We start from the raw sequence: 144179 nt of genomic DNA, 5'->3' as shown, positions 1-144179 counted from the left end.
TGTGTTGACGTGTCGCCTCAACTTGACTTAAACCTTTCTTATTTGATCACATGACACTTATTAACACACTTGACACTTTATTTTTGTACACTTGACTCGATCTAGAAAGATTAAAATAAAGCAGAAGTTCAGGGCCTTAACAATCAAGTCGGATAATACCGTATTATCGCGCAGAGAAAGTCCAAGGCTTGAATAAAAGAAAGAAAATAAGACAAAGCAGAAGATTCAGGGCCTTAACAATTAGATCTTGTATGACTACAAACGTAGAAAGTCCAAGGCTTGAATAAAAATAAATGAAGAAATAAAACAGAAGTTAAAATTCCTAGAACTGACTCCTTTTCTTGACTCTTTTTCTTGACTCTTTTTCTTGATTTTTCCTTTTCTTTTTTGACTATTTTGTTTTTCTTTTCTTTTATTTTCTTGACGCTTTTTCTTGACTCAATAAAAATTAAAAATTGACACAGATTTCATAAGACAACTGTGATCAGGTAAAGAGAGGCTTGGGTATGACATGTGTAATTGCATTTCAGCCTTCATGAATATGACTTGAACGAAATCATGCAACCGCTTCATAACCGTATAGCTACTAACCCCGACAAGATTTTAGGTTTATATCATATGACATTTACTTGTTTGTCAATCCTATCTACACATCTATGAGTGATCTTATAGACTTTTGATCTACTCTTTTCATGCGCTAGGATCATTACAAACCAATGTACTATCATTTTCCATAAGGTCGGATCAATTTCTTAACTTGAAAATTTTAAATCTCCGACTCCTTCTAAGCAGGAGCTCCCTCTAAGCGGGAAAATTCTTTTTGGATTTTCTTAAATATAATAAAATCTTTTTGATAAGTCAAATGACCTGATTTTGTTTTTCTTAAAGTAAATTTAAAATCTTTTTGTTGAGTTAAAGTTAACTCATTTTCTCCCACTAAAATTGTGACATATTTGAAAAAGATTTACAATTTTAAAATAAAATATGAAAAATTTACTCAAAAAAAATCATGCCCAAGGATTTAACGAGATATAAAAACCGGGCACGATTGAAAGCTTTTGTAAAGAGATCAGCAAAGTTAAAATCAGAATGGACTCTTTTGATGTTGACAAGCATATGATCAAAACAATCACGAATGAAATGCATTCGGATGTCGATGTGCTTTGTCTTTGAGTGCTGGACCGGGTTTTTAACAATCGCAACAACAGCCTCATTATCATATTTGATCGTAGTGTCAAAGAAATTCAAACCCTAATCCAGCAGCTGATGCTGGATCCAAATGACTTGGGAACATCAACTGGATGCGGTGATGTACTCGGCTTTAGCAGTTGAGGTGGACACGGTAACTTGCTTCTTGAATTGCCATGAAGTAAACCTATCACCAAGAAATTGACATCCACCTGATGTTGACTTTCGGTCAAGATGACATCCACGATAATCACTGTCAGTGTATGCATGAAGTTCCAAAGGAGACTCTTTTGGATAACAGAGTCCCACTCGAGGTCTTCCCTTGAGGTATCTAAAAATACGTTTGACTGCAGTCATGTGAGATTCTCTCGGATCCGATTGATATCTTGCACACTGACAAACAGGGAACATAATCTCCGGTCTGCTTGCAGTGAGATACATCAGTGAGACAATCATTGATCTATACAGGTGTTAATCTACTGGCTTTCCCGATGGATCAGGAGCGAGAATTGGTCGTGTAGCGATTGGTGTCAAAAACGCAGATGAATCCTTGAACCCAAACTTTTGAACAATTTCATGGACATACTTCTCTTAGTGAATCAAAGTCCCGTCCGTCTTCTGTTCAACCTGTAGACCCAGGAAGAAAGTCATTTCTCCCAAAGAACTCCTCTCGAATCGCTTCAGCATGACCTCAGAAAACTCCCTGCACAAATTATCGTTCGTAGATCCGAAGATGATGTCGTCAACATATGATGTGTGTCTAATAACCATATAAAAATGACCCTCACAACTAAGCTTTAATATTAAAACGAAAATCCTAAAACCACACACAACCGGCAAGTGTACCGATCGCAAGTAGTATAGACTTAGGAAGTCCGAGTATCGAACACGTGGACACGTTAGAACGCTAAAGATCACTAACCCTAGACAAGACCTACCTTAGAATAATAATTATATTGATTTTTGATTTTTAAATACTTAACTGAACTAACTAGACCGACTAAAAAAACTTACCAAATATAGAAAACTTAACGGAAAACTAACTGTGTTAACTTAGGATGGAGAAAACGTCTACCTAGGTCTGAATCAAATTGTAGGCCTAACAAGCTAATGGATTAAATGATATCTAGACACCGGTCCCTAAAGATGGCACGACTAAGGATCGCTCGGGCACACTGGTTTACCTCTCGGTCTCGCACAACAAACCCTAACTACTCAAAATCGGCTAAAACGACCAAACCGGGAAACAATTGCTAACGTGTTCTAATGAAGGATCACCTCTCGGTCTCACCAACACTTGACCCTAATGGCAATGAATACTACACAACCAAGGATAGAGGAACAATTCAACTTAAACCAAAATAGATCAACTAGTCGCTCAAACACCTAAACCTGACAAGAAACGAACTCGCTCTCGCGCAATCCTTATTCTTGCATGCAAAGGCAATGAGACAACCCTAACTTCCTATCACCTCTCGGTCTCAAGGAAGGTGTTTAACCGCTGTACTTAATCCAAATAATCACGCAAAAAAACCCTACGGTTGTTCCTACCGCAAACAAACCCTAAACACAAAGTCTAGAATCAAACAATGCACCGATCAATCAATACAAAACTAATCAATCAACACACGAGGTTTATGCAATGAATCACCAAAATTTCCAGCCCTTAAACACAACCTATTTCATGTCTAAATCAAACTTTACAATAGCAATTCAAGTCTATCAATCAAACAATCCAAAAAGTTCATCAAACACTAACAAGAATCATCATTCCTAGGTAGAACTAACAAGTTTAGCCAATAATCATCTTTGGACAGCCATGAACATTAAATAAAAGCATCATTAAACTCATCTTAAACATCGATTCAAACATTCAATAACCAATACTAATCAATAACAAGTCAATATCCCAAGTAATTGCAAAACTACTAATCAATTGAACAAGTAAATCAAAGTATATGAACAATGAAAAAGATGTAAGGATATGAATGAATTTCGGGCTGTTCTTGGCTGCTACAACTGATGAAAAACCTTCCCGAGGCTTGGTTCTTGTGTCTTCTTCCTTCCCTAGCCGCTACACGATCAAAACCCTAGCCGAAAAAACTTTTTTCTCTTTTCTTCCTTCCTGCTCTGCTGCGATCGGAACCTGCTGCAGCCCCCTAGGGTTATTATTATTTTTATATAATATAATATAATGTGGTCTTGGGCCTCCATGATGCATACGGGTCGGGCCTTGAGTTGTTTACTTGAAAACGTATGCGTAAAATGCTCGTAGAATGCTCGAAAAGTCCCGGTTTCTTCCTTTCTTTTACCCAAAACCTACAAGATTAATAAATGTATGTAAAACCTATCTAAAACGAGTTAAAACATATAAAATATAATATAATACGTAGATAAAGCGTGCGGAAAATACGTGTGTTTTACAACACATCAAATATCCCCACACTTAAAGACTTTTTCGTCCCCGAAAAAGAATACTACACAGGATCATATCCGAGTTCAACCGACAACTCTTGGTTTTATTTATTTACTATTATTATTAATATTTTTTTTAAAATATTACAACAAGTGACCCGTTACCCAAATATTTCTTCCAACTTTCACCTAATAGATCAGGTCGATTGCTGGTATTGCTGTCCACTTTAAACCCATGCCCCTAATACTTACCGAGGCAAATAAGGTGTGACGATTCTATTAATTTGTATGACTAAGTGGCACCCACACCTAAAAGCCTTGCTGTCACTTCACCAATTCCATTATGGGTTTACCGGGCCGAGCCACCCCAACTTGACTTAAATCTTTTGCCACATGATTTAACATTTCGACTCATATACAAACTATAAACTCTAGCTCGCTTTCAAGTGCACACAATTACAAATGCATTCTTTCTTTTATTTCTTTTTCTGCCTTTTGGCTTTTTGCAATTTTTTTTATACTCATATTACATGGCTTTTGCATGAACAGAAACAAATACAAAAGATAAAACAACTAATATATACAGATGATCATGTGACTCGAGGCTTGAGTATGACCCGGCTTTTCATTCCAGTCCCGTCACGAGCTTAGTTAAGCAACAAAACCCCTAAGATGTTTCCCACTATAGTCAGGCCATTTAAGAGGTTCAATTAGGTCAACAACCAAACCGCCCTTTCATTCTCAAAGGCTGAGCCTACCGACACACGATTACTGAGTCTAAACCGTTCGGTTACCATACATTACGTGCGGGTCTAATGGGCACTATTCTTATATATTATATATATATATATTAAAAGACACCAAGAGATTATGAAACAAACACTACTCGATAATAATATCATTTCCTGTTTAACGTAGAGAAAACATATTTCAAGGGACAATTTTTCAAAAATTATTATTATTATTATTATTATTTATTTATTTTTTTTTCAAAAATTTTCCTACAACTAAGTAAAATAAACCCCCTCCCCACACTTAGAACGAAATCGTCCTCGATGAGTATAAGGAAAAGAAATAAAATAAAAATAATAACATAAAATAAAAAGATAATATACAAGAGTAAAAACAAAGAACGGGTTACTCCCCTGGTTTGTGTGCAGAATCTTCAATAGCTGAGTAGTGTCCAAACGACCGTATAGCATTTCATTCGCGGCCGCAACCTCAGGAGAACCTGTTCCAAGATGCCATCGTAGCTACCGTGCGCATAATGTAACCTGCAAAACTCAAACTCGCTCGCATGTAGCGGCGTACAATACGGAAAACAAAAACATAAAGAAATTAACATTTTTTTATTTATGTATTTATTTATTTATTTATTTTTATATATATAGGATACTCCTTAAATCAACCGACTCGAATAGAGATTGAGTACGAGCGGTTTCATATTGGAACAACCTGAAATAGAAACAACAAAAAAAAACAGATAGCATCACACAAATACATAAATACAAACTCTACAACTCGGGCAGTCTCCCAAGTGTGCATCCATCGCGTCTAAGTCTCGGAGAACGCGTCAAGGTAGAATACCTCGACCGTCTGATCAGTCACCTGCTCTCCAATGTAGTGCTTCAGTCTGTGACCGTTCACCTTAAACGTCCCGCCTTTATCCTCTATCTCGACAGTGCCGTACGGGAAGACCTTAGTGACCGTGAACGGTCCCGACCATCGGGATCTCAACTTTCCCGGGAATAATCTCAACCGGGAGTTATACAATAAAACCAAATCCCCACACTTGAACTGCTTGCTACCCTTCAACTTCCTATCGTGCAGTTCCTTCGTCCGCTCCTTATACCTAAATGACTGCGCGTAAGCATGATCACTCAGCTCCTCTAACTCGTGCAACTGGTGGATACGAGTGCTCTCTGCGGCAGACATATCAAAGTTGACCCTCTGTAGGGCCCAAGAAGCACGGTGCTCCAACTCGACAGGCAGGTGGCAGGCCTTCCCATAAATCATCTGAAACGGTGTGGAACCGGTCGGAGTCTTGTAGGCTGTACGGAAGGCCCACAACGCGTCATCCAACTTGTCGGACCAATCCCGACGATTCGAACCAACCGTTTTCTCAAGAATACGTTTGATCCCCCGGTTACTCACCTCTACCTGCCCACTAGTCTGTGGGTGGTAGGCGGTTGCAAGCCGATGGGTGACCCCATAGCGACGCAGCGCCTTCTCCGTCTGCGCATTGCAGAAGTGAGTTCCTCTATCACTGATCAACGCCTTCGGGACACCAAAACGAGCAAAAAGGCTCTTGAGAAAACGTAGTACAACTCGGGCATCATTAGTGGGTAAGGCCTTGGCCTCAACCCACTTCGAGACAAAATCAACCACCACGAGTATATACTTGTTCCCACGCGAAGATGAAAACGGTCCCATGAAATCAATTCCCCACACATCAAAAACCTCATAAACCTGAATAGCATTCTGGGGCATTTCATTTCGCGAAGAAATGTTGCCGACCTGCTGGCAACGATCACAACTCCTCACAAACGCGTGCACATCCTTAAAAATCGAAGGCCAATAGAATCCACAATCAAACACCTTCTTTGCCGTCAAAATCGCACCGTGGTGACCTCCTGTCGGTCCAACATGGCAATGGCTCAGAATCTGCCATCCCTCCTTAACGTCAACACACCTCCTGATCAACTTGTCAGCACCTATACGAAAAAGATACGGGTCGTCCCACAGGTAAAACTTGACATCAGCAAAGAATTTCTTCTTTTGCTGGTAAGACATCTTTGGGTAGTACCCGTCAGCAAGATAGTTCGCAAAGTCGGCGAACCATGGGAAACCCTCATCCTGAGCCGAAACAAACATAAGACTCTCTGTCGGAAAGTGGTCATTAATCCTGACCCTCGCCTCTCCTAACTCAGCTCCCTCAAGACGCGAAAGATGATCGGCCGCCACATTCTCGGCCCCCTTCTTATCACGGATTTCGATATCAAACTCTTGAAGCAACAGGATCCATCGGATAAGGCGTGGTTTAGCATCCTGTTTGCTAAAGAGATAACGAATGGCAGAATGATCCGTGTACACAATCGTCTTAGACAGAACAAGATAGGACCTGAATTTGTCGAATGCAAACACCACAGCTAAAAGCTCTTTCTCGGTGGTGGTGTAACTCTCCTGTGCACCATTCAGGGTCCGGCTAGCATAGTAAATCGGATGGAAGTGTTTATCCTTCCGCTGTCCAAGAACCGCTCCGACCGCGAAGTCGCTCACATCACACATCAACTCAAAAGGAAGCGACCAGTCGAGAGCAATCATGATCGGGGCGTTAACGAGTTTGTCTTTTAAAAGATCAAACGCCTCGATACACTGCTCAGAAAACACGAATGGGGCATCCTTCTCCAAGAGTTTGGTCATGGGTCTCGCAATCTTAGAAAAATCTTTAATGAACCGGCGATAGAACCCAGCATGACCCAGAAAACTCCGGATGGATCTCACGGAAGTGGGCGGGGGAAGATTAGAGATGGTATCGACCTTTGCTCGGTCGACCTCTATCCCCGCACTCGAAATACGATGCCCCAAAACGATGCCCTCGCGTACCATGAAGTGACATTTCTCCCAGTTAAGAACTAGGTTGGTGTCAACGCATCGGGCCAACATCCTCTCAAGGTTGGAGAGACACTGATCGAAAGAACTCCCAAACACAGAAAAATCGTCCATGAACACCTCCATGGAGTCTTCGATCATGTCATTAAATATAGCCACCATGCACCTCTGAAATGTGGCTGGAGCGTTACACAGTCCGAACGGCATACGTCGATAGGCAAATGTACCGTACGGGCAGGTGAACGTGGTTTTCTCCTGGTCATCGGGAGCAATAGGAATCTGAAAGTACCCAGAGAAACCATCTAAGAAGCAGTAGTACTGCTGACCTGCCAAACGCTCCAACATCTGATCGATGAAAGGTAGAGGAAAGTGGTCTTTCCTTGTGGCATCATTCAGTCTGCGGTAGTCGATGCAGACTCTCCAACCGGTCACAGTCCTAGTGGGAATGAGCTCGTTCCTCTCATTGGTGACGACAGTCATGCCACCCTTTTTGGGAACCACTTGGACTGGACTAACCCACGAACTATCGGAAATGGGGAAAATGATCCCCGCATCAAGGAGTTTGATGATCTCCTTCTTCACGACCTCCTACATCTTCGGATTAAGCCGCCGCTGCGGCTGAACGACAGTCCTATAATTATCCTCCATGAGGATTTTATGCGTGCAAAACGAAGGGTTGATACCCTTGATGTCGATAATCTTCCATTCAATGGCCTCCTTGTGCTCTCGAAGCACCCTCAACAATCTCTCTCTCTCGACCTCCGTCAAAGCAGATGCGACAATAACCGGTAACTTCCTCTCTTCATCCAAAAACGCGTACTCCAGATGGGCAGGTAACTCCTTAAGCTCTAAAGAAGGAGGGGGGCTCTCGACAGAAGGTCGGTCCATCGGATCGTCACGTACGATCTTAGCAGACACTTCAGACTCAGGGTGATGTGACTCGGCGTCATCTTCCGTTGACTGGTCGGTCATGGCAACCATCTCAATCTCCAGAATGTCCCTATCGAGAATCTGAGTGTTGGAGGAAGATCCTCCACAGATCTCGCTGAAAAACTCACCAACATGCTCCATGATGGTATCAATAAAGTACAGGGAGTCATCAGCAGACTTGGGGTGTTTCAGTGACTGTCGAACGTCAAAGGGACGTTCTCATCCCCAACTCTCAAAATCAACTTACCCTCGCAGACGTCGATCAACGCCTGTGCAGTGGCAAGGAATGGTCGGCCTAAAATAAGCGGTACGCTATCATCATCGTTCATGTCCAGAATGACAAAGTCCACCGGGAAGATGAACTTGTCGACACGAACCAGCATGTTCTTGACCACCCCTCGAGGGTATTTCACAGAACGATCAGCAAGCTGGATACTCATCCTGGTAGGCCTCGGTTCGCCTAGTCCCAGCTTGCGATACACAGAATACGGCATGAGATTAATGCTGGCACCGAGATCGGCCAGCGCATGAATAACCGTATCATCACTCAAGATGCAGGGAATCGTGAAACTCCCTGGATCGGCCATCTTTTCTGGTAATTTTCGCTGTAAGACAGCAGAAAAACTAGCACTCAATGGGATGGAAGCGACCTCAGCAAGCTTCTCTTTATTCGAAAGAATATCCTTGTGGAATTTCGCGTGTTTAGGCATCTGAGTCAGTGCTTCAAGGAAAGGAATGTTAAGGTGAAGCTGCTTCAAAAGATCAAGAAATTTGGAACTCTGCTCCTCATCTCTGTCTCGGCGGAGTCTTCCGGGGTATGGTACTCTCGGCTTGTAGACTCTCGGTGGCTCACTCGGTAGCTGTTGTCTCTCGGCCTGTGCTGAACTCCCTGGGGTGCTTCTCCGATGCACTTGGGCCGGTGGAGACTCCATCTGAATCTCCTCATCCACCTGCTCCTCTACAACTACTCCAGGCTCTTCGACGACTCTTCTCTGCTGAATCCCGGGCTCCTCCCGTGCCCCTGCACCGCTCCTCGTTGTCACAGCTTTAGAGAATCCCTTTGGGTTCTGCTCTGTGTTACTTGGTAGTGAACCCTGCGGCCTCTCGTTCAACCTACTCGCTATCTCTCCCATCTGCCGCTCGAGACTTTGAATCGACGCTCCCTGATTCCTCATGAACTGCTCGTGCTCTCGAAGCTTCTCCTGCGTCTCCTTGTGTCGGGAATCCTCTCGTGACATAAGCTGTGACAGCATCTGTGTTTGTTGCGCCATCATCTCCTCCAAAGTGGGCTTCTTCTCCCCACTGCTCGCTCCCTCACCGGCATCCTGAAATAGGCTCTGACGCTGCTGAAAACCGGACTGGCCGCCGCTCCTCCAGTTGGAGTTCTGATTGCCTCTCCATCCCGAATTATAAGAATTGAAAGAATTTGGATTTTGGTTTGGATTTCCTACGAAGTCTACGGCCTCCTCTTGGGAACTGACTGGGCATTGAACGGTATCATGCCCACCTCTGCAGATCTCACACAACTTACTCTTCGTCTGCATGTCCTTTACCCTCTTCGCCAACGCCTCGACCTGTGCCGTCAGTGCGGTGGTCGTGTCCACCGAATGCATGCCTCGTGAGATGGAATCGACGGTCTTGCCTCCTCTGGCGGGTGGTCTCTAGTACCCACTCATAGCTAGCCCATTGAATAAAGCGATACACTCATCGGGGTCCTTGGTTGTCAACAGATTTCCTCCCGCCGCCGTGTCGAGCATACTCTGCGTCGCGTACGTCACTCCATTATAGAAATTTTCGACGACCGCCCAATCTTGCAAGCCGTGGTTGGGGCACAACGCTAATAGATTCTTGAACCGCTCCCAGGTCTCGTAAAAACTCTCGGTGTCCTCTATCTGAAAAGAATGTATCTGGTTACGCAAACGAGCGGCCTTAGCCGGAGGATCGTATTTTTCAAGAAATTGGGTCTGCATGGCAGCCCAAGTAGCTATAGAGCCCTGTGGGAGGGACTCGAGCCACAGACTCGCTTGATCAGCGAGAGAAAATGGAAAGACGCGGAGCTTAACGGCGTCTTCGGAAACGCCCGCAAGATGGAAAGTGTCGCAGATTCGCACGATGCGGGTGAGATGAGAGTGCGGGTTCTCATGAAGCAACCCGTGAAACTGAGCAGAATGAGCAATGGTATTCAGAATATTCGACAGGATCTGCCAATTCGTCGCAACTCCAATGGCGGGTGGTGCGATGCTGGATCTCGCGCCAGCATTGGCCGGTCGGGCCCGGTCCGCAACTGTCCTCCTCGGTGGTGGAATGTCGCCCATGATCCTATCCCTATCGTCGGGGTCAACGGATGAAGAAGTGGACGAGGGTGAAACGGGACGATGTCTCTCACGAAACTCTCTCTCTGGCTCGGGAAATGCTTCCGTGTCGGGTGGTCCTAGAGATCGAGTCTGTCGCATAGAACTATAATTAGGAATAATATTATCTAAACTATTCTAACAAAGAAATAAAATAAAACAAAAAATAATTACAAGTAGCACAAAAGATAAGTCCTAACTCGGATTGCCCTCAAAACGCCTAAAACCGTGTCCCCGGCAACGGCGCCAAAAACTTGATGTGTGTTTAATAACCCTATAAAAATGACCCTCACAACTAAGCTTTAATATTAAAACAAAAATCCTAAAACCACACACAACCGGCAAGTGTACCGATCACAAGTAGTATAGACTTAGGAAGTCTGAGTATCGAACACGTGGACACGTTAGAACGCTAAAGATCACTAACCCTAGACAAGACCTACCTTAGAATAATAATTATATTGATTTTTGATTTTTAAATACTTAACTGAACTAACTAGACTGACTAACAAAACTTACCAAAAATAGAAAACTTAACGGAAAACTAACTGTGTTAACTTAGGATGGAGAAAACGTCTACCTAGGTCTGAATCAAATTGTAGGCCTATCAAGCTAATGGATTGAATGATATCTAGACACTGGTCCCTAAAGATGGCATGACTAAGGATCGCTCGGGCACACTGTTTTACCTCTCGGTCTCGCACAACAAACCCTAACTACTCAAAATCGGCTAAAACGACCAAACCGGGAAACAATTGCTAACGTGTTCTAATGAAGGATCACCTCTCGGTCTCACCAACACTCGACCCTAATGGCAATGAATACTACACAACCAAGGATAGAGGAACAATTCAACTTAAACCAAAATAGATCAACTAGTCGCTCAAACACCTAAACCTGACAAGAAACGAACTCGCTCTCGCGCAATCCTTATTCTAGCATGCAAAGGCAATGAGACAACCCTAACTTCCTATCACCTCTCGGTCTCAAGGAAGGTGTTTAACCGATGTACTTAATCCAAATAATCACGCAAAAAAACCCTACGGTTGTTCCTACCGCAAACAAACCCTAAACACAAAGTCTAGAATCAAACAATGCACCGATCAATCAATACAAAACTAATCAATCGACACACGAGGTTTATGCAATGAATCACCAAAATTTCCAGCCCTTAAACACAACCTATTTCATGTCTAAATCAAACTTTACAATAGCAATTCAAGTCTATCAATCAAACAATCCAAAAAGCTCATAAAACACTAACAAGAATCATCATTCCTAGGTAGAACTAACAAGTTTAGCCAATAATCATCTTTGGACAGCCATGAACATTAAATAAAAACATCATTAAACTCATCTTAAACATCGATTCAAACATTCAATAACCAATACTAATCAATAACAAGTCAATATCCCAAGTAATTGCAAAACTACTAATCAATTGAACAAGTAAATCAAAGTATATGAACAATGAAAAAGATGTAAGGATATGAATGAATTCCGGGCTGTTCTTGGCTGCTACAACTGATGAAAAACCTTCCCGAGGCTTGGTTCTTGTATCTTCTTCCTTCCCTAGCCGCTACACGATCAAAACCCTAGCCGAAAAAACTTTTTTCTCTTTTCTTCCTTCCTGCTCTGCTGCGATCGGAACCTGCTGCAGCCCCCTAGGGTTATTATTTTTTTTATATAATATAATATAATATGGTCTTGGGCCTCCATGATGCATACGGGTCAGGCCTTGAGTTGTTTACTTGAAAACGTATGCGTAAAATGCTCGTAGAATGCTCGAAAAGTCCCGGTTTCTTCCTTTCTTTTACCCAAAACCTACAAGATTAATAAATGTATGTAAAACCTATCTAAAACAAGTTAAAACATATAAAATATAATATAATACGTAGATAAAACGTGCGGAAAATACGTGTGTTTTACAACACATCAACATACACTTGGACGAGAATCAAATCACCCCGAACTTTCTTGACAAAGAGTGTTTGATCAACAATACCTCTTTTATACCCGTTCTTCACTAGATGATAAGCGAGAGTGGCATAACAGGCACGGGGTGCGTGGTAAAGACCATAAAGTGATTTGTCAAGACGGTAAACATGGTCAGGATGATTCGGATCCTCAAAGCCTGGAGGCTGCTTGACGTAAATTTATTATTTTTCCTTTCCATACAAGAAGGCTATCTTTACATCCATTTGATACACTTTGAAGTTCATGTACGAGGTTTAGGACAAAAAGATACGTATTGCCTCTAATCTGGCCAAGGGTGCATAAACTTCATCATAATCAAGACCCTCATGCTGCGAAAAACCTTGTACAACAAGCCGGGCTTTGTTTCTTATGATAACCCCCTTGTCATCCTTCTTATTTCAGAACACCTACTTTGTTCCGATTGGCTTCTTATTTTCTGGCTTCTCAGCCAGTTTCCAAACACTTAGCTTCTTGAACTGCAGTAGTTCTTCTTGCATGGCATCTGCCCAAGAATTCTCTTTCAATGCAACTTTGTAGTCTTTGGGTTCGACATGTGAAATAAAACATGAAAAAAGACACCTGTTAATGTTACCAGATGTGCTACGTGTTTGGATGCTGGCTGATGGATCTCCGATGATGTTCTCAGTCGGGTGTCTTCAATGAATCGGAAATTGAGGGATCGGTTCGACGTTTTCGACTGGAGTGGCCTCAAGCTCGACAGATAAGCTCTCTACGGGATGGAAAACAGCTGGCACATTAACTAGAACATTAACTAGAACATCAGCTGGAGGTTCACTAGCTTCTGGTTGATCAACCAGATGTTCTTGATCAATGGGACTATCCCATAGGTTCTCGTAAAACGGTACAAAAATGACTGGAACAGGTGTGGAGTCAGTGTTGTCAGAAGCTTCGTTTTGAGCAGATTCATTCTGAACAGTTCCTGCATTTGTCTCCTCAGCAGAACATGATTTTCTTCTTGAGAGGGAGGTGTGGGAACAGACTCAACCATACTATGTTCAGCTGAGGGATTTGCTGCTTGATCAGTCTGGTCATTCTCCACATTGTCAGCCGACATGTAAGAATCAGTGTCTGAATCAGTAGTGTCTTCGACTATTTGCATATCAGTAGTGTCTGTAGGTGACGGTATTTCATTTACCGTGGCTGGTTGATTAACCATGGGCAGAACATTTAGCACAGGTGCAGGTGTAGCTACATGAACATCTTCCAGACCTCTTAATACAACATGCATTAAGATTGACTGATCATCTTCAGTTTGGACGGGTGCAGATACAACAGGATTTGCAGGGGAAACAACCGGTGTCACATACATTTCCCGAAACTGTTTGAACAAGCCCTCATAATCAAACATCCAGTTGGGACCCGTGTGTGCATCTATGGAATTTAACTCTTGCCAGTCAATGTTGTATGATTCTATGATCACTCTTGCTCTCTTGTTATATACTCGATAAGCATTCTTGTCAGCAGTGTAGCCAACAAAGTAATATTCATCTGCCGTTTTAGCGAACTTTGACGTTGAGGTGGCATTGTTTTGGAGCAAAGTGCACGGACATCTAAATGTTCTGAAGAAGTTGACTCTTGGCTTTGTCCCATAGTAGACTTCATATGGAGCCTTGTTTCTTTTCTTGTTCAGCAACACACGGTTCTGAGTAAAGCAAGCTGCGTTTATAGCTTCACCCCAGAAGAGTAAAGGAAGCTTGGAATATGATAACATGGTTCGTCCAGCTTTGACAAGTGTTCTGTTTTGTCTCTCAGCAACCCCATTCTGTTCAGGAGTGTTAGGGGCACTAAATTGACGAAGAATCCCCTTATTGTGACAGAAATCAATCACCGCCCTGTTGTAGAATTCGGTACCATTATCGCTTCTGATACACTTGACTCGTTTATCTGTCTGATTCTCTACCAATATTATGAACCTGATTAGAAATTGAGCAGTCTCATCCTTATGACCTAAAAGAAAAGTCCAATTGAAACGAGAGAAATCGTCAGTAATAACCAGACAATATGATTTTCGTCCTATTGTAAAAGGTTGAATTGGACCAAAGAGATCCATGTGTAACAGTTGGAGAATGGTATCAATGGTATTGATGGATTTGGGTCGGTGAGGGAGTTTGTGTTGTTTGCATTTTGAACATGATAGACATTTTTCAGCACAATGAAAGGATTTAACAGGTAAACCCCTCACATGGTCACCTTTAACTAACTTGTTCAAGTTCTTAAAGTTTACATGACCCAAGCGTCGATGCCATAACGATGAGTCGTTCTGCGAGGACTTGGACAACAAACATGAAGCAGTCTTCATTGAATAATCACTTCTTATGTCTAGAATATATGCATCATTATGCCTCGGAGTACGCATCAGAATCCATTCATCCGGGACTTTAAAACCAGGTTTTAGAATTAGACACTCATTTTCATTGAAAATGGTGGAATAATGCTTATCGTAGATTTGAGACACGCCGAGGATATTATGATTTAGCTGCTCCACAAGATTAACTTCTTCAAATGTCAGGGTTCCATTGGAGACTTTTCCCTGCTTTGTTATTTCACCTCCCACATCACCAGCAAAAGAGACGTGTCAGCCATTAAATGGTCTAACATCAAACAGCAATGACTCATCTCCAGTCATGTGTCGGGTACAGCCACTGTCTAAATACCAAATACTGTTGACAGACCTTCCTGACTGACCTTACACACATGAGCAGCTAGTTAGCGGTGGGGTCCCGAGACGTAGTTGTCTCGGGAAAATTGAACAGAAAATCACCAAATTTAACTTTATGATTTTTAAAGATGTAATCCTTTGGTGAGTCAGAGTCTGAAGTACAATCCCTCGAACATGAGTTGTAATTTCTTTGGTTTTGAAAAAGTTTTCTAGATTGTCTTCGTTTTGGTTTGGACTGAATTTCCCCTTTTGAAAACCTTTGGCGGGTTCTTAGGCTTTTCAGCTTCTAAACCCTTTTCCAACCTTTTTCTTTCCTTTTGAATTAACCAAAAAGGTTTCTTTATTTTCTGATCTCTTTTTAACTTTGAATCTGTCTTACTAGAAGAGGAGTGAGTTTAATTAGTCATTTTCTTAGGTTTAGGAGCAACCTTAGGAAATGACTGACCAAACTTATTATTTAAATCTCTTTGTTGTCTGTGCCAATTCTTGCAATGTCTTGCAAGATGAGAAGGATTTCCACATACAAAACTACATTTTCTCTGGTTGGTTTTATAGACATTCTCTGCACTTGAATATGAGTATTTAACTGAGAAGTTGATGCAGGTGGGTTAACATGCCTGTAATTACTGTTTGGCCTACAATTACAATTATCAGCATAACTTGCATGAAATTTGTTAGAATTTCTAGATTGACTACGAGAGTAATAGTAGTCACTGTCAAACTGATTATAGACTTGAGGATTCTTATGACAATTTGTGTTTTGTGAAAATGACGCTTTCATTGGTGGTACATATTTATTGGAAGTACTCGGTTTCTCATTTTCAAAACATGATTTCTGATTATTGTTATCCTCATTCATATGACCAGTTGATGAGCAACTAGGCAAACTCTGTTCCTCAACCTTGTTTTCAATTGTTTCATCAAAAATTGTTTCACACTCTAAATCTGAAGTTGAACATTCACTTTCATTAGAATCAACATTACAACTTTCATTTGTCTGACTTTCACAAAATACAAGATTTGGGCCAGACACCAGACTTTCTAACATAGATTTACAGACATTATTACAAACGGGGTTGTTAATTGATTTGTTTAGTTCCACAACGGACTTAAAACGTGGTTCTAAAACTTCTTTCATCTCACAACCCATGTTAACCTTCCCATATCCACTTTCGGTTACATCACCTGCTTCACAAGATATATTGACATTAGATTTATCAGATTTTACGACTGGAGCAGAAGTTTGTGAAACTAGAGAAACAAATTTCATAGGTTTTGGTATTTTACCAACTCCGTATGACATTACTTCCTCGGGAGAAGTATTGTAACTAAAGTGGGGCAGGCATGTATAATTATCATTCAAAGGAGGTGGTACAGCTGTATAATCATACCCCAGCCCAGCCTTTAGTTTAGTACTTCTCTGAGCTCCAATAATTTCATCCAACTGACCTGATGCTGTTTCAAATCTCTCGACAGCCTTTTCATGTTTCTCAACATTTGATTTATTTACAGACACTTCTTTTCTTAAATCTTCATTTTCATTTTGTAATTTTGAAACTGTATCTTTATAATATTTAACTTCATGTTGAATTACAAAAATTTTTCGTCGGAGACTTGCAAGATCATCATGATGAGTTTTAATCTTATCAACATATATCTTATCAGCTTTTACATATCTTCATTTAATTTCTTAAGATTTGAAATTTCTTTCAAAACTTCATCATAATTTTGTCTATAATACGCAACCTTAAATGTGCAAGCTTGAGAGAATAAGTTGTGGTTTACCTCATCACAATGTGATGTGTCGGGAACTGCAGTGGAAGATGATGAGGCTTCATTCTCAATGGTAAAAGCCATGCCTGCCATGTTCAGAGGATTCTTTAATTCCTGAAACTGGTCATCCCAATCCATACCGGTCTGGACCTCTGCTTGAGAGACAAGGGCTCTTGTGTTTGAACTTGAATTGCCCTTGTGTGGATTACCACCGATTCTTGAATTGATAAACTTGGCTTTTGACCCACATGCTTTTTCCCAGCTATCTTGCTACTTTCTTCATCCGAAACCTCTGTGACTCGAATTTCATCTACTGGCTTGGGAGGGTTGGTTCACTCCCTGGCAAAATGCCCCATCTCATTGCAGTTGTAGCAACAAAGCTTCTCTTTGTCAAACCCAATCCTCTTGCTATCAGAATCCTTGAAATTGTCCTTTCCATACTTTTTCATGAAATTTGTCACTCTATGAACAGTCATTGCCATTTGATACTTGATATCCATCTTCTTGAGATCTTTCTTGTTGATATCATTCAGATCACCCGTTCAAAGGATGGAGGCAAGAGTTTTCCCTGTAGAAACTCTTCGTGGCTTGACAGAAAGGCATGAACTAAAGCATGGAGTCATTGAGAAGTGAAAGAATCCCAGCATGACTTGCACTCGGACTTGATTGAACCTTTGATGATGAATTGATCCCATGAGCTTTCAAAGCTTGCTCTACTGCTTTGTTCACAGTATCTTGGATTGAACTTGAGTTGGATGATGCTGATGAATTTCCAGAGGAAATGAATGCAGTTTTCTATGAAGGCACTGCTAATGCATACTTGGGAGTTGTCACTGGATACATGTTTTGCTGAGATTTGCTAATAAAGGAAGTATATGTTGCAGAATCAATGTTAATTCCCGCTTGATTCAGAGAACTCATATGATTGCTTATCCTCATTTGTTCATCCAACTCAAAAGATTTGATTGTTGAGATTAGGTCTGTGGTTGAGATAGCATTCAGATTCGTGGTTCTTTTGATGGTGACAGTTTTGGTGCTCCATGAGTAGGGCAATGAGTTCATTAACTTGTGATTAACTTCTGAGTTCATGATGCTAACTTCTACAGCCCTTACCCTTGCCAATAACTTCTCAAACCTTTTGATTAAGTCACCTATACTTTCACCCTGACGTTGATTGAACATATTGAATTCTTCTTTCTAGATAGCCCTTTTGCTATCTCTAATCTCTACATCCCCTTCAATCTTCTCAACCAATCCTTCCCATAAACCTTTAGCAGTAGTGTGTACCCGAAGAGTCTTAGTGATTTCATTTGACAAGCATACAGTGAGAGTGAGGAAGGCTCTCTTATCTTGTTCCACCAAAGTCTTGTCTGCCTCACTATAATCTGCAATAGGTGTTGGTTGAGGACCAGTAGGAGTGTTGGACATTGGAACATGTGGACCAACTTTAAAGCATCTCATTAGAGCAAAATCAGTCAATGAGATGAAGTTCATGAACCTCCATTTGAAATCAACAAAGTTATCTTCTAATGTCATGAGTTTAGGAGGTTTGGTAATGGTTCCCGCCTGATTCTCAAGCAACATGTAGCTTTTTAACAGTTCTGAGTCAGAAAACATGGTTGCAAACAATTGCACCAAGAAGCTTTCAAAGTTGAGATTTCACAAGAACGGAACAAACAATTCGCAAAGGATGCGAATAGAAAACAATTTCAAACAATTCGCAAGGAATGCGAAGCGAATGGTTTGAATGCGAAACAAATTAAAAATTATATTCGCTTCGTATGCGAAGCGAATTGTTTTCTAAGCAAATCAATTGATGCGAAGCGAATTCTTTGCAATGCGAATACTTTCTGGTTGCGAAGCGAATACTATTTGTGCGAAGTGAATTCTTTTTCAAGGGATGCCAATTCTCATGCGAAGCGAATCATCATGCGAAGCGAATTCTCATGCAATGCGAATTATCGTGCGATGCGAATTCTTGACTTTCTTCTAGAAGCAATCTTTCTAGGGATCTGTTTTGTACTTTACCTAATCTGTCAATCTTGTCCAACGTTAGTACAACCACCCACTAAGGTACATGCGAATGAGAATGGAAATCACAATTTTTGAGTAATTTTCAACACCCGAAAACTTCACAAACTTGAGTTTAACATCTTTTAATGTTATGATTTTCACCAAGAACACATTTAGGCCATCTTTTAGTTTCTTTTAGCCCGAATATGTTTGTTTTGATTTTGAAGATTTTCTTAAAGTTGTAGCCGTGAGATCACAAACTCAAACAACTTCTTTATGCACTTTCACAAGATCAAAACCCAAGGTTGTGATCAAAACCTCAACTAGTTGAGCCGAAGCTCTGATACCAATTGTAGGTCCTCTAGGAGTGGATCTAACAACTATCTTAGATCAACCAAACTCGGTGCTAGCGGAATATCACACCAAGTCACCTTTGGTCTCGGATCTTGTTATTTATTTTCGGCTTTTGTTGTGAGAGAGTGAGAGCAAGAGAGAGTGGGATGAGAATAGTTTTTCCAAAAGTTTATGTTCTCATAGCATGCTTCTCTATTTATAAGAAGCATGCATGAGAATGGTTTTTCATTACATGAATGCCCAATGGGCTTCTTTACATGGCCTTGGGCCCAATAACTTACATTTACAAATACAAGCCCAAAACATAACTTACAATACAAAATACTTAAGATTAACTAAACAAGGTCCAACACATATTAGGCCTATCATTAGAAGTCAGCAATATCATTTTAATTTATTTTTAAAAGAGGAAGGCCAAACACTCAAAGTAGCTTTTGACGGAACTCATGATTGATTCATGACAGCACATACAAATGAAAGGTATGGCTACTAAATGGTATCACTACTCACTAGTACAAACCATTTAGACGTGTGTTCAAATGGTATAATACTTTTTCTGGATCATTACAACATACTGTGCGTTAAAAAAACGCATGCCATATCGTGAATTCGTCTATATATACACAATTGCAAGGAGGCACATTAGTTGCAGAAAGCTAGTTTTGAAATTAAAAAACCACTAATCAAGACTCACCTAATAAATAAAGGTATAAATTTTCAGATGCAGCTGCAAGTTTTCTACATTGTGTAGGTGCGTGCTAGTTCCAGTGTTCATGTTATTAACTTTATGTTCACTGCAGCCAGCAAATTATAAATGACATCAGAGATGGATCCGTTGACAGGAAAAGAAATAGCTGGAGAGAGTCTAAGCGAGGGCGGGAGTCAGACAAGCATTGACATGGCGAATTCAATAGAAAATACCAAACGTCCATATCTATTCCATGATCACACAAATGACATTCCCCATACTCATAATAGCTCTCTTACATATGTATTTGGTAATATATCTGCTTCTAGCATATTGTATATGTTCTCCATCATAGGTATTATTAATTAATTAATAACATTATGATTTCACAATTTCTTTTGAAGAAAATAGAGAAGACTACTTAAACTTGGTTGCTCCATTATATGAGGCATCCATTATTGGCGATTGGGAAACCGCAAAGATCATCCTTGACAAACGCCGAGATTTGATAAGGGTTGGTCTCAGTAGGAATCTTGGCACCGCACTTCATGTGGCGGTGACAGCCGAAGAGACCAAGGTTACACTAAATTTTGTGAAGAATCTAGTAAATATGATGACGGTGGAGGAGTTGGAACTTCAAAACCAATATTCCAATACTGCCTTTTGGATAGCATCTTGTCTAGGACACATGAAAATGACTGTGATTATGATGGAAAAGAACCGCAGACTGCCAGACATCCGTGGTGCTGTATATTTGCCACTGACCATCGCTGCTATGGCAGGGACAAACAGTATAGTGAAGTATTTATACGAGAATTCTCTGAAGATGAGAGGTGATAATTGGACAGATAATGATAGGAACTTGACACTTATGCATTGTGTAGAGCGTGATTTCTTTGGTAAGTACTAAGTAATACTTGTGTTTCTCATTACTAGTTATTTTGCACAAGTAAAGAGATGATGGTGATCACATGATGTTTTGTCTCAAAAGAACATATCATCTTGTAGTTTCAGAATCATAAATACTGAAGGGATTGTCATATATCTTCTATAGATGTTGCGCTTCAGATTGTGGAGGATCATGCAGAACTTGCTGGTAACATGTCTATACTTGAAGTTTTGTCACGGAAGCCTGATGTGCTAAATAAAGTAGAGAAGAATAATTTATTCATGAGAATCATAGAAACATGTAAGTAAACATGTAAGAAAATTTTGTTCAGTCAGTTGATAACGTTATTTTAGGGAACATCTTATTTTGTGAAAACGTGTTTTTGGATTTCAATTGTTAAGTATTGAGAGGTGGATGCTCAAACAACAAGAATATACTAGATTTTAATTTTAAATTAGAAAAACATAATGAGACAACTTTCATTCATGGAAAATGTTCATAAATTGGCATACTAAATTTCATCCTTAAAAGTTCGTACAAAAACTTCACCAAAATTCCAGGTAGGTGTTTGCAAAAGCCAAGATGATAAATTAAGCAATTTTTAGTGCTCATGTTTTTTAAATTGATAATGTTCACTGATTTTGTTATATTTGTTAATGCCCAGTTAGTTTGTAAATTTATTTATGTGATTTTGTTATATTTGTTAATGCCCAGTTAGTTTGTAAATTTATTTTTGTTGAACGTGCCTGTTAAGTTAGATTGTTACTTATGTTGGAAACCCGGATTGGGACGGGTATAAAACTTGTTATGTTTATTGATAGACATCTATCAAATAATTGTATACACATGTTTTTGTTTGCTGAGGAGTATTTGGTTGTTCCTTATTTGGTAGTTGTTTTCAGCCCTTCGATTTTTTCATATTAAAGTACAACCTGATGCTGAAGAGGATAACGATGCACTGAAATTACTAAAAACGATTTGGGGACATGCTACCCGGACAATGTGCTTTCATGAAACTGAGGATATGCTCGATAAGCCTCCTACTTTTGCTACTAACCAAACAATAAGAACGTCTACGAGAACATTACTTGTCGCTGCAGAAATGGGCAACACCAGATTTATAGTTGAGTTGCTTCGAACCTACCCTGATCTTATGCTTTATGAAAATGAGGATGGGCTCACTTTATTTCATGTGGCTGTTATGCACCGTCATCAAGGAATCTATAACCTATTGTACGAGATAGGTGGGGGGTGCAATAACGATACATGCCTATCTGTAGACAAGTCAGATAATAATATGCTTCGTTTAGTTGGTAAGAGTTCAAAGGAGGCGGCAGCTAAGACATCTGGAGCATCTCTTAATGCAAAGAGAATTATTGTGGTTCAAGGTATAAATTTTAATGTCCCTATACTCGTTAGGTAACTATTTTCTCTATAAATTATATACCAGTTTAATTTAAGAGGACCTCAAGCACTGCGACTCATTTAGTCTTACGAGTCTAGTGTACCTCCTTATGAAGCTTGGACACATTTAGTAAATGCGCCCCAAGTTAAGCTTGAGTTTGGGCCCGTACTCGTATAAGCTCGCCTGAATTCAAACTTTTGGCGATCCAATCTTGGGTAAGTTGCGAGTTGTAGGTCCCTGAACCAGATCTAACAACAAGTTCTTGAATCAATCTCAATTATTAGCTAGCGGAAATCATTAGTAAGCAACCGAGATCTCGGATCTTGGTGGTGTTCGGATTATTAGCAAAAGAGGAAAGAAGGATGATGAGGAGAGAATTGGTGAGAGGATAAGATGAAGTATTTTCAAAAGGTTATGTGATGCATGCACATGTTTTCCTATTTATAGGAGAAATACGGCATGCATCTTTCTATTACTTTAGGCCTAATGAGCTATTGTTTACAAGGCTCGGGCCCAAATATACATTAACGAAACCATAAGCTACTAAAATACATCGTAAGCGAAACAAACAAATACAAAACATTATTGTGTAAAATGGGGCCTTACACGAGTAACACCTTGTATACGTCTTGTATATTTCATTTCAACCTTACTCTAAAAGCGCTATATGTAAAGTAGAAATTCGTGATTTTTTGCATTTCAAGTGGCTATTTAGGGTTAGGTAACCCTAAATAGCCACTTGAAATGCAAAAAAAATCAGTTACTTTTTAGGTACTTTTCGAAAAAAAAGATGGTTATTTAGGGTATAAATGTAGTGATATGTTGTGGTAGTAAATACCCATAATTAATAAGTTACTTTTTCTATTACTAACTAGGTTATTGACTCGTGTACTACACGAGTGGAAATATGAAAACTGTCAATTTAGATGTACGGATTACTGTACATAAATTTGGCAGGATGACAAAAGTGGCCATAGAAAAGTTATCAATTTAGACAGTAATCCAAAACTCCGACAACAAATGACCCATTTTAAATGTACAACATGTAAACTACTACAGCCAATTAACCTTCAACACATATAACTGAAATGACCTTTGCAGATATTTTGCACTTCAACTTGATTTTCAAAAATAAAACGAATTATGCATTTAAAAGCATACAATAATATTAAAAAGAGCATTTAGAATATATGTTTATATAATTGAACAATTAGTAAATTTGAGCAAGTGGTAAATTTTAATCTAGTATGAAGTTATGATTTTACATCAATAGAATAAAAGTCCATCAGAAGTCTAAAATATTAACATAGAAAGAATTGAAAAAACCTATAGAACTAAGATATTCTATTTCGGAAGACTTGGGGAGAAAACCTGCATGGGCAACACGAACCTGCATCAGTGAAAAATTATAAGGGCGTAAACAAACTATTCATGACATTAAGGGAAAGACAAAAGAGCCAGTACCAGTTGATCCAAAATGTGACATCTTTAGAGTGCCAAATGTAATAACTTAATACATGAAAAACTTGATTAATGACAATGTGTATGTCAACTTGAAATACATGCATATAAGTGAATATTGCGTGCGACTATGACTTTAAGAATTGTATATTGTATACAGATGAATACAGCAAACAGATTGCAATATATATTGCAATATGTGGCTTTTTATCATATTTTTAATATCAAATAAAAATATAATAAAAGCTAAATTAAAACAACAAAATAATTCATTGAAATTAGATGTAAGCCACAACTACATATTCCCCATTTTAGATTATTGAAAACAACTATTGCATTTATAATTATGACAAAAACAATACCATTTGAAAGTAAATCTTTGAAAGTAACAATTTTAGAGGTTATTTGCATCATTAAATATAGACATTGGGTGATTTTGAAACCGTATTAACATATTCCCCTATCAGTTATTTTTTATTTGACTCGTTTAACATAAAACACAACCCAAGTTGACCCCTTCATAAGTAGATGGATCAAACTTGCCACCTCTAACCCCAAACAAATAACATACACTATAAAACCTTAATAATACCATTTTTTGGCATTTGTTTACTAACCTTTAGGAACTCTTCTACAATCATTGCAGTTTTCTGTGGATTCAATGTGTTGACCGGAGCAGCTCTCATTTCTTGACTCACACTATACAGTATATACATGCATAATAGAAAGGATGGGCCCCACAACCATCTGCACAAATTCAAAACTATCAAGCGTTTAAAGAACCAAAATCCAAAAACTAATAATGTTATAAAAGGGGTCGATGGTTGACTACAAAATTGAGAAATTTGAGAACATACCTTCCCTTGCATTGACTAACATACCGTGGAGACCAACTGTATCCCGGCACCTAATCCGAGCATATTAAAAACTGTTGAAATCGCCTCCCCTTTTGCAAACAAATCATTAAGATTATCCTCTTTGTCAAATGAAGAATATATCGATAAACTTGTTGTTCGTGCAGCAACTACAGCCATTCCCTGTTGAATCACAGTTTTAAAATTAAAAAAACAAGAATAAAAAATTATCCAACCCGTTAACCAGTTTTGACCCATTTAACCCAACCCGCTCCTTTATGGTGGCTAATGTAGAGATTTATTAGTATTACCTATTTACCTTTGAAAAATTCCCGAGACCAGCCGTTTCAAGAAACAATGGTGGGCATAAAGGGGAAAAGATTTCAAGACCGGTTCCCAAGTCATATAACACACCAGCTACAATTGTATTTTAAAAAATAAAAACTTAATTAAAGTTGAATAATTCATAGCTATAAAGGATATAAAGAATAATACCAACTATATTAAATTTGAATTACTCGTAGCTACAAAGGATATAAAGAATAATACCAACCCAAAATTCTCCAACTTTTGGGCTCAGAATCCATCCGTGCCCCAAAATTGCTACATATTAGCTTTCCCACATGTTGCATTCCGTCTTTTAGTATCTGTATAAATCAACAGAATTAGTAAACATTTTATATAGCATTACACATTTGAATATTTCAGTTAGTAATTGTTACTCACCCAGATAACTGCAGTGTGCAGGGGTCGGTCTCAAGCCTGCAGCATACAACAGTGACTGCAAAGAGAGAAAATTGTCTAAAAATAAATTTTAAAAAATGGGATTATTTTGTAAGTATAGAAGAGGACCTGAGTTGATAGCGCGGATAGTGCCGCACTTGAAAAATGTTGTAATGTCCAAAATTGTGTGTATCTATGGTATCCCTTCATTGACAACGGAGTAACAAAAAACTCATAAAACCAAAAAAGATAATAAAAAATACTTCTTGAGTTCGATTTATGTAAAATTAAACTTGATGAACTTACCTATACGGAAACCTGAGGGAAAGACTGATTAACAAAGGATTCAGCCATTTTGTTGACAATTGGTCTTGAATCATCAAGCACCTTCACCTAAGAACAAAAAAGATCTCACAAGATCTAACCGTAAGCATATGTAACACAAAACGTATTGGTATTATGCGTTCGGTGTTAAGCAAAATTAGGCTTTATAAACGAACAAATCATACAAAATAACATAAAGAAACTTTAAACCAATGAAAAATAACAGTGGTTATTGCAGCATCAACGAAATTAACATACCTTGAATAATCACTTTGGACTGAGTAGATATTCGATTGATTGAGAGAGAACAGAGGTGTGCAATAGGTTTCTCATTTGTAGTTGAACGACGGCAAGATTTTGAAAGGAAATCGAATGTGATTAACGTGTTAGATTGAACCTGTTAAACGTACCTCATTGAAGAGCAACGAGCCAATGAGTATTTGGAAGAAAGGAAATCATGAATAAAATTAGGAAAGAAACTGAAACTGAAACTGAAACTGAGGTTGAGCATGTTAGAGATGGCGTTTAAGTTTTGTGATTTGTAACTGACACCCTAAATTTAAATTAAAATCCGTTTAGTTTTGTGAATATTATAATTTATTTTTGATTTATTAAATTAGAAGAAAATTATAAGATTGAAAGTTATTTATGAAAAATAGTGAATTCAACCATTAGTAAAGGGCCATGTGTTAAAAAATGATCTTGTTTTAATATAAGATATAGATTTCTTCGATCCCTCGTTTTGTTCACCTAGTTATGGGAATATTTAGTTCATGAAGCAAACAGATATCTTGAATAGAACTCTTTCAATACAACAAAAATAGAATTAACGAAAAATCGTAATGATTGTGGTTTCAATATATTTTGTTTACGCTGTAGGAAGTGGAGAAAATGATGCTACCCTATATGAGGGAAGCGAGGAACAATGATGGTCAAACACCATATGAGTTATTCTCCAAAGAAAATGAAGAACTTGTTTCCAAAGGATTGAAATGGATGAAAGACTGTATGGTCGTTGCCACCCTTATCGTCACCATTGCGTTTGCTGTTGCTTTTACGGTTTCAGGTGGCTACAACCAAGAGTATGGTATCCCTGTTTTCATTCATGATCGTACCTTCTTAGTGTTTGTTATCGCAGACGTCATTTCTTTGTTCTCTTCCTCAACCTCACTCTTAGTGTTCTTGTCTATCCTCACATCTCCTCATGATCAACGTGATTTCATGTATTCATTACCTAGAAAGTTGATAATAGGTGTCCTAACACTTTTCATCCCCGTAGCAGCAATGATGGTGAATTTTAGTGTTAGTTTCTTTGTGTTATACCACAAGAGATTGAAATGGGTACCGATCCTTATTGCTGCATTTGCTACCATACCGGTTGTTGTGTTTTCAGTGATGCAATTTCCTCTTTTGGTGGATATGTTTCGTTCTATGTATGATTCTCATTATCTGTTTAAGCCCAAGAAACGCACGCTCTACACCGCTAAACCAAGGTTACGTTCTATCAAAACATGTTGATGTGCCCTTCTATTAGTTATATACGCATGTGTTTTATTTTGTAACTTACCATGTACCGATGATCTTCATGATGTCAATGAAATCCATAATGCTCATTAAAAGTCTCTCTCTTTGTCTATAAATGACTTCTATAGCTAAATCCGGGTCCCATAGAATACAACATCAACCTCAAACCTAGAATGTTCGTATTATTCACGAGGATGATCAATTAAAACCACCTTGTACGCACTACAAACATTTTTTTAACATCTTCATTCTATTCTCTTGTGTAAAGATTGAATTTCAACAAACTTGTTTAGCTGAATAATTAGTCAAATCAAAGAAAAAAAAGAAGCTAGTCTTTCACGTGTTGTGGTAACAAAATATTTGGGAAAAAGCTTGTGGGAGAAGAAATAATGCAAGCATGATTTTAACTTAGGATCATAAGACAAAAAAAGGCAAGAAAAATGTGTTTCAAACTTCGATGAATGTTTCCGGTTAAATTTGATTTTCTGTATGGGCAATTGTAAGATTAAAAATGTGACTTGCGATATCAAAGTACGAAACCTGTTATATATTTACGGTCAAGTTAATAATTAAAGTGGGCGAGAAATCCGGACACGAGACGAGAGCTTCGACACGCGTTTAACTTCAACGGAAAAGCTTCTAGATTATGTTTTTGTTTGGCTATATATAGGACATTTGTTGTTAGCTTTATGTGTGTGTTTTGTAAGGTGAAATCACCCACCCAAGGAGAGGGTGGGATCGGTGTTCTTTAATATTATGAAATCATTTTAAACCGATTACGAGATCGTTCGTTATATATTTTATCTTTATATTATTCGCTTGGTTGTTTGATTTCACACACCAGTCTCGAGCACCTATCAAGAACAAAACCGTTCGTTGTCGGATCCGGTTTCGGGACCTACAATTGGTATCAGCGGTTTGAATCAATCGATTCAACTTTGTTCTTGATATTCAGGTTCTATTTCCGCTATTACCCGAACCGAGACGTTAATTCCGTTGAAGTTTTGAAAATAAAGTTAAAAGTTTGGAAATAAAGTTTGAAGATCTGAGAAAATAAAGGTGTTTCAAGCTCGTCTTGTTCCCAGATCTGGATTCACCGACACTTTCGGGGTGGTGGAGTTGAGGGTTGGTGGCCGGGGGGTTATGAATGGCAACCGGTGCGACTTTCCGGTGAACCACTTTTTCGGCGATGTGGTCAGCGGCGGTGATGAGACTCGGATTTCCGGCAACAGTTGGCCGGTGACCGTAAGTGGCGGTAGTGTTGGAGGATGGATGTTCGGTGCTCGTTTTTCCGGCAGATGAGAAGCAGCGGCTATTTACAGGACCGGCTGAATATGGCGCCGATAATCTGTTCCGTGGAAGCTGCCTGGTGCAAGATGGGAACATAATATGGTAGTGAGGTGTGTATGTCGAGAGTGAACCAGCGGTTAGGTCACAGGTGACCGATTTTCCGGCAGGGTGGTCAGTAGTGGATTGGAGACGGCTAAGGGTGCAAACGAGCCGAGCTGCTCGTGAACTAATTGAGATCGGCTCGTTAAAAAGCTCGATCGAGCCGAGCTTAATCGAGCCCGAGCCCGAGCTCAAGCCTAAAAGTAAGCTCGTTTAATAAACGAGCCTGAGCCCGAGCTTCACTTATCGAGCTCGAGCCGGCTCGCGAGCCTAAATGAGCTTGCCATTTATATAATTTTTTAAAATATATATTTAATAATTATTAATTAATATATATAATGTTATAAAAAAATAATTAAAAATAACTAAATAATATATATTATTTTATACATAAATTTATAATAGAAAAAAATATATAAAAATTATTATAATTATATAAAAAAGTAATTGATATATAGTAAACGAGCCGAGCTCGAGCTTGAAAATCTACTCACGAGCCGAGCTCGAGCTTTGAAAATAGAGCTCGAAACGAGCCGAGCTCGAGCTTGAGCCCTGTACAAGTTAAACGAGCCAAGCTCGAGCCTAGTCGAGCTCGGGCTCGGCTCGGCTCGTTTGCACCCCTAGAGACGGCTGCTGCATATTGATCTCATCAAAGTGTTTTATTTTCTTGTGCCCTAATTGGTGGTGAAACTATGAAAGGAACTTGGCTGTGGACACTTGGGCCCAATGTGTATGGGCTGTTGGATCTATTCAGATTTGTGCTGTTGAGTTTATTCATATTTGGGCCAGGTTACAAATCATGAACCCTATACAAGGTTGGTACTTTATTTACTTGGGCTGCAGTTTTTAATTTTTTTTTGCCTGTTCAAACAAAGAATGTCTTTGAGCCGATAAATAATTATATGTTCGGATTGATCAAACTGAAGAAAGTCAAAATTGATCGGGTTTTTCGTTATTGTTGGACCGTGTACAAAGCATATTATTTATATGTTATTTTCAAGGCGTTCGAAAATTGAATGCTGAAAACGTGGGCTACGAACATCCAAGATGCTTATTTATTAAGGTGATAATTTTTGAACAAGTTGGATTTAATAGGGAATTAAATTGTTTAAGCTCTCAACATGAAAATTTGGGATACGAGTATCTGGGATATTTATTAGGGGTGAGTTACTTAAATAATTTCATTCACGGAAATAATAAGCTTTGTCATTTGATCGTTGTCCCCGTTATTTCGTCAAGCTCTTCTGAACTTATATTGCTTAAGATCCGAGATGGATAAAGAAGCGAGAACGTCTTCATGAATGAATTAGGTGGATCATACCTTGAAGGGGTGATTGAAGAAGCTTCGATTATCTAGATGATTTGCGAAAATGCGAGACACGGTTCGACGATGTTTTGAGATCACAAGTCAAGGGGGTGATTGTAAGGCCAAAAATGTGACTTGCGATATCAAAGTACGAAACCTGTTATATATTTACGGGCAAGTTAATAATTAAAGTGGGCGAGAAATCCGGACACGAGACGAGAGCTTCGACACGCGTTTAACTTCAACGGAAAAGCTTCTAGATTATGTTTTTGTTTGGCTATATATAGGACATTTGTTGTTAGCTTTATGTGTGTTTTGTAAGGTGAAATCACCCACCCAAGGAGAGGGTGGGATCGGTGTTCTTTAATATTATGAAATCATTTTAAACCGATTACGAGATCGTTCGTTATATATTTTATCTTTATATTATTCGCTCGGTCGTTTGATTTCACACACCCGTCTCGAGCACCTATCAAGAACAAAACCGTTTGTTGTCGGATCCGGTTTCGGGACCTACAGCAATCATCCCAACAAGAAAGACATTAGACTTATATGCTTGGGAAATTATGATATTAAATAGTGTATTCAGATACTAACTTCGAAAAAATATTTGGATTTTACAACAAAACTTGTACAATGTAGCAGCCAAGAAAAACATGGATGAAGGCCAAGTTTAGCTCAGTAAATGATGAAGAAAGATACCATAATTATACATGAAAAAAAATAAAAGTAACAAAACTATACAAAATATAGCTAAACTTTCGGATGGATGGAAAGTTTTGGCTAAAAGTTCGCCAGGCAAAAAATAAAGAAAAATCAAAACTATGAAACTATACAAGACATATATAGCTAAACATTTGGATGGATGGAGAGTTTCGTATGACAGTTTGCGGGGAAAAAAATTAATCAATTTTGGTTCCTGAAATGATTGTTTAGCAATTAGTACATACAACTCAAATTGATTTTTGTGCATATACATGGTATTGGCTATCAACACCAAGTTATAAATGATTTCAACTAACTAAAAATCATTTTCAAATCCTAAAATGATTGTTTAGCAATCTGATGCAGAAAAGAGAGACTTGCGAGAAATTGGTTTCACCTGACTTCTACGAAGTACAAATTTTAAAATTAATAACACAATAGATAACGACAACCTAAAATGTTGTTGAATTCAAATTATGTTTTATCTATGTTTTATCGGCTTCCTTTAGAGCACTCCATCTCTTCCATTGACTATGAAATCAATAAAGGCATTTTATGTTTCGTATTGTTCCTATGTTATGCAACGATCTAACCAAAAAGTCTCTTATGTCTTTGCCTAAAACTCAATCAAATATATGCATTTATATGTGTTATTTTAAATTTATATCAGCATATGCTTCAATTAGGACATTCTAATGTCCTAATTGTTTTAGGTTGCGTGTTGGTTGGACATGACTGATAAATTGATTATTTTTTTTTTAACAATCTCTACTCTATACATTTATACATTGACCTACTCAATCTCTTTGTTACGTCTTTATCTAACACGTATGTAGGGCCCTGTTTTGTATTGTAGTCTATTATTTCATGCTATTCACGATGTAATTTATTAGCTTTCGGTTTCGTTTATGTATGTTTGGGCCCGAGACCTTGTAAACAAAGCCCATTAGGCCGTTAATAATAGATAGAGAGCATGGCATGGCTTCACATATAAAAGGTGAAGCATGCACATGCTAACACAACCTTTTTGTCAAAACTTCATCTTATCCATTGCCAACTCTCTCCTTACTCTCACTTTCTTTCCATTTCTGGAAATAAACACAAACCAACAAGATCCAAGATCTCGGTTACACACAAGTGATTTCCGCTAGCTTGGTGTGAGATTGATCCAAGAACTTAATTGTTTGATCCGTTCTAAGGACCTACAATTGGTATCAGAGCTTTCGGCTCTACAAGTTGTAGTTCTTGGGTCACAATCTTGGATTTTGGTCTTGTTTGAGTGTTTGTGAAGTGTATGCTTGTGTTTCAAAGTATGTTCAAGTGTTCTTAAGAGGTTTCGGGCTTAAGAAAAGTGTTTGCAAGTTATTTTTGAAGTTGTTTAAGTGTGTTTCGGGTTTATTGTGGTGTTTGAAGGCTCAAAAGTGGTTAAAAAGGAGTTTATCGTCAGATCCGTATGTAAAAAGTGAAATTTTTACTTTCTGAATAAATTCCAATCGAATCAAGATTGGGAATTTGAATCGAATCGAGTTTTGGACATTTGAGTCGAATCGAATTTTAGACATTTAAGTCGAATCGAATTTCTGAAACCATTCAAATCGAATTTCTAAAACCAATCAAATCGAATTTCCGAGTCTAGTCGAATCGAGTTTCAAACTTAATCGAATCTAATTTTCAATCTAATCGAATCGAATTTTCTATTCGATTCGATTCGTTTATATTCGATTCAATTCATTGTGATTCGATTAGATACCTTTTGTTTTGATTCGATTTATTTGTACTAGTTTTTTGACAGAATCTGCTATTCCTCAAGACTGCCAAGGTTTCTAATCTGATTAACAAGATGTCTCATGATCCCCAGTCGAAGAATTGCCTAATGCTTGAGAATGAGGTTGGAACCATAACAAAACCTCCTAAGCTTATGAAATTTGAAAGTAATTTTGACAACTTTAAATGGAGGTTCAAGAAATTCGAAAGAATGACTGACTTTGCTCTTCTTAGATCCATTGAGAGAGGACCTCACAAGCGTACGAATGAAACTCCTGTGGGACATGTTGATATCCTTGTTGAAGGCTACGGTGAAGAAGATAAGAAATTGGTTCTTGAGGATGAAAAGGCTTATGGTATACTTAGTGTGTGTTTGTTAGCTGACATAGCTCAAACTATGAGAGAATACATGACTGCCAAAGGGCTTTGGGATGCTTTGGTTGAGAAGTTTGAAGGAAATCTTGAGATGAGAAAGAGTCGAAAGGAAATGTTGAGAGGAGAATTCAACATGTTCAATCACATTCAGGGAGAGTCTATTGGAACTCTCATTGGGATATTTGAGAAGTTGATTGCCAAAATGAGAAGCTCTGTTATGACATGTCTGAAATTAATCTCTAGTTGTTGAATAATTTGCCTTATACATGGAATAGCAGTTTTATCACCATCAAAAGAACAACAAATCTGAGCATTACCACTATATCTGACTTGATCTCTACCATCAAGTCATTTGAAATGGATGATAAGTGAGCAATCATGTTAGTTCTCTGATTCAAGCTGGGATCTCTACTGCTTCTGGAATCAGCTCTGCCTTCCTCAGCCAATCACACCCAACAATTCATCCAGTTGATGGTGTAAAACTTTACACCGTTCAGTCTGACAACAACAAAGCTTTTAACTCATCAACAAGTTAGCAATGCTCATCAAACTCAAGTTCATTCCAAGATGCAGTAAACAAAGCCATTGAACAAGCTCTCAAAGCTTATGGAATAACCAAGTCTACAAGTAACAACACCAGCAGCTCAATCCAACCCACTCAAGTTGATGATTCCCACATTGCACTCTTCCACGCCTTATGACCAGCAATCAAGAATTGATGCAAGGAAATCTGCTACCCCCATCTTTCCAACAAGGAGACATTCTGGATATCAATGAAAAATGATCTTGAGAAGATGGACATCATGTACACATGGCCATGACAGTTCACAGGGCCACAAACTTCATGAAGAAATATGGGGAAAACAGCTTCAAAGACTCCAACAGCAAGAGCATTGGGTTCGATATGGGTCATCTCCGTTGCAAAAACTGCAACAAAATAGGGCACTTTGCAAGAGATTGTACCAACCCAGCCAAGCCAGCAAATGATGTTATGATAAATTGAAGTCTCGGATGAAGTTTGGAAGAAAAGTGACAAGAGACCAATGGGACATAGCAGCTCTTCGGGTCTACGAGTTCTACGAATCAGTCAAGGAAATTCAACTAAAGGGAACTCAAGCTCAAGGGCTCTAGTAACATAGTCTGCTAAATTAACTAAGCCAGATTAGAAGATCATCAATTCAATCAGCTGGTAAATCCGTTGAATCTTGCCGGGATGGCATATGTGGGTGAAGATAAAGCTGCTTAAAGCTCTACATTAGAAGGAAACCAAGACACTCCTGACATTCCCAAGGTACCCAAACATCTTTGCTCTCAAGCTTGTATCGACAAGGCAGAAAGCTATATAACTCATAATGCTGCATTAATAAGAGAAAATCTATACTTTACACATTTGAATGATGAATATAAAAATATGATAAGTTATACACTACTAAAATCAAAACTCATCATGACGACATGGCAAAGTTGCATGTAAAATTATTTTCAGTCAAATAAGACAGTTGAGTTGAAAAACGAACAGCCAAGTTAAATGATAAAATTGAGAAACTAGAACTAGAGCTATCACAAAGAAAAATAATTGTAATTCCACCACCTTTTAATGACAATTACACATCCCTACCACATTTTAGTTTCAATTCTCCTCCCAAGGATGAAATGGTCTCTGGAATTGGTCACGTACCAAAATCAAAGATATTTGTTCCTTTTGTTCCGAAAATTGTTGATCCAATGCATATGCCTGTTGATTCTAATAGTGATTCATCTTATTCAGCATGTTGTGTAAAAGAAAGTGGGTTAGTGGAAAATAACATGAGTTGTGACAAGCAAAAACTCTCAAATTCACCTTTTGTCTCTAATGTGAATTTGAAATCATCATTTACCAACTCTGTCTGTAATAATAACAATACTATTTCAATGCAAAATACATTGTCTTCATCCTCGGATGGTGATGTAACCTGTGAGAGTGTTGATGTTGGCACTTCTCACATTATTTTAAATGAAAATGTTGATGTTATTTCAGATAGTGATTGTGAAACCATTTATGATGAAACATTTGTTGAAAATTGTAATGATTTGAAAAAGTCTGTTGATGTGAACTCACTATGATGAAACACTATGGTCATTATCAAGAAAGCTTTGATAATGCTTGTGACACAAATGCTTTTGATGGTTGTGGTCATAGACCAAATAGTGTTTACAATCATGTTCCTTTTCAAGGATCACTTTTCCCACTACATCAACCATATTATAGTTCAGATGAGTTCTATGGTGTTTATAGGAGAAAATGTTGTTTTGTGTGTGGTAACCCATCTCACCTTGCAAGACATTGCAAGAACTGGCATAGACAGCAGAAGGAAATGAAAAGACAGCTTAATCAGTACCGATCCAATGTTGCTAGGTGCTCAGGGTCAAGGATTGATCAAACTGCTAATGAACCAGTGAAATGGATGTGAAATCCAACAACCATAAGAAAGCAAGGAAACCATTTTGGATAACCAAAAAGGAAAGATCAAAAAGGAGTTCAAAGACTAAAAAGTCCAAAGACTCGCAAGAAACAAATCAACAAAAGAATCCAAAGGTCGAGAGGATTTTGTTTTGAAAACAAAGAGGAGACGGTCCAAAAGATCTTCCAAAACTAGGAATATGCTTCTGTATGGATTCTTAAGGACTGCTCTTCCAATTCTAATTCACCACAACCTTTTAGTTTTCTAAGAAACAAGATAAAATTTGGTGATTTCATTGTTAACCTTCTCTAGACAACTAAGTCTCAGGAACCCATGTCTAATTAATTGTTAATGAGTGTAGGGTCAGTCAAGAAGGCCTGTCAATAGTATCTAGTACTTAGACAGTGGCTGCACCTGGCACATGACAGGAGATGAGTCCTTACTATTTGGCACTCAACCGTTTGATGGTGGACACGTATCCTTTGCTAGAGACATGGGAGGGAATATAACAAAGAGAGGAAAGGTTTAAAATGGTACCCTATCTTTTAATGATGTCAACCTCGTGGAGCAACTCAATCATAATTGGTCAGCGTCTCTCAAATATGTGACAAGAAATTCTCCACCTTATTCACTGAACATGAGTACTTGCTCTTGAAACCAGGTTTTAAAGTCCCTGGGTAATGGATTCTGATTCATACTCCAAGGCACAACAATGCTTATATATTAGATATGAAAAGTTCATATTCACAACGATCGAACTGCTTCATTTCTAATATCTAAAGCCTTGGAGAACAATTCATCACTTTGGCATCGACGTCTCGATCATGTCAACTTTAAGAATTTGAACAAATTAGTTAAAGGTGAGGATGTGAGGGGTTTGCCTGTTAAAACTTTCTCTTGCATTGAAAAATATCTTTCATACTCTAAATTAAATGCAAGCAACACAAACTCACTCACAGGCCCAAAACTGTTAATTCTATTGATTCCATTCTTCAGCTATTAAATATGGATCTGGTCGGTCCAATTCATCCTGTGACAATAGGCCGAAAAGCCTATTGTCTTGTTGTTACTAATGATTTTTCTCGTTTTAGTTGAGCTTTCCTCTTAGGAAACAAGGACGAAACCTCTCATTTTCTGATCAAGTTCATGAAACTTGTGGAGAACCAAACTGATAAAATAGTCAAGTGTATTAGAAGTGACAATGGAACTGAATTTTGCAACAAAGCTGTTGATGACTTCTGTCATTCTAAGGTGATAAATCATCAGTTTAGTGCCATGTACAACTCCACAACAAAATAGGGTTGCTGAACGACATAATCGAACACTGATCGAAGTTGCAAGAAATGCTTTCAGACTCAAAGCTACCATTGTTTTTCTGGGGTGAAGCTATCAATGCAGCATGCTTCATACAAAGCCGTGTGCTGATCAACAAGCGTTTGAAGAAGACTCCATACGAAATCTACTACAGGACCAAGCCGCAAGTCAACTACTTCAAAACATTTAGATGTCCTTGCACTCTGCTCCACACAAATGCCAACTCAGTTCCCAAGTTTGCTGAGAAGGTTGATGAGTGCTACTTTGTTGGGTATGCTGCCAACAAGACCTCTTATCGAGTTTAAACAAGAAAGAAAAAGTGATAGTGGAACCATTCAATGTTGATTGGCAAGAGCTTAATCCAACTGATGCACACACGAGGCCTAACTGGTTATTCGATTATGATGGTCTATTCAATCAGTTTCGTGGTATCTATACCTCTCCTACTACAACTGCTCCAGTGTCTACCACAGCGTCTCAGTCAGTATTAATGCACGTTGTTTTAAACAGTTTGGATAATGTTCATCAATCTACTGGTCCTTCAAACACAAATGTATTGTCTGCAGCTCCTCAACCAACTGTGGTCAACCCTGGTCTTCAACCAGCAGATACAACCGACCTTGTAACTGTTGAAGATGCTTCTAATTCTGATTCAAATATTTGATTCATGTCGGCCGACAACATTGATCCACTGAGCATGTGGTGAATATTCAGGTAGAACCTAGTGTGGTAGAGTCTATTCCCACACCAACCTTATCAATGATAATATGCAAGTTGCTGCTGAAGAGATAGTTGCAAATGAAGTTACTGCTTAACAACACGGATTCCACTTCATTTCCCGCAATTTTTGTTCCTTTCTTGGAAAATCTCTGAAATGGTCCCATTGCTCATGAACATGTGGTTGATCAGCCTGACACAGTTCAACCAGCTAGTGATGTTCTGCTTAATACTCCACGCATATTCCATCCAGTCGGGAGTCTGACAATCGATCTTCAAGTGGAACCCATTGATCAAGTGGATGATATTACTCAGCTGCCCATTCATCGGTCATACCTAACGGAGAACATCATTGTTTCTCCTTCTGCCGGCATCCAAACAAGAAGCAAGTCTGGTACTATTAACAAATTTCTTTTTGCATGTTTTATTTCATATGTTGAACCAAAGGATTACAAGATTGCTCTCAAGGGAAATTCCTGGGTTGAAGCTATGCACGAAGTATTGTTGCAGTTCAAGAAGCTTAATTTTTGGCGACTGGTCAAGAAGCCCGAGAACAAGAAGCCGATCGGTACCAGAAGGGTATTCAAAAATAAGAAGGAGGAGTGATCACAAGAAATAAAGCTAGATTGGTGGCACAAGGTATTTCTCAACGAGAAGGTCTTGATTACGATGAAGTTTATGCTCCCGCTGCTAGGCTTGAAGCAATTCGTCTTTTCTTGGCCTATGCATCATATATGAACTTCAAAGTATATCTAATGGACGTGCAGACTGCTTTCTTGTATGGGAAAGTAAATGAAGAAATCTATGTCAAGCAGCGACGAGGTCTTGAGGATCCAGATCATCCAGACTATGTTTACCGTCTTGACAAAGCTCTCTATTGCCTTCATCAAGCACCCCGTGCTTGGTATGCCACGTTAGCAGAACATTTGTTGAAAAATGGCTACCGGAGAGGTGCTATCGATCAAACACTCTTTGTCAAGAAAGTTGGAAGCAATCTGATCCTAGTCTAAGTGTATGTTGATGATATTATCTTCGGGTCAACGAATGATAACCTATGTAAAGAGTTTTCAGAGGTGATGAAGTGTCGGTTTAAGATGAATTCTTTAGGGGAGATGACATTCTTCTTAGGTCTACAAGTTGAACAAAAGACAGATGGGATTTTAATTCATCAGGTGAAATATGTTCATGAAATTGTTAAGAAGTTTGGATTCAAAGATGCCACTCCTTTTGTCACTCCAATTGCTACAAGACCGATGTTAGCTCCTGATCCATTAGGAAAGCCAGTTGATCAACACCTTTATAAGTCTATGCTTGGCTCCCTGATGCATCTCACTACAAGCAGACCGAACATCATGTTCCCATGTTCCCTGTTTGTCAGTGTACAAGATATCAGTTAGATCCGAAAGAGTCTCACTTAACTATTTTCAAGCGTATCTTCCGGTATCTCAAGGGAAAGCCTCGTTTGGGTCTCTGGTATCCAAAAACCTCTCCTTTGGAACTTCATGCCTACACCAACAGTGATTATGGGGGATGCAATCTTGATAGAAAATCAACTACAGGAAGATGTCAATTCCTTGGTGACCGACTAATTTCTTGGCAGCGTAAAAAGCAAGTCATTGTGTCTACCTCCATAGCCGAAGCATAATACATTGCCACCTCTAGCTATTGCTCACAAGTGATATGGATCCGGCATCAGCTGCTGGATTACGGTTTGAATTTCTTTAACACCCCTATCAAGTGTGACAATGATGCAGCAATTTGTATTGTGAAAAACCCGGTCCAACTTTGCAGACCTTTCCAGACCTTTTATAAAACTTTTGATCGTGCCCGATTTATATATCTTGTAGAGTTACTTGGCATGATCTATTTCGATTCAATCCATCGTTTTGTATTTAAAATTGAAAGTATTTTTCACATATATCACAATTTTAGAGAGTGAAAATGAGTTAAGTCTAACTCACCAAAAAGATTTTAGTTTGCTTTTAAGAAAATAAAAAATGAGTCACTTGACTTGCCAAAAAGATTTTAATCTCTTTTAATGAAAATTAGAAATTGATTAATAAGTGTTTCCTGTTCAGAGGGAACTCCTGTTTAGAAGGAGTCGGATATTTAAAATTCTAAAATTTTGAGAAATTGATACGACCTTTGGAATATGATAAGAAAATTGTCTTTAACGATCTTAGCACAAGAAAATAGTATATCAAAAGCCAACAAGATCATTGCTTGATGTGTAGATAGGCTTGATAAATGAGTAAGTGTCAAAGAGATATAGACTAAATTTCCCTGCCTATACTAGTGGTTGTGCATATAAGAAGCAGTTACATGACTCCACTTAAACTCATGTCAATGAAGGCAGAAATATAAATAACATGTCATACCCAAGTCTTTCTTTACCTGATCATAGTTGTCTTATGTTGTCATGTGTCAGTTTTTATTTATTTAGTGTCAAGAAAAAGAGTCAGAAAAAGAAAACAAGAAAAGAAAAGAAAAGAAAAGAAAAGGAAAAATGAAAAAGAGTCTGTCACTAGGATTTTAACTTCTAATTTATTTCTTATTTTATGTTTATTCAAGCCTTGGACTTTCTATGTTTGTAGTCATACAAGATCTAATTGTTAAGGCCCTGAATCTTCTGCTTCGTTTGATTTTCTTTCTTTTTGTTCAAGCCTTGGACTTTCTCTGCACAATAACATGGTATTATCCGACCTGATTGTTAAGGCCCTGAACTTCTACGTTATTTTAATATTTCTAGATAGAGTCGAGTGTCCAGACAATATGTTCTAAAGTATGTCAATAAGCATACCGTGATCAAATAAGAAAGGTTTAAGTTAAGTTAAGGTGATATATGAACACAAATTAAGCCGACTTTGAGTTCTTGGCATAATAACATTGAAATAGAAGTGTGATCTATAAGATCAGCACAATTAATAAGTTCAGCATGAGCACAGGGTAAAAGGGGAAGGAACCTGAAAATTAAGAATCCTACCCTTAATAGCCCAAAGAACAGGGAAATATTTTCCATTGATTATTAAATCTCAGCTCACGAAGAAGAACTTACACTTCCGGTTCGAATCATCCTGAGTACTTTTCAAGATAAGGGGTTCTTGGCCAGGTTTGGCTTTGAAAAGATAAGGATGAGAACCACGGGGATGTAGATCATATGAACAGGCAACCTCAGAAACACCAACGTCCAGTTCAAGATTCTGGATCAGATTTTCAAGAACAAAGAGGATCCTCCAAGCCATTGGCACGAACTGACCAAAACTCAAACCAGTAACCTTAAAGAACTCGGTTGTTAAGTTGGGAAAGGGATAATTAAAATCGATTTTGAAAGGATGATAAGAAAAATAGACCCACTTCTTCGACACCAGATCAGCCTTTGAAGTGGCATAAAAAATCTTGAAAATAGCACTATCATTGAAAGCAAGAGTAGATTTTAAAGTTTAAATGTTTGAATCCTTAAAAGAGCATTTTTCTTGAGAAGCTGCATCAAGGATATGTTGATCCATGAAATCAGAGTCACCCACATCAGAAATAGAGATACAAGGTCGAGTCACATTCTTACCATAATCAAACTAGAATCAAAAGAAGAGGAGAAAAAGAACAAAGGAGGTTAACTTTTAGAAGAAGCGAGATCAGAAAAGACAGAAATAGCGTGCGATTTGATAAACGGGGAAAGGAGATAATCACGCCTCAATTGTCGTGTACTATCAAAATTCAAAATCGACATAAAAGATAAAAAGATTTCAAAATATTTACAACCATAAATAGCTCGATACAGTTGTAAATATTAGGGGCAATTGTTGTGGGTAAGAATTTCAAGGATCCTGACAGACAGTATCCTCAAGAGAATCCTCACAGTGCATCAGGATCATGTATTGACTATCATTATCCTTTCACTATTGACTTGGTATTGTAGGCAACGGTCACAATTAATGCTCAGCTGAAGACTTGGTCAAACCATTAAGGATAAGAGACGTTGGAGGCTGTTATAACTCGTTTATGACAAAGATATGCAATCCGTAACGGTTCTAAGATCCTCACCAGGACAATTAATTCTCATTATTGCCAATTATTGTCATGTTATCCTTCCTGCAACAATTAGAAGTTGTTTAGATCGCATAAGACACATAGACACACCCGTATACACTCTTTTTTACTCATCGCAGCAATTAAGCACTTCCAACACTTGTATTAGCCTTTTTTTATTACATATAATTGAGGTAGGGGATAGATTTCCCCTCCTGAGGTTTTTTGCCGGAGTTCCTTTAAGGATCACGGGCTTTTTCCTCGCTAAATCGTTATGTGACGTGTAACATTTACTTATTGTTTTGATTACGCGTTCAAGCATCCTACCTCGCATACAAAGTTTGGTTACTTGATTATCCTCGTGTAATTTTTGACCAAAACAGTTTCAAATTATAAATTGATGTAAATATTTTGTACTTTTAAAATGGTTTAAATATAACCGGTGCAATTAAAGAATATTAAAATGGTAATTGTGTATATTTTTTCATTATTAAATGAAATGGTTTAGTTTTAGTAACGGTTTAGTATTATAACCATTGTCAATCTGCAAAACTTTTTAAGTTTCTAAAATGGCTCTATGTGGAACGATTATAAGTAATGAATATATATAACAGATTTAATGTTTCATTTTACTAAAGATGTTAACCGTTTAAAATTAATGATAAAAGACCGGTGTTAAAAGTTTTATCTATTAAACAACGCTAGTTTTCTTCTTATTTACAACATGTTTGGAAAATTGTTCAAATTAAAATGGTGCGCTGTGTAGGTCTCTGGAATGGATCGCTACAGGAGATATCACAAAATCTAAGGGTGCGGAATCCCCTCTGATTATGAGTATTAATATAAACAAGAACACAATTGAATGGCCTTTTTCACATACTTGAGAATCACTCAGGAGATTATACTTTAATTCTTTCACATATTCACTTTCTCCAATTTGAGTTTCCCATTTGTTACTATACCAATCCCAATGTTTTTTCCACCATTTTCTGCAGCAAAACTAGCACTCCCCCTTTGTTTACTCTTCCATTCTTGCAACAATCCTTGTTGCCAGTCATGTGCCTAGATCAGCCACTGTCTACAAGCCACTTGTTGTTCATAACTCCAGCTTTTTGTTCCTGCCCAAGTAAGGAACTTAATTAGTACGGGGGACCTAAGTAAGGAAGTCTAGATCTTTCAACACATGTCAAATTTTGAATATATAAGCTAGACATTCCCTGTAGCTTGATATATCTATGGAAAGGACTATGGATAGTCGGGAAGTATCTTTGAGGCTGTTTATAGTTGAATTCATTTCTAAAATAATTAACCTTTGAATTTTGAAAATGTGTGAAAAATCGTGCCTGGTTCATTTGGAATCGGGGACCAAACCCTGATCGTTGGTTAACATTTGAAGTGTAAGATTTGTTTGAATTCATATTTTGCTTTGATGTTTGATGCCTCGGTAAATTTACACTTTCCCTTCCGTCTGTTTTCTTTTCTTTAAGGTACAGATACTTGCAACAGAACCCTTAAGAAGACATTTAAAGCATGACCTATTTTCCAACTGATCACTTTAAAGGATGGGCTCACTTGACTCATTTCACTAGTGTTAATTTTTTATGATGATGATGATGAGACTGGAATCGTGTCAGTTTGTTAAACATATGAAGTTACGACAGATTTATACCAGTTTTCCTTTTTATAAAATAAACATTCGATTCTTTAGATTGTGTTACTGCCTCGTCATTAATCATACTACCTTTCACAAACTTGATCAGTATGAAAGTGTTCGCTTTAACTTGATTATTATTTTTTTTTCCAGCAGGTGAGGTGAAGTTACTTAACTTCGCCTTTTCTGTTTCAGCGAAGTTATTTAACTCCGTCTCAGTTAAGTTTGCCTGATCAGGGACGGCAAACTTGGGTAAGTTCGTTGTTCCTAATTCGTTTGTCGATGTTTGAACTACTGCTTGCTCAGGATAGGGACAAAGCTGATCAATGTTAAGCTCCTCATCAAGATGTACATTTACAATTATTAAAAGGGGGAGGGACTTCCGTGTAACCTAGTCCCTCCTTATCGTTAGAAGACCATAAGGAGCTTAAAGCATGATATAGGACAATAGAAGAGTTTCTAAATTGTTCAAGTTTTCTGTTTAACTCTACTATTTTGACTTGGAAGTCAACTATTTCCTTATCTTTTTTAGAGATAATTTTCGTCTTTTCTTCAACCACTTCATAAGAAAGATCTATTACTTGGACTTTCTCACCAAGTGTTGTTTTAAAACTTCTTATGTCTTTTTCAATGCTTTTAATCCTTCTTACATACTTATTTTCTTTCTCTTTTATATGGTGGTTGTCTTCTTTTATCTCATTTAGCTTTTTTATTAATTCTTTATTTTAATTATGAAGTTGATTTACCTGTTCAATTAAACTTTAAAACTTTAAACGTGACTCTTCTGTACTTACCTCAGATAGCAGATCACTCAGTTATGTCATGTAAGCTTGATCACTCCTATTGAAATTCCTTCCATCTTCCTTGTCAAAGTCTAACTTCGCCACATGAGCTTGGTCATTTACTTCTTCAACATTCAAGTTCCAATTATACCCTCCATCTTGCTGAGATACTATAGCCTTCACTTCAGTTCTTTCACCATATTGATTACCTGTTTGATTTGAACTTCTATCCTCTCTCTCATTTGTGCATTCATGAGCAAAGTTCCGTTTCTTTGACAGTTGTAGCATCGCACCTTAGATTTGTCAAAGCCTGGACTTTGTTCCACAAATCTTCTCCTAGTCTTGTTCGTAAACCTCTTGACTCTCCTTACTATCATCGCCATTTGCCACTATAAATCCATTTCTTCTAAGTCATCTGCATCAATCTGACAGTAGTCTTCATCCAAAGTTGTTGGATCGACTATCTTCCCTTTAATATAATTCTCATATGATGCAATGAAAGATGCATGTAGGGCAAACTGTTGTTCAGCTGACTTAATGATCATAGGCGTAGACAAGTAATTTACACTTTGAGGACTACCCGTTGATCCAACTGAGCTTGCTTGACTTTTTGTTAGAGTAACCCCTCCAGCAACAAAGCAAATATCACCATCAGAATTCACTACAACCTGCAAACTTCCATTTTCACTAACACCACTTCCCGTGTAGTATGCTGCAAACCTAGAGTTAGAACCTGAAGAAACTTTGGCTCCATACATAGAAGGATCCTGTAATCAATCACTGTTCTCATTCTCTTCATGTTCATTTCATACCCTCTAAGTCTATTGATTGCATTCTCCAGTTCATACTTATCAAAATCCTTGTCATCTTTGATCATTACCGTGTGCATTTCCCACTTTGGTGGAAGTGCATCCAGAAGTTTTTCAACTTTCTTAATTTCATCCACCTTGATATCAAAATTGTCGAGTTCAGTCATGAGATGGTAGTAGCAAGTGAAGATGTCATCCAACGTCTCATTTTTCATGTACTTGAATACTGAAAACAAAGTTTTTAACAGTTTGGTCTTTGAGTGTCTTATGGAAAAATTTCCCTCATATCTACTCTCCAAGTATCCCACATATCTCTTGCGGTCTTGTATTTCTTAAAAGTATGGAGAATTTCTTGAGGCAGTGCCATAGTAATTACGGCTAGAGCCTTGCTTTCAGCTTCATACATCTCCTTTTCTTCTTCTTCCATCATAGTACTTCTTTAGCTGTTCCCTTCCTTCAAAAGTGGCTGTATGTGGTAGATAACCATCTTGAATGCAAAACCACATCTTGGCGTCTTTCCACTTAGTGTATTGTATAAACCTTTCTTTCCATTGTACAAAGTCAGTACCTCTCAATAACTTAGGTGCTATAGTAGTAGAACCTGACTCGACTTCCATTTTAACAAGATCAGATATATTTATAGACGTCATTTTTTTATGTTAATAGTTTTTTTTAAGTCCAACAGTGTTTAAGTCCAACATATAGTTAAGGAACTTCTCCTGTTTAACCAAAATGGTCAGGTTCACCTAGTCAGCAGTAAAAGTCAACTTCGCTGGGATTATGAGTTCGCCTAACTTGTAACTTCGCATGGTCTGTGAGAAACCCTAGCGAGAACTTCGCTGTGACGGCTAGAAAAATTACTTTTCAATTTTCAGCTGAGTTTTGAGTATAGGGTTTTGTGGGGGGGGGGTGTTTGGTGGGCGTATATAGGCTATGGAAAGAATATTTGGGTATTTTTTTAACGTGAAACTTGTGAAAAATCCCTTGTTCAAATCGTAACACTTGTGTGATACTCCCAAATAATTAAGAGCTTAATGTTCTGATACCAATTGTATGTCCCTTGAATGAATCACTACAGGAGATATCACATACTCAAAGGGTGCGGAAATCCCTAAGTGTTTGATTACAAGTGTTAGAATGATAAGAACAATAGATAATGAATAAACCAGATGATTGCTTTGTATTGAATAATAACACGGTATCTTCTAATACACTGCAAAGGTACTTCACAAGTTCTCTGTAAAATGGAATAAAAATCCTACAAACCCTAGGCCGGAGATATGTTTATATACCACATATCTTCGCCTATCACATGATAGGCGAAGTTATCACAACTTCGCTAAACCCTTAACTTCGCTTCTAACTAAACCGTTTACACAAAACATAAACTAAAACATATTATTTATTACAGACAAGACTAACAATAAACCAATGAATTACTGACATACCAAAATGCACCAACACAATAAAGAAATAAATAAAAGAACTTGAGACTGATGGGACGTCGACCCTTGAGGATCTACCAAAGGGAAAATGAGCCATAGACTCAAAGTGGGTGTATAAGTTAAAATACAAGCCAAACGTGGAGATAGAATGATACAAAGAAAAGTTTGTGGAAAAGGGTTTTACTCAAATGGAAGGAATTGACTTCCATGACACCTTTTCACCGGTTGCAAAACTTGTCACCGTTCTTACCCTGTTGGCAATAGCAGTAAAGAAGAACTGGATAATTCATCAGTTGGATGTCAATAATTCCTTTTTGTATGGTGACTTGGACGAAGAAATTTACATGAAGATCCCACAAGGTTTTAAGAAAGGTAAGGAAATAAAAGTTTGTAAGCTAAAGAAATCCCTCTATGGACTGAAACAGGCATCCATAGATCAGTGTGACAAGTTTACATATGCTTTGCACGAATTTGGCTTTGAACAATCTAAACCTGATCACTCACTTTATATATTTAAAACAATAAGTACATTTGTGGCAGCTCTTATTTATGTAGATGATGTTATCATAGTGGGTAACAATTCAAAGAAACTTGAAGAAATAACTAAGAGTTTTTCTAGATAGAAAATTCTGTATCAGTGACCTCGTTGTTCTGAAATATTTTCTAGGAATCGAAGTTGCATGGACAAAAGATGGCATTGTCCTCAGTCAAAGAAATTATGTGACAGACATTTTGAAAGATGGTGGTATGCTGGGTTGTAAACCAATTGCTTTTCCTATGGAGTAGAACACTAAACTTGGTAGGGAAGATGAAGAAGAGCCTATTAATGTTGGAAAGTATAGACGATTAGTGGGTCGGCTTCTCTATTTACATGCCACTAGACCCATCATTACTTATACTATCAATGTTCTTAGTGGGTTCGTTGCTGATCCTCGACAGATATGGAAGCAACTGTAAGAGTTCTCATATACTTGAAGTCCACTCCTGGTAAAGGTATTTTACTTTCAAAGAGTGGTAGGGTGAATCTCGTTGGGTATACCGATTCAGATTGGTTTGGGTGCTAATATATAAGACGATCACAAATCGGTTATGTTTTACTTCTAAGAGGGGCTCCTATTTCCTGGAAATCGAAAAGGCAATCCGTTATATCCAGGTTTTTGGCTGAGGCTGAATATCAGGCTATGGCATCGACAGTTAGTGAAATTTAATGGGGTCGATAGCTCTTGAAACATTTGCATGTCTACTAGACCAGCCCTACACAATTAATTTGTGATATATGATGTATCTGTCAAACACGTTGCATAGAATCCGGTTTTTCATGAGCGCACGAAACATGTTGAACTGGATTGCTACTTCGTCGAAGAATGCGTAGAGTCGAAGGACATTGAGCCGTTATACACTGATACTAAGGAATAAATTGCTTAATTATTTAAAAAAGCTCTTGGTGCTAGACAGTTGCGCTTTCTACTCAACAAGTTGGGCATTTATGATCTTCATGCTCCAACTTGCATGCGGAGGAGTATAGAAAGAGATAAATATTTGTGTTCTTTATCTCTTATTTATTTTGTATTTTTTCCTTGTTTAGTTTTACATATGTATTTATACCCTTTAGGTATTTTTAGTTTATAAGAGATCGAATGAAATAAAGAACCAACCAAATTCTTTACATTATTGTAGTCATTATTATTGACGTTTTATGGTTCGTAGTCGAGTTAGATTTAGGTTATCAATAACAGGAACATTAGGAACCCAATGGACCTTCCCCCTTACAAATAGGAGCATTTTCCTTACGGAAAAAGGGAGTGGTTGGATACAAGGGTTTGGGTGCATGGTTTCTACTTTCAAGTTTGGGAAACCGTTTAGACGGTGATATCATGATTTTTTTTCAAACTAGTAGCTTTACCATAAGAAAGTGGTTTTTGTGTCTGATAATAGTGTTAATGGGTTTCAGGTGTTCTTTTATTTGAGATGGAGGAACTGATATAATGGCACGTCAAGTAGGGATGAGCAAATTCGGTACCGGTACCGATTGGTACCGGTACCGAAATACCGATTTGGTGTCGTCAGTACTGAATCGGTACCAAAGTTTTGAGTTACGAGATCGGTACGGTACTGGTATTTCCTGAATTTTTTCCTTCAATACCGGTACCGAATCGCATATTTACCGGTACAAGATTTTGTGACTTTCGGGATCGGTATTTTCGGTACCGGTACGGTACCGAGCTCATCCCTAACGCCAAGTCAGCGGTGACGTGTAAGTTAGAGATGACTGGATTCTCCATCTAAGATGGCTGGATCCAAGATTCCTCCCTTGCATCACATGGCAACTTAACAAGAGATCCTCCATCTGAGATGGAGGGATTGAACTCTATATTTTCATTTTTAGCAAACTTACGTATAATAAAAAAGATATAAAATGTAATAGGGGAAACTTGAAAATGAATGAAATCCTCCATATGAGTTGGAGGGATTGAACTTCAAATTTTCAGTTTTGGCACACTCACGAGTGTGGTCTTGGTCACATAGCGTACGCACTTTTGTGAAGAACACAGACAAGAAGTTCTATAAAAGTAGCACGGTGTGAACTTTTAAGACAAACATATTTCTAAGTTTTTAATTGATGGCATACAGCCTTACACAATAATTCTTAATGACCATTTGCACTTGTGGTTAATATGTTGTTGTTCACAAATCCTAGACCGATCGCAACCCTGGACGTAGATTCTATTCATGTCCATGTTTTGTAAGAACCTTAATATCCTTGTCAATTCATTTGCCATTTTTTTTAATTTAATATATTTTACAGGGTCCCACACGTCAAAAATTTCTAGGTTGGATAGACCTTCCCATGCGCGATCGTGTTATAGCCATAATGCCTGGAATTTTGCGTTCTAAAAACAGGCTAGAATATGAAATTATCGTACTTCAAGCAAAGAACCGTTTGAAGAACATCATCATCTTTATTTTGTTACTATGTTTTGTTAAGTCTCTAGTGTAGGAGGGTATTAGTTTGATGTTTGTTTTAGTTTCAATAAACTCGTTTGTTTAAATCTTTATGTTTTATTGATTACAACTGAACAACAATGGTAAAAAAACTTGATTTTTGTGCTTTGATGACAATTGTAACACATTAAAAGATGAATATGCTCTCACGTAAGTAGCATGTGAAAACTAAAAGTAATAGTAAAAAGTTACATCTATTAGTCATCCTAACAATTACGTAAAAAGAAATTACTAAAACACAAATTACTTAACATAGATAAATAAAATAGAAAATACTTAAACAACAATTAATAAAAGATAAATAACCTACCTAAAATTTAGAATTACATATTAATCACGATAAAAGTTGATTAACTTAGCCACTATACTCGCCTTGCAACAAATATAGATCTCTCTTTTGAAAATCGATGTTCTTTCCTGTATTATTGTTGTGGCACTCATGTAAGAGAATCTAATCAGAATAAGAAGACCCGTTATATTAAATAGCGGGCCTACCATATTAGACAACAGATATTTCATCTTAGATAGTGGATCTACCATCTTATATAGTGGATTTGTAAGTCTGCCAAAACATGGAGGCTTTCAATCTTTTTCAAGTTGCTTCCCATGACATTTTATATTTTTTTTATTTTATGTAAATTTGCTAAAAATGAAAATATGGAGTTTAATCCTTCCATCTCAAATGGAGGGTTTCATTCATTTTCAAGTTGCCCCTATTCCATTTTATATCTTTTTTAATATGCGTAAGATTGCTAAAAATGAAAATATAGAGTTCAATCCCCTCCATCTTAGATGGAGGATCTCATGTCAAGCTGTCATGTGACGCAAGGGAGGAATCTTGGATCCAGACATCTCTAACTTACACGTCATCGCTGACTTGGAGTGCCATTAGATCAGTTCCTCCATCTCAGATAGAGAAACACTTAAAACCCATTAACACTCTTGTTAGACCACCTAGAACCCACTTTCTTTTGGTAAAAACTACTAGTTTGAAAAAAACATGATATCATCACATGTCTCTTCTTCTACTTATTTCTTTTATTCGGTTTTGTTTCATGCTTAGTTAGGTGTGATTTCCACTCACTAGAATCGTGAGATCGGAGAACCTTTTGTTAGATCCGGTTACACGGACCTACATATCGAACACATATAGTTGGGCAACCAAAAAGTCTCTTACGTCTTTGCCTAAAACTCAACCAAAAATATACATTTATATGGATCATTATAAATTTATATTCAACATATGCTTCCACTCCGCATTCACCAATTAAATCTCTTTGTTACATCATCATCTAACAAGTATGCTACGTCAGCCACCAAGCATATCTGAAAATTAATCAAATCGACAGCTAGGACGGACAGATGCACAACCTATAAACAATTGCATGCATATGCAATTATGCATTGAGTTGACATGGCGACACTCTCACGACAACCTTAATATTAGATTTGTTTACACGAAATCCATGTTTAAAATTAATTAGAAGGATACAAATCTATCATGAAAGAGATACAAATAAGAGAAGTGCAAGTTATGTATTAGTTTATAGAATAGTAATTGTTAATTTTGTTTTGCGAGTATATCGCAAGCTGGCGTATTCTTAGGGGAAAAAAAGTAATTTTAAAAATCCATTTGTAGTGCTCAGTCCTCACGACTTCCTACCTAACCAACAACGAAGTATTCTTAGGGGGAAAAAAGTAATTTTAAAAATCCATTTGTAGTGCTCAGTCCTCAGGACTTCCTACCAAACCTAACAACGAAGTATTCTTAGGGGAAAAAAGTAATTTTAAAAATCCATTTGTAGTGCTCAGTCCTCACGACTTCCTACCAAACCTAACAACGAAGTATTCTTAGGGGAAAAAAAAGTAATTTTAAAAATCCATTTGTAGTGCTCAGTCCTCACGACTTCCTACCAAACCTAACAACGAAGTATTCTTAGGGGAAAAAAAGTAATTTTAAAAATCCATTTGTAGTGCTCAGTCCTCACGACTTCCTACCAAACCTAACAACGAAGTATTCTTAGGGGAAAAAAAGTAATTTTAAAAATCCATTTGTAGTGCTCAGTCCTCACGACTTCCTACCTAACCTAACAACGAAGTATTCTTAGGGGAAAAAAAGTAATTTTAAAAATCCATTTGTAGTGCTCAGTCCTCACGACTTCCTACCAAACCTAACAACGAAGTCAGTTGACTTTGTTCAGTTTTCTCTATAAATAAAGGTACTAACTAATTTTCAGAAGTAGCTGTAAGTTTTCTCTATTGTATAGGTACGTATTAATTCGAGTGTTTGTTTTAGGCTCTTTAGTAGGGGCGTCTCAATCTTTTTACGGACGTAATAATATTTGGGCATTTTTAAATTTTCATAAGAAAATTTGTTTTCAATATCTGTGCTCCCGTATATACATATCTATATCAATACTATAGATAAAGCAAATGATAAAAACCTCTTAAAAATTAAAATTTTAATTGATAAAACATTTGGTGCTTTAGATACAAGCTTTGTTAAATGAAATTTTCATTTTCAATGGGCATACACGTCTTTTTACTCATTACTCTTAAGTAACATTTCATTTGTTTAAAAATAATTATAAAATTGGTCATTCTCAATCAACTTTTGTTAATTTACTAAATAGTTTCAAATTTACCCCTTCGTCAAAACCAGCCACCCCATGAGTTTTAAAAAATCATAATTTATTCACATGTTAATTTTTTTTAAATACACCTTAAAAATAAGTATTTTATTCTCTTTAATTTGAGTATAGTATTTTTATATTTTATAATTATAAGAAGTTAACATGTTACGTGATTACTAGTTATGACTGACAACATGTCGGATCGGGCGACCTCTGGTCATGTGTAAGACCGGATAAGGGTCAGAACGGGACGATACAAAAAGGGTTAATTTGGTTTGGATAGGGCATGTACGTGCTCGAGTCGAAAGGGGTCAAGTCATAATAGGTTTAGGTCAGAACATTGTTGGGTCGGAGCGGGATTCAGGTCAAAAAGAGTTGGTTTAAAAGATGATTAATTTGAAATTAACGTATATTTCAGTTTTGCATCTTGATTTTCACCACCGGTTACACGCGTTCGGACATCGGTTACGCTAATGACATTGTTTACACATACTGATGTCGATAAATGCATGTATGGTTTAGGTATTGTAGAAATCTGAATCGAGTTAGTTTTGGTTCATGTATGGTTCATAAGTAATAATAACCTTTTTATATTCAAGCATATGTAAATTGTACGAGTCTGATTATTCTTGATTTTTAACATGTGGCTCGTCCGTGGCAACTGGTATAGATGAAGCCCGCCCGCTTTCATAGAACAATATCATGGTTTTGGTGTAACCGAATAATAAACATTTTTTTATTCAAGAATTATTCTTTTTCTTTCCTCCCTATTTTTCAAGCATATGCAAAACATGCAACATCTCTAACTGCACATCCGATGGGTTTAACGTTTATCTTAAAGCATATATAGTTTGGTATGTGCTTTAATTGGATCTACGGGTTTTGATCACACCGAATTAGACCGAAAATAGGTTGCGTAACTATAAACGAAGACAAGAATAGTATAGCATGTTTGGTTTTTAGACTTTCAATATTATATGTTACACACAAGAATTTTGATGTCACGCTTGTAGCAAATCTTTCAATATTATATGTTACACACTAAGATTTAATTTGAGAACCAATTTGAGTTTTAAGAACTTAAAATAATTCAATGTAACCATTTTTTTTTAATTTATTTTACATATATGTAATGTGTTGCATGTAAGGAAAAAAAAGTTTTACAATACTTTTTTCCACACATAATTGACTCTTTGGATAGGTGTAACAAAAGTTTACATTACAACAATCATTACGCATCATTAAAAATATCTTTTTTCTCTCATACCTTATATTTTAATAATAATAATTCTTACCCAAATTTAATACCCATTTATTTGATTATGTGATTCATATTAGTTGTTATAGGGTTGTTAAAGGGAAAATTTTATAGACTTGCGATTAACATGCGATGCTATACGGAACAGATTGTTGGGCCATCAAGAAGACACACATGCGCAAGTTGGAGGTAGCAGAGATGAGGATGCTAAGGTGGATGTGTGGACACATAATGTTAGACCGAATAAGAAACGACGCTTTTCGGGAAAGACTGGGGGTGGCTACTATATCAGATAAGATAAGGGAATGCAGATTGAGATGGCATGGACATGTAAAAAGGAGACAGACAACGGCTCCCGTTAGATCAGTGGAAAGCCTTATTATAGATGGGAGGAGGGGTAGAGGTAGACCCAAATTGACTTGGGATGAGAGGATTGGGCGTGATTTGATAGAGTTGCACCTCTCTGAGGACATGGTTGAGGATATGAGTTCTTGAAGACGTAGAATTAAGGTTAAAAACCTTTGGAATGACGGGCTATTATTATTACTATCCCTTTTGCTATTGCTATTGCTATTGTGGTGGGTGTTGTGGTTGTTGTTAGTATTACTATCGTTCTTACTATTAATTCTACTTTTAGAATTATTATTTTCTACTTATTATTATTTACTAAATTCTACCGTGTGTTGTGTTTTTAGTTTACCTATAGTGAAATGTTGAATTAAACAGACTAATATCATAGTACTGAAGTTGATTGTGTGTGTATATATATATATATATTATCTGTATATCTATTTACTTTTGAGTTGGAGGTCTCGCCGGAAGTAACTTCTTTATCTTTAGGGATAGAGGTAAGGTATGCCTACATCCCACACTCCCTAGACCCTACTTATGATAGTCTAGGCTATTTGGTGGGAAATACCGGATATGTTTGATTTGATTTGATTCATATTAGTTGTTAAAGTTTTTACAACCCTCTTTTGAGCCACCATTACTATTTATATTCATGTGATTTTACAGGCAATAAAGTTTAGCTAGCAATAGAGATGGATCCATTGACTGGAAAAGAAATAGCCAGAGATCATCTAAGCTTAGAAGAAATCGACGGGAGGAGTCAGAGAAGCATTGAGACGGAGAATTTAACTGAAATTCCTTATACCCAAAATGACTCTCTTCCATATCTATTTGGTAATATATCTACTTCTAGCATATTATATGTGTTCATGACTATCAAAGGTAGTAAACAACAATATTATTTCACTATTAATTTGAAGGAAATAGAGTAGACTACTCAAACTTGGTTGTTCCATTATATGAGGCATCCATTATTGGTGATTGGGAAACCGCAAATAGTATACTCAACAAACGCCGAGATTTGATAAGTGTTGGTCTCAGTAGGAATCTTGGAACAGCACTTCATGTGGCAGTGACAGCAGAAGAGACCAAGATTACCTTAAATTTTGTGAAGAATCTAGTAAATATGATGACGGTGGAGGAGTTGGAAATTCAAAACAAATATTGGAATACTGCCTTTTGGATAGCATCTGCAGGAGGAAACACGAAAATGGCTATGATTATGATGGAAAAAAATCGCAGACTCCCGGACATCCGTGGTACTGCATATTTACCACTGACCATCGCTGCTATTACGGGGACAAACAACATAGTGAAGTATTTATACGAGAAATCTCAGAGGATGAGAGGTGATCATTGGACAAATGATGATAGGAATTTGACACTCCTGCATTGTGTGGAGCGTGATTTCTTTGGTAAGTAATTTTTGTGTTAATTATTTTGCACATGATCACAACAGTTTCACTTAAAATGGAGTAATGATTCGAACCCTAAGTTGAATACTAAAGTGATTGTCAAATATCTTCTATAGATGTTGCACTCCAAATTTTGGAGGACCATCCTAAACTTGCTGGTAATATGTCTATTCTTGAAATTTTATCTCGGAAGCCTGATGCAATTAATGAAGTAGAGAAGAATTTGTTCACGAGAATCAAAGAAGCATGTAAGTATTCGTAATATATATAGATAGATAGATAGACGTCTCTTATATGGTAGTTAGTTTCAGCTTTCAGGTTTTTTCGTAGTAAAGTACATCCTAATGCTGAAGATGATAATGATGCGCTGAAATTACTAAAAATCATTTGGGGACATGCTACCCAAACAATGAGCTTCGATGAAATTGAGGATATGCTCGATAGGCCTCCTACTTTCGCTGCTAATGAATCAATAATAGAATCTTCAAGAATATTACTTGTTGCTGCAAAAACAGGCAACACCAGATTTATAGTTGAGTTGCTGAGAAGCTACCCTGATCTTATGCTGTTTGAAAGTGAGGATGGGCTCACTTTATTTCATGTAGCGGTTATGCATCGTCATCAAGGTATCTATAACTTATTGTATGAGATAGGCGGGTCGAATAACGATATATGCCTGTCTATAGACAAGTCAGGCAACAATATGCTTCATTTAGTTGGGAAGAGTTCAAAGGAGATGGCAGCTAAGACATCTGGGGCATCTTTGCTAATGCAACGAGAATTACTGTGGTTCAAGGTATAGCTTTTAATATCCCTATACTTTCTAAGTAATTGCTTACTCTATAAATTAAGTACTCGATTAACTTGAGGCGGCTCGAAGTAATTTGTTAGAGCACAGCTCTACTCATTTATCACTTATTAAGACTGTCCACTATGGAGGGGCCAGTGCCACATCACAATCACATTATCGTCACGTAGGTTTGTTGTCTCTCTCCATAATATCCCGTTGTGGTTTGTTGCCCCCTTTTGCACCATTATAATCTCCCCCCTTATCGCCCCGTTGAAGCCCACAGCGAAGGGTCTAAGTATTTATTCTTTTATTTAGATATATTTTAATTATATAATAATTTTTATATAACACAATATATATTTTATTAAATTGTTTTATTATAATTTTGCATATAATGGTAGGGGAGGGTTATAGTAAAAAAAAGTAGTTTCCTAGGAAGACTAAGAATAAATCATAGCCATTTGATCATGTTAATCAACATTATAACCGACATAGTTTCCTAGAATTACTCTTTCACCATTATAACCGATATAGTTTCCTAGAATTATTTTTTTATCATAGGTTTTAATGCTAAATGTCAAAAATCTATTGGTTCTTACCATTCTTAGAAACTCTTTATTCTTATTTGAACCATTTTCTATAATGGTAAATATTATATTAATATATATTTAATGAATTAACAAAAATTGTATAAATAATTTTCCGGTTTAGCCTTGCTATCATAGAAAATATCGACATTTGAAGCTTGGGCACGAGCATGTTTGAGCTCAACTCAATTTGATCTTTTAACGACTCGATCTGAAGTAGCTCACAAGTGGCTCGGCTCATTTACGTCTTGTGTATGTCACTCCAGCTATACCCTAAAAGAGCTATCTGGAAATGTGACAATGGCGATCCATTGCATTAAAAATAGCTATTATCTAATTAGTATATTTAAGAAGTTTAGTGTCACAATATAGTGTAAATCTGTTTTAGTAATAGTTTAATGCTTTGAAAATAATGATGCATTTAGCTGAATGGTTATTGTGTAAACCTTGGTAGATGTGGGTGGATTTGATTTTTCCCAAGTTCGAGGGTCTCTCCTACCTTTGGATTTTTTATTTTAGATATTTTAGTATGTGTGATTACTTTTGTCTTTCAAGTTTCAACATTTGATAGCGGTTGATGAAAATGGTCATGAATTGGGAAGAAGACCTTTTTTTTATTCTATGGTTATTAATTTGGGGAAGGATAATGTTTTGGTTATGGTATCCTAACGAATGTGACAAAAACCAACAAAATTCGCATAAACTCATCATGTTTTGTTTTAGTTCCAGTAACATGACGACAACCAACCGAATTTTCGTAGACCGACCAGCTCAACGCAAGGGATCAATAGTTGGGTTTTTCCAACTTTCGAGTTTTACTGACTAACGCTGCCCCAATGGTCCACCTCGATTTTTCTAATTTTTTTTGTTTTATTTATGGTTTTAGTTCCGGCACAATGCACGTAACCGAAACCGATCAAATTCGCGTCGACTTACATACTCAATGCTTGGGTTTTACCACCGCCCATGGTTTACCAACCTGCCCAACACAATGCGCCGGGCAACACACTAGTTTATGTATAGTTTAATTGTTGTAGTGCTATGTAGTGTTAAAGTACACAAACAAGTTACTTTGTCTTTACTTATTAGTTTAACCTTTCAGAATTTTCACCTAGCTAGGGGAATTACTGCATGTATTAGTGATATTAATTGTCCATGAAGCACACATTTATCTTAAATCTAACTCGTTTGAATTAATAAAAATTATAATAGTTATGTATGTGAATGTTGTAGGAAGTTGAGAAGATGATGCCACCTTATATGAGGGAAGCGAGGAACCACGATGGTCAAACACCATACGAGTTATTCTCCAAAGAAAATGAAGATCTCCTTTCTAGAGGATTGAAATGGATGAAAGACTGTATGGTCGTTGCCACCCTTATCGTCACCATTGCGTTTGCTGTTGCTTTTACGGTTCCAGGTGGCTACAACCAAGAGTTTGGTATCCCTGTTTTCATTCATGATCGTACCTTCTTAGTGTTTGTTATCGCAGACGCCATTTCTTTGTTCTCTTCCTCAACCTCACTCTTAGTGTTCTTGTCTATCCTCACATCTCCTCATGATCAACGTGATTTCATGTATTCATTACCTAGAAAGTTGATGATAGGCGTCCTAACACTTTTCATCTCCGTAGCAGCAATGATGGTGACTTTTAGTGTTAGTTTCTTTGTGCTATACGACAATAGGTTGAAATGGGTACCGGTCCTTATTGCTTTATTTGCTTCAATACCGGTCATTGTGTTTGCAGTAATGCAATTTCCTCTTATGGTGGATATGTTTCGCTCTATGTATGATTCTCATTATCTATTTAAGCCCAAGAAACATATCCTTTACACTACAAAAGTAAGGTTACATTCTATTAAGATGCTCTATGTATGATTCTCAATATCACTATTAAGATGCTCTATGTATGATTCTCAATATCACTATTAAGATACGCGTTGATGTACCCTTTGATTAGTTTATATGCATTTGTAACTCGCTCTATGTATGATTCTCTATATCACTATTAAGATGCACGTTGATGTACCCTTTGATTAGTTTTATATGCATTTGTTTTATTAAGTCATGTATTATTGATCTTTTTGTCTTTGAATACCACATGCTCACTAAGATTCTCTATCTTTGCTTCTAAACGATTTTTTTATGGTTCCCATGATGATCAGTTAACAACTTGGTTCAATAAATATGTCAAATAAAATTAATCCAATTAAGTAATATATGCGCAGAGAAATAAAACGAGTAATAGACACTTTAACGAACCCGACAGCATCTGGTTACAAAACGCATACGAGCATGGTAATAACAAACAATTATTGTTTAACTACTGATGAGATAAATATATATTCGATTAATGAGTAACCGGTTCTAACTCTAAAATAGACATGTACTGTGATCAATTTATGTTTTAAGGTTTTTTTTTTTGTGTATTGAATTAAGTTATAAAAAATCATATAATCTAATAAATAGAAAAAATGATAAGAACACTCCCATTAGTAAACCTTGATTGAGTTGTTTCACTATTTAAATATAAAATTAAAAAAATAAAAACAATGAAAATGAAGCAAACGAATCGTTAGCGCAAATTAGATTGCAAACCATTCTCAATCACTTTCGATACCACATGTCAACAAGTGTATGGTTTTCTTTTTAATTTCTCTTTCTTTTTTTTTTCAAACTAATTAATTTTAACTCTAATACTGATTTTTTTCTAACAACTTTTAATAGTTAAGTTTTTAAAAAAAAATTAAAAACACAGTCTTAGTGTAATATTTTTATGAACATACGGGTATAAATTTTATGAAAAACAGAGTTTGTTAATTAAAAAACTATTTTTTTAATATAAATAAATATTAATCAGTAGTATTTTAAATGAATATAATTTTTTTAAATGTTTTTAAATAATTTTTTTTTAATTTTAAAAATAACATTATTTTTTTTATATTTCTAGTCACTTTTAATAAAAGAAAACAACAATATTTATATTTACTTTTTAAAAAAATAATGAAGGTTGTGTAGCTAATATGTGTGAAAATTTTGGTTTAATTGAAGTAAGTAAAAGAAAGAAAATTTAGTTTTATAATAAAGATTAAATTTAGTTCGATTGTGAATGGGAATTTTCTAAGTGAAATTAAGTAAAGGTAAACAATAAGCTATTGTCAGGGACTTTTATATATATATTTTTTTTGGAAAAAAAAAAAAACAAATGCCACAAAGTAAACCTTAAAAAGCCCGATAACTAAAAAAGAAATAAGGCATCCACGTTCGACACTCAACATTGTCATCTTTCTTCCATAACGTTCAAATACCACATGCTATCTTCTTTCTTCTATCTTTCTTTCATTACCCATCGAATTTTGAAATTAAATAAGGGTCGGTGTCAAAATTTCACAGGATTCAGTCAGGATTTTAAAACTATAATAGTATTAATTATTATTTTTTTCATAGGGGACAACTGACCCCGTACCATAAAAGTAGGTCTGCCCCTGCGCTATGGATACAAACGAGCCAAGCTGCTCGCAACTCACAAGCTACTCAAACTATGGTCTAAAAACATGGGTCACATTGCGACTACTGGCCCACAGTTCTATATAATCCGAAGAAGCCCAATTCTCAGCTGATGATCACATTCGGTCCAAGTCAGAATACAAAGACATTTATACATTATTATTCTATCCTTATTAATCCAATCATCCTACATGCTACATAATCAATGTTCCAAACCTTCATATTTATGCCTGGAAGTTCAAACCTCTAATCAAAAAAATACTAAATCAATGAAAATCATTATAAAACACTTTAAAAGGAAGAATATGTAAAATGTTATTCTGCAAATGAGACTTCACATTCCCAAACAACACAAAAGTTTTCTGAACTTGGTTTTCATTTTTTGGTTGGCAACGCACACACAACAAAATTCTGTTGTATTTGCCGGCGGCTGTGACTGTTACGGGCCGTTGATGGGAATGTTGATGTTGCACCGGTTTGAAGGGAATGTTGATGTTGCACGAACAGCTTTGGAGAATAAGCTGGATACTTGATTCACATTCGGGGTGATGAGAATTGGGACACAAACATCTCAACACAAACGAATGTTGGGCCAGAATGTTGTTCTACCAGGAGAATAACTTGCAAGCTGCTCATGATCGGCTCACATAAAGCTTAACTCAACCTTAGCTTAAACGAGCTAGAGCCCGAGCCCATGCCTAAAAATAAACTTTTTACTAAACAAAACCAAGTTCGAGCTTCACTTATTGAACTCGAACCGGCTTGTGAGCCTAAACGAGCCTATAATTTATGTAATTTTCATTTTATATTTGTCTAAATATTAGTATATTTATAAATTTATAATTTTGATAAAAGTACTTAAATAATTATATAATACATATTATGTTATATGAAAATTTATAACTATAAAGTTTAAATAAAAAGCTATAAATCGATTAATAAAATAATAAAAGGTGAGCTTGAGTTTGAAAAAAAACACTCTCAAGCCAAGCTCGAGCTTTAGAAATAGAGCTTGAAACAAGTCGAGCTTTAGCTCTAGTTCTCCGTAAGTGAAATGAGCTAAGCTCAAGGTCAAGCTCGGTCTTGGATCAGTTCGTTAACACCCCTAGAAAGAAGGAAACCGGATTTGGCTCGTATGGAAACGCCATGTGCATGGGGAAGGACCAGACCTCTTTTAGTTTATGCGAGAAGGGTGTTAATCAAGCGGATGATCAATTAAAAAAGATGGATGTGGGTGGTAGGAGCGATTAAGTGGTTGTTTGGCAGCTTCTTAATGATTCCATTAAGAGGCTAGAATGTGTTTAGTTAACTAAACATACACATCTTAATGGTTAATGGGGGTGTTTTAATGGGTAGTTCTTAGAAACATGTTCACTAATTCAGAGCGAAGAAAAAAATCCAAGGTCTTTTTCAACGGTGGATTCATGATTTATAGAATTACTTAAAATGTCGAATATCAAAAGCCATTATGTTAGTTAATTCTTAATGTATCTCTCAAGCTGAAATACGATTTTCTATTAGATTTGCAGACCCAAAAACTGAAACGTTGCTTGTATTACAAGTAGAGCATCCACAACGCTCTTAAATGGATGTCTTTAGTGTAGGTCCCAAATGACCGGATCTAACACACGAACGGATTTAGCACTTGATAAACGTTCGAGACAGGTGTGGTAAATCAAACGACCGAACATAAATAGTATAAAGATAAAATAAAGGAACGATCTCATTGTCGGTTAAATATTTGATACATTAAGCAAGAACCGACCCCACCCAAGGTGAGCTCCCCTTGGGTGGGTGATTTACACCTTGGAAAACACACAAGAACTAACTACAAAGTCCCTATTTATAGCTAAACATTAACATTCTAGAAGATCTCCTCTGTTGAAGCTAAACGCATGCACCGAATAAAATAAATGGTTCGGAATGTTTTTGTATCTTATTTCACACAGTAATTGATGAGTACAATGATGATTATATATATTGACTCTTAACAAATATCAAGGCTAATAATAGGGAATGCTATGGAAATAAAATAAGGAAAAGATACTGTCAAAGCTTGATTTTCGACTTTACTCCCCCTCAAGTTGGAGCATGAAGGTTACAAATGCCCAATTTGACAAGTAGTAGTTGTAATTGTCGAGAGCCCAATGCCTTGGTAAATAAATCAGCGACTTGCATCTTCGTGTCAGTGTATAGTGGTTCAATCTCTTTTGACTCAACTCGTTCTCTAACTAAGTAGCAATCCATTTCCACATGTTTCGTACATTCATGGTAAACCGGGTTGTTGGCAATGTGTTTGACTGCTAAGTTATCACAAAGCAATTGTGTTGGACAATTTTGTTGAACTCCCAAATCTTTTAAAAGCCACCTTAACCACAAGATTTCACTCACGGTAGTTGCCATGGCACGATATTCAGCTTCTGCAGAGGAACGTGAAACCACCGACTGTTTCTTCGACTTCCATGATATTGGTGCTCCATCGAGAAGCAACAAGTATCCAGTTCTGGATCTTCTAGCTTCAGGACAGCCGAGCCTGTCGGAGTTGGTGTAGGCTGTCAGGTTAGTTCCACCGCCTTTAGAGAGCAAGATACCTTGTCCCGGTGTGGATTTTAGGTATCGTAGAACTCTAATTGCAGCATCCCAATGGTTTTGTCGAGGATCAGAAACAAATTGGCTTAGTATATTGACTGAGTAAGTGATGTCAGGCCTCGTTGCTTGAAGGTATAGGATCCTACCTACGAGTCTTTGATATTGGCTAGCATTGACTCGTGTTTCTTCATCACCTTGTCCAAGCTTTGTGTTTTGTTCCGTTGGAAAGGCACTTGGTCTAGATCCCATCATCCCGCTATCTTCCAAGATGTCTAACACATACTTTCTTTGACTAAGAACCAAGCCTTTTCAAGTTCGGGTGACTTCGATTCCTAAGAAGTACTTAAGCGCTCCTAGGTCTTTGATGCTAAACTTGCTATTAAGAAACATCTTAGTTACGTTAATCCTTCTCGAGTCATTTCCGACGATGATAACATCATCTACGTAGATGAGGGCTGCCACGCATGAGTTTTCGGACCTGGATATGAAAAGGGAATGATCTGCACGTGATTGAATGAACCCAATTTCGAGTAGATCTTTAGTGAATTTTTGGTACCAATTCCTCGATGCTTGTTTTAGCCCATAGAGTGATTTTCTAAGCCTGCAAACCTTGTTCTCTTTCCCTTTTTCAAACCCTTGTGGAATTTTCATATAGACCTCTTCATGTAGATCGCCATGAAGAAAAGCGTTGTTCACATCAAGTTGATGGATTATCCAATCCCGTTTTACCGCGACTGCCAAAAGGGTTCAAACCGTTACCAATTTGGCTACAGGGGCGAAAGTGTCATGATAATCAACGCCCTCCATCTGTGTGAAACCCTTTGCGACTAGCCTCACCTTGTACCTTTCGATCTCACCATTTGGTTTATATTTTATTTTATAGACCCATTTTGAGTTTATGGCCCGCTTTCCCTTTGGTAAATCTTCAAGTGTCTAAATGTTGTTTGCCTCAAGGGCTTGTATTTATTTCTTCATTGCCTCTATCCACTTCTCATCCTGAATAGCATGTTTAAAATTCTTGGGCTCATCATTAGAACTGATGGTCACTAAGAAAGCTTTGTGTGTGTAAGTTAAATTTTTATAAGAAATGAAGTTGGCTATGGGATGTACCGTTGAGGACTCTTGATTGGTAGCGGGTGATGCTTGGTCTATGGATGGTGGGAGCTCGACTTCATAGTCATTAAGATGTGCTGGGCGTGATCTGTTTCTTCTTTCCATTAGAGGTTGTATGGGCTCATTATTTTCATTTGTGGTCTCTATGGGTGTTGGTGACATGTGTATAGGAGGTGGTTCAACACCTACTATTTGCTCTTCATGGGTGATGTCACCTTGCATGGGTGGGGGTTCCCCATGCAAAGTTTCATGATGGTCCACATTGATTGGTGGGTTCTCCTCACTTGGATTTTGCCCATGCAAAGCTTCCATATGTTCTGTCACGGTTGTTTCTTGGTTCTGGGAAGATTTTGATCATGCACTTTACTTGTATCTTCATAATACCATGGTGGAAAATTCGAAAATTCCCCGTTCATTTACTTCACCCTGGATCTTTGATGTGCCAAATGAGAAGACAGTCTCGACGAATTTTACGTCCCTGGACACCATTATTTTGTGATTTTCTATATCATAAATCTTGTACCCTTTTGTTCCCCGTGGGTAACCCAAAAATATCCCGGGTCTACCCCTCACCTCAAATTTATCTCCGCCGGTCTCGGTGCTACGATAGTAAGCAAGACAACCAAACACCTTCAAATGTTCATAGTCAGGCTTTTGGTTGCAAACTATTTCGTACGGGCTTTGTTGTCTATGGCCTTGGAAGGGAGACGATTTATGATGTGTGAGGTTGTGAGGATGCACTCACCCCAAAAACTAGAAGGTAGTTTTGCCTCAAACTTTAAGGCTCTTGCGGTTTCTAACAAGTGACGATGTTTGCGCTCAACAACACCATTTTGTTGTGGTATATGTGCGCATGTTGTTTCTAACAAGATTCCTTGTTCGGTGTAGAACCCCATCATTCGGTTTGAGGTGAAATCACCCCCATTATCACACCGAATTATCTTCACGTTCTTATCATATTTGTCTTGATCATTTTGTGAAAACTAATTAAACAATCACCCGCCTCATATTTGTGTTTCAAAAAAAAACAAACAGATCGACTATAATCGTCAACAATAGTTAGGAAATAGCTTGCACGAGTGAGTGACGGTGTTCTATATCTTCCCCAAATATCATAATATAATAGTTCATCATAATATAATAGTTCAAAACAATCATGCGTTTTAATAGAACTAGTAGGAAAAGGCAATCTTGTGAATTTAGCTTTAACACAAGAATCACAAAGCACACCTTTGTTTTAAAGGGAATATTCTGAATGAAATCCAAACGTGAAAGTTTGTTCTGTGAAATATGTCCAAGTCGCTTGTGCCATACATCACATGTAACCGCCAACGCTTTTCTCTTGCTCCCGACCATTTCCATCCAATAGAGCCCTTGTTTACACTTGCCCGCTCCAATTAATTTTCTCGATCGCAAATGCTGCATGACACAAAATTCTAGAAAAAAAGTTATGGCACTTTGTAGGTCGTTTGCCAAACGACTGATAGACAGGAGGCTACAAGTAAAATTTGGTACATATAAGACATATTCTATTGTTGTTCCATTAGGTAAGGTACAAGTCCCCTTTCCTTCAACGGGTATAACAGCACCGTTAGGAATGGTTACTGGCATCTCATGTGAAGCCCGAATGTTATTATTAAACCAATCGAATCTATGGGTTGTATGTTCGGACAACCCAAGTCAATAACCCATTTGTTACCTTGATCGAGTTTCCCTGCCATGTTTGTGGTTGGAGGGGTACCCTCTTTTCCCGGTGAACCTTTAGGTAATAACAAGTTTAAAAATTATTGATATTGTTCAATATTTAAACCTGGTAAAGGACTTTGTTCACTTTTAATGATGGTAGCCTCAATTCTTCCCTTCTCGGTCTTTCTTTTGCCCGGCCACCACTCCAGGTACCCTATTCGTTTGAAACAGCTGTCACGGCTATGGCCGTCTTTACCGCAGAAGTCAAAGTGTTTTACTTGATCATTCAAAGGCCGCTTGTTCTTTAATATTGTTTTGGAGTCGGATGTTTCTGCTCCCTTGCCATTGCCGCTGACCATGGTGAAAGGTTTGCTGGTTTTTGATAAGGGTTTTGTTTGAGCGGATCTCCCGCTCTGATACCATAAAATAAATGGTTCAGAATGTTTTTGTATCTTATTTCAAACAGTAAATTGATGAGTACAATGATGATTATATATATTGACTGCTAACAAATATCAAGGCTAATAATAGGGAATGCTATGGAAATAAAATAAGGAAACGATACGGTCAAAGCTTGATATTCTCCTTTACCGCTTTGGTTCGTGTCCGGTTTTCTCGCCGACATATAATGGGTTTCGTAATTTGATATCGCAAGTCACAAATATTGGCCTTACAATCACCCCCTTGACTTATGATATCAAAACTTTGTCGAATCCCTGTCTTGCATTTTCACAAATCAACCCGACAAACCGGAGCTTCTTCAATCACCCACTCAAGGTATGATCCACCTAATTTATTCATGAAGGAGTTCTTGTTTCTTTATCCATCTCGGATCTTTAAGCAATATAGGTTAAGACGAGCTCAACGAAATACCGGAGACAACGATCAAATGGCAAAGCTTATTATTTCCCTTTTAAGCACCTTGAACAATTATATGGAAATAATACGCTTTGAACACGGTCCACCATTGACGAAAAACCTGAACATTTTTGACTTTCTTCAGTTTGGTCTTGGCCCAAAAACTATTCCACATAATCAGCCAAAAGCGAATTAAATTGTTCAAAACGAACCAGCCCAAAATGAATAAACATAAGAAGTATGTCGGCCCAATAACCCATCATAAATAAATCAGGCTAAGAAAAAGATGGCAACCCATCTACAATTAACAGGCCCAAAAATAATTAAGAAGAACCTGGTCTAGGCCCAATTCCATTTCACAGCTCGCCCAACATGTAGAAGTCCAATGTGAGTTTCTTGCCATAAACAGAAAGTCACAAACCCTAGCAGATACTTAACCAGCCGCCAACATTACCACCGATGGCGACCACCGAAAAACCTGTCGGAGCTCCCGTACCCACCGGAAACCCTTTTCCGGCTACCATAGCCTCCATCTCTCTCACCTCCTCCGCCATACCTACCTTCGCCGCCACCAGCGCCGTAACTATCACCACCGCTGGCCACATCCAACATCACCAAGGTCACCAAGATGGCCGGAAAACCGAATTCCGGTGACTAGCCATGCTCCGCTGCCATCACTCCAGTCCCAGCCACTTTCACCCCAGCCACAGCCACTCCTACCGCCATTATAACCACCGCCGCCACCTCTTCTTCTTTTCTTCCACATGTCGGCCGGAAAAAACGCAGCAACCACCACTACCGCCAGCAGTTACCGGCAAAACCCCTCGGTCACATCTTTATCCAACAATTGCCACGATCAGAAATAACCGACGCTCACACACATCAGAGTTCGATTTTTACATCTTCATCCTCGGAATCGTCGCCGGGAAGGACTGTAGGGTCGCCGGATTTTCGGCGTATGGCGGAACGGTTCCCAAAACACCCGGATCTGGCACTTGTAGATCCCGAACATCCGGATCTACTAGGAGAAGCTTCAAACACGCTTATTTCCCACTTTATTTCCAACTTTATTTTCAAGATCTTCAAACTTTATTTCAAACTTCAACGGGTCTTTAATGTCTCGGTTCGGGTAATCGGGGAAATAGAACCCGAATATCAAGAGCAAAGTTGAATCATAAGATTCGACCCGCTCTGATACCACTTGTAGGTCTCAAACGACCGGATCTAACGCGTGAACGGATTTTGCACTTGATAAACGTTCGAGACGGGTGTGGTAAATCAAGCGACTGAACATAAATAGTATAAAGATAAAATAAAGGAACGATCTCGTTGTTGGTTAAATATTTGATACATTAAGAACCGACCCCACCCAAGATGAGCTCCCCTTGGGTGCGTGATTTACACCTTGGAAAACACACACAAGAACTAACTACAAAGTCCCTATTTATAGCTAAACATTAACATTCTAGAAGATCTCCTTCGTTGAAGCTAAACGCATGCACCGAAGGTCTCGTTTCGTGTCTGGTTTTCTCGCCGATATAAATTATTAACTTGACCGTAAATATATAATGGGTTTCGTAATTTGATATCGCAAGTCACAAATATTGGCCTTACATTTAGGAAAATCCCAACCAACCAAAAGTGTAAGTGCCGGCATGCCGCATTGTGAAGGTCGTCTGGATATGGGTCGTCCGAAACTACAGACCACTAGTTGACGACCAGGGAATAGTAGTACTTGTTGGCATTGGAGAAGACTTGTCGGTCACCGGGGAAGACTTGTAAACCACCGAAGAAGACTTGTTAGTAACTTGTCAAATTCCTTGGTAAACCATCGTTAATGCAGTCATCGTAAACCCTCAGGGTGTGTTCGTTTCACAGAGTTCGTGGAAATTCAAGGGAATTTGGAATTTAAATACCACGACATGGCGTGTTCGTTTCGTTGGAAGTGGAATCTTAACTCCATTTTGGTGTGCTCGGTTGACAAAATATTGGAATTGGAATTCAATTCCTTCAAATTCCTTTAAATAAAGGAATTCCAAATCCTTCCATCACGTGAAGGAATTAAAGTAAATTCGTTGGAGTCTTCAATCGGTCGACTGACATGGTCGTGTTTGAGTTGACATTTCGGGCATGTTCGCATTCAGGTCGACGCTCCGAGGTGTAGCGCTTTCAGGTCAGTGCTCCGGATCGAGTCGTGTTCGGGTCAACGCCCCGGGTCGGTTCGCATTTGATTTGTCGCCCCACGTCTGTTCGTGTTCGGTTTGACGCCAAGGTCAGTTTGCGTTCGATTTAACCAGACCTGGCCCACTGACTTCCTGGGACGTTTCTATCCAACCAAGTCTACTAACAACCCGGACCGTTTCGACCCGTCCCGGTTTTGGTTTTTTTGTTTCGTTCTAGTCATTTTTCTCTGTTTCGTTTGGTTTCGAAAATTAGTTCGTTTTGGTTGGTTTTTTCTGGTTTCGTTTCCGTTCAGTTTTGATGTTTTTGCATCGTTTTAGTCCGGTTTTTCGGTTTCTTTTGATTTTTTACTTCGTTTTGGATGGTTTCATTTTGGTTTGGTTATGATATTTTTGTCTAGGTAAGAGTACCTAGCCCGACCAAAACGAAACAAATGAAAAACTAAAAGAATCAAAATCGAAACCGACGAAAACCAAACAGAAAAACCAAAGCCAAACGGAAATGAAACCGAAAAAACTGACCCAAAAGACAAAAAAACAAACCAACCAAAGTGAAATCGAATCGAGTAAACCGACCAAAACGAAATGAAAAAATAAACCCGAACGGAATCGAAACGAAAAAAAACGATATAAATGAACCAAAAAAAGCGAAACGGGCCGAACCCTAAAAAACTGACCAAAAGAAGCAGAAAACGAACTCGAACCAAACGAAAACCAAATAACCGACCTAAACGAACCAAAAAAAAAACGAAACCGAGCTAGAACAAAACCAAAAAAACTTAGCAATTGAAGCAAAAAACGAACTCGAACCGAAATGAAACCGAAAAAAATCCATCAATCAATCAATCAATCAATCGTACCCAGTATTTCCCACAAGTAGGCTAAGCTATCAGTAAGTAGGTTCTGTGGAGGGTGGGATGTAGACAAACCTTACCTCTATCCTTAAGGATAGAGAGATTGCTTCCGTTGAGACCCCCAACTCGAAAGTAAATAGATTTACAGATTTAGGGGAAGTATAGAATGAAAACCCATTTGAGTTGTGAAAACCCGTGAAAACCCTATGTAACATCGTTTTTTTTTACACGTGTAATATATGTTGTTACATTTAATACAAAAGATCAAAAAACTAAAAAAAAATGTTTTGCTATTTTTTTACAATTTTTTTCTAATTTTTATATATGTTTTCAGAAGAAAGAAAAAATCATACTTACTTTTACATTTTTTATTAACTTTAATTGTAGACCACAAGATTTACTCTTTAATTAAAACATGTGGTTGAGAATAGGTTTCTAGAGTTTTCACAACTTAAGTAGATTTTTATTTTAACATAACCATATAGATTATATATATATACATATATAGATATATATAAGAGAGGGATATTTTGAGAACTATGTTGAGTGTTAAGAACTTAAGAACTTCAATTCTAGGCCACACATTTAATTAAATGGATTGGAATATGTGGTTGAGATTAAATCCGGCAAAAAAGTCAAAGTAAGAGAGAGAATAAATATGTAAGTGGTTACACTAACTTTTACGTCCGTTACACATGTGTAAAAAGTCGACTCGGTGCGTAAAAAATTGTATAATTTGTTTACGTGTACGTAACTTACATATATTACGCATGTGTAAAAAAAATTCGAAAAAAAAAAATCGTTACACTAAATTCTTTCGAGTTCTTAAAACTCAAATGGGTTCTTAATTGAAATCTCCCCTATATATATTATTTATATATATATATATATATATATATAGGATCAGGATTATGTGAGAACTTCGTGGGAATTGAGAATTATGAGAACCATTTTGAACCACAAAAAAACCCAAAAATAAAAAAAAAATCATAAACCCAAAGTTCTTATTTATCACCCCGGTTTCTAAAAAAAACCGTAAAAAAAATTTTTGGTTTAGCTAAATTATACATATATGTATAATATGTACATATATATACACAGATTTTTTTTCCTATATACATATGTATATTTTAAGGTAAATAATAATGTACATGTGTATACATGACGTAACTAGAGATTAAATGAAAGTATACATATGTGAATATGTATAATACCAATTAAAAAGAAAAAAAATCGGTTTTTTTATTATACGTATATGTATAATATGTACACACATGTTTTTTCCTATACACATATGTATAATTTAAGGTAAATAATAATGTACATATGTGTACATTACGTAACTAGAGATTAAATGAAAGCATACACATGTGTATAGGTATCATACGAATTAAAAAGAAAAAAAATTTCGGTTTTTTTTTGAAACCGGAATGAAATATAAGAATTTTGGTTTTTACTTTTTAAAAATTTTCGTTTTTTTTTTGTTTTATAATTTTTTAAAGGTGTTTTTAGTGGTCCAAAATGGTTCTTAAAGTTCTCAATTTGCCAATGGTTCTCTTAGGATCCTTACCTTATATATATATATGGGATGGTTCATGAGAGAAATGAGATTACTGTGAGAAATGTGATAAATAAATATGGACCACTAGTTTTATTTTATGTTTTAAATGCTTAAAGATAAATAAGGAAATTATTAATGCATGTTCTCTCTTCAATTAATATAACTAATAAATATAATAGTTATCTATTCAATTAATATAACTTATCAAATTATTATAATTGGAAAATAATAAGAATACATTTATTTTTATAACTTATTTTTTCTCTTTTGAATTTTTATCCTACATAAGTACAATTTATTCATACTTTAAAATTTCTTTCTATCCAAAAATCAATTTCTTCCAACTCAATATGTTAATATCCATCAACACGTAGTTACATTGTGATAAATAGTACAAAAAACTATCTTACACGTATTTGCATTAAATATCAACAAAAAAGTACACAACCTACACAAAAACATATAACCTACACTTGTTCTAATAATAAGAAAACATATAATCTACACACGAAAAACATATAACCGACACATAAGATTCAGCATCAATAAACTACAGACGCTCACGAAAACGTATAACCTACACACGAAAAACATATAACCTACACTCGAAAATTTTATCCTACACAAATACAATTTATTTATATATATATTATATATCAATATCAATCAACACATAGGTACATTGTGATGAATAATACAAAAAACTATCTTACATATGTTAGCATTAAATGTCAATAAAAAATATACAACCTAAACAAAAACATATAACATACACTTGTTCTAAAAATAAGAAAACATATTACCTACACATGAAAAACTTATAACCTACACACGTATAGGATATGTGTATCCATAATTAGAGAGAGATTTATTATGGTTATATTAAGTGTATTAATTGAAGAGAGAGAATGCATTTATTGTTGTATTTAAAATTTTTCATTTATTTTAAATATTTAAAACCTAAAATAAAACTAGTGACTCATATTCATTTCTCACGTACATTTTTCATTTCTCTCTTGAACTTAAACATATATATATATATATATATATATATATATATATGGGTGGGATCTAGAGAGAACTCCTTTTAAAGAGAGAACTAGAGAACTAATAAAAATTATTTCTAATTTTTTTAAAAAAATATTTTGCGATTTTTTTTTCTTTCCTCCTTCTAATAAGATGATATTGTTCCTAAAAAAAAAAAGAAACCGTCGATGTAGTGCACTAATGTGTATTGCATATATACAATAGTGTTTTATTGCATATAATACAACACAATTGCATTATACAATACACACTATTGAATATATGCAAATACAACACTAATAGTTGTACTCAAAACACACTATCGCATATACGTAATACAACACTAATGCACATATGCACTATATTATCTTTTTGGTATTTTTGTATATAATATAACGCTATTGCACCAATACAATACAAAAAATTGCATTATATGCTATTCAACATTATTGCACATATCAAAATACACACTAGTGCACATATGCAATAAAAAAAAGTCGATGTATTACATATATACACTACAACGAGTTTTTTTTTTATTATTTTTTATTTATTTTTATTTTTTTCGAGTGAATGTTAACAAAATATAAGAATAATGGCAAAAACGGAAATTTAAAAATATTTTTTTAATTAAATTAAAAATATTTCTTTATTAGTTCTCTCTTTAAGAAGGAGTTCTCTCTTGATCCTCTCCCTATATATATATATATATATATATAACAATATGTAAATAATAAACTAAAACAATATGATATTAGTAAGTTTAATTTAACATTTCATTATAGATAAACTAAAAACAAAACCAAGGTAAAATTAAGCAAATAATAATAAATAGAAAATAATAATTCTAATAGTAATAGTAACAAAGATAATAATACTAGCACCAGCAACAACAACAATTATTATTATATTACTAATAAGGGTTATAACAAGAAACCGTAAGAAAAATGGAACAAAAAAACTGAAAATGGGACGGGTCGGGTGGAAACGGTTCGGGTTATCGGCGGGCCAGGTCATCCAAAAATGTTGTGGGTCATCAGTAAAGCAGGAGAAGGGTTGGTGGGGGTCGAAGTGATTGCAACCGACTCACTAGCCAACCAAACACGTTAGATGGAATTGAGATTCCAATTCCAACAAATTCCATTCCCATTGGAATGTTTAAATTCCAATTTCAATTCCTTTAGATTTCAATTACCATGCAAATTCCAATTCTAATTCCATTTCATTCCCTGAAACGAACGCACCCTCAATAAATTCTATCGGTAATCTAATGGTAAACGTATGACATACACTAACATACAGAGTATATCATCGACAGATTCTCGACTGTAACTGTCACTTACGTATTACCGAAAGAGGTGTCTGTCGAGTGATATATTTAGGAGTGTACATCTATATATATAAAAGATAGTCAATCAAATGCACCTTATGCCCCTCCTCTCGTGTCCATTAAATTTTCAAAATATTGAAATACAAAGGTTTGTTTATTATATTTTTCAGACATTCTGATACAAATTTTAGTGTAGACGAGTTTTATTCAATACATTTATATACATTTTTTTTTAGTTTTGTAAGCGGATTTGCCTTTTTTTTTTCATTACTACTATGTAAGAGCATTCACATTCAGCTCTCATCCATATATATCATATAATTAAAATAAAAATTAATACACTTTTTCTTTCCTTTTCAATTAAATAATACATTTTTATACCTTTATCATTATCATTTATCCCTCCTTCACTCACAACAGCTTTCAGAAAATATTAAAAGATTATATGGTGTTAATAATGACCAGTAAAATGAATTAAGCTTCAAAATAGTTAATTCATTGAGTGGATCAAACTCTAAAGAATAAAAAGCAAAACATGACAAGTTTTGCAACACTTTCTCTTCTTTAATAACATAAAATTCAAATGCCTTTTGTAAGCTACAAACCAAAATAAAAGAAACTACCCACTATCCTATTAACTTAACCCATTACCTATAACTGAATTATAGCTTAAATAAATAATGTAAATTAAATAAACAAAACACTAGCTACTAAAAGTTGCATGAGAACATGAGTTTAGAACATGCATAAATTGGGAATACGACATGGGCTACATGGGTGAGGCAGCAACCATCGGGTTGGACCGTATCAATGTGAACAGTGAAATTTCAAATTTAACTTTCCTGTATAACATATTCTCTCTTCTTGACTCACAACCACTTATAACCATATCATATAATTTACAAATTTTCCAGACATATTTTTAGAAAATAGACTAAGAAGGCTCTAAATGGTTTGTTTTTATCTTACTAAAGGTAACTTATTCAAATTTAACAATACTATTTATATTAGAAAATTAAAATTGTTGAATGGTGATAAATGACAGGTATGTCCTTGATTGATAGATAGATGGGAGTGGTGACGTGGTGCTAGCACAAAATACATAATTATAGAAGTTGTCCTTTATGTTTGTATCAAATTTCACTAGTTGTTCTTTATCTTTAAAATTGATATGTTTTATCATTTACGTTTACATATCCAACACCGTTTGTTCTTGACCCTAACCCAATTAATTTTTCTTGTTAAGTCGGACCATGTGCTATGCACATAAGAACAAATTGGTCAATTTACCTGTTTAATTAAAACTATTCTATTAAATAAAAAATCCCTTTCTCTCTCACACTCTCGTCCTCCTCTTCCTTCTTCTACATGCAACCACCACCAACATCACCCCTGACTATCACCACCACTGTGTGTTACCATCACCACCGCCACCGAAGCCAACAAATCCAGCGACCAAAAAAACCCCATCTCCGCTAAAACACTAAATCCGGCCAAAACAAAACCCCATATCCGGTAAAACACTAAATCCGGGCACCTGTGACCACCACCATCATCGTTGGCTATGACCACACCACCACCACACCAACGAAGATTCAAGTTCTAGGGGTTTGATATGGGTCCGGAGCTGACCCGGTGTGCATTTGGATACGTCGATTTGTAGATCTGTGATTCAATGATGGTGGGGTTAAGGAGTTGCAGATATGTGATGACAGGAGCTTGGTAACCGATCTTGAAGACAAGGAGATTGAAGAGATATTGTAGATTGTTGGTGAGTATTAAAAGGGTGATTTGTTGGGGGTGTGAATGATTTCCTAGGCTTATGGTCTTTGGGGGTGTTTGGCCTAGCTTTTTTTTAAAAAAAGCTTAAGCTTTTATAGCTTTAATTTTTTTTTTATAAAATAAGCTTAATATGGTATTTGGTTTAGCTTTTTAAGCTTATGCTTATAAGTTTATATAAACTAATTTGAAGAAGCTTATTTGAAGGTGATTTTTTAGCTTATTTGAAGAACCTTATTTTTGTAAGGGTGTAAGTTGCTCATTTGTCTTTAAATAGTGATGGATTAATAATTATTAAAGCGGCTTACTACTCTAACAAATTAAAGAATGATGGATTTAACAACTTATTATCAACTTATAGAATGTAAGCCAATCTTAACACTTAAAAAGAACTTATCAAATAATAGAAAATAAGCTATAAGCTATTTTGAAATATAAGCATAAGCCAAAAAATAAAAGCTAGGCCAAACAACCCCTTTAACAATGGTTGAAATTCAATAGGAATTAGGGGATTTCGGGTGGTGGAACACTGGATGTGCAGGTGGAGGTATAGGTGGTGGTAAGTGGGAGAGGGAGAGGGAGGGAGAGAGAGAGAGAGAGAGAGAGAGATAGATGTGTGTGTGTATATTTACAAGTCTATCTACCCGTGTGACACATGGGTTGAAAATATAAATATTGAAAGAAACCGGATGTGAAACTACTTTTGGATCATAAATATTGAAGAAATATACTTTTGGACTTTCCGAACACAGTGAAATTTCAGTCATGGGTTTATGTATATATTATGAGCGGACAGCAAAAATGCATCCTGTGACCTCTAGTCTAACCAAAACCACTTTTCTTATGAGAAAATACTTCCAACCTTCAATGACACGCCTATTATAACAATACAAATAATTAATATAAGTTGTTTTCTCAAAGTATAATCATAAAGCTAATAATAAACAGAAAAAAGGAATATTGTTACCTTCTGTGCATGCCATTCCTTCCATACGAATCCGAAGCGAAGAAAACCAGCAAATGGCTTCATGATGTGCTAAGAATTAAAAAAACAATAAATAAAAATATAATTCCAATACAATGTTGTAAATTTAAAATACTGCATAAAAGGAAAGCTTACTAAAAGTTTTGATGGTTTCTTGTGAATGAAAAAACTCCTGTATAAGAGGATAACTGTAGAAGTTGAAGGAGAAGCAACATGGACATCGTTGTGATCAGAAACATGTTGACTTTGTAGCGGGTTTTCCAAGTCGTCTAAGAGCAATCTCAACCTGTTCCCTAAAATTATGTGAGGGGGATTTGTAAATTATATGGTATGGTTATGAGTGGTAGAGGAGAGATCAAATTTATATGGAAAGTTAAATTTGAGGTTTTATTGTAGATACTGTATAATTTTTTAATATTTTCATAAAGTAGTTGTGAGTGAAAGAGAAAGAAAATATGATGATAAAAGTATAAAAAGTATTATTTAATTAAACAGGAGAGAGAAATTACAGTGTTTTTTAGTGTAATTATATGATATATATAAATATAGGGTAAGGAATGGGTTGGGAATGCTCTAAGTCCACTTGTTTTAAGACATTAGTTCATGCATAATGAAGATAGATATATAGAATAAAAGTTATGATAAGTCCTTGAAATGCATATGAGATACTAAAAAAATATTCACCTGATGGAGCTATTTGTTGGGATTCAACTTCTTTATTGTGTGCATCTTTCCATACATATATACTACGTCTGCATATGCATATCTGATAAAGAAATAAAGAAACCACTTCAAAATCTTCATCGTTTTACACTGCTCTGTCTGTGGATTATATCTGGCTTAGAGGATGGAACAGCCAGAATTTGGGATAAGTATCCCAAAACATAGTTTTTGCAATCAGATGTAGGATACTAATTATTCATTTGGTAGGTAAGTAAATTCACTTTTTGGATATTCTAGTTTTATGTGAGCACAAGCCTTCACATGTGATTCTGTTTAAGTAATATTGAGCATATATCCGTAGGCATGTGGCATGGGTATGGGCGTCATATATGAGTTGATGATAATCAAGTAAGTATTATATTGAATGTAATTTAATTTGTCGGACATATGTGAAAGCAATCTTCTTTTTTTTAACACAACCAAAACACAAAAGAAAGCAATATGCATAAAGGAATTTAAGCTACTAATCTAAAAATACTCCAAATAAAATCACCATTTACAAAAGGCCTAGAATCATAATCCTATAAAAGCCTTATTTACAAAAGCAAAATTGGGGATGAAATTAGGGCTACCTCTTGCTGCTCCAGATAACAATACAAACGAAGCATGATAGAAGCAAACCTGTAATGAATGTGTGGGCAGCCGGCGCAGGTAGAAAGCAAGCAACACCAGAGGAAAGAAGAAAAGACAGTTAAATGGAGAGGGAGAGAAAAGGTTTGAAATCTGAAGCTGGGTCAGATTTGGGTTTGAAATTTGAAATAGAGAGAAGATGAAGCAGAGAGAGACAAAGCTTACAATGGAGATTTCTCACAAACCTTTCGGGAGAAGCTTTGGTAAAAGAAAGAGAGTTATTTGATAGACACGTTAATATAGTTAACCTTGTTTTGACACTTGTCTCAAATTTGTATAAGAGTGACACGTGTTCTAAAATATTCTCTTTTATTTTATTATAAGTAACTAGATTTTATCCCCCGTATTAAATAGGTTGTTTTACATTATTCGTTTTTAATATTTATATATATATATATATATATATATATATATATATATATATATTTGGATTTTAATTTTATATATTGTAAGAAAGTTAATAATTAATATATTTGAGGTTTGATGATAAAATGGTTTCACAAATAAATGATATGTTATAATCCGGTTTACAAGCTATCTGGGTTTTGTGATACCCATTACCCGTTTATTTTCTTTATTATTTATTATAAAATTGTTTCTTAATTATAAATAATATCTTTTTTAAATAAAATAGGATATTAATTTTAGTACATCCCTATTTTATAGGATTTTCATATCAAATATTTGATGAGATTAATTTTTAATATAATGAGATCTTATAACCCGTTTAAGAGCTATCTGAGTTTGGTGAGACCTTTACCCTTGAATTCGGGTCAAATGCGTAAGAAGCCTTCATTTTCAAATAAAGCAATCTGATGGCTTGAGAGAATGGTTGTTTTACATTTTTCGTTTTTTAATATTTATTTTTTGGATTTTAATTTTCTTTATTGTAAGAAAGTTAATAATATACTTAGGGTTTGACGATGAAAGGGTTTCATAAATAAATGATATGTTATAACCCATTTAATAGCTATCTGGATTTAGTGACCCATGATCCGCTTAAGTTTTTTACTATAAAATTATTTATTAATTATAAATAATATCTTTTTCTTTTTAAATTGGATATTAAATTTTAGTATATTCCTATTTTATATGATTTTCATATCAAATAATTGGTGAGATTAATTTTTAATTAAATTAGATGTTATAACTCGTTTAAGAGCTATCTGGTTTTGGTAAGACCCATACCAATGAATTTGGGTTAAATCAATGAGAGGTCTCCATTTAAAAATCAAGCAATCTAGTGGGTTCTATAAAAAGGGGGAGCGACCACATCACGACACGTAAGATTTTAGGGGTTTCATTTATATAGATTATAGATTAATTGGTTTTTTATTTATTAAAATACTTTTAATTAAGTAGGTAAATTGACCAATTTATCCTTATGTGACCTTGCAGATTACTTGACTTAACAAGAAAAACTAACCAGGTTAAGACCAAAGGATAAACAGTGTTGGATTTGTAAACGTAAAGGATAAAATATATCAATTTGAAAATAAAGAACAAAAAGTGAAATTTGATACAAATATAAAAGACGATTTCTATGCTTCTATAATTCTGTCAGCACAAAATTGTGAAAGGTTAAGGTGACTACACCCTCTGGGTGCAAAAGATGCAAAGCATATGGTTATTTGACAACTAGCTTTTTCATATTAGGCCATTCATTAGAAGCCTACAATATCATTTTAATTTCTTTTTAAATAAAGGAAGGCCAAGCACTCAAAGTAGCTTTTGACGGAACTCACGATTGATTCATGACAGCACATACAAATGAAAGGTATGGCTACTAAGACTGCATGCTATGGGCGTGGCCCATGGCGATTTTGGGGTGGTATTTGAAAGGAACAGCGCCGAGGGGCGGCCTTGAAGGGCTGTTCAAGGGGGGCGGCTTCACGAAGACCGACGGTATGGGGTGTTTTTGTGGGCCCCTCTGCTTTTCACTCTCTCTTTTTCTCATACACACATACATGTATATGTATATATGTGTGTGTGTGTATGGTTAGGTTAAAATAAAAATCCACTTGAGTTTTGAAAACTTTAGAAACTCATTGTTAACCACATGTTTTTAATTAAAATTTGAATCTTGTGGTTCACAATTTAAGTTAATAAAAAATGTAAACATAAATATAACTTTTATCTCTCTTAAAAACATATATAAAAATTAGTAAAAAATAGCAAAACAATTTTTTTTTATTTTTTGATGTTTTATATTAAATGTAACAACATATATTACATGTGCAAATATATATATATATAATGATGTTACATAGGGTTTTCACGGGTTTTCACAACTCAAATAGGTTTTCATTATATACCCCCTATATATATATAGGGAAGGGATCTTTTGAGAACCATGTTGAGTTTTAAGAACTTAAGAACTCCATTCTAGGCCACACATTTAATTACATGGATTAGAATATGTGGTTGAGATTAAATCTGGCAAAAAACATCAAAGTAGGAGACAGAATAAAGATGTAAGTGGTTACACTAACTTTTACGTTCGTTACACATATGTAAAAAGTCGTCTCGGTGCGTAAAAATTTCTGTAATTTTTTTACGTGTATGTAACCTATATATATATTACGCATATGTAAAAAAAATTCTTAAGAAAATTGTTACACTGAGTTCTTTCGAGTTATTAAAACTCAAAGTGGTTCTCATTTGAAATCTCCCCATATATATATATATATATATATATATATATATATATAGGGGAGGGGTTTTTTGAGAACCATATTGAGTCTTAAGAACTTAAGAACTCCATTCTAGACCACACATTTAATTAAATGAATGAGAATATGTGGTTGAGATTAAATCTGTCAAAAAAATCAAATGGGAGAGATAATAACTATGTACAGTGATTACACAACTTTAACCGTTCGTTACACATATATAATAAGTCGACTCGGTGCGTAAAAAATTATGTAATTTTTTTACGTATATGTAACCTACATATATTACGCATGTGTAAAAAAAATTTGCAAAAAAAAAAATCGTTACACTGAGTTCTTAAGAGTTCTTAAAACTCAAAGGGGTTCTCATTTGAAATCTCCCCTATATATATAGGGTAAGGTTAAAATCCACTTGAGTTGTGAAAACCCGCGAAAACCCTATGTAACATCGTTTTTTTTTGTTACATGTAATATATGTTGTAACATTTAATACAAAACATCGAAACATAAAAAAAAATGTTTTGCTATTTTTTAACATTTTTTTACTAATTTTTATATATGTTTTCAGGAGAGAGAAAAAGTTATATTTTTATTTACATTTTTTATTCACTTTAATTATGGACCACAAGATTTAAACATTAATTAAAAACATGTGGTTGAGAATGAGTTTCTAGAGTTTTCACAACTCAAGTGGGTTTTCATTTTATACTTAGCCTATATATATATATATATATATATATATATATATATATATATATACTAGATTTTATCACCCGTGTTACGGGGTTGTTTTACATTATTTTTTCTAATATTTATATATGTATATTTGGATTTTAATTTTATTTATTGTAAGAAAGTTAATAGTTAATATATACTTAAAGTTTGATGATGAAATGGTTTCACAAATAAATGATATGTTATAATCCTGTTTAAAAGCTATCTGGGTTTGGTGATACTCATTACCCGTTTATTTCTTTATTATAAATTTGTTTCTTAATTATAGATAATATCTTTTTTTTAAATAAAATAGGATATTAATTTTTAGCATATCCCTATTTTATAGTTTCCATATCAAATATATGATAAGATTAATTTTAAATATAATGAGATATTATAACCCGTTTAAGAGTTATCTGGGTTTGGTGAGACCTTTTCCCGTTAATTCAAGTCAAATGCGTGAGAAACATTCATTTACAAATAAAACAATCTGATGGCTTGAGATAATGGTTATTTTATATTTTTCGTTTTTTAATATTTATTTTTTGGATTTTAATTTTCTTTATTGTAAGAGAGTTAATAATATACTTAAGGTTTGATGATGAAAAAGTTTCATAAATAAACGACATGTTATAACCCGTTTAAAAAGCTATCTGGATTTGGTGACCCGTGGCCTGCTTTGTTTTTTTACTATAAAATTGTTTAATAATTATAAATAATATCTTTTCTTTTTAAATTGGATATTAAATTTTAGTATATCCCTATTTTATTGGATTTTTATACCAAATAATTAGTAAGATTAATTTTTAATTTAATGAGATGTTATAACCCGTTTAAGAGCTATCTGGTTTTGGTAAGACCCATACCCATGAATTTGGGTTAAATGAATGAGAGACCTCTATTTAAAAATCAAGCAATGTGGTGGCTTCCATAAAAGGGGGGAGTGACCACATCGCGACACGTAGGATTTTAGGCTTTTCGTTTATATATATTATAGATATATACAGGGATGAGCAAAAATCGGTACGGTATCAAGGTTTTGAGTTTCCGGGACCGGTACGGTACGGTACCGGTATTTCCCGAATTTTACCTTAAATACCGGTACCGAACCGAAAATTTCGGTACCGGTACCAAAAATTTGTGATTTTTGGGATCGGGATTTTCGGTATCGTTACCGAGCTCATCCCTAGATATATATACATATATATATATATACATATATATATATATATATATATATATATATATATATATATATATATGGGAGAGATATTTGAGAACCTTGTTGAGTTTTAAGAACTTAAAAACTTCATTCTTGACCACACATTTAAATGAATAGATTAGATTATGTGGTTGAGAATAAATGTGATTAAAAAATTAAAGTAGAAGAGAGAATAAAGATGTAAGTGATTACACAAATTTAAACGTCCGTTAAACATATGTAACAAGTCGACTCGGTGCGTAAAAAATTCTGTAACTTTTTTACGTATATATAACCTACATATATTACGTATGTTTAAAAAGGATTCAAAAAAAAAATTGTTACGTTAAGTTCTTTCGAGTTCTTAAAACTCAAAGTGGTTCTCATTTGAAATCTCCCCTATATATATATGTGGGATCTAGAAAGAACTCTTCTTAAATAGAGAACTAGATAACTAATAAAAAAATATTTTTAACTTTTTTAAATAAATATTTTATGATGTTTGTTTCTTTTCTTCTTCTAATAAGATGATATTGTTCCTTAAAAAAATAAAAAATAAAAACCATCGATGTAGTGCATATGTGCACAAGTGTGTATTGCATATATATACAATAGTGTTTTATTGTATATAATACAACACAATTGCATTATAAAATACACACTATTAAATATATTCAAATACAACACTAATAATTGTATGCAATACACACTATCGCATACACGTAATACAACACTAATGCACATATGCACTATATCGATTTTTGTTTAATTTTGTATATATAATATAACACTATTGCACGTATACAATACAAACAATTGCATATATGATATTCAACACTATTGCACATATTAAAATACACACTAGTGCACACATGCAATAAGAAAAAGTCGATGTATTGCATATGTGCACTACAACGAGTTTTTTTTATTATTTTTTATTTTTTTTTATTTTTATATTTTTTATAGAGAAGAATAATAACATATAAAAAGGATGAAAGAGAAAAAAATTAAAAATATTTTTTTTAATTAAATTAAAAATATTTATTTATTAGTTCTTTAATTCTCTTTCTAAGAAGGAGTTCTCTCTTGATCCTCTCCCTATATATATATATATATATATGATTTGATTCATTTCAGAAGTGTTTCTTATTGCGAGAAGTGCGAGAAATTAATCCAACCAATCACATTTTTTCTTTTATTTTATCATTTATTTAATGACATGGGTGTTATAGTAAAATGTGCATTTTCATATTTGGTAGGTCATAATGTATGGAGAAGTTATAATTAATCTGTTTTAATATTTTTTAAAAATTTAGTCAAATCAACCTATATTGAATTCTTTTTTTATTTTATTTTATCAAATTCAATTTTATTGATTTATCAATATTATTTTTTTATTCTTGTAATTTGAATTTCATACTTTTTTCCAGATAATAGTTCTTAAATTCAATAGCGCCGATAAGTTTACACAGTACATAAATGAACATACACATGAATAAAATTACAAATACACCATTAGAAATATCACTTACACAGTACATAGAAGAACCTACACAATAATATATGAACATACACAGTAAATAAATGAACCTATACACGATAAAAATTATACATACACAATTCGAAATACCATATACACAGTGCATATACGAACCTACACAGTACATAAATGAAGTTACACAATTCGAAATACCATATACACAATACATATATGAACCCACACAGTACATAAATTAACCTACACGGTACAAAATAAACTTTTTTATTACATTAAACTATATATAATAAATAACGGATAACGATAATAACCTTATACTTGAAAATTTTTCACATACACATTCGTGATACCACTTAAATAATACATATATAAGCCCTACACAGTACAAAATAAATTATTTTTTTATTTTTCACATTAACCTACATATAATAAATAACAAATCATGTTAATAGCCTACAATTGTAAAATTTTCACATACGCATTTGTGATTCCACCTACACAATACATGAGTATGCATGTGTATATAATACATAAATTTGTGTAATATTTAACGCATTTGAAGAAATATATTGAATATATTACAATATTTATTAAAATTATATTTGTTTAACATTAGTTTGATTAATAACACCAATTCAAAAATAACAATTAAATAATTGGATAGTAATAATAACAAATAAATGTTATTAATAACTTAAGTTTCACTTTGAAAAGTCTAAAAAAATACCAAACTACCATTCTTCATTAAAATTTTGGTAGATTAATATCTTCATAATTACAAGTTTAACACAACTTTTCTAATCCATTGATTACACATAATCAACGGTCCATATTGATTTCACGCACTTCTCGCTGTAACTTGACTTCTCGCAAGATCCATCCCCTATATATATATACCCCTATATATATATAATGGGGCGGTAATGAGGCTTTAAACCACAGTGGGATGTTATGAAGAAGGGCTTCGATGCTCATTTTCCTACGTGGCGATGACGTGAAGGAGCTTTATAGTGAACAACCTAAATGGTATCACTACTCACGAGTACAACCCATTTAAGATGTGTGTTCAAATGGTATAATACTTTTTCTGGATCATTACAACACACTACGCATTAAAAAAACGCATGCCATATCGTGAATTCGTCTATATATACATTGCAAGTAGGCACATTAGTTGCAGAAACCTAATTTCGAAAAAACCACTCATGACTCACCCAATAAATAAAGGGTTAAAGGTAGTAATCTCATATGCTATTGCTAGTATTTTACATTATATAGGGGCGTGTTAGTTCCAGTGTTCATGTTGTTAAATTTATGTTCACTGCAGCCAGTAAATTATAAATAGCAGCCAAGATGGATCAGTTGACGGGAGAAGATGTAGCTGGAGATACTCCAAGCTCAGAAGCAATCAACGGGAGGAGTCAAACAAGCATTGACATGGCGAGTTCAACAAAAAATACCAGACGCCCATATCTTTTTCATGATCACACAATTGACATTATCTATACTCTTAATTATAGCTCTTCATCATATCTATTTGGTAATATATCTTCTTCTAGCATATTAAACATGTTCATAATAGTAAGAAATAGAATGAGATGAACCATTACAAGTTTACAATAATATACAACATTTGTTAAAATTGTTTTGACTCATTACCCATGAACAACTATAATGAATGAGTTGAGAGATTAGAAAATTAGAAGAGAAATTATAACCCATTTGTCAAAATTGTTTGGTCCATGACCAATGGATATGTAGGATAAATAAGGGAGGAATTAGAAATTTATAAAGGAAATTATAACCCTTTTGTCAAAATTATTTTGACCCATGACTCATCGATAGATATGAATGAGATGAAAGATTAGAAAGGAAATTATAACCCATTTAACAAAATAGTTTTGCCCATAACCCATGAATAGGTAGAATGAATGAGAAGAGAGATTAGAACAAGAATAAATGTGGGATTGCCACATCATCTTAATTATTTTATTTTATTAGTAAAGTTATATATATATATATATATATATATATATATATATATATATATATATATATAAAGGATCCAATACATTAATCCCTTATTATACAATAGATACACAACTTCCTTTATCCTTGATTTTAAGAAACCCTAAATCACCTCCACTGCCCAACGATCTCCTATTTGTGAGCCGTCACCGGAAAAATGGTCTCTGCTCAATCCAACTCCATCTCCACCGCTCGCCAGCGCCATCAACACTCTTCGTCACCATCATCGCCGTCGACAACGAACTCATCGGAAAAACACAAAACTCGTCACATGTTTGTTTAGTTGAATTGAAATTGGAATTGAAGCCAATTGATCGGTTAATCTTTGAAATGGATTCAATCAATAATCAATTTGAAGCTTCAATCGATCAATTTTGAGTTTTGAATGATGTGTTTTGACATTGAACGTTTAATATTTGCTTGAACGTATAAAGTTTTTTTGCCTGAACGTTTAAGATTTGGCTTGAACGTATAAAGTTTTTTGCCTGAACGTACGTTTTAGATTTTGGCTTGAACGTATGTTGCGTACGTAATGTACGTTAAGCGATTATTGTACGTTAACCTTCCCCTATATATATATATATATATATATATATATATATATATATATATATATATTACCTAGTTTACTTTTATATCTAAGTATGTTTCAAGCTAAAACTCTCCCATGTTTAGCTTGCGTAGTGGCATTAGACCATTATTACTATAGAATAATTGTTAAGTTTGGTGTCGCTTGGCCTTTTATTGGTCCAAGTGGCACCACATCATTGGCTACACCAACTTTTTTTTTGTTTTAGTCTGATATCATAACGAACATAACTGGAAATCGATCGAATTCGTGTTGACTTACTACCATAATATCTAGGACCAAAAACGCTCAGGTTTTATCGCCCAAGTTATACCGATTCACCGCAATGCTCGGGACTGACAACCCTCGGTTTTTACCAACGCGGGGGTTTTATTGATTTTTTTTTAAATTCTGGTACCGAAACAAATGTATTCAAAACCGACCAAATTCGCGTCGATTTACCGCCGCAACGCACGGATCCGACAGCGTCCGGTTTTACCGACTCACGGACACAACACTGGGGATTGCAACGCTTAGGTTATATAGATAGAATAAACGTCGTTTTAAATATAATGATTTTTTATATGTTAATTTGACGAATTTATTTTTTTGGATTATAATGATTGGGTTTTACCAACGTTGGTTATAAGGTAATTGAAACTGACCGAATTCGCGTCGATTTGTCATAGTAACGCTCGATTTTCCAACGCACAGGTTTACCGACTCACCCCAGCAACCCCGAGGACCACAATGCTTGTGTTTTACCGACCGAATAAGCGTTGTTTTAAATATTTTGATTTTTATATATTAATTTGACGAATTTATTTTTTGGGTTTAACGATTGGATTTTATCAACGTTGTTTATACCATAACAAACGTAACCGCACCTGATCGAATTCGCGCTGACTCGCCATGGTTTTACCATGCCCCGGCGCGTTGCGCCGGGTAAAGTTCTAGTTAGTAATATTAGTGGTATGTTTCAAGCTAAATCTGTCCCGTGTCTAAAAAAGGCCCGTGCATTATTGTAACCCTAATGACATCACACAACAATCTGATACAAATCGATTCTCTCAATCAGTTACAGCTAGGCAGTGCAATAATGCAATCTACAAATAAAGAAAGAAATTCCATGATATATGTATGATGGTGACTCATATCCAACTTCTTTAAAGAGGCCATAGCATATGGCTCTTGTCAAACCTAGCTTTTCATTCTTAGCCATTCGTTATTGATAACTCCCTGAAATAGAAACAGAAGCCCGCATTGTCATGTGAACTTCTTTTGCACTCACAATTGATTTTTGACAGCACATACAAATTATTTTCAAGAGCCAGCACAATCAATTTTTGACTGCAGATACAAATAAATGGATACTTAATGAAATCACTATTCACCGGTATAAACCATTTAAGATGTCATCAAAATTAAATCACGTGGTAAATATCTGTCTATATGTATAGCGAAATCATGTGATTCTGCAGGCAGTAAATTATAAATGGCAGCAGAGATGGAGCCGTTGACAAGAAAAGAAATAGCCGGAGAGAGTCCAAGCTCAGAAGCAACCGAGGGGGATAGTCAGAGAAGGATTGACACGGCGAGTTCAGTAGAAAATATCCAACGCCCATATCAATTCCATGGTCACACAATTGACACTACCTATACTCCTAATAGGTCTCTATCATATCTATCCGGTAATATATCTTCTTCTAGCATATTATGTTGAACAATTTAGAGTGAATTCTAAATAACCAAACTCACGAACAAGAACACCAGGTTTGCTCTAAATGGTGGAGCCACTTGTTTATTAACCGACTCACAAATTATAACTTTTAAGAAAACAATAAACCTAGGCCTTATATAAGCATTAAAAACTCAGGGAACAAGTAACATAGAAATTAGAAATATGCCAGAGTAGGGGTGAAACTGTTATGTTCAAAAAACTCACCAATCTTGCCTAACCATGCTCTAGGCAATTGCTCAATCAGTAGAAATAGCCTTCTTAAGCTTGCACACATACTTCGGATGGTTCGGGCTTTAAAATCCCTTATCCATGTAATCACATGGTCGATGTCACAATATAGAAATGCATTGCTCGCATCCATTTGTGATAAAGCCCAACCCTTTTGCAGCTATGGCTAGCAAAACAAGAACCGTTGTGAGCTTCACTACTGGGCTAAAGGTGTCCTCATAATTGACCCCAAACTTCTGCGAAGATACCTGGGCTATCAAAAGGGCTTTATATCTAAATATTGGCCCATATTCCTGTTTTTGGCATTTTTGGTTTCTTCGCGCCTGAAGTTGTGGAGTTACTTAGCCGAGTTCAACGGGTCATGCATAGCAAGGCTATAACTCCAAGATCAACCAATGCAATTTTTAAAAGATTGGGTTTTGCAATTTAAAAAGGGTAGCAGCGCATCTTGTTGCCCGCTTGCCTTCTGTCTCGATTTAATCAGTAATCACTACTTTTTAGTGTAATAAAACATTGGCCCATCGGCTTGTTTCTGCACCTTCTTCACCCTGTGAACGAATTTGAGGGGTTTTGCCAAACCGGCATCCGATGTGCAAAGTACCCAGTACATGGCTTAAGCGTTGATGCCGCACATCAATGTTTGGTGTTGATCTCACTCTTTCTACATAAGTCATGCCGGTGGATAACACGTAGACGTGTTTCCCTTGAAGAATATCTCTGGAGGTTTGTTTTGAACTTATCGAAAATCTTAACATCATCCGGGCCGAACAATACATACCTACCTATAGTTGTAATTGTGATATAGATAGAAAATTCTTCTTCAGTCAAGGGACATGGTACACGCTGCCTAGTACCAGTTCTTGTTGTTTATCTGGATGGAACCAAACATCAACGAAGTGGGATGCAAATATAATATTTGTCCTTTTAAATTACCCAAATTATGGAACGGGTCCTTTTCAAAAAATGACTCCACTCTATATCCTTTGTTTATGTATACATCACAAATTAAGTCCTTTACACTAACAGACTTTCATATTTTCAGTTAAGACATGCCATGTACACTGCGGGTATTTTAGTCTTTTAACCTTTGAAGGGTTATTTATGTAACTAACTTAAAAGATTTGGTTCATACTGATAAAATATACAAGGGTTATTTATGTCAAAAATAAAACCCCTCATCTTCGTTATTTCTTCATCCCCCCGTTCATGACCTACACCATCCACCATAGCCACCTCCCACTACCGTCTAGTTCTCGCTGGAAAAACACCACCATCTATAACATGCCATCACTGTGGCATCCCAATATAATTTGTTTTTACTGTAATTTCATCGTTTAATGCTTTGTATCTTCAATTACAAACTAGTGATACTTCAAGCCATTATTTTATCCAAACCATAGAACTCACCACTACCAACGTAATGATGTAAAAAAAACAAGTATTTATAAGACTTAAATACCTATAACTAATACAGGTAAGTACCTCAGGGAATCAAAGGAAAGTGCATTTCAAATTCATGGTTTATTAATTTATTTTATTTAGGCAGACAACCGATGTCAAATAGGCTTTGAAAATGGTTTAATTACGAAACACTTTGAAAAACCAATAACTTTGGTTTGTAAACAATTATGAGAAGGGTGACAACACTTAATGTTCGGGTCATGCAATAAACTAAACAACTATGAATCCTATCAATTGGATAATCACATAGACACGATTCTTATCTAACATTGATAAATAATTACTAGATACGATAGTTTGATCATGCTGATTCTCATAACCTAATTCGATAAACTGACATAACTAAACTCACCTAATTACCAGTTTGTTAGTAAGACTCCAAGTAAATTAATGATTAAGGGTAACAGTTTGTGTTCCCGAGTTCATTTTTGAAAAGAAAGGGAAGGAAAAGAAAGTTTTATTTTATTTTCTTTTCTTTTGGTATCTCCTATTTCTCTTTAATTTTCTTTCCTTCTAAATCTTTCCAATTTGAAAAGATACAAATTCTCTTATTTTACTCCTTATTTTCTTTCCCCTCCTTTCCTTTTTTTCCTTTAATGAAACTCGGAAACACAACAAATTTTTTACATTCCTCATTTTCCTTCCCTTTCATCTTTTAAATAAAACTCGAGAACACAGTGTAAATGTTGATGAACACAACCAATCAATTGATGATAAACTAGAATCCCAGATAAACAACTTTTTAAGTAATCAACGCAAACCTAAATCTAGATTAATCATAAACTAACCAAACTTCAATCCAATTCTAGACAAGGAACACAGATACATTCAGTTTAAGCACAAACCCTACACCTAGAGTGGTCATAAATGGTTTAGCCTTGCCTCTACATGATGAATAGCTCGATTATGTGTTGGACGGATGAAAAAAATGGAAGAATCAACGGCCCAGAACCTCCGAGATGATATAAATTTGCCTCCTAGGTCGTCCACAGCCTCTTGACTGAAAGATATGTCGAATGGGGGCTGAAACTGATTTTATCCCAATTAGCTTAACTTTCCCGTCTTTTAACATCGTCGCGTTACGCGACGATCTTTCCCCAATCCTTTGCATACGCGAAGCTTTTTGCATGGTCCTTCGCGTAGAACAAAAGACAAAATACTCGGGTGTTATCTTCTGACTCCCTCGCGTAGCGCGAGGGAGTTTTCTTCAATCTGTCGCGTAGCATGACAGGGCTAGACAAAGGGGAGTTTTTTATTTTCCTTTGTTTCAACCTAGAACCACGTGCTTGTCATGATGCCATTTTAAGCTCATAACTAATCCAAATAAGCCTCATGCTTGAAGTACCACAGTTCACACTAAGAACTTAATAAAGCTAAAAGTTTAACACACTAAATTACATGATTTATACCCAACCATCACATAACTGCCATATTATAGCTCTTAAAATTTTAATTTAATATAAATGCGGTAGAATTATTACAAAGTGTTTTAAAACATGTCTTAGGTAGCATAATAAACTTAAAAATACTGCTTAATGTGGCCCTTTAGGATTGGATAACCCGTCAATGCACCAGTCATTTCTTATTCATACCCTTGCTAAACATACTAGCCTAATGCATATAAAAAGTCAGCCTCACACTAAGTGAGTTCTAGTTTTGAACATGCATATGTTTTGCGAACACCTGCTCATTTGCAAGCCTACCCCACTGTTTTATGCGAACAAGGTTCTAAGTTGGATTTCATGATTTAGTTTGTTACTTTACAGTTCTAAGAGGCCCGGTCTACTACCCTACAAGTTTTCATACATTTTCTACCAAGACAAGAACACCTTTTTAAATAAAACGTACCTTGAGTTAACACGAGCTAGATCCGGATGATGTAGATGTTGTTAGGATTTGCCCCTTTAACACTTTCTTGTTAAAAAAACAAGATCTATACAGTGGTATGATTATTTCTTGAGTCCGTAAACATAGAGTGAGTGTTTTAATGTTGAAATTATGGTCAAGGGTTTTCCATAAACATGGGTTTTAGTATTTATACTAATAGCCTTTCCTAGGCCCATAATTAAGCCCATCAATTAAAAGCCCATAATTAGCAATATTTTAGACTTTAATAATTAAACCCATTTATTATTATTTCAAATTTTCTTGATGATACACGCCACCAACAAAACCGCGGGACCCTGACGCAATTGGAATCGCCCGCCACCACCATCAACAGAATCGTTGCCTAACCGTTTGAATTCCACTCACACCACCGGAATTGCGCATTTAGGGTTATCGAATGAGTTTGCTAATCTCCGCATTTGTGGTGTCTAAACTAATGAAATTCAATTTGATTTCCTTGTTGGAGAATCGTCGGCTCGGGAAGTCTAATCGGCCTCCTCTTTGCCATAGTTGGCGCCACCGCTATCGACTCTCTATAAGTTACTCTAATCTGAACCGTCTATAGTCATATCAACAGTCTCCTCACATTCCACAACCATCTCATCTCCTTTTTAATCATCAGAAAATGAGGGGTGGGGATTCAAATCATGGGTTAGGTTAGATGGTGGCGGCAAAGTAGTTGTTGTAGGAGGTCAGGCAACAGGTTGTAACGGAATATCAAAATGGTGGTGTTAATGAGTAGTAATAATAATAATAATAATAACCCGGCCATTAATAATCTTTAAAACAAGTTTTCCGCTACCCGTTGTTCTGAAAAACAAACTAGACTTCAACAATAAAAACATATCACCCTAGTTGCAATAGCCCCAATCATCATCAAGTAATTAAGTGACCAGTTGAAGCTCCCCGATCTCCAATTCAGTCATGACGAAACCCATCAACTACCAATCCTTTGTTTCAACAAGATTAGATTCTCCACCGGTTCAGAGATACAATAAGGACCACCAGACACTCTCCAAACTCAGCCAACAATTTCTAGAGAAGAAATTTCAGTCCTAGTCTTCAAAACCCAACGGCTCGTCATAACCATGCCCAAAACACACCACGTTCTCCCACTGTACTTGAATCTCCTAAATGGATTAGACTTTTGTACTCGTTCAACTAACACCCACACTCCAGAATTCCTGTTTGCAAGTTGAACTCTTTTAGCACCATAATTATAGAACTAGATTATATCAAGCTTAACCGGGATTGTCACTTCCTTAACAGGTACCTCAACCATTTTAAAGAATCATTCTTCATCCCACGAGCAATCACCATATTTCCATTGATCACACCACCAAACCTTTCTTCCAATCCTTGTTCATCAAGTTGACCAACATATATTAACTTTCTTTTCTGACCCAGAATCACCCTAACATTCTTCAGTCTCGAAGCAGTTCCCAATGTAATAACCAAATCAATATCCCCCATGTCGGTTACCTAAATATCTCGTCATTAGCAAGTCATACTTTCCAAAATCTCCTTGTTTCATATTCCCCATCATTTTTTGGTATCCATGGTGTGAAATGGAGCCCCAAAATCCATAACCCAAGAGTCAACACATCTTTCAACACTACAAACCAAAGTATCATTTTCAACATTTTCTTCCTTAGGACCTGGCCCGACTTTTAGCATGTTGTACTGCTTTTAGAATATCGAACCTTCATCTCTAATGCCACTTGTTAGGTATCGATAAGAGAAACAGCGCAAAGGAATATAATAATCACACTCAAATAAAAAAAATGAAAACATGAACACGAGATTTATGTGGTCCACATATATAGGTTGCAACTAGGTATTATCTTTTATTTGCTCAGTACAAAGATTACAGTACAAAGATATAGTATATATAGAGAAAAATTAGGTTAAGCAACTAAGGGAACAAAGGAGCTATATAGGCATTCCACCCCAAACCAAAAAAAGCCTAAAAGGCTTTCACAAAACCTAACACATCTAACATAAAATGTGTTGTGAAAATTAATCAATTCGATAGCTAGGTCCAACCTGTACGCAACCTACACACCATTGCATATGCATTAAGTTGGACATGACGACACTTTAACAACAACCTTAATATTAGATTTGTTTACATCAGGTCCATGCTTAAAAATAATTCTAGGATAATGAAAGAGAGACAAATTATAAAAGAATTGCACGTTGTCATGTTATTAATTAGATAAATTAATTGTTAATTTTGAAGCTTCACTGTCATCAAATGAAAAAAACATGTATAGTAGCAACCTGGCACAAAATTTGCAAAAGAAATGTATATTTTAGACAACCATTAGTTGTCCTAACAACGTAGTTTGTTGACTTTTTCTTTTTCTTTTTTAATTTAAACGACTCACCCCATATATAAATAATGGTATTGATTTTCAGATGCAGGTGCAAGTTTTCCCCATTGTATAGGTAAGTGTTGATTCTAGTGTTTATGTTGTGTCCTTTATGTTCATGTGATTCTGCAGGCAGTAAGATGGCAACTGAGATGGATGCGTTGACAGAAAAAGAAATAGCCGGAATGAGTCCAAGCTCAGAAGCAACGGAGGGAGGGAGTCAGAGAAGCATTGACACCACGAGTTCAATAGAAAATACCAAACGCCCATATCAATTCCATGATCACACAGTTGACATTAATTTTACTCCTAATAGCTCTCTGTCATATCTATTTGGTAATATATCTACTTCTAGCATATTATATACTTTCACCATCAAAGGTATTAATTAACAACAGAATGATTTCACAATTACTTTGAAGAAAATATAGAAGACTACTTAAACTTGGCTGTTCCATTATATGAGGCATCCATTATTGGTGATTGGGAAGCCGCAAAGAACATCCTTGACGAACGCCCAGATTTGATAAGGGTTGGTCTCAGTAGGAATCTTGGAACAGCACTTCATGTGGCCGTGACAGCTGAGGAAACCAAGGTTACGATAAATTTTGTGAAGAATCTAGTAAATATGATGACGGTGGAGGAGTTGGAACTTCAAAACCGATATTCCAATACTGCCTTTTGGATAGCATCTGCAGGAGGAAACACGAAAATGGCTATGATTATGATGGAAAAAAATCGCAGACTCCCGGACATCCGTGGTACTGCATATATGCCACTACACATTGCTGCTATGACGGGGACAAACAGCATAGTGAAGTATTTATATGAGAATTCTCAGAAGATGAGGGGTGATAATTGGACAGAAAATGATAGGAACTTGGCACTCATGCATTGTGTGGAGCGTGATTTCTTTGGTAAGTAATTCTTGAGTTTCTCGTTAGCTTAGAACTCGTGTACTACACATCTTGAAAAATGCCAATATATAATTATTAAATATTATGTGCATCTTGTAGATGAAGTATAACATATAGTAACGATTTATAAAAAGACGTAAAAACTAATACAGACAATCAGGTTTCAAACTATTTAATGTAATTTGACTTCCATTTATTATTTGATTGAAAACAAAGTTACATGCATAATTAGATTTGATTTCTTAATTTCTTAAAATAACGAATAGATAAAAATAAATGATTTTTATTAATAAAATTAGTATTTTATTTAAAAATTTATCATTGTTAAAAAGATATATGTGTATTTAATAAGAGATATGTGAGAAAAAATGGTGGAAAAAGATACAAATAGACAATGATGTGAGAGATTTTTTATTATTATATGGTATAGATTTGCAAACTTCGATTGTGAGTGAAAACACTATTCACTTTTGATCATTAGTTTCTTCAAGTTACTAAATGGCCCCTTTGCAGCCTCTAAACTTTTTCACCATTCTAATGAACAATATTCAACATGAAGATTTTAATGTAATAGATATTCAACGTCAATTTACTAATTATATGGTCAACAAACTACAGAAATGTGCCACATCGCACGGGCACATATATATACTAGTTACTAAATCTTTTTCACAGGTAAATAGTGACGGTCAAAACATGATCACAATAGTCGTTTATGTAGTTTTGAAGTCCTAAGTACTAAAGTGATTGTCATATATCTTCGATCTATAGATGTTGCACTCCAAATTGTGGAGGATCATCCAGAACTTAAAGATAACATGTCCATACTTGAAGTTTTGTCTCGGAAGCCTGATGCCATCAATGAAGTAGAGAAGAATAATTTATTCATGAGAATCATAAAACCATGTAAGTACTAACTATGTTTATAGATAGATGTCTCTTAATAAATAGAGAAGAATATTGTAAACTATTTGGTTGTGTTCCTTATTTGCTAGTTGTTTTCAGCTTTTAGATTTCTTCATAATAAAGTGCAACCTGATGTTGAAGAGGATAACGATGCACTGAAATTACTAAAAACCATTTGGGGACATGCTACCCGAACAATGTGCATTGATGAAATTGAGGATATTCTCGATAAGCCTCCTACTTTTGCTGCTAATGAAACAATAATAGAATCTTCAAGAATATTACTTGTCGCTGCAGAAATGGGCAACACCAGATTTATAGTTGAGTTGCTTCGAACCTACCCTGATCTTATGCTTTATGAAAATGAGGATGGGCTCACTTTATTTCATGTGGCCGTTATGCATCGTCATCAAGGTATCTATAACTTATTGTACGAGATAGGCGGGTCGAATAACGATATATGCCTATCTGTAGACAAGTCAGGCAATAATATGCTTCATCTAGTTGGGAAGAGTTCAAAGGAGATGGCAGCTAAGACATCTGGAGCATCTCTACTAATGCAAAGAGAATTATTGTGGTTCAAGGTAATTGTTTTCCTTATGTGTGTGTGTGTAAGTTAGTATATTTATGTAAAGTGGTAGTGATATGTTGTGTTATTAAAGTACCCATATAAGCTATTTTGTCATCACTTACTAGTTTAATCATTCAGAATTTTCGCCTAGTTAGGGGAATATTATTGAGATTGTTCATGAAGCACACATGGATCTTGAATATACCTCGTTCATACAACAATAGATAGAATTATTAAAATTGTAATGATTATGGCTTCTTCAACTTTTGTGTATGTTGTAGGAAGTTGAGAAGATGATGCCACCTTATATGAGGGAAGCGAGGAACAACGATGGTCAAACACCCTATGAGTTATTTTCCAAAGAAAATGAAGAACTCCTTTCCAGAGGACTGAAATGGATGAAAGTATGGTTGTTGCCACCCTTATCGTCACCATTGCATTTGCTGTTGCTTTTACAGTTCCAGGAGGCTACAACCAAGATAATGGTATTCCAGTTTTCATTCATGACAGTACCTTTTTGGTTTTTGTTATCGCGGATGCCATTTCTTTGTTCTCTTCCTCGACCTCACTCCTAATGTTCTTGTCTATCCTCACATCTCCCCACGATCAACGTGATTTCATGTATTCATTGCCCAGAAAGTTAATGATAGGTGTTCTAACACTTTTCATCTCAGTAGCTACAATGATGGTTACTTTTAGCGCTAGTTTCTTTGTGCTATACAACAAGAGGATAAAATGGGTACCAATCTTTATTGCTGCATTTGCCTCTATACCAGTCATCGTGTTTGCGGTAATGCAATTTCCTCTTTTGGTGGATATGTTTCGCTCTATGTATGATTCTCATTATCTGTTTAAGCCCAAGAAACGTATCCTTTACACTACAAAACCGAGGTTACGTTCTATCAACTCGCTCTCTGTGTGAATATCTCTTTTCAATATATGTTGATGTACCCTTTGATTTCTTTTATATCAACTCGCTCTCTCTGTGAATATCTCTTTTCAATATATGTTGATGTGCCCTTTGATTAGTTTTATATGTATTTTGTTTTATAGTTACCATGTATTGTTAAACTATGTAGGTTTGCTATTGTTTTTCTCACAATAAATTAGTTTTCTGTAATGAAAATCTCCTTATTACCCCAATTAACATAATAGATAATTACTTGAAATACATCACATTGTTTGCTAGACAATATTGTCAAAAATACATATTGGATTGATTTATATGAGTTTTTCTTTTTAAGTGTTTTGAAAAGAAATTTGATAAGACTAGTCTTCATTAAATTAATGTTACGATAACAATTAAAATGATTTTAATTAGGAGCACTTAAACAGTTAATATGCTTTGATCGTATTTGGTAAAAATTAACTAATCACCACTTAAAGCCTGCAAAGGTCTCATAACTGATGTGGCCACATACAACTCTTTTAAGCAGGATCATGAAAACCATGCATTCAGGATGAACAATTTGGATAAGTACAGATGGGGACCGTGTTCCGGTCCTTCCCGATCTAACCAATTGTGCTTCACCAATTTCGTCAAATTTCGTCCCAACCTTTAATTATTTGAGGATCATCCCAATATCAAAAAACTATATTTACCTATGTGAAACTTCATCCGGGTTGTACTATATTCTAAGCACCCTTCTAATGGGGCCATTGCAAGCAACTACTATATTCTAAGCACCCTTCTAATGGGGCCATTGCAAGCAACCCGTGTATTGCCTGGCAACGCCATTCAAGATGGCGGCATTGTGGCTTTGGAGATGATCTTATAATTGGATTTGTTCTTAAAGCAAGGGCTTCGAGGCACGTGTTCATGGTAACAATGTCCATTTAAACTGAATTAATTTGCAAGGATAGAAGTTGAACATTTCGGTGGCAAAAGATGCTGCCAAAAAAATTGTTCTATCCCACACAAAAATAAAATAATCAATCTGTATGAAGTATTAAACGAACACTATACGTATTTCACAATTTTGTCGCGTAGACACAAACCAAGCAAACAACTTCTAAAATGAGTTAATTATTAACAAATATGTAGCCACTTGTTATGAATCTAAAATAAACTAAGATTAAACAAAGTGCACGCTTACAGAATAAAATGATACTGTAACATTGCATAACGCATTTCAAGAGAACACAACTGTGTATGAGCTTTACATACAACATACCATATATAATTTTAGCCATATCGACATTTTTCCGGCAGCAGCTGCTAAATAAAAGACTAATTCGTCTTAGTTTGTAGTTCCAAGCTATCCTTCTCTCCTAAACTCACCAGCTTCTGCATAAAACCATCCATTGGTTTAGTTGAGTTAGTCTTATTATGAAGTTCCAAGTCTCCTTTTCCGCCAACCTCGCAACATTATATACAGATCTCCCTCCACGTTGCTGCAATGTGAAGCGCTGTATATACAACTACAGTGATCGAAAACCGTATCGATCCCCGTCTAATTGATGCTTCATATAGTGGAGCATAAAGCTTCGAGTTCACACTTGGACAATCTTAAAAACAAATTACAAAAGCATGTTAGCAATGTCTTTAACTCTTTCCCTCAAGGCTCAAACTATAAACAAGTATATTCACGAATATGTCACATATTGTTCATCCATAAAACGTTATGTTTAACTAGATATATATGTATATTAACACATATTTCACATTCAAATGGAATTACTTCCATAAATATAAAGAAAACCATCTAGCATAACCAAAAAAGTAGCATATTAACTTGTAATTAATTGAGTTGTGGAAAACTTAAATATGCCCCAAATCAAATCAAAATTTTCTGGTATGCTCAAAATAAAGGCGTACAAAATTCGGTTTTCTCGCCCAAACAAGTTAGGTTGAACCCGGTTCCGATCTGGGTTATCAAAGTCAAAACCAGTTTGAGTTGGACCCGGTTTTAAAGAAGGTCAAAGATCGGATAAGATTAGTATGAAGCCGGGCTTTGACCAGTTCAATTCAGGTTCAAACATGTTCCAGTTCTTGTCAAACCAATTACTAATCGGTCTCGGTTATAAACCAATCACCATAGCAAGAATATAATATAGTGTTTACCTTAGACCCAAGGTGGGAGACACTTCTGCTGAATCCAATTTAACGCATTTCAAGAGAACCCATTCATGATTCTTACTCATCCAAGAATCACCCATAATGATATGGCAATCATGAATAACCTTTCTACCATCGATGTCCATCAGGGCTTTGTACCGACTCATCATAATCTGATCCATTTGTGTACTTGCATCTACAGATTCTAAACATAACACAGTGTTGTAAGTATTACTTTGTTTAGAGGAAACATAAACAGATAATTAATTGGTTCAAGATTAGATGGGTTGATTCGTGTATGTATGTTCAGATGATAAAAGTAGATAAGCAAGAGAGTTGTCAGAAGTTACCTGATTTGGCTCGGAGATTTGGAGTAGAGAAAGCGGCGCACTGAATGTATGCGATTAGGTCGTATCTATCGACGCCGTTTTATACTCTCAGTTTGGAGATTAGGTAGGTTACTGATGATGAATGATTGAGATTTTTTTTTTGTTTTGTTTTGTCTAAGAGCATCTCTACCGGGGTGGGTGTGAAGGTTTTTGGTGGCATGGAATGGTGCGAACAAAAGTTTACGAATGGATACAAACGTTTGTGTTAGGTTTTGTTTGTATTCTCAAACGTTTTAGAGGTGGGTTTGTAGTAGCCCACCACAACCACTACACACAAATCACACACACATATATATATATATATACATATATATTATATTTTAATGGGGTTTAGATTTGTTTATTGGTGGAGAAAAACTGAGGTTTTTTTGGTGAAAATTTAGAATATGATGTGACAATGGAATGGATGTTTGAATTGATTTATGACTAAGGGGATATTTGAAATTGCTTATTTTCATCAACTTAAAGCATTCTCAACCGGTTCTTTAATTTTGTGAGTGTACTCTTTATTTTTTAGAGTATGGTTATGAGTGGTTGTGAGTAGAGGAGACAGAAAAATTTACTGTTCGTGTTTAAATTTGGAGAAACACTCTTCACATTCTAAAATTTTTAAATATTTATCTAAAGTGGTTGTGAGTATAGGAAAGAGAAAAAATAATAATAAATGTATAAAAAGTATTATTAATTGGAAAGGAAAAAAGAAAATGTAGTGATTTTTAATGTAATTTTAGATTTGGAGATAGAGAATGGATTGGGAATACTCTTTTAAGTTATTAACTTTTTAAAAAATAACTAGTACAAGGTCTGCGTTTTGCGGCGGTAGCGTTGATACACGTTAACCTGTGCGTCGTGATGGGACGTTGATAAAACATAATGTTACTAAAGTTTGTACACACACTATGATTGGTCTGGTTTTAATAAAATTTATATCGAAACGTTAGAAAAAGTAATTCGTTATACTTTTCAAACCCGAAAACCCGACCAATTTTAAATTTTCAGTTTTGTATATATATATATATATATATATATATATCTCAAGTTTCGTTTAATGTACTTTATATTCGTCGATTTTTATTTGAATACGTTAAATCGGCCCGATTCATCGTTTACGCGTATCTTTGTTCATTATCATCGTTAATATTATATTCACGATGAATTACGTTTATCATTCGTTTGATTTCGTTTCATTTTATCCATTTCACAAAACTCCGGGATTTAAATTCTAAGTTAAACAATTTACCAAATACGAGTATAATTTAAGATTATCCAAGTTTTTAACTATTTATTACATTTTTATAACATTTCTAAGTTCGAGGTTTAATTCGTAATTATACTTAAATCCTGTTTTAAAACTAATCTGAAACATGAAGGGTCAAAACTGTAATATATTATTTTATAACATGTTTTTCCGGCATTCAACACCTCCAGCGAAGTCCAGCGTCAACAGTAGGTTCCGGCGACACATAAATACATTGTAACTCGCAATTTACGACTTGTAACCTCCTTAACCACTAACGGCGACCTTAATCAAACGTTAATAACCCGTAATAACGATCGTTAATGGAAGAATTAAACCCGTGATCGGTCGGAATTTTCATTAAAATGTAATAACGGTATTCGAACTATAGATAGGTTCCTAATCGTCTTCTAAATCTGTCCTTAACATCAAAGCTTACTCACAAACACCCTTTAATCCTAAATTAATCATCCATAGTCCGCTTCCGACCAAACTCCATTCACCGTCAAATCGTTAATCTATCAGGTAATTGTTATATGCAAAATGATTGTTTTTAGATGTTAATCAAAACCCCTAGGTTAATTAAACCAAACAAAGAAAGGATTTCATGAATTAGAACTCTAGGGCTTGTATTGTAGAAGATGATCTTATAATCTTATATTTATACTTTTATTTCCAACCTTAATCCAATTAACCAAGCTGGTCCAGTGGGTAAAACCTTGAGCTAACACCCACAGACCCGGGTTCCGGGTCTGTGCAGGTTTGTTGTTTAATTTTTCTTAACACCATTTATTTATATTTTATTAATCAAATAAATTATTTAAAAATCATAATAAATAAAATAAAATTATTTTAAATCAAATAAATTTTTTATAAAATAAGTATAAATTATATTTCACCATTTCTCATACAAAACCAACCTTCAAAACTGTTAACTCGTTAAATATAATTCTTTTGTTAATGTTAATTCGTAAACCTTAAATTATTTAACTTTTGATTCGTTAAACCGTTAATATTCGTTTTAACTCACAAACGTTAACCCGTGCCTAGCTAATATCATATTTATCATATTTACGTAAAGTTATTAATGAAATAATATTAAAATATTTTTAAACCGTTAAAATTCCGTTAAAACATAATATTATTAAAATAATCAAATGCCTTAAAATTAGTAAAAATTATTATATATTCCCAACAAATTATACATTTATAACAGGTTTCTTCTTCAAGAAGAAACGTTAATTTAGATATAATCTTAGTATGTAAAATATGATGTTTCTTAATAAAGAAACATTAATCTGACTATGTCCCTTGTATATATAAAACTGTATGTTTCTTAATCTTAAAGAAACAATATTTCAGCTAAGAACTTTGTATAGAAATATTATATTTCTTAATCATAAAGAAATATTATTATGACTATAACTTTTGCTTATGAAGAGTTATATTATGCTTATCTGAAATCAATGTTTGGGCTATACTCCTGACTTATGGTCTAAGCCATTATTATAATAAAATAATAACTTAATCAGAACCCTACCTCACACGGGTATTCGGAGTTAGTTGTCTAAGATTGATCGAGCGGCACCTCAACTCTATATTGCGTTCTACAGCTTAGACTGTCAGAGCTTCGGAGCTTGGCACGTATTACGAGGTGCGGCACACAAAACGAGGCTAAGTGTGAAAGTGAAGTGGTTTTGATGTGAGTTGGAAAGTGCCGTACACCCTCCTATTTATACTCGATTTTGAGTTTCTTCGCATCGCGCGAACCGCCATGAAGTTGGCTGAGTCATCAGATGCTCTGCCACGTGTCGCCACGTGTCCATACGTGTCATGCATGCAGATTAAGTTACTTTGCGTCGTGTGAAGGAATACTTCGCGTAGCGCGAAGCTGTACTAAGTCGGTTTAACTATTGTGTCTTTCGCATCGCGCGAAGATTTGAGACCTAATCCTTCGCGTCGCGCAATGGAAGGAATTTCATATTTTCATTTTCAGTCCTTGTACTATCCAAAAATACTAAAGTGGCCCTTATGCGGCTCGCGGGATGCGAGCGTGAGAAGTGCAAAGTGCGCCATCAAAACGCCACATTACGCCCATCGCCCGAGTTCGAGTCTGAGTGCGTGCGCGTCGGGTGCTTCGCACCCTCCTCTAGGACTATGGAAAGTGGTTAGCCACATAAGAATATTACTATGAAAACTCTCTTCCTTATAAAGAGCTTACATTTCTTTTCTTCTTTCCATGTGGGACGAAATTTTCTTATTTCCTTAAAATGAGATGTCTAAATTTTCTTGTCTCATTTTCCCATTACTTGTCTTGAGAATATATTTAATCCCTCATCTTTCAAAGTTGACATAAAAAACCCAAAATATGGGATTTTCCGAGGTGTTACAACAGGGAGCCATTCCATTTGCTTGCTATCCATTTCAAGTGTTTTGGTAGGTGAAAAAGGGAAGTGGTTTTCAATTTATAGAAGATAAGATGGTGCGGCATGGCCCCGTGCTTGATAAATCATGACCCGTTCTTTGCAACAGAATAAATGTTTAAATCAGAAAATTGTACGGACTCGGCGCGTATCGTGCTGACGATTCCTAGGGTGACCACGACCCGTGTTTAGCAAAGCACGACCTCGTGCTTGAACACCTGATGCATTTTCTAAGTATTTTCATTACGACGCTTAGAATGAGAAATTGGAGAAAACTTATGATTTTAAGGAAATAAGATTAAGTCATAATTTTACCTTTATTGATTAAAAGAGACCTAATTTAACACAGGATCGAGATAAGCTTGATATTCCTAGCACATGTGCCAAATCCTCTTGATTACACAAAAAAAAGAACAACAACATCAACCTAACTACCCTAAAACAGACTACCGCTAAACGGGTCTCCCCATCGAATGGACCTGCTGGAGGGAAGAAGCTTGAGCGGACAATTTGAAACCGGATTTGCTCGTTAATCTCCCACATATCCATTTTTAACATTTTCCACTGATTCAGTCAACTCTAGGAGACGTTGTTTGGCTAGTAGGTTCATCTCCGTGAGTTCACGGATAAGCTCTTGAAGCTTCAGTAGCATCTCGGTCTTGGTTGTGGCTCAAGTATCGGTTCTTGGTTGTCGTGAAACGGAGGTGCAAATTATATTTAGAAATGCAAATACAATATGTACAAATTATATGACTGTGGATTGGTGCAAGAAATGCAAATACAATAGGTGCAAATTATACCCAATCAGAATGGTCAGGCACGACACCTGTACCATGCTTTTTCTGTTTCAGTCAGTCTGAACTTGTATTTTTGCAGCGATGATCGTGGCCCTCAAAACACAGCCACGACACCGTGCTTGGTGAAGCACGGGCCATATTTTTACCCTTATATATATATATATGGGCGGGTTAAAGTAAAGAGATAGTTTTCTAGAAAGAGTAACAAAACATATAGATTCTTGGATATAAGATCTAGTGGTTGAGATTAGTAGTTTTCTAAAATACCAAATAATTTAGGCTTCATAATATTCTAGATAGAGTTACATAGTTTCCTAACTCCAAATTTTATGTCATTCCTACTCTTCTAGAAAACTATGTACTTTTATTTTAACCCATATATATACATGCATATATATATATATATATATTGGGGATGAATCTTTTGAAAACCATGTTGAGTTTTAAGAACTTAAGAACTCCATTCTATGCCACACATTTAATTAAATTGATTGAAATATGTGGTTGAGATTAAATCGGACAAAAAAGTCAAAGTAAGAGAGAGAATAAAGATGTAACTGATTACACTAACTTTTACGTCCGTTACACATGTGTAAAAAGTCGACTCGGTGGGTAAAAAATTCTGTAATTTTTTTACGTGCATGTAACCTACATATATTACGCATGTGTAAAAAAAATTCTAAAACAGAATTGTTACACTGAGTTCTTTCGAGTTTTTAAAACTCAAAGTGGTTCTCATTTGAAGTCTCCCATATATATATATATATATATATATATATATATATAGAGAGAGAGAGAGAGAGAGAGCAAGGTTAAAATAAGAAGTCAATTTTTCCTTAAAAGTGTAGGAAGAGATGTGGACCGTTGGATTTAATAAGACACATAGGGGTAAGATGTGCAACAATCATCTATTTTTAATTATGGAATAAAAATACCTATTAACTAAAATCTCTTATTTTTTGCTAATTCATTATTTAATTTTCCAATAGAAGCCACAAAAGTCACCAAACATGATTGAACAGTTGCTGACTTCATGATTCTATTTAATTTTCTTTTGTGGTCCAACAGTTTCCGACTTCATTATCGCCGCTCCAGAGCTCCGGGGAATAGATGTCGGAATACAGAGTTTCAAAGATTTATTCCAGTCAAGATTAATCGATTCCGGCAAAATAAACGAATCAAGCAAACATACAATCATAGTCACCTGAAACAGGTTGCTGCTAAAACATTTAATACCGATCACCCTACTAGACGTAGGAAGAAGCAAAACAACGACGCTGATAGATCTAGGATCTGTGATGGGTGGCGCTATGGTGATTTCGCCCGTTGTAGCGTGCGAAGATGGAAGTAACGGCCATTGGTGTTGTAAAGTGTTTGGTGGTGGCGGCGGCGATGGCCGGAACCCCACCAACGGAGACGACCGGAACCCCATTGACGACGACCTGTGATGGTTGTTCTTTCCTTATTAATGTTACCAAAGTTAAATAAAGTATAAAGCTTGCTTCATGGAAATTGGTGTTCATTTCCTTGATGTTCGAAACCAGTGATGTTCATCTTCAGTTATTCATGGAAATTGTAGGTTTATATATAAGTGTGTGCGTGTGTGTTTTTTTTATCTTTTATGGGTATATGTATAAGTGTGTTTTTGTTCTTGGTGTTCTTAGTGTTCTTGATGTTGTGTTCTAAATATGGATTAATATTTGGTGTTGTGTTTTAAAACACACTGTAATAAAGATTACGATGTGTTTTTGGTGTTCTAATTTAATTTTGTTTCCATATATAATATAACACACTGAACGAATATGCCCTTAGAGTGTTATAAAACAAGAATAAAAAAAAATACACCGCCTAAAAAAACACACTTTCCATCTAGACCATCAGATCATCAAATCTAACGCACCAGATTACTTCTTATACTTTTTAGACACACTCCACTTCTTATTATAACTTCATCATATATATATATGTATGTATATATGGTATGGATCCTAAGAGAATCCTTTGCAAATTGAGAACTTTGAGAACCATTTTGGACCACTAAATTAAAAGCCTTTAAAAAATATATTAAAAATTATAAAACAAAAAAAACAAAAATTTTTAAAAAGTAAAAAAATCAAAATTCTTATATTTCATTCTGGTTTCATAAAAAAAAATAATTCGTATTATACCTATACGCATGTGTATAATTTCATTTTATCTCTAGTTACGTAATATACATATATGTACATTATCATTTACCTTAAATTATTCATATATATATATATATATATATATATATAAAGGGGAGATTTCAAATAAGAACCTCTTTGAGTTTTAAGAACTCGAAAGAACTCAGTGTAACGATTTTTTTTACACATGCGTAATATATGTAAGTTACATACACGTAAAAAAATTACAGAATTTTTTACGCACCGAGTCGACTTTTTACACATGTGTAACGGACGTAAAAGTTAGTGTAACCACTTACATCTTTATTCTCTCTCCTACTTTAACTTTTTTGCTAAATTTAATCTCAACCACATATTCCAATCCATTTATTAAATGTCTGGCCTGTAATGGAGTTCTTAAGTTCTTAAAACTCAACGTGGTTCTCAAAATATCCCTCCCCTATATATAAATGTGTATACATATATGGAAAAGGGTTCAAATAAGAATAAATAGTTTCCTATGAATGGTAAGAACCAATAGACTTTTGACATTTGGCATTAAAACCTATGATAAAAGAATAATTTTAAGAAACTATGTCGGTTATAATGATGAAAGAGTAATTCTAGGAAACTATATCGGTTTTTGGTAATTTTAAATTTCAACCATTGATTAACATAATTCAATGGCTATGATTTATTTATACTTTTCATAGGAAACTACTTATTTTTAGGATAACCCTCCTTACATATATGTATAATTTAGCTACACTGGGAATTTTTTTTATGAAACCGGGATGATAAATAAGAATTTTGGTTTTTTTACTTTTTTGATTTTTGTGTTTTTTTTGTTCTATTTTTTTTTGGTCCAAAATAGTTATCAATTCCAAAAAGTCCTCAACATGATCTTGATCCTATATATATGCATTACCTAGTTTAAGGAGGGTAGCCATTGGCTAGACCCTAACACTCTATTGATCGTCACCTCTGAGACTTTTTCAAGTGGCCCATCGATGTATGGTTTATGTCGATGACCAATGACTTTGAAAGTTTGACCGTTGGGGATTGAGATTTCAACTCTTACATAGTAAAAACTTTTTGGAGTGCATGAGTGTATTATATATAAAATTGATTGTTTTTAAGACAGGATCAGGTTTAAATTTAATAAAATTATTTTTATTAAGACTGAACCACCCACACAAATAGACAACGGATAGTCAACATAACCTTTCAGAAGGGATATGACCCTTTGGAACTACCCTCCAGGGTATTTTTTTTTTTTTTTGTTTGTGGGTTGCTGGCAGTGGTGTTTTTGAGGGTGGTGTTTCCTGTGGGTAATATTGCTCTCGGCTGGTACCCGAGCTCCACATCCTCCACCCCAATAGACTTAGGTATTTTACATGAAATGATGCGTTTGACTAGTATAAGTAGAATTGCTGGTACATTGCGTGTTTGATTTGGTTTCTGGAAAAGATAGTGTATTGGTCCCCTCATTATATTCCAACGGAAGAACATCTATAGAAATTGTTGTTATTTTGTCCAACACATTTAAAATTATCGTACCTGTCAATACATCTCTCACTCCCTAGCTAGTTAATTTTCTGATAGATAAGAAAGTTGAATTTCTCCTCGACTGATGATCATTAAACTAACGCCAATCATGTCACTACCAACTACCGAATGAACTTTACCAAGCAAATTATCAAATTATATAATTAAATTAAAATGGAAAAGAAAAGTTATTATCAACCACTTAAATTTTCTTTTGTAACGACAAAATAATATCTCAGTACTTGCTCCTTGTGACTGTCACTGTGTAGCCTGCTTCTACACCCAAAAAAGTATCATTTGATTTGAGTCCAATTTTCTCAAATCTGAAGACGAGTATTGGAAGATTATTTACTACAAATGAAGAGAACCACATCACCGGCCAAACCGTCATTCAACTTCCGTCAAATTCAGCTGAGGAAGTAGAGCCAGGTGAATACAACTATGGCTCGTCTACACCAAACGAGATTACACTCCCAATTGACCAGGTTGATGAATCACGAGTGGTTCGACAGTTGTCTACTGCCCATATTGAAGAAGATGAAGTCTCGTTACTTGAGGATATGCCTCATAAGTACAACAGATTAATATATAACCCAAGGATTTTACTTAATTTAGCCTTGCACATGTTATGTGTAGTTTACGGTTTCACGACTTGCAAAAAAAACAAAGTATTTGAATATGTGGTCTTTGCATTCACGGTGTTTGTATTTGGGAAATTAGGTTCTCACCTGGCTATTGAAAACACAATGTTCATTATGGAACGACACTTGTTCCTTCGGAAACGAGTTCTCTAATGCGTTTACTGTTTAACAAAAGTTCGAATCTGTATATTTTGGGTGGGAATGATTTTGATAGTCTGGCAATGCCTAATAATTGAACACTGCATGATGTATGGAAACAGGGTCTCGCCATACATAACCAAGATTGGTGTTTGTGTGTTTGTGGGAACACTTGTTTGGTTTTTAAAAACTTTGTTGATTCAAGTTCTTGTTTCTAATTTCCACATTACAACGTTTTTTGATCGGATTCAAGTTTCTATACTCTGCCAACGCATACTCGAAACGCTCTTGTGCTCACCTATGCAAGAACAAGAGGTGAGAGATCCACGGATGATGGAAGATAAAAAAATCTCCGTTGGTCAGTTGCAAAGGATGAACCAGCAGAATATATCTTCATGGAATATGATGAGGATGATGAATGATGTTATAAGTGAGAGCATGTTGACTATCTTAGATGAAGCTTTGGTCACTCATATTACCAACGAAAACCAGGCTGAATATGCGGCCATGAAGATATTTCAGAACGTTGTTGTACAAAATGGATCTGAGTAAGTATTATAGTTTTTGGTGTGCCTCTCCTTATAATGTTATTTTTCTTGATACTATTGCTAATGTTTCTCTTTTAAGATTAAGCCTCTGTTATTTTCAGTTTCAAAGTTTTTCGGTATCAAAGTATTTCTTTTATACATATGATTTATAAAAATGTGTTTCTTTTTCTTCATTTATTAATAGAAACGTTTATTATAAAGAATGATTTTTTAAAGATTTTATTTTTATATTGTCAGATACTTGTTTATTTTGTATTGTTTTTTTTTAATTTATATTATGTTTAGTCGTTTCAGCATCAACAAAAATAAGCTAAAGAAGTTTATTCATCTATTATATATTTCAAGTTTTATCCATTTGTATGTCCTGACAGAAACATTTATCTAGAGGATTTGGTGCGGTTGTTGGGGGATGACAAAGCATTAAAGAAAATTGGACTCCTTGATCCAGCAAGTGAGATGAAAAAATTAGCAAAGGAGCTTTTAGAAATTGGGTGGTACGGTTACTTATTATTATTTATTCATATCGATTACACATAATGGTTTCTTATAAAACATTAACTTTTGCTGATTAGTTTATGGTTCACCTATATATATATATATATATATATATATATATATATATATAGGCTAAGTATAAAATGAAAACCCACTTGAGTTGTGAAAACTCTAGAAACTCATTCTCAACCACATGTTTTTAATTAATGTTTAAATCAACTCATTCTCAACCACATGTTTTTAATTAATGTTTAAATCTTGTGGTCTACAATTAAAATGAATAAAAAATATAAATATAAATATAAGTTTTTCTCTCTCCTGAAAACATATATAAAAAAATGTTTGGCGTGAATAATGTTATTTTTCTTGATACTATTTCTAATATTATAGTGCTTAATCTAATTTTCTATTTAACTTCTTTTTTAATTAAAAACTAGGTTAGGTGGACAAAGGAAATCTATATTAATACAATGGGATCTTATTATTAAAACAAAACTTAGGAGGCAAGACTTTGGGTGGCTATCAATTTACCCGTTAGATGGGTCAAATTTATCACCTCTAACTAACGCTATAAAGTATTAAGTTTCCATATTTCATATCTTTGGGTGATGAACATGTGCAAGCATTTGAGCTTGAAGTGAAAGATGTACATATATGTTCAATTTTGTAAATTCTTGTTGTAAGTTATTTCATTTTCTGTTTTGTTTGTTGTTTCCTTTGTTTGTTTGTTGGGCTTCTTGCTAGTTATCCCCTTTTTTTTTCTCTCTAATATTATTGATCTTTCAAAAAGAAAAAAAGTATTAAATTTCCGGTCATGTTGGTTTTTTTTCCTCCCAATTTTTGTGCGATTTAACATATAGGAATGGGATATACATTTATGCAAGATCTTGTATTGAATTTATAGTAATTACGAAAAGGAAGGCACGTTAATATTCCGGATGCATATCATAATGGAGTACATACATAGTGATGATTTGGAATAAGCTTGAACATCCTAATTTTGCAAACGTCAAAATTTTAATATATATTAGGGATAACATCAAAGAATAGTAACAAAGTTTCACCATTGTTTCAATTTGATCACTCATTATTTTCTTTATCTTAATCAGGTCACTCAAGTTTTAATTTAATGCTCTAATCCTATAGGTCCGGCCGATAGGGTGGATCTAACAACAATTCTTGAATCAATCTACTTGGTGCTTAGCGGAAATCACACCAAGCTATCTAGATCTCGGATCTTGTTTGTGTGTTAGTTTATTTTCGACTTTTGCTAGAGAGAAAGTTAGTTGGATAAGATAAGAGTTTTCAAAAGCTTAGTTCTCTCATGCACATGCTTCCTATTTATAGAGAAGAATGGCATGAGACATTTACAATATAATAGCCCAATGGGCTTTATGTACAAATGGCCTTGGGCCCAATACAAAGACAAGTTTAACAAAATACATACAATACAAAAGACTAATCATAATACAAAACGAGGCCCAACAATCTCCATCTAGTCTTTAGTATTGTCGCTTGTCTTCGTCTTCAATCGGTGTTATACTCCTGAGCACCGTCTTTGGAAAGTGGAAGTTCAACAAGTTTTCGGGCAAACTAGCTGAAGGTGTCAACTATCTTATCGGTACTCTGTTTCCTAATATCCTCCAATGTGGGCAAAGGCAAGTTGTATAGCTTCAAAATATCTTCCTTGCTTAGCCCCATCAACTCGTGCTCGTCAAACACATGCAGTGGATGCATGGTTTTGAAGTGAATGATGGCTTCACCCGTATTATTGTCGAGTTCCCAGCAAATGAAGTCATGCAGGAGATTAGGCAAGAATGGTTCTCCATGATAGACGGTATGGCCTTCTCCTCGGCATCTCATATCTCCACATTGTTCTTCTCTTGCCGATTGTTGGGTCTCTCTCTGTCGGATGCTTATAATTCCGACCTTTATTCAACTCGAAGTTGGCGTAGTCCTCCTTCGACTCACCATCCATGTGGCGCTTGAACCACCCATCTTGATCCTTTTCACCAATACCGTTACCTACTGCCCTCCTAAAGTAGTTCATGTTGAGTTTGGGCAGGGTATGCATCTCGGTTGAGTGCAAGTAAGTGAGGTCCCCGTTTACCCTTCGCAACGCCCAAGAGTTGCTACCCACGTGAAATTTAGCATAGGCAATCAAAGAATCATCGTGGTATGGGTAGTTGCGGCAGCGAGAGCTAGCATGACTCGTAACACAATGCCATTTCCTCTTTCGTTGGTGGGCACTTGTGTGGAGTCAGCTGCCAGGGCAAGAATGGGTTCAGCTTTAGGAGCAGAAGCTTGAACTTCTTTTGGAGGCGTGTCAGGACGTGGTGAGTAATAGATACCAACGTCCTCTTCCATTGCTCCTTCCTTCTCGGGAGATGAGACGAGACCTGCAAAATCACATGCATCAAATAATTCATTAAAAACATCCTCCAATGCAGCATCTCGGTCCCTAACTCCTTTTGAAGCCTTGGTAGCAGCAGGGGTTTCATGTGGTTCGTCATTATGTGAAGCAATTTGTGATTCCGCTCCTCCACCACCACCTGCTGCACCGGTACCACCGTTTCTACCGTTTTCGTCATCACCTTCATCATCATCATCATCATCATCGTCATCGTGGAAGCAATCACGGACGTTCTCATCATCGTCCTTATCATCATCTTCATCATCACCGTCTTCCTCTTCTTCCTCAGCACCACCAGCTCGGGATGCCGATCCTCCAACTACCGGAGGTACCGAGCTGGTTCCAACAACATTTGCGGCTCCGCCAACATGTGGTACAATGATACCCACAGTTTCTTCGCCCTCCAAACCCACTGCAGTCTCCAAGACGACCGTCACACTAAGACCAGCTGACGGTTATCCTTCAGTGTGTGTCCTTTCTCCTGTCCTCTTCCAACTCCCAAACACTGAATCAATTCGGTCCCCGAGCATGTTAAAATCATCGTCGCGCATGCCGATCAGCTCAGAGGCCGCTTGATATTTGCTCGCCATCTCTTCATTTATCTTCAACAGAAGCTCGTTTAGACAATCTTGGGAGGCAGTCTTCACTTTGAGGGACTCTATCTCGGTTCTGAAATTGGCATTTTCAGAGATAAGCGTATCGAAAGTTTGGGTGGACGCTTGCTAGCTCTCAATCATAGAAACTCGAGCATTTGTCGCTTCTTGCTCGATGAACCACTTGCTCACTGCCTTCTAGATCTGCATGAAGCTTTTGTTTGAGAACAGTGGCAGATGGCAAGGCTCGCTCCAGGGTCGTCACCCTGTCCCCGACCCTGGTACCCTCCTCCCGTTGAGCCGCGGGGGACATCGATTGTTTGTTGAGCAATAATTGTTGGCTGCCAACCCGCTTCTGGAGGGTCTCTATCCAATTCCTTTGGCTTTCCAATAATGTCTTATCCAGATCCCTTTCTTCTTCCAACTTGGCAGCCTTGCCAATAGTGCCATCTTCTCCCTTCTAGCCTCAACTTCCTTTTGCTTTAGAGTCTTGATGTACTCAAGTAACGCACGTTCACATTCAGCCTTCTTGGCGTTTGATTCCTCCAGCGCGATAAGCCTATTAAGGATATGATCAGCAAACACTGGGGACTTTTTAGACTTCCAGGTGGCTATGGGTGTGGGTGTAAAGAAGGTTGGTTTGGAAATGGTGGGAGGTACGTATGTCGGAATGGGTAGGTGGAGTTGTGGTTTGCAGTGGTAAGGTAATGGATTAAGTAGGAGGTGGTGGATTTATGGTTAGAGGTAGGGTTGTTGGTTGTTGTGGAGTTGTGGTTTCGGGTTGAGTCGTGGTGGAGATTTGTGTTCGTTTGGTTGGAGGTGAAGTGGTGAAGGTTTGAGACCAGAAAGTTGTGGTTCTCAATGGTGATGTGAAGGTAGGTGATTTAAACGGTGAGGATGTTATTGGGTCAGATGGTGAGGATGCCTTCTCCAGATCTACAACAGCAAATTTTAGAAACATTATATGCTGGAGGCTTGACATCTAATTTCTTTTGTTGACTTTATTGTGCCAACAATAACCTTATTTTATTTGTTGATTTTCAATTAGAAACCATGGTCGGGACCTATTACAACTTAACTACGTAGTAGTAACTTCCAAATTCTGTCGTTATCGTAGTAAGAAGTATTTCTTTTAATACATATGATTTGCTAAAAATGTGTTTCTTTTTTTTTAATTTGTTGATAGCGTTTATTATAAAAAAAAATGGTTTTTTACATAACATTTTATATTTATATTGTCAGATACTTGTTTATTTTGTATTGTTTTTTTTTTAATTTATATTAGGTTTAGTCGTTTCAGCGTCAACAAAAATAAGCTAAAGAAGTTTATTTATCTATTATATATTTCAAGTTTTATCTATTTGTATGTCCTGACATAAACATTTATCTAGAGGATTTGGTGCGGTTTTGGGGGGATCACAAAGCATTAAAGAAAATTGGACTCTTTGATACAGCAAGTGAGATGAAAAAAATTAGCAAAGGAGCTTTCACAAATTGGGTGGTACGGTTACTTATTAATAGTTATTATTATTTATTCATATCGATTACACATAATGGTTTCTTATAAAACATAAACTTTTGCTGATTAGTTTATGGTTACCTTTATATATATGTATTATATATATATATATGAGAAAATTACTGTTTGCGTCCGTATGGTTTTAGGGCGGAGACACAATGAGTCATCGAAATTTTTTTTTAACTGGTTGAGTTCTTGTGGTTTCAGAAACGAACAATTTGAGTCCCTGTGATTTTAAAAATGAATAATTTGAGTCCTTGTGGTTTCAGTAAAATGAAAGTTTACCTTGAAAATTAAGTAACGGAAGGGACTCAAATGATTCGTTTCTGAAACCACAGGGCTTCAACTAGTTCAAAAATTTTTTTCGGGGACTCATTTTGCCTTGAGTTGTGAAAACCCGCGAAAACCCTATGTAACATCTTTTTTTTTGTTACATGTAATATATGTTGTAACATTTAATACAAAACATCAAAAAAAAATGTTTTGCTATTTTTAACATTTTTTTACTAATTTTTATATATGTTTTCAGGAGAGAGAAAAAATTATATTTATATTTACATTTTTTATTCACTTTAATTGTGAACCACAAGATTTAAACATTAATTAAAAACATGTGGTTGAGAATAAGTTTCTAGAGTTTTCACAACTCAAGTGGGTTTTTATTTTATATTTTGCCTATATATATATATATGAGAAAATTACTGTTTGCGTCCGTATGGTTTTAGGGCTGAGACACAATGAGTCCTCGAAATTTTTTTTAAACTGGTTGAGTTCTCGTGGTTTCAGAAACGAACAATTTGAGTCCTTGTGGTTTCAGTAAAATGAAAGTTTACCTTGAAAGTTAAGTAACGGAAGGAACTCAAATGGTTCGTTTCTGAAACCACGGGGATTCAACTGGTTCAAAAAATTTTTTCGGGGACTCATTGTGCCTCCACCTTTAAACCACAAGGACGCAAACAGCAATTTTCTCTATATATATTTTGTGGTTTCATTCATTCTTGTTCATAAATATGTTGTGTTAAAATTCTGTTTCTAGCTTAATGTACTCCGGGAGCGTAGAGCTCTGGCACTGTCACTCGAGGACATAAAATCAAGCGTGGACAAGGTCCATCAAATGCTGAGTGTGTTTGTGGGATTCATAATATTTGAAATATGTCTTCTTATTCTTGAACTTGCATCAATAAAATCCGTTGTGTTTATAGTCTCTCAGCTAGGTCTTATAGTGGCGTTTGGAGTCACATATAAGAAAACATTCGACTCCCTATATTTCTTGTTTGTAGTACATCCTTTCGATGTTGGTGATCGATGTGAGATTAACGGCGAACAGGTCAGGTTTCAAAAGCTACCATAAAACCATGTATATTCTTTATCATTTCTTTTGTGGATTTTGATGATCTTTTTGCTGTTACGTACCTTATGTATGCAGATGATAGTTGAGAGAATGAATATATCAACAACTGAATTCTTGCATCATGGTAATCTGAAAACATCGTATGAGAACACTGAGTTGTCAACAAAATCCATTTCTAATTACCGTCGCAGTCCTGATAGGGTCGATTCCATTGATTTCCACTTCCATGCGCCACCTTCTCCCGAAATCAATGCTTTAATGATGGAAAGAATAGAATGGTAAGTAAGAAAAACCATTAGTTTGTATCATCGCTTTTGTTGATCGAACAGCTACCCAAGGGGATGGTGTTTGATATATCCTTTTTCATGATTACATAAACATCTTATACTTTCATTATTAATGATATGATTATTCAAGAGTTAAATGATACGTTTTTATATGCTATCTAAAGTTAGAAACAAAATTGGTTTTACACTTTTTATTTAATTTAATTTGCATTACTTCTAGTTTTTATTTCAAAAAAGTAATTTATGTACTAGCTTCAAGAAAGACTATTTTCTTCATGTATAACAATCAAGGGCGAAGCATTGTTTACCCTTGTGCGAAACTGTTTTCGTCCAAATTTTTAACCCCTCCCCCCCCCCCCCTCTCGTTTCGCCACTGATAACAATTACAATCACTAAAAATATTCCAATGCTGTTATTTTAACAAGAACTAGTTAACCGTGTGGTTGCAGTTATATCGAGAACAAAAGTGACTATTGGAAACCTGGGTCGAAGATGCTTCTAAGAGATGCCATGGACACCAACCAGATCAAAGTGTCATTACTGATTTCACACCGTATGAATTTTCAAGATATGGATGAAAGATTGAAAAGACGAGCACTTCTAGTCGGTGAGATGATAAAGATCTTTGACGATCTCAATATTGAGTGCTATATAATCCCAATGGAAATCAATGTCGGCAATTTATCAGCCTTGGCTTGGAATCGACTGCTTTGACTTGGCCTGCAAACTGATATCACATGATCACGATGTTAAGAACTTGTTTAAATATATGTTCTAAATCAAAGGCTATGCATTCAGTATTATAAATGTTGTTAGTTTGTGAGTAACACCGGATTATTGGTGATACGGTTCTTTGTCAAAATGTAACTCAGATCATGGGTTAGTGGGTTTTAGAATTAATCAATCAATCATACACAGTATTTCTCACAAATAGCCTAAGCTATCAGTAAGTAGTAAGTAGGGTCTGTAGACAAACCTTACCTCTATCCATAAGGATAGAGAGGTTGCTTCCGACGAGACCTCCAACTCGAAAGTAAATAAATATACACACATATAATAAAATAAAGTCGTAAAAAAATAGTGGGACTCAATCTATCAGTAACTAAGTACAGCTACAATAAAATAAGGTTGGTGGGTTTTAGAATCGTGGGACTCATACTTGTGAAGTAGTTTGGGTCTTTAGGGAGTGAGTCTCGGGTAGAAGTTCATATTAATTTTACTGAAGCTTTCTTCCTTTAGTTGTACTATTTAGGCATTTAGCATTACCTAGTACTGAAAAATGTGAACTAGTTACAACAATTATTTACAATTTTATGTTGTTTAAATCCACGGTGAGTAGTCGAGTACTAGGTGAAACGTAACTCAACTTCTTACTCCAATCTTCCAAGGAGACGATTATGAGTTCTAAAATATTAGGATGAAGACAATACTTCGATCTCAGGATCCATGAGGCTTGTGGAAACTAGGTTTCATGCAACATATACAGATCAAGTGTGGTTTGATTGGTACGTTTTATATACACGTACGCTATTAGAGACGCTATAAATATTGTTTTATTTGTGTTTATATGTTGTACATTATAGAAAATCAAAGTTAAACCATAAAATTTATATATTAACTAGTAATCGTACCCGTGCGTTGCTACGGGCCGAGTAAGTGACGTGTTTAGTTTGTGTTAAGACATGTTCATATGTTTATTTGTTTTATAGAGCAGCCACATCATTGGTAAATTAAAAGTTGATATGTCCAATCTATATCTATTCTTTCTAATAAAAACCTACAATGTTTTGCCGCTTGTCACTCCCACATTAATCCTCACAATTTAAAACCAATTAAATCTCTATAAAATCCTTCATTACCATTTATTTGTTAATTAATAACTATTAAATACTCATTTGAAGGATGCAAATAACTGAATAAATATCTAGATTGTTTTAAACACTATTTTACAACTGGTCTCAAGCTAGTATAACTATATAAGTAATAGTCTTTGCATACATATTTATCCATGGTTAGCCTAATAATATATTTTTTCAACAGCCTCGTGACTTCATTCTATGGTTAAAAGGCTCCTCCTTGCTGACCTTTGTTTAGTAGAGGGCCTTTTTCCTTCACATTTTGGAGTCGGGGTTGCGGGGTGAATTAGGAGTGCAGCTTGTGGTATGTCCATCGTGACAATGCTTTGCATCTCTGTCATGTTGTTGATAGCGAATACGTGATCTATCTTGATAGTTACCATCATCTCCTTTGTTTTTCTAACTGCAGTAAAGACGGGTTATGGGTTTCTTTCGGGAATTCACAAATATTTTAATATATGTTAAAATGCCAAAGAAAACACATTATAAAACTTACCAAAGAAAACATGAGCTGATACGCAAGAAGACATTGAACCGCATAGAAGGTAAAATGGCATCCAACTCTTGCTGCTTGATGCCCATATTCAGAAGTAAAACATTTCAAATTTGCAGACCTCAAGATCCAGGTCTGGCTCCTTCGACTCCTAACTCTAAGAGGTACTGATGCAGATGCAACCTTACTTGTTAAAAACATTATTACAAAAATATGTTATTCAATAATTGAGTTTACTTGTAGATCACATAATATCATCCAATCTAAAATGAATACTTACAACCAACGATCTTTTGATCAGTGATGGTAGAAAGCGGAGATGGCCCCACTGGCATCATGCTTTGAGATAGCCTGTTTCCAAACCACAAATTCATCAAATATATTCTTTATCATTTCTTTTGTGGATTTTGATGATCTTTTTGCTGTCACGTATCTTATGTATGCAGATGATAGTTGAGAGAATGAATATATCAACAACTGACTTCTTGCAACATGGTAATCTGAAAACATCGTATGAGAACACTGAGTTGTCAACAAAATCCATTTCTAATTACCATCGCAGTCCTGATATGGTCGATTCCATTGATTTCCACTTCCATGCGCCACCTTCTCCCGAAATCAATGCTTTAATGATGGAAAGAATAGAATGGTAAGTAAGAAAAACCATTAGTTTGTATCATCGCTTTTGTTGAACAACTACCCGAGGGGATGGTGTTTCGATATATCATTTTTATGTTTACATAAATATCTTATATTTTCATTATTAAAGATATGATTATTCAAGAGTTAAATGATACGTTTTTATATGCTATCTAAAGGTAGAAAAAAATTGGTTTCCACTTTTTATTAATTTAATTTGCATTACTTCTAGTTTTTATTTCACAAAAATTACATATTTAGTAATTTATGTACTAGTTTCATGAAAGACTATTTTCTTCATGTATAACAATCAAGGGCGAAGCATAGATCCATGTACGAAACTGTTTTCGCCCAAATTTTTAACCCCCTCCCCCCTAGTTTTTGTCCAAGATTCACCACTGATAACAATTACAATCACTAAAAAAATTCCAATGTTATTATTTTAACCAGAAATAGTTAACTGTGTGGTTGCAGTTATATCGAGGTCAAAAGTGATTATTGGAAATCTTGGTGGAGGATGCTTCTAAGAGATGGCGCGAACACCAACCAGATCAAAGCGTCATTACTGGTTTCACACCGTATAAATTTTCAAGATATGAAAGAAAGATTGAAAAGACGAGCACACTTAGTCGGTGAGATGATCAAAATCTTCAACGATCTCAATATTGAGTGCTCTATCATCCCATTGGAAATCAATCTCGGAAATTTACCAGCCTTGACTTGGAATCGAAAGCCTTTGACTTGGTCTGCAAATTGACATGATCATGTTGTTAAGAACTTGTTAACAAAATATATGTTCTAAATCAAAGAGACAAAGACTATGCATTCAGTATTATAAATGTTGCTCGTTTGTGAGTAACAACAGATTATTGGTGATACGATTGTTTGTCAAAATGTAACTCAGATCATGGGTTGGTGGCTTTTCGAATCGTGGGACTCAAACTTGTGAAGTTAGTTTGGGTCTTTAGTTGTACTATTTAGGCATTTAGCATTACCAAGTACTGAATAATGTGAACTAGTTACAACAATTATTTACTATTTTATGTTGTTCAAATCCACGTTGAGTAGTTGAGTACTAGGTGAAACGTAACTCAACTTCTTACTCCAGTCTTCCAAGGAGACGATTATGAGTTCTAAAATATTAGGATGAAGACAATACTTCGATCTCAGGATCCATGAGGCTTGTGGAAACTAGGTTTCATGCAACATATACAGATCAAGTGTGGTTTGATTGGTACGTTTTATATACACGTACGCTATTAGAAACGCGTCGATATAGTTATAAATATTATTTTTATTTGTGTTTATATGTTGTACGTTATAGAAAATCCAAAGTTAAACCATAAAATTTATATATTAATTTGCAAATGGTTGAGTTCTCACATTCTTCTATTGTTCATCAATGTACAAATGATAGATCTTGGATTACAAGTTCTTACAACATGTGATTTGTTGCACATATGTTACACGTGTTTCTCTCTGTCATGGTGTCACCGAAGGACTATACAAGGTGCTTTCCTTGGTGAATGGGTTGGGGTTTAGGTTCATCATCTATTAACATTTATTCCAAATTTCTAATTTACCGCCATACTCAGGAAACAAGGTCTAGGTTCGAAGTACAGATCCCGTTCTTCCTTGATTAATTAGGTTTTTAAGTTTGCATTATTGATGTTCATAGAATTGATTAATGTCCATCATATCATCATTGTCTATTCGATTAGAAGTCACAGCTGGTAAATTGTCGACATTAATTGTCACAACCTGCCATGGGGGTCCGGTTGTTTTATGGACAAAGTGATACCAATGTAAGCAGCGGAATATCATTAATAAAGATAAACTACAATGTTTGTACTATGTATTTAAAACAAGGTGTAGCTACACAACTATTTCATCTCTGACACTGCTGCAATCCCGTATTAGGTTCTACTAATCTTCTTAGCATCTAATCATCATTGTTATTGTTCGACTTACGCCTCTATCCGTATCATGCTCATTACAATGCTAATCCAATATCGCTATACACAAGGTACCTGAATACATGCTAAAAAGCGTCAACTAAAAAGTTGATGAGTTCGTGAGTTTAACTCACATACACATAACATAGTTAATTTATAATAACACTCAAGTTTGTGTGTATGTAAGTATAAAGTATGGTGCACATCAATCAAGTCCACAATCAATCATGCATCCGATGATAAGTCCCCGGCTTATAACCGAATGTCACCCGTCCCAGATTATTACTCTACCAAGCAATAAGCAACTGTAATGGTTCGCAGACCTCAGTGTGGTTTACCCAATATAGGGTCACTGTTCGTGGGATCTCCCAAATAGTACTACCCATACGAGCCATAGGCTAACTCCCTGAGTTAATGATTGTGTAATTTAAAGCGGGACAAAAACATGGCAGAAAACAATCTTGATAAACATCACACCACCAGTAAAACAATTCACAACATGCAACCGGCTCAAAAAGTTTAAGTAAAAAGGATAGCACGAAACTCACCTAAGTTCGTATGCAATATGTATAAATGAAAGACAATCTATGAACTTGCAACTACGCTAGGAATCACCAAGTACGCCGTGTAAAATGTATGGGTATTGTGTACTAGTTAATTCTAAGTGCTAGTTAATGTGTTGGGTTCCCGATGAATGAAGTTTCCTTTTATGGAAAGTTTACACTTACATAATTTTATAATATTGGTGTTGTGTGTTTAGGTATTATAGTTCAACTTCTAAGACTTTTAGTTAGCTCAATTCAGTTGTTGGTTTCGATAAAGTTTTCATTTTTGGAAAGTTCAGACTTTCAGTTGGGTTTCGGGTTACCGTATGACCATAAAGGTTAAATATTTTATTCATACCAGAATTATAAGGATTCTTGTTTAATATAACCATATCTTGACTTGAGTTTACAAAGGTTGGCAATGTCGGGTTATCACCGATGTTGTCGGTTTTTAACGAGTGTCTTGAAAGAATAGTGTATATAAATAAATACTCTTTAAATCAAAGCTTATAACTTTCCAGAACTATATATATATTATAAAAATAAGTTATTACTAGGTCTATCATTTCAATAACTTTGGTTTTGTACAGTTTTAGTCCTCGTTCTTCTTTTACCGTTCCTTTCGGCAAAAATCGGGGTAAAGACTTGGTTAGTTTGTTGTAAATTTTGAAAACGGTTTATAAAGTTATAATAAAGTATTTTAAAAATCACTTATGAAAAAATATCCATTCTATATTTCTGAAGCATTTTAGTCTTTAAAAGTCGGCTTGTTGTCGGTTTTAAACGAAACAATGAGTTTAAGCTTGCAAACGGGCCCATTTTGTAAATACATAATTTCATAGCTTTTATTTGGACATTTAAATTTATAAGCCTTTGTTTCAAAAACACATTCTTATACTTTCAGTTTTTGAGAAATAGTCGGTTTCTAAAAATGCCCTTTCATTATTTTTCGTCATCTAACAAGTTAGGACCTGTTATAATAAATAAAAATATGTTGTTTTGACATTTCATGGGTTTTAAAAGATGCTCGTAGCTGCATTTTCGCTAACAGACCCGGTTTTGGCTCTTTCGAGTCTTAGTTCGGTTTTAAAAACAATGATTCATGTAAACAGTTCCGGGTCAGGTTATAACTCATCATAATATTATGTTTAGGGTTGTACAAAGATGTTAAAGTATCAGTTAGGTTGCGGGGCCGAAGAGCAATTGACCCACAAAACCCCATCAATAAGTAAAATTGATTGAGGTCTTTTGTTAGTTAGATAAAAACCAACATTTTTCATGAAAACAACTTACCCGGAAAGATAAATGAGATATGGGAAAAGACGAGTCAAAGGGTCTTGAAGCTTGAAAGTCAACCCCGAAGATGAAAGTTCTTGAAGAAAACACCATAAAACATTATTAATGATCTTTTTAGAGTTGGGAGTTGAGTTTACAGATTATTTTAGGGTTTTAGGTTATGTTAGTTTAGATAGTAAAGTCCATAAATTTGTTTATTTGGTAAACGAACTCGTTTAGGAAACAAAATAAACAATAAATGACAAAATCAAGTCCAATATCTTAAAGATCATGTCTTAAGCATCTAGAAAACGACTTGGGCTATTTTAAAACACTAATTGACATAACTTGGAGCTTAAGTTTCGTTAATTTGGTCGAAAATATGAAAGATTTGGCAAAATTAGTCAATGTACTTCCATAAATGCGATTTTTAGTCTTTTTAAGCGATTTTGAGAGTTGTTAAGGACTATTTGGCATGATTGAAAGTTATGAAATTATAAACTAAGTTAAACCAAGTTAAATACCAATAAATACAAGTTTTTATAGATACAAAATATCCTAATTATAAACTAAGTTAAACCAAGTTATGAAATTATAAACTAAGTTAAACCAAGTTAAATACCAATAAATACAAGTTTTTATAGATACAAAATATCCTAATTATATTCCCGAGTCGGGTAAACGAATACGGTTATGAATATGAAAAATCCGGAATGTTACATTCTGGGTGAATTTTAAGTTCCAAAAACATGTTTTATTCTTGCTATATTCTTGTAAGTTTAATCAAGTTTAATTGGTTCAGTTTACACCTCGTTTGCTTGGTTTAAAGACTGAGTTTTCGGTTCGGCTTTTCCATTTGTAAAAGTAGTTTGTAACTGCTGACAGGTTAAGGTTCTGGAACAGATTTGTGACCTGTACATGAGTGTGATTCTTCATGTATAGGTGCTGGTCATTTGTGGGCTAACACACAGGTTACGATTATGTGAAACAAATCGAAAGAAATGATGAATACGAAATCACAGATACCTTGAATGATTGGAGAATTCACAAGGGCTGGTCCCTGGGATTTTCAAAGAACATTAGTAAATTAAGAAGGATTATCAAAGAGTAAATATTGATTAGAATATCACAAGTTACTCGGCCTCCTTATTCTTGAGTTGCAGGTTCTGTTCTTCCAGAGGAGAGCAGAGAACGATTTTACATATGATGGTGAGTGTATTATGATTTCAATTCAAAGGGATTAATAGAGGAGAAATCAAGTTGCAAGAGATTTCTTGGGTGAAGAAGATACGCATGAAAACTGATTGGGTCCGAGGGATGTTGGTTTTGATAGGGCATAGGATTAATAGGTACAAGCAAAGAATTGGGATTAGGGAATAAGGAGCTATTGACATCTTTTAAAAAGATTTTAAAAGATATTAAATAGATTTTATATAATTAAAACAATTTCAATAGTTTAATCGTAGGTAAATATAATACATGCCACAATTCTCATTTATCGGTTCTCGTTTCGTTTGGTTCGCTGACCAGTCAGTAATAAGAAATTGTTTGATGTTTGGATTATATATTTTTGATACCCGATTAGATTAAACTGGATAATTCTTGAGTAGTTCGTATAACTTTTGAAATTACCGGGTTCGGGATCGTTTGGGTTAAACAAGTCTCGGTTTCGTTTGATTAATTTGGGGCCGAGCCCATGTTTTAAAATATGGTTTTATTATTCGGCTTATCCCTATCTCTATTGATTTCTAGATAATCATGGGGCCGAGCCCACCAAACCCATTGAGTACGAGACACTTTGACGATTCGACCAACATTACACTCGTTATCTCACGATAAGTTTTCTTAAAAAAAACAAAATTCTAGCCCTATTTTTAGGGTTGTTACATTAATGTCCAGTGAATACTCAATGTTGAGATCGTAGAAAATCTTAGATCATCTCCTTGACTAGGAAAGCTCTTCTTTTCAATCTTTCTCACATGTATTGAAATTTGATTTGGTATGAAAGCAGTAATAATATTTTTCGTTTCATGTCCACAACACCTATCTCCATTGTCTACGGCCCGGGTTGCCAATGGTCATTGTTGTTCTAGACATAGTTGCAACCACGCCAATCCGCACTTATGTTACACATGAAATATTGTAATTACCTTGATGAGTTCTTGTGACACCGACGTTGCTTATTAATCTAGAGTATAATTTGATGGATAACCTACAACTTTTATCTTTTCTTTTCCCACTTAGTTTTCTAGTTTCTTCTCTCTCGTAAATTACAAAGCATACCTTTATGGTGAATTAATAAAACAACAGAGGGTAAGGAACGATCGCTTGTCGGTCGGAAATTGATTTATTTGAAGTGAGGGAGGAACCCTTTTTTTTCGACAAGCGATTATCATCTAAAATAAAATAGTCGAACCCATTGATTATAAAAAAAATTAGTTAAAATTTTTTTAGTAACTTATTATTTAGAAAACATAAAAGATTTTTAAAAAAGTACAAAAATTACTAAAAAACGTTATAAACGGGCTAGCTAGTAAAATAATAACCAATATATATTATAAAAAACCCCAATAAGCCTAACATAATTAACATAGTTACACATGACACATAACTAAAATTAAATTGATTGGACATGACTTGCTTGAAGTTGCTCGTACCAGGGAAGACATCGTTTTTAAGTCAATGTAAATACACCATTGACATCCTAAAAGACTTCGGTATGAGCAACTCTATGCCAGGAGCTTTTCCTATAGAACAAGGTTTAAAATTAGACAAAGATAACGGAGGAACATGAGTTAATTCTAGTCAGTATAGATGACTGATTGGATAACTACTTTACCTTCAAACTACTAGACCCGACATAGTTTATTCGGTAAACATTTTGAGTTAGTTTGTGTCCGACCCACGACAGATCCATATGGATTCAGCCATGCGTGCTCTGAAATATCTAAAGGGGACTCCAGGGAAAGGGATTTTATTGCCAAAAGATGGAGGTACATAACTAGTTACATATTGTGATTATGACCGGTTAGGTTATCCTTTTACCAAACGAATATCTCAAGGGAACTCCAGGGCAAGGGATTTTATTGCCAAAAGATGGAGGTACAGAGGTAGTTACATATTGTGATTATGACCGGTTAGGTTATTCTTTTACCAAACAATCACGGACCGGCTATTTTTTTGTTTTCGAGGGAGCTCTAGTATCACGGAAGTCCAAGAAACAATTAATGGTCTCCCGATCGTCGGCGGAAGCAGAATACCGAGTTATGGGTTCCACTATTAGTGAAATCATATGGATGTGTTGGTTATAAATGAGATAGATTTACCACAAAGTCAACCTACTCGATTATTTTATGATAATCAAGTTGCGCGACATATTGCAAATAACCCAGTGTTCCATGAACGTACCAAACACGTGGAAATGGATTGCTATTTCATTCGTGAACAAGTTGAGTCGAAAGAAATTAAGCCCTTAAATATTGACACGAAGTCTCAAATTGCATATTTATTCACAGAGGGTCATTGAGCACAACAACTTCGGTTTTTACTTGGCAAGTTAGGCGTTTGTGACCTTCGCGCTCTAGCTTGAGGGGGGTTATTAAAACTCGTTATGATCTTCTCATATTGATATCTATATCTAGGTGATCTTTTCAATTTTGCTTATTTAATTTTTGAAAAGCAAAAGCACTTTTAAAATGCTCCATTTTGAAGCTTTTAGAGGAGGTTTTCCAAACGCGTTTGCCTTTCAAAAATCAAATAAGCAAGTCTGAAAACTCACCCAAACACCCCATAGTTATTTTATTAAGGAGTTGATTTTCTTTGTAATTTATATATTATTGGTTGTAATTTATTTATGAAAAAATAAGAAAAATAATACACAATGATCTGATTGGTCATATTTTTTTCTTTACTTTATCATCTTAAAACTGATAAATCGTGCGCTGTTAGGGACTGCTCTGTTGGCAATCAAGAGCTTTGAATTGTGTTTTAACTTTTTGTTATATTACTTTGAACAATTGCACAAAAATATATAGATACAAATTGTGCTTAAATAAGAAAATAATTTGCTAAAAGAAAGCTCGAGATTTGCTGGTGTTATTCTGTCATGATTGTGTTTGACCATCTATTTAATGGTAGATCCCGTTAATTTCTCAATATTTTTGTTTCCTTTTCTAGCACTCCCTATTAAGTTGAGTAGTGGGATTTCTGATACTCAACTTAACTAAACAATCACTGAAGATTCTTTCATTGACCGCTTTGATTAATTTAACTACGAGTTGGTCTTCAGATCGGACAAATGGAAGCTCAATTGTCTTTGTTTCTATCTTTTCTTTGATGAAGTTTCTATCAACCTCCACATGTTTAGTACGGTCATGTTGGACCGGATTTTCTGATATTTGGTGTCACACCCCAACCTAAGGCGGAAATGCCGGGGCGTGATCCGATTGCTCACAGTTCGAAGATACTATCATAATATAAATGTAACAATATATATTTAATTATTTTATTTCATATGTGTACACAATATTCAAATACAACAAACAATTCAAATAATTATATATATAACAAGTTAAATTCATGTTTGTCTTCAATAATCCCTAAGGTCTTTCTAAGTGTCCAAACTTCAACTCAAGCAACCTGCATATGCGTAGAAAATAGAGTTTGTCAACAACACATGTTGAGTGAGTTTATCACCAATTTTGCAATAAAATAAGGTTAATATAGTAAATATGATATAGTATGATAAATGAGCAAAACGTAATAAATGCGGTAATGAAATCAAACCATGAGCAAATAAATTGTCGATTAAACCATTGCTAAGCGAATCGGGCGCCGGTTAATCAACCATGAGCAAATAATAATAAGACCGTTGCCAAGCGAATCGGGCGGTGGTCGTAATATGAGAACCCTCTCCAAGGGGATATGTCAAACGATTGCACATCAACAAGTAAGCACATAACAAGTATATTTGATTAATCACACACAATTACACGTTTGTTGTTATATATATATATATATATATATATGATATACGCATATGTCCCCAAAACGTTTTAGAAAACTGAGTAAAATAGGGGAATGATAAAACTCACCTTAGATTAAAGGCAAGTGATTAATAATTAAGATAAACGAACTAAAGATTAAGCGAGTCGTCCACTATGCGTCGAACGAGATTAATGATCAAAACATGAAACTTTGAGATATGATAATATAAGTAAAAACGAACTCGTGGCCGCTAGAATCAATCCAAATGGACGTTTAGAACTCAAGTTATGTTATATTTAAGATTTAAGCGAGCTGGTACTGACCAGAATCTGAACAGCGAGTCGGAAGTCAGTTATTGACTAGAAGTATGAGAAAACAAATAGTCAAAGTTATTGACTATTTTGCCCTTAAACGGTCTTGACTCGAATTGACCCGTCAATACTCCTCAATCTCAGAAATTGATTGAGGCTTATCGACAAGTGAGTATAAATGAACGTTTGATCGGTTAAAAACTTACCCGGATGGTGTTTGTATTAGCGAGAAATCGAGGTCAAAGGTTTAAAGAATGCCAAAGTCAAACTGTAGCTTTTAGTCTTCAAGTAAACGAGCAAGAAAACGTCGGTTGAGAGTAGGTGATGTCTGGGAATGCTTAGTTGCAGTAAACTTTAGGGTTTGGAGTTATGATGTGTTTATATATGGGTTAAATCAATTTGTTGGACAAGAAACGGGTCGATTTTGGTAACCAAATCATACAATTAAGAACGAAATCGGGTCTTTAAATCATCGATATATTAACCAAATTACTGAGTATGAACCTAGACATCATTACACACTAAATACAATAACTTGTGGCTCAAATTTCGTGATTTAGGGTTGATTTAGGAAAGATTTAGCATTAAACGAAGATCTTAAACGAATCTGGCTGATCTGGCTGCATCTTCACGCCGCGCTAAGAAGCAAGGCTTGCATCTTCGTGCCGCGTGAAGGTGCAACTTCACCAAACTTTCAACATTTGACAGTTTTAGTCCCTATAGTTCCAAAAACGCATTTTAAGCCGTTTTAAACGATTTTAAGAGTTTCTAAGGGCTATTTGGCACTAATGGAAGTTAAGGAATTATAAACTAAGGTAAAAATAATTATTCCACTAATAAATGCATAATTTTATTATTAAGAAAGATCCGAATAATGTTCGTAACCCGATAAACAAATACAAATGTGGGTACGGAAAACCCGAAATGTTACATTTGGATTGATGCTCTATTATTACACATAATTATGCTAGTCATGGTTGGAGGGAAACCGATCTCAGCTAAGAGTTTCCATATCCATAATACTTCTTATAATCCTCGTGCTCTCCCTCGGGATTCAACTTTGGCACTTGAAAGAGATACTACCTTTTGCTTTTTTGCTTCTCCATGTGACAAGATTTCCACCAACTAAAGCAAAATAACTAGAAGTTTATCTACGACCCTCTACATCTCCTGCCCAATCTGCATCTGTATAAACTTGTATCTCTAAATGATTGTTTGGTTTGAAAAGAACCTCATGGCCTGCTATTCCCTTAAGGTACCTTATTATCCTCCATACTGCTTCCATATGTGCTACTTGCGGTTGATGCATGAATTTGCTAACAACTCCCACTGCATAGGCAATATCTGGGCGAGTATGTGACAGATATATTGATTTTTCCACTAATCGTTGATATATTTCTTTGTCAACTAGTTCTGCTCCTTCACTCATATGATGCTTATGATTCACCATCATTGGAGTCACTACAGGTTTTAGTTGATCGTTCACGTCTCTGCAAGAAGATCCAGAATATATTTTTTTGACATATGAAGATCCCTTTTTTGGACCTAAGCACCTTAATTTCAAGAAAGTACTTAAGTCTTCCCAAGTCCTTCATCTCAAATTATGCAAACAAATTCTCCTTTAACTTCATCATTTCTTCCTTATCATCTTTGGTAATGATCATGTCATCGACATAAATAATTAGGAATGTCACAAGTTCTCCTTTTGTTTGATAAAAAGAGTATGATCTGAATTGATTTGGTAGTGCCCATATGCTTTCATTGCTAGCAAAAATCTACCAAACCAAGCTCGAGGGGATTGTTTTAGCCCATAAAGAAATTTCTTTAACCAACACAATTCTTTGGCTTTAAAGTTCTCTATGAACCCGGGTGGAGCCTCCATATATACTTCTTTTAATTCACCATGAAGGAAAGCGTTTTTCACGTTAAATTGATGAAGCAGCCATCCTTTATTTGCAGCTATTGAAAAAAGTACCCGGATTGTGTTAATTTTAGCCACTGGAGAAAAGGTCTCCAAAGAGTCGATGCCATATGTCTGGGTGCGCCCTTTTGCAACTAGTTGTGCCTTATATCTTTCAATTGTTCCATTATGTTTATGTTTAATTGTAAAGACCCAACGACATCCCAGGGGCTTCTTCCCTTATGGAAGGGTACATTTTTCCCAAGTGTCACTTTTCTTTAATGCCTCCACTCTGATTTCATTGCTTCTTTTCAACATTCAGATTTCATGGCTTGTTCTATGGTGGTTGGAATTTGCTCGGAACATATTAATGACATGAAGGCTTTTGCTTCTTTGGTAAAGTTGCCATTGGCTATGTTTGCCATAGGATACCTAGAAGTTTTAGACTGCCTTTCTAGAGAGTAACGTTTTGGAAGAACCCCTTTGTTTGTTCTTTGTGGTAATACATACCCTTGCGTTATTGGTTCTTGCTCTGGTTCAATACTTTCAACATGTTCATTTTTAGCATGTCCAATATTTTCAACCTGTTCGGTTTCAACCTGTTCGATTGTTATCTCACAGTCTTCATGGTTAGTAGCCAGAGATGTAGGGGATTAAATATTATCATATTTGGTTTCAAGATTATTATCTCTAGAGTTTCCCGAGTTGCTTACCTCAAACACCAGGTTAGGAGAATCTTGGGTGGCATTGCTTGGTGTTTCCTTACACGATGTGGAGTTATGAGGTGACCCATCTTGAGTATCAAGTACAACTTCATTTGAAGTAGGGAACCATCTTAGCCAAACCAGCGTGTCTTCATGTTCCTTATCCCCTCTTATTCCCCTGACCATATGTTGGGAGTTATAGAAATATTCTGTCTCAAGGAAGTCACAATTCATGGTGGTTGCTACACGATGTTTCGTCGGACTAGAACACTGGTACCCTTTTGGTTTACCCCATAGCCTACAAACACACACTTGTCGGCACATGGATCAAGTTTGGTTCAGTGAGCTTTAGGTATATGAACAAAAATGGAGCAACCAAGATTCTCGGTTATAAAGTAAGTGACGGAGGAAGTTTTGTAAATTCTGATAGGGTTTGTAGTGGGGTTTTGAGTTTAAGTGTTTTGGTCGGTAGTCGGTTGATAAGATAAGCACCCGTGACAAGGGCTTTTGGCCAAAAAGATTTAGGCACCTTAGATTCAAGCATAAGGGCTCGAGTTATTTCCAACAGAAAGGGTTTTTTCTGTTCGGCTACGCCATTCTGTTTAGAATGGTTTGGGCAAGTGGTTTGATGAATCATTCCCTTAGAATCAAGGAACTATTTCATAGAGACGTTAACGAATTCTCTTCCATTATCAGATCGTAGTGTTTGAATATTGGTCTTAAATTGGGTTTGGATCATTGTGTAAACATTATGAACTTATCAAAAACTTCTTTTTTGTGTTTCAACATATACACCCATGTCATACGAGTACAGTCATCTACAAATAATAGGAAAAAACGGAAGTCTTATCCCCCTTTAACTTTGGCCGGACCCCAAACATCATAATGAAATAACGAAAAAAGTAAATCAATCATGGTGTTAGTTGGTTTAAATGTTTTTTTTTAATGGATTTTGGCTAAAATACAAGTTTCACAATTTAACATGCCGTTGGAAGGGACGAGTTTAGGGAACAAAATATGCAAATAATTGGTAGACGGATGTCCTAATATTTTATGTCAAAGCCATGCTTCCCTATGAGTTGTCCCATGAGCAAGCATCACATTACCATGTTGAGTCACCTTATCCACATAATGCAATCTTTGGCATTCAGTGCCATGCCCAATTAAGGATGTCACTTTTACTCGAAACCCAAAACCCAACCCGAAAAAACCCGTATCTGAACCCAAACTAACCCGACCCGAAAAACCCAAACCCGAACCGAAGTAATTCGGGTTGGTTCTCGGGTTTGATTTACAAGTTTCGGGTCAATCCGAAAAACCCGAACAAACTTTTAGTTTTGAAATTAAATATATTTTTAGGTATAATTGGCTTAGTCTTAGTCACTAAAGTTATCAGAATCTGAGCCTAATCGACTATTGTTATTCCAACTATCATGAATCGATTGTTTATTGTTAATTCATGTTTTCCGTTTATTACTAATGGCAACCATAATCGAACAACCAAATCACGTCTGATTGAAGACAATTACGGTTCAAGTTAGTTACTTAGTTTTACCCTTCTTTTGAGTTGTTTTATGACCTTATCAAGTTATGTTGGTTTATTATTTGATTATTTGCGTTACGAGCAAAGAAGAATATGTTATTTTAATTTTAGCATTGAAGTTTTTTAAAATTATTTGTTTTGTGTTTCATTTTCTAGGATACTTGAAACCTGATTAACCCAACCCGAAAAAACCCGAACTTGAAAAACCCATGAGAGATTTGGGTTGGGTTTTGGGTTAAGATTTAAAACTTTGAAACTTGAAGAACCCGACCTGAAAAACCCAAAACGCGAAAAACGAACCCGAAGAACACCCCTACGCCCAATTGAGTTCTGTCATGATGTCCTGTCAAATACAAAACGTGGGATGCATTAAAACATTGCAATTGAGTTCTTTTGTAACATGGCTAATTGATAACAACTTATGTGATAATGAGGGTGCATAAAGACAATTAGACGGTTTCAAAGTTGGTGAAATCTCAATAGTTCCCCCATTTTGTACACCCATCATTCCTCCATTTGCGGTTTGGATGTGTGTCTTCCTTGGTTTGAAGACGCGATAAAATCTGGCAATTCATAAGTCAAAGTGTCAGTGGCACCACAATCAAATGTCCATAAATCATTCCTTCTTTCACAATTTGTTGCCATGTTAACTTCTTCCTCACCTATATAAGTTTCATAGTTATTTTTCATCAGGCATGAAACTTGTGGATTTTCTAATAAACTAAGTATTTCTAGGTAAAGAACTTTGGGTTGATAACTGAATTATTTGATTCACATGGGTTTAAAATAGGGATGAGCAAAATTGGTACTGATACCGAAATCGGTACCAAGGTTTTGAGTTTTTGGGTCCGGTACCGGTATTTCCCGAATTTCACCTTAAATACCGGTATCGTCCCGGTACCGAACCGATCATACGGTACCGGTACAAAAATTTGCGATTTTCGGGATTGGGATTTTTAGTACTGGTACGGTACCGAGCTCATCCCTAGTTTAAAATGGATAAAGGTGAAATAGAAGGGCTTGAGATAACATTCCCAAACCCTAAACCTGCATCACACCCCTTGTTTCTTCACTTGCGATTACAAAACAGTAACCGACTCCTTTTACGATGGTTTTTTTTCTAGTGGGTTCTTTTGCGGTGGGTTTTGTGTGGTCACTGCCGCTGTTGACGGTCTCCTGATCGCCCATGGCTACCCGGTTTTGGGTTTTGGGTTTTGGGTTTTTGAATGGACAGTTAGATCAGGGTTATGGTTCGCTTTCAGCAAACAATCATCGAACTTGAGGGTGATGGTTTTAGGTTCTGCGACAGGTTGTTGTTCAAGAATACTACTCTGTGACGTTGTGACTAATTGTTGCAGGTTTAATGGTGAATTGGTGGCCGGAGATGATTGAATTCTGAAACAAATTTTGGGATTTTGGGTTTGAGTTTTGATGCCGTTCTTGAGAAGATTCGCTATTTGGATAGTAAGGCTATTGTGTATTTCAGACATGGTTGTGTAATTTTTTCTTCTATGCGCAAATGATAAGCAGAAACGATCCTCAGATCATGAACACCATTCTAATACAATGTTGACAATCAAGAGATTTGAATTGTATTGAAATTTTTGTTATATTACTTTGAACAATTGTACAAAAATATATAGATACAAATTGTGCTTAAATAAGGAAATAATTTGTTAAAAGAAAGCTTGAGATTTGATGGTACTATTCTTTCATGATTGTGTTTGACCATCTATTTAAAGATAGATCCCGTTAATTTCTCAATATTTTTGTTTCCTTTTCTAACATGCTAAACGAGATTTAATGGATCTAGACTATGGATCTGGGGATGGGTTTGGGAATTGACAAGTGAGGATGGATTGAATTAGTGGAATACATGCATGCAAGTTATATATCCGAGGTTTGCTATTTAGCGATGAGGATGCCAGGTGGGTGGGTCTAGGTCATAGATAAAAGTGGGTTTCATTGTTAAATTGATATGAGTTTTAATTGGAAAAAATTAGAGCCCCAGGTACACAAATGGCTAGATACCGGCCAGTTACGGCTAACATTATGGATTGTGTCACACCCCAACCTAAGCGGAAATGTCGGGGTACGAACCGTTGATTCACAGCTCACAAGGTACTATCATACAATATAAAATATGACAATATCTAATTAATTTATTTATTTCAAATTTCAAATAAGTGCACAAGTTCCAAATATGACAATAATAATCAAAAACAAAATAAAATGCAAATATTCTTTATTTTTTTATCTAATGGTCTATCTATGTGTTCTTCACCTTAGCTTCAAACCAACTGATAACCTGCATATGCGTACAAAATAAACATAGATTTGTCAACACAAGGTCGAGTGAGATAATCACTAGTTTTGACACTAATAATAATATATAAGAAATGAGAAAACAAAATAATGTGAGTATAAATCAATCAAACCATGTGTAAATAATTGTGTCGGTGGACCATTGCCTTGCAAATTGGGCGTTGGCTACTATGAATAGCATATACAAATGTGGGTGTCGGTTGAACATCACCATGTGAATCGGGCTTTAGCTACTAAGACGGCATATGATCATACTTTAATGTGATTATGATGGACCTCTCCGAATACGATAAAGTAAACAATTAAACAATTGGCATTTAATTGATAACACACAACACTCATGTCACACCCCGCCTTCGGGCCTAGGCGTGTGACTCACAGTTGGTACCACTTTTGTCAATTTATCAAAGTTTGCAGCGGAAAATGTTAATTTAAAATATTTAATTTCATAATAAAGGGATTTAAACACCCCTTGATCATTACAAAATTTCTTGTTTAAGAACAAGTTTAATATATATATATGCTTCATTACAAAATTTGCTGAGCCACCAGCTGTAAACTATGCCTAGTGTTCTTCTATCTCCACTGGCATATCCATCACTATTCCTTACTCCTGGTTACCTGAAAACAATTTCAAAATACGTCAGCTATATGCTGGTGAATACGCTGACTCAATAAAACATTTTCACAATTCGTAATGACACAACAGCAATAGTGTTCAACGACTCAGTTGGTCTCAATCCCGTCATCGGAACTAAACATACGCACAAACCACATAATCGGACTTCACTCGCCCTAGAGACAGTCACTTGTCTCATGGTCAGTATGTCTGTAGTGTGCCCACTACAGTACATATATGTAAGGATCCAGACACATGTGTATTTTAGTCTGAGTGTTTAGTACTACCTTATATCAAAACGTTTTAGAGGATTTGAACCAACCCTCATGCAAATATTTCCATAACTCTTTTACATATGGATAACAGTTCATAGTTTCAAAGAGTAAATATCTTTTCAAAATATATAATACATAGACGTATTCACGTCATAAAACATTTCACACTATAAAAAGGTTTGGACGTATTCACCTTTTGTTGATTTCAAGATTTCTCACCAACAGATGTCTGATCTTTATCTCGGACCTATAGTACGAGAATAGCATTCTATAAATAACTAGATCTACAATATAGCTATAGACCTTAAGTCTATTTGCATAACCTTTACCTTGATATTCATTTCATTTTACAAAACATTTATATGCTACGTTTCTATATCATGAAGAAACGTATATATATCAAGTTTCTTCTTTCATAAGTAATATCTTTATAAAAATAAAGAGCAACATTTCATCAATAATCTTATCTTATGAAAGCTTATATTTCACTTACTTACTTGATCAAGGTATAGACTATACCCTTGACTAGGGTCCAGGCTATATAAAATAATAACTTAAGCAGAATCCCTACCTTACGCAGATATTTTGATTTGCCTAAGCCTTGTACAAGTAGCACTTCTACTTAAACCGTTAGAACCTTGTTTCAAACTCGCTTAACCACTCGAGAAGCGTCAGAATTTCAATTCATGCACGTTTTACGAGAAATCAGAGTCTCGGAACCTCACGATCGTCGGGAACGCCTCCCTAGGTTATGTGCGTGTAAAGAAAGGTGTTTTTGGGATGAGAATACTTCAAACCCGTAGCCCCCTTTTATAGGCAAAGTTTTGGGGACCGTCGCGTAGCGCGACGCCCTTTTCCTTGGGCCGTCGCATAGCGCGATGCCGCAATTCACAAGATCTTGCCACGTGTTGACACGTGGTTGATCCGGTTACTTAACCGGGTCATCGCGTAGCGCAATACCCCCTTCCTTCTAGACTATCACGTAGTGCGACGGGCCCTTTTTTCTAAACTCATGGGAAACTGCATCGCGTAGCACAATGATCTAGTCTGTATACCCGTCGCGTAGCGCGATGTGTCTGGAAATCAAAATTTTTTATTTTTAGTCCTTGAACTTTAGTATCTTGTCACTTCTTGGTCGATCTTTTCATAGTTCAAAAATACTAAAGCGGCCCTTATGCAGCTCGCGGCGATGCGAGCGTGCGAATGCCAAGGGCGCCATCAAAACGCCACATTACGCCCATCGCCCGAGTCCGAGTCCGTGCATCAAAATGCAACATTACGCCCATCGCCCGAGTCTGAGTCCGTGTCCGAGTCCTAGTCCGTGCGTGTGTGCGTCGGGTGCTTCGCACCCTCCTAGGACTAGTGAGAGTGGTTAGCCCCATAAGAACATTACCATAGAAAACTTTTTCCTTATAAAGTGCTTCTATTTCTTTTCCACCTTCCATGTGGGATGGAGTTTCCTTACTTATTCCTTTAACATAATATGCTTTCTTTTCTTTATCATCCTTTTTCCCATTACCTTTCTCATAATTATTTTTGGTCCTTTATCTTTATAAACTTGTCAAATTTGGACCTAAACTTTGTGGGTGTTACATCCTCCCCACCTTGGAATGGATCTCGTCCTCGAGATTCGCTAGAACAGATGTGGATACTTCTTTCTCATTTCCGATTCTAACTCCCAAGTAAATTCTGGTCCTCTTCGGGAGTTCCACCTTATTTTGACTAACTTTAGCTTTCGACGTTTAAGTTTCTTAACTTGGAAATCTTCAACTTGTAGAGGTTGTTCTATAAATTTTAGATTTTCATTGATTTCAACATCCTTTAAAGGCATAGCTAAAGTTTCGTCAGCTAGACACTTTCGTAAGTTAGAAACATGAAATACATCATGTATTCCTTTCATCTCTTCTGGCAGTCGTAAGCGATAAGCAATAGTGCCGATTCGTTCTAACACTTCAAATGTTCCCACAAAACGCGGACTTAGTTTTCCTTTCTTGCCGAATCGTACAACACCTTTCCAGGGTGAATCTTTTAATAAAAGTTTATCGCATACTTGAAATTCTAACGGCTTACGGCGTACATCAGCATAATTCTTTTGTCGGCCTCTTGCCGTTTTAAGTCGTTCATGGATTTGCAATATCTCATCTGTTGTTTCTTGGACTATCTCAGGTCCAGACATTTGATTATCTCCTGTTTCAAACCAACATACAGGCGTTCTACATTTTCGCCCATATAATGCTTCAAATGGTGCGGCTTGAATACTCGTGTGATAACTGTTGTTATATGAGAATTCAATCAAAGGAAGATAATCATCCCAACTTGCTCCTAGATCAATCACACAAGCTCGGAGCATATCTTTAAGCGTTTGAATTGTTCTTTCACTTTGCCCATTAGTTTGATGATGATAAGCAGTGCTAAGATTTAATTAAGTTCCTAACGCTTGTTGGAAACTTTTCCAAAAATGAGAAGTAAATCTACTATCCCGATCAGATATGATAGTTAATGGCACACCATGTAATGATACTATGTTGTTTACGTATATTCGTGCCAATCTATCCATAGAGTAAGATTCATTGATAGGTATGAAATGAGCAGACTTGGTTAACCTATCAATTATGACTCAAATAGCGTTATGCTGACGGGTAGTCTTAAGGAGTTTTGTAATAAAATCCATTGTTATCATCTCCCATTTCCAAACAGGTAGTTCAGGTTGTTGAAGCAAACCTGAAGGTTTCTGATGCTCAGCCTTAACTTGCAAACATGTTAAACATTTGGCTACGAACAGAGCAATATCCTTTTTCATCCCGTTCCACCAGTAGTTAGGTTTAAGATTTTGATAAATTTTATCACTACCGGGATGCATCATATACTTTGATCGATGAGCTTCATTCATAATCCTTTCACGTAAATCCTCAATCTTTGGTACCCAGATTCTAGTTCCAAGTCTGAGTATCTCTTCATCTCCTTTAACTAAAGAGTCGATTGTACCATTCCGTTTTTCTTCGGAGATTTGGTTTTCTTCTATTGCTTTCTTTTGAACCTCCTTGATGTGTGTAATTAAATCTATTTGTAGTTCCAGTCTTAAGGCTCTAACCCTCTTGGGTTTTTCATGTTCTTTGCAACTCAATGCGTCAGCTACTACATTTGCCTTTCCTTCATGATAGATGATTTCACAATCATAGTCATTTAAAGTTTCCATCCATCTTCTCTAACGCATGTTAAGTTCCTTTTGATCAAAGATGTGTTTTAAACTTTTATGATCAGTGTACATGATAAACTTTACTCCATATAGATAGTGTCTCCATAACTTTAAAGCAAAAATTATGGCATCCAACTCTAGATCATGAGTCGTGTAATTCTTTTCGTGTACTTTCAATTGTCGAGAAGCATAAGCTATTATTTTGTTTCGTTGCATTAGTACACAACCCAAACCTGAATGAGATGCATCACTAAATACAACAAAATCTTCTGTACCTTCTGGCAAGGCCAGTATAGGTGCATTAGTGAGCTTTTGTTTGAGTAAGTCAAATGCTTCTTGTTGCTTGGTTCCCAATTCATACTTAACATTCTTTCGAGTTAAAGAAGTTAAGGGAACTGCTATTCGGGAGAAATTCTCAATAAATCTTCTATAATATCCGGCCAACCCTAAGAAACTTCGAACTTCGGTTGGCGATTTCGGAATTTCCCATTTAGCTATCGCTTCAATCTTGGTGGGATCTACATGGATTCCATTTGCATTGATAACATGACCAAGAAATTGTACCTCACAAAGCTAGAATTCACACTTAGAAAACTTAGCATACAATTTCTCGTTTCGAAGTAATTCAAGCAAAATCCTGAGATGAACCTTATGATCCTCTTTCGATTTAGAATAAATAAGTATATCGTCGATGAACACGATTACAAATTTATCTAAATAATGTTTACAAATTCTGTTCATCATATCCATGAATGCTGCAGGAGCATTGGTAAGTCCAAATGGCATAACCGTAAATTCAAAATGTCCATATCTTGTTCTAAATGTAGTCTTTGGAATATCTTCTTCTTGAACTTTTAATTGATGATAACCTGAACGTAAATCGATTTTTGAAAAACAACGTGCTCCTTGTAGTTGATCAAACAAATCGTCGATTCTTGGAAGTGGATATTTATTCTTGATGGTTACTTTGTTCAGTTCACGATAATCGATGCACATTCTCATTGAACCGTCTTTCTTTTTCACAAATAGAATTTGAGCTCCCCAAGGTGAAGAACTTGGTCTTATAAATCCTTTCTCTAACATCTAACTGTTTCTTTAATTCTTTCATCTCCGTTGGCGCTAGTCTATACGGGGATTTGGCTATTGGAGCGGTTCTGGGTACTAAATCTATTCTAAATTCAACATCACGCTCCGATGGTATTCCTGGTAATTCTTCTGGAAATACATCAGGAAATTCTGAGACAATTGATACATCTTCTAATTTCTTCTTTTTAGGTTCTTCCGTTACATACACCATGAATGCTAAACATCCTTTACGTAGACATTTATTATCTTAATCATCGAGATTAAGCTAACATGACCTCCATCTTTGTCTCCGGCTATTTGAATTGTCTTCCCGTTTGCACAAATTTCAATTGTTTTCTTATCACATAAGATACGGGCTTGATTATTAGATAACCAGTCCATACCTAAGACAATATCAAAGCCTACCAATGTCATGGGTAACAGCTGGACAGGTATGACATGTCCTGCTAATAGAATTTTACCCTTGCTCAATACTTCAGATATTCTAACTTGATTACCGTCGGCCGTTTCTACCATGAGGGTTTTGTCTAACTTAACTAAGGGTTCGTTTAATAGACTACAAAATTTCTTATCTATAAAACTTTGGTTTGCACCCGAGTCAAACAAAACTCTAGCATAAACATTATTAACGAGAAACGTACCGGTCATAACTTCCGGCATTTCAGCTGCCTTCTCAGTGTTGAGCACAAAAACACGTGCATTTCCTTTTCTACCTTCATTCTTGGTTCCACTACCACTTGCACTTTCTCCTCCAGTCTTCTTCTTCGGGCATTCATTCTGAAACTGTCCCATTTTTCCACAGCCATAGCAAGAAATCTTATTTTTCCAACAATCAGTTGTTGCATGACCCACTTGTTTACAATTGGTACAGGTAAGTGACTAATTGAACCTGCACCTTCCAAGATGTCTTTGGTTACATATCTTACATAACGGGATTTGTGATTGAAAATTTTTCCTCTCCCCACGGTACTGTTTCTAGTTCTCTTTTTCATTCTTTCTAAACACAACTTCCTTCTTGAATACATTTTCTTTCTTTTCTTCTTCACGGGTTCTGATTAATCCATTCATCATATATCCAGCCAACTCCATGGCTGAATCAATGGTTTGAGGCAGAGATGATCTGACCATATCTCTAATTTCTTTTGGCAAACCCCAGATATAACGAGTGACCTTGTTATTTTCTGGCGTTACCAAGTGTGGTACGATCCTACAATAATCCAAGAACTTAGTATTGTAGTCCTTGAGGTTTGTCCCAACAACTTATGATTTAAAAACTTGATTTGAATTTCATCTTTTTCATTCATCGGGCAAAACTTCCTGATTACGAGCTCCTTAAATTCTTCCCAACTCAACTTATACATGTTTAGTCTACCCTTAGCTTGTATAAGGGTATTCCACCATTGCAGAGCTTCACCTTTGAACGATTGGGAGGAATACTGAATTGCTTCTTCCTCAGAACACTTACTAATGACATTGATGGCTTCCATTTCTTCAAGCCATCCCAGTGCAGCAATAATACCATCGCTTCCATCAAAATTCTTGGGCTTAAACATTTGGTATGTCTTGTAACTACAACCTTTCTTAGTCTTTTGTTTCTTGGTTTTCTTCTCCTCATAATCGCTATCAGCGTTAGAGCTAGCGTGTTCTTCTTCTTCTTCTTCTTCTCGCTTAGAGTTATTAGATTTCTCATTGCTCGATGTTTCCTTTTTTCTCATAGTCTCGAGCATAGCTGGAAAAGCTTCGGCAATTCCTCTTGCAAGCAGTTCTTGCATATCTTCTTTTCTCACAAAATGATCATCAGTAGGAGGGGTAACATTCACTTCCTGATTTTCGACAACTTGATTCTCGACATTTTTCTTCAGTCTCCCTCTCGTGTTCCTTGAGGGTCCACTATTGACTTCAACGTTCGAATTTCCTCTTTTCGACATTCTATAGACGAGAAAATAATAGGTAACTATTAGTCACTATCTCTAAGAATTCTTCAAAAGCATATATATCTTATCCGTACTTTCATACACCTAAATTGGTTAAAGCCTAAGTATTTTATCAAATACATAATTCGCTAAAACCGATGGCTCTGATACCAACCTATCACACCTCGCCTTAGGGCCTAGACGTGTGACTCACAGTTGGTACCACTTTTGTCAATTTATCAAAGTTTGCAGCGGAAAATGTTAATTTAAAATATTTAATTTTATAATAAAGGGATTTAAACACCCTTGATCATTTTACAAAATTTCTTGTTTAAGAACAAGTATAATATATATATGCTTCATTACAAAATTTGCTGAGCCACCAGCTGTAAACTATGCCTAGTGTTCTTCTATCTCCACTGGCATATCCATCACTATTCCTTACTCCTGGTTACCTGAAAACAATTTCAAAATACGTCAGCTATATGCTGGTGAATACACTGACTCAATAAAACATTTTCACAATTCGTAATGACACAACAGCAATAGTGTTCAACGACTCAGTTGGTCTCAATCCCGTCATCGGAACTAAACATACGCACAAACCACATAATCGGACTTCACTCGCCCTAGAGACAGTCACTTGTCTCATGGTCAGTATGTCTGTAGTGTGCCCACTACAGTACATATATGTAAGGATCCAGACACATGTGTATTTTAGTCTGAGTGTTTAGTACTACCTTATATCAAAACGTTTTAGAGGATTTGAACCAACCCTCATGCAAATATTTCCATAACTCTTTTACATATGGATAACAGTCCATAGTTTCAAAGAGTAAATATCTTTTCAAAATATATAATACATAGACGTATTCACGTCATAAAACATTTCACACTATAAAAAGGTTTGGACGTATTCACCTTTTGTTGATTTCAAGATTTCTCACCAACAGATGTCTGATCTTTATCTCGGACCTATAGTACGAGAATAGCATTCTATAAATAACTAGATCTACAATATAGCTATAGACCTTAAGTCTATTTGCATAACCTTTACCATGATATTCATTTCATTTTACAAAACATTTATATGCTACGTTTCTTCATCATGAAGAAACGTATATATATCAAGTTTCTTCTTTCATAAGTAATATCTTTATAAAAATATTTAGCAACATTTCATCAATAATCTTATCTTATGAAAGTTTATATTTCACTTACTTACTAGATCAAGGTATAGACTATACCCTTGACTAGGGTCCAGGCTATATAAAATAATAATAAAATAATAACTTAAGCAGAATCCCTACCTTACGCAGATATTTTGATTTGCCTAAGCCTTGTACAAGTAGCACTTCTACTTAAACCGTTAGAACCTTGTTTCAAACTCGCTTAACCACTCGACGAAGCGTCAGAACTTCAATTCATGCACGTTTTACGAGAAATCAGAGTCTCGGAACCTCACGATCGTCGGGAACGCCTCCCTAGGTTATGTGCGTGTAAAGAAAGGTGTTTTTGGGATGAGAATACTTCAAACCCGTAGCCCCCTTTTATAGGCAAAGTTTTTGGGACCGTCGTGTAGCGCGACGCCCTTTTCCTTGGGCCGTCGTGTAGCGCGACGCCGCAATTCACAAGATCTTGCCATGTGTTGACACGTGGTTGATCCGGTTACTTAACTAGGTCATCGCGTAGCGCGATACCCCCTTCCTTCTAGACCATCGCGTAGCGCGACGGGCCCTTTTTTTCTAAACTCATGGGAAACCGCATCGCGTAGCACGATGATGTATCAAAACGCCACATTATGCCCATCGCCCGAGTCCGTGTCCGAGTCCGAGTCCGAGTCTGTGCGCGTGTGCGTTGGATGCTTCCCACCCTCCGCTAGGACTAGTGAGAGTGGTTAGCCCCAAAAGAACATTACCATGGAAAACTCCTTCCTTATAAAGTGCTTCTATTTCTTTTCCACCTTCCATGTGAGATGGAGTTTCCTTACTTATTCCTTTAACATAATATGCTTTCTTTTCTTTATCATCCTTTTTCCCATTACCTTTGTCATAAATTTTTTGGTCCTTTATCTTTATAAACTTGTCAAATTTGGACCTAAACTTTGTGGGTGTTACAACTCACAGTTTGCTAGTGCAAATAATATGTAATATGTAAATACTGATAACTATGCAAGTGTCCCCAAAATGTTTAAAAGCTGTAAAAAATAGGGGGAATGACTTCTCACCTTGACGATTAAGCGAATAAACCGAAAGATAGAATAAACGAGCAAAGTTAACAGGATGATTGTTCTAATCCAACCAGACCTTAGACCTATACAAAATAAAATAGAGTCAAAACTGATAACATAGCCGCTGGAATCAATCCAAAACGATGTATAGAACTCCGGTTATGAAGTTTTCAGTAAATAAGCAAGCTGGTACTGACCAGAATCCGAACAGCGATTCGGGAATTGGGTTTTAGTCAGTAGCCTTAAATCTCGAGACAAAAATAAAAGTCTTCTGGACCAAAAGTCGGTTCCGATCAGAATTGATAGAAAACGATTGGTCAAATTTGTTGACTGATATGCCCTTAAACGGGTCGGAAAGCAATCGACCGACAACCCCATCAATTAGTAAAATTGCTTGAGGGCTTTTTTTAGTTATATAAAAACCAACGTTTTTCATGAAGACAACTAACCCAAAATGATGAATGAAACAAGAGATAATCGAGGTCAAAGTGGTATTGAACATCAAAGTCAAACCGTAGACGAAAGAATTTGAACAATCTTTCTGAAATTGATAAAGAAGAAGGTGGATTTCGAGATTAGGGGATGGTGGCTGATGTTCTCAGTAGTTTTTAGGGTTTAGAGGTGTGTTTTGATTAAGTCTAATGAATTATTACTTGTTTATGAAGTAATCAACTCGATTAGGAAACAAAATAAGCTATTAATGAGAAAATCGGGTACAATAACTAAAATAATTCGGCTTGGACAAACGACTTGGGATCTGCAATAACATTTCTTGGAGTTTAAGTTTCGTTAACCTAATCAAATATTGAAAAAAAATTGGCAAAATTAGTCTCTGTATTTCCCGAAAATGCATTTTTAGCCATTTTAAGCGATTTTAAGAGTTTCTAAGGACTATTTGGCATGATTGAAAGTTATGAAATTATAAACTAAGTTAAATACCAATAAATACAAGTTTAAATAGTTTGAAAGATCCAAATTACATTCCCGAATCGGTTTAAATACAAACAAATACAAATATGAAAAATCCGAGATGTTACAGATGGGAGTCCGGATTGGCCTTACAAAAAAGACCAGTCGATACGCATTTGCTTCTATGTCCGCTTCATGGGTAATCCACGAAAATAATTGATCACTCTTCTGCGTCATGTCAAATGGCATTATCGGTTTGGCAAGGAGTGAGGCATTGGTGCAAAATGGCCCCAATTTATGCATTCTCGACTTGTGACATTCT

At 35.8% G+C, this 144179-nt stretch overlaps 3 protein-coding genes, 1 long non-coding RNA gene and 3 pseudogenes across 4 annotated transcripts; 4 read left to right on the top strand and 3 right to left on the bottom strand.

The window, feature by feature from the left end:
* The first annotated feature begins 20107 nt into the window (after positions 1 to 20107).
* On the top strand, positions 20108 to 27155 carry LOC143613250 (uncharacterized; annotated as a pseudogene).
* Positions 23561 to 25970, bottom strand: LOC143613244 (protein root UVB sensitive 2, chloroplastic-like; annotated as a pseudogene).
* Positions 27156 to 53822: 26667 nt separating the features above from the next.
* LOC143613249 (uncharacterized) lies at positions 53823 to 57805 on the top strand. The gene is made up of 5 exons (XM_077087009.1): positions 53823 to 53964; positions 54051 to 54545; positions 54662 to 54793; positions 54857 to 55341; positions 57156 to 57805. Exons 1-5 carry the CDS (start codon positions 53823 to 53825, stop codon positions 57798 to 57800), a joined length of 1899 nt encoding a protein of 632 aa, XP_076943124.1. The 3' UTR covers positions 57801 to 57805.
* A 3703-nt stretch (positions 57806 to 61508) lies between these two features.
* Positions 61509 to 62267, bottom strand: LOC143613248 (secreted RxLR effector protein 161 pseudogene; annotated as a pseudogene).
* A 24605-nt stretch (positions 62268 to 86872) lies between these two features.
* LOC143613247 (uncharacterized) lies at positions 86873 to 97291 on the top strand. The gene is made up of 7 exons (XM_077087008.1): positions 86873 to 87118; positions 93252 to 93455; positions 93542 to 94036; positions 94808 to 94942; positions 95042 to 95526; positions 95795 to 95998; positions 97154 to 97291. Exons 1-7 carry the CDS (start codon positions 86923 to 86925, stop codon positions 97289 to 97291), a joined length of 1857 nt encoding a protein of 618 aa, XP_076943123.1. The 5' UTR covers positions 86873 to 86922.
* Positions 97292 to 97612: 321 nt separating this feature from the next.
* Positions 97613 to 98971, bottom strand: LOC143613251 (uncharacterized). The gene is made up of 3 exons (XR_013150079.1): positions 98922 to 98971; positions 98705 to 98767; positions 97613 to 98021 (listed from the first exon to the last, which is right to left on the bottom strand). It is a non-coding gene; the product is annotated as an uncharacterized LOC143613251 (long non-coding RNA).
* A 13582-nt stretch (positions 98972 to 112553) lies between these two features.
* On the top strand, positions 112554 to 115811 carry LOC143613245 (mechanosensitive ion channel protein 8-like). The gene is made up of 5 exons (XM_077087007.1): positions 112554 to 112596; positions 113332 to 113441; positions 114496 to 114786; positions 114886 to 115088; positions 115547 to 115811. The coding sequence occupies exons 1-5, from the start codon at positions 112554 to 112556 to the stop codon at positions 115809 to 115811; spliced, it is 912 nt and encodes a 303-aa protein (XP_076943122.1).
* The last annotated feature ends 28368 nt before the right edge of the window (positions 115812 to 144179 follow it).

Source organism: Bidens hawaiensis, unplaced genomic scaffold, assembly GCF_021521415.1.
Source record: "Bidens hawaiensis isolate Kalapana, Puna unplaced genomic scaffold, B.hawaiensis_p1.1 tig00036887_1, whole genome shotgun sequence".
NCBI lineage: Eukaryota > Viridiplantae > Streptophyta > Magnoliopsida > Asterales > Asteraceae > Bidens > Bidens hawaiensis.
Note: the sequence above shows the minus strand (reverse complement) of the source record. Positions and strands in the feature narration are given on the sequence as shown.

What these genes read in the sequence shown, in the direction of transcription:
- LOC143613249 (XM_077087009.1), top strand. Translation starts at nt 53,823, where the DNA reads ATGGATCCATTGACTGGAAAAGAAATAGCCAGAGATCATCTAAGCTTA. An exon ending in CTCTCTTCCATATCTATTTG is followed by an intron (nt 53,965 to 54,050) that starts GTAATATATCTA and finishes ATTAATTTGAAG; the next exon opens with GAAATAGAGTAGACTACTCA. An exon ending in GAGAATTACTGTGGTTCAAG is followed by an intron (nt 55,342 to 57,155) that starts GTATAGCTTTTA and finishes TGAATGTTGTAG; the next exon opens with GAAGTTGAGAAGATGATGCC.
- LOC143613247 (XM_077087008.1), top strand. Translation starts at nt 86,923, where the DNA reads ATGGCAGCAGAGATGGAGCCGTTGACAAGAAAAGAAATAGCCGGAGAG. An exon ending in TGTGGAGCGTGATTTCTTTG is followed by an intron (nt 94,037 to 94,807) that starts GTAAGTAATTCT and finishes TTCGATCTATAG; the next exon opens with ATGTTGCACTCCAAATTGTG. An exon ending in GAGAATTATTGTGGTTCAAG is followed by an intron (nt 95,527 to 95,794) that starts GTAATTGTTTTC and finishes TGTATGTTGTAG; the next exon opens with GAAGTTGAGAAGATGATGCC.
- LOC143613245 (XM_077087007.1), top strand. Translation starts at nt 112,554, where the DNA reads ATGGGTGTGGGTGTAAAGAAGGTTGGTTTGGAAATGGTGGGAG. An exon ending in TGGTTTGGAAATGGTGGGAG is followed by an intron (nt 112,597 to 113,331) that starts GTACGTATGTCG and finishes ACATTTATCTAG; the next exon opens with AGGATTTGGTGCGGTTTTGG. An exon ending in GAGCTTTCACAAATTGGGTG is followed by an intron (nt 113,442 to 114,495) that starts GTACGGTTACTT and finishes TTCTGTTTCTAG; the next exon opens with CTTAATGTACTCCGGGAGCG.